Here is a 112626-nt window from a genome sequence, read left to right on the forward strand (position 1 = left end):
TGTGTGCAGTCTGTGTGACATGCATGACGTTAGTAAAGCTCTTTCCTCTTCCCCTGTACTGAAACCCCCTCGTTTTCTTGTCTCTGATCCATTTGCTAAACGGAATCCCGGTTTCAACGCGATGTATGTATACCGGCGTCGTGTCGTTTTATTTCTCTTCCAATGCAATCATAATATAATGCAACGGCTTGCAGCATCCAAATGGTCGCCTGACTGACTGCTGTACTATATCCGTACACCACAAAACAGAGGAACCCTTCAAACAGAATTAAACAATGCGTTACATTAAAACCGGCGTCCGATCATTAACCAAACACTCGCACCATTTATTACACTGCATTCTACAGAAGGGTGGGGGGTCGAGAGAGAGAGAGAGAGAGAGAGAGAGAGAGAGAGAGTCGGGTACTTAGTACATTAGAAAATGGATGCGATTACATTATTAAAACCCCAAATCCCACCTCGTAAAATAACCCAACCTAGTGCTAATATGTAGCGGCTGTGTTTATCACAGGCGCGTTGGCACAACGGGGACTGTTCGCAGCAAGAAAATAATAACCCATGCGGATCAGATGGTTATTATATTTGATAAAGCCTGAGGCGAGCCATCCACTGTTGTTTGTGTTTGTTTTTGTTATCCCTCGAACAAGACAGCAAATGCCAATCTGTTTTGCAATGTGTGTGTGTGTTTATATTATATTACATACGGAAGAAAAACAGCTGCACACAATGACATTGTATTGGTATTATTTTTTATTTTTCTCAAATCGGATGCATAACACAAGCGTTTTTTCTCCCTTGCTCTGTCTGTTTTTATGATATTGAATTCCTAGTGTGGTGCTGCGTACGATCTCCCTTTCTCTCAGTCTTTTTCGATCGCTCTATCAATGCATGTTCTATATAATAATAATATGCAATACGAAGCTGATGTTTTCATCGTCCCCACAGCCCCTTTCCTAACCCCCTCCTGCACCCCGACTCCCGGCCACTCCAGCCCTGCCCCCCCCGGTCCCCTAACGCTCCCCTCATCCGAGTCCGCTTTGCTTACCTGCTCGTCGAATCGGCTGATCACGGCCTGAACCCATTCCACGGGTTTATGCGCCGCCATGGCCGGCCGAAGAGAGCCGGGGTGGGTTTACTGCGACTCCCAAACAGAAGAGGTTCTTTTTTTTTTTTTAGTTATTTTTTCCCTACAGTTTATTCTTCACTCTTTAATCCTTATCGGAAGCCGCTGTTGGAAACTGGACGGGGGTGGGGGTAGGGGAGGGCTGGTTATTATTATGATGGTTATTATTATGATTAGTATTTTATTTTTTTCAGACCCCACAATGCCGCCATGATACCAACCGGAAGTTTGATTCCTCCTTTCCAGTGAAGCTCGAATGAGAGCGAGCGGCAGAGCAGCAGAGAGCGAGCGCCGAGGGGCCGCCAGTGCGCCTGCGCGGCTCGGGGGTTCGAGGCTTGTTCCATTAATGAAACCAGCGCGGGCGAAAGAAGTCCTTCACAGACTAGCAGTGATGTCATTCTTCTTACAGAGCTATGACATTTTCAATGGGTGGGGTTTACGGATAGGGTTTAGAACTGCACAAGCGGCAGCTAGTACGTTCTTTTTGGCTGTTTAGATATTGCAATGATGTCATTACAAATCGAGGCAGCATTTTTCTATGTGGAGCATATATATAATAATAATATATATAATAATAATAATAATGCATGTAATGCAAAAATCAAAGAATATATATATATATATATATGCTTTGTTTTTTGCATTACATCATTACATGCATTATTAATATTATTATTATTATTATTATTATTATTATTATTATTATTATTATTATTATTATTATTATTGATGGTACTGTCGATGTCATTGCGGAGGCAGGCTTTTTCAATGTGTGTGCGAGAGAGCGTGTGGTGGGGCTGGGTATTTTTTTCCTGTCCAGAATGGTGCTATCCTAATGTTGTGTACGAGACAAGATGAGTCTTTTCGCTGTCCTATCGCGGCCCCTCCCCCTTAGCTGGGATAAGAACAGACAAACAAACTGGGAAGGGTTTTTTTTTTTGGGGGGGGGGGGGGGGGGGGCGGTGATGTCATTTATGAATGAAACCGAGCCACTGAGAAAAGGCTGAAAAAAAAATACTGTAAAGAAGATTCTAATTTCCTGCAACCTAAATAATATAGGCTACGGATAACACAATGCCGTTAAAGATGAAAACAGGATACCGAGTGTGGCGAGAGGAGCCTACATCAACAGACTGCCTCTGAGAATCTGCAGCACAGGCAATGCGAATCTGCGTGTATTTATTTGACGGCTTATGAAACAATTGTCCGTTCTGCACGTCGTGTCTATGCATAAAGACTCACTGTAGGTCCCCATGCATTTCTTATTACGCACCCTCCCATCACATGATTCAATAAACACATCAGAACAATTCTATAGGGACCTCTGGATGAAACACTGTAGTCCAGAAACCAGACATACAACCAATACTTCCTGGATCTCTTTATTTTTTACTGTCGCTAGCGAAGCCCCTTTATCTGTTACCAACACTGAGAATGAAATGCATTTCCTGTGCAACAGGTATGAGTCCACTGCTCTGACACCACCGAAAGGAAGTTTCGTGTATCAGGTGGGGCTCTAATACCTGTTGCACACGTGTGGCAGTAATGTAACCCGGACTGGACTAAAGTGAAAAGGCAGAGGCTAGTTTCCGTCAGAGGAAAGGTGTCATTGAAAGCCCCTAGGTGGACCAGAGCGTTGGTTTGATTACGTTTTAGGGGGCATGTTTTATAGAACGTAACTCGGCGGTGTCACAGCTGTCCCTCGGTTGAAACCACACCCTCGTCCCGCCATAAGTCCCTTCGTCTTATGGGAATTAGACTAACCAAACTGAAAATTAACGACCGAAAAATTAGGGGCTTGAGAGAGAAAACAGTTAAGGGGATGAAAGCACACCAAATGACTCTTGGAAACAGGAGTCAAATTGACTGTTAGGTGCACAGAATCACAATTTTGATAGTTCCGCACACCGTGACGGGTGAAAAGCCGGTGTATTGATTACTGAAACACGCACATACCGTATATTAACCGACTTATAAATTATAATGAACAGGGGAAGTGCATCCGTGCTTAATGCACAGACCCATAACTTAACCATTCATATATACATCTGGTTTGCAATTGTGCTAGTTATTGATCATTACTTCAATACAGGCACCACTCTGACTTAGTTCACACACTCCCTGTGCAATTTCTACCAGCACAGGCTTTTACAATTCACATACACTAAACCTCATTGCAACGGACAGCTGCAGCTTGCTCGCTTTGCTGGTGCAAGGGTGCCCCTAGCGGTGAACGGTGAAAGGTGCTCCTCATTGAGAAGGTGGGCTTGTGTATTTGTGCTGTCATCACAAGACCGTTCATGGCAAAGCACTGATTCCAGCCTTTCCCTTTGGGGAGCCTGAAGAAAAACGTGAATGGAGGAAATCCATGGAATTTAATGTGGGAGAGAACAGGCGGTGAAGCACGCGGCAGAACCGCCATTGAAAAAAAATATATAAGTGGAACATCTATTAACGGAGCTGTGAAAATGATAATGCCGTCATGAAAAAGCAAAGAATGATTCTTTTTGTATTTATTTGTTGTTATAATATCTATATTTCTTAAATATCATTTTGGCAGAACACGAAAGGGATGGTGCATATTTTGTTTATACTTCGTTTTATTTTCTATAATAACGTTATTTAATTTATTGAAGTATTTTTTTTTAATTAATAAATAATGCAATAAACGGCCAACACACACAGAAAAAAAAACGATTAAAGGCAAGAAAGACAATAAAACAAGACCAAACCATAACTGTATATGTACTTAACCATGAGAAATGTATATGTGTGTTAAACACAATTAAAAATGTAGATATACATGGGCTTAATCCAGTTCAATTTAATGAACTTGAATTGGTACAGCTTTATTTAAAGGAACATTATACTGTGCATAGTTTACCTTGGTTTGCCATGTTTATTAACGCACTTTACTGTACCTCACTGGTCTTTACAGTCCCTGCCTGTGCTTTACAGTGCTTTCAGCATGCTCTTATACACGTTGCTGTGATTTTACCGTGATAAACTTTCACAAGGGAACCACTCTCTCCAGAATTGTAAGATTCGGTTGTCTCAACCTAGCTCTCGTTCTTCTCAGTCCTCATCTTCTTTGATGTACACTGTGAAAGGCAGCAGTTAGATGTGAGGCCACCAGATGTCGCCACAAACCACAACAACCGATTGGACAAAACCCACAGTACGCGTAACCCCTTTACGCATGAATTATTGAAAAACAGCTGACAAAATAGTTTTGGACACATAATTCTCATTGCAAATGCGTTCCATAGTTTTCCCATTGCTTGATGTGGTCTACCACTGGCATCCATATAAAGAACATACGTGTTTTATTTCCGTCCCCATATGAGGTCTCCATGTATGAAAAGGGTTAGTGACAGCAATTGCATTTAGCCAGTGGTTCCGTGGTATTTAGGTTACACAATCAACTGCAAACACACACTAGTAAACGTATGCAACAGTATTGCAAAGTGCGACAGACACACACACACACACACACACACACACACGTATACTGTATTTTGAAATGTAGATGCTGTAGCATCTGAATAATGTCAAGGTAGTGCTTCGCTGTTCTTGTCCGGGGGGCATTGACCTTTCGTACAGGCATTGGGTATGACATTGAGTACATGTACAGCTATAGCTGAAAGTTCACTGGGGGTCAGCATTCACATCAAAGCTCAAAGCAGTATAAATGCGGTGTCTACAGTATTTCAGGTTTAACCAAAGCGGGAAAAAGTAAATACGAAACGAAGGAAGGGAGGCTGTGTGGTCCAGTGGTTAAAGAAATGGGCTTGTAACCAGGAGGTCCCCGGTTCAAATCCACCTCAGCCACTGACTCATTGTGTGACCCTGAGCAAGTCACTTAACCTCCTTGTGCTCCGTCTTTGGGGTGAGACGTAGTTAAGTGACTCTGCAGCTGATGCATAGTTCACACACCCTAGTCGTCGCCTTGGATAAAGGCGTCTGCTAAATAAACAAATAATAATAATAATAAGCAAAGTGGACGCTTATTGGACGGCTTAATAAACAAAACACAGAGCATGTGACGCTTCATCCATTCAACCTCTTCTCCACAGATAAGGTCATTACCGTACCATCGCAAAAAATAGGCGCACTCACTAGTGACTCATAGGCGAGTACGTTGAACTGATTTGAGATTTAAATTATCAAACGACACCAGAATACATTTTTCCAGTTATAGCTAAAATACTACACCAAAGTCTCCAAGGTCAGTTTTACACACCTTCAATTTAATCTATTTTACTCCAATGAAACAATCGACCGCGTATAAGAATGGGCCTATGTGTGTGGTTATACGGTAGTCGGTCTCTATGGAAGCAGTAGTGACGTATTTTTCTACCACGCCCATCTCGACGTCTGGTTAAAGCATCCAGTCAGCAGCCATATTAGCTCAGTATAGAGTAGCACTGTGTATGGAAGTGTAGTCGGTGTATTACTAGGTGTGCTTTTGTAATTCGTTTATTGTATTTTGCTGGTGCTTCCAATAAACTGACATCTTTTTTTGAGACCTGTATCGGTTTAAGGGACACACAGAATAGCCAGTTTGTTTTGTAGTGTGGTTTTGTTTTCTCTCTCAACAGGACTCTAACGGTCGCTGCGCGAGAGGGTTTTCTTGTGGTTTTTCAGTAGCAAACACAGGACACGGGTTCCTTTCCCGGCTCGTTTTTACAGACGTGGACTTCAATAAATATATATATATATACTTTTTTTTTACTTGTAGTTTTTGTTTTTCAAAGCACCCAGTTCCAATTTAGATGGCAAGCTTCCCAGATTTTGTAAACGAAAATGAAATAGGTACGTTTATTATTATTATTATTATTATTATTATTATTATTATTATTATTATTATTATTATTTTAACCTTTGCTTTTGGACCTTTGGTTGACCAATACTATTGTTAAATACTTTTTGTCGAATGGATCTTTGATGAAAAAACGAACTAGTATTTGTCATACAGTGATTTGACTTTAAATGTATTTTCGCAGTAGCGGCTGATGGTAAGTGATCATTGATCTTTGCTAACTGCTTGGTTTTGCTTCACCGTATTGTGTTGTACTGGTTACGAATTCAGCACCGACTGCCATTGACGACGCTAATTTCACCGCACGAACACACCGGGCTAACCCCCCTCTCCTCCCACAGTCGTGACACGAGTCTGGCAAGTTTTAAATTAGATTTTCACAGCCTGTCCCGAGCCACTGAGTCATAATCGGGTGTAGTTTTAGTCCTTTGTCTCCGTGCAAAACAACTCGTTAAAAAATACTGCACATACAATGTTATTCAATGACAGTAATTTAATTTGTTTTGTATAAAGCTTTATTTTAGGTGTTAACTTTGTTGCTGACTCTTGAAGACCCCGTTGAAACGCGATATGTAGAAAATTAACTCGGGACTAAAGAGTGACACTTACACGAGAACACTGATTCAATGATAGCGTGTTTATTATTATTATTATTATTATTATTATTATTATTATTATTACTTGCGAAAAGCATGTTGTGTGTAATTTTAAAATAAATAGTACAATGTTTTATTCTTTCAAATCTCGCTTGTTAAAAGTATTTTAAGCCACATGTGCACAAGGAAGGTAGGAATTTCCTATCTGAGTGGACTTGGAACTTTGCCCGTCTCCCATCCAACGCGACTCAAATAAACAAAGAATGGAATACAACAGGTCTAAAAATGATTCTGGAAATAGTCATGTCGGATAAGGCGAGCATTTATCAATAATAGTAATTTATGCAATTTCTGTTTTTTCTTTCGGGAGGGGTGTATCTCTTCCCTCCCCGCCCCCTCGTGCATTGGACATTCACAAGAAAAGCACAGACATGAAGCATTAGGTTTTGATATCCATTACCACATATAGAAACATTGGCAATGTATAAAGAAACACTAAGTAAATACCAAGGTATGAAACCGAATCCTGCTTTTAATACCATACACGCCCTTAAAACATAATGACTGGACTAAAGTGTTACAATTTTATTTTTATATAACTAATCAATTTCTAAACATAAACTGGTATACAACAGTCTGCATCTAAACACTTATCACTACGTTTTTAAAATAACCAAAAAAAATGGCTCATTTTGAAGAACACACCTCTGGGAATAACTCATGGGTCATTTTTGAAGACTGATTATTGTTTTGCCTGACGTGCTCAGTCCCTATATTAAATTACACATTCAGAACAAATTGACCTGACCTTATCTGTTTGTTGAAGACTCTGCTTCCTGCCCCTTCCACCCAGAAATATCTTAACATTTGTATTTATTTTATTTGTCCCCAGCTAAGTCCTGGTTCGTCGGAGAGCTTTTGACACCGTCCGCCCCCTTTGACCAGAAGTCTGGCCGGGAAACCTGGACTGTCTCTTTTGCTCCGGACGGTTCTTATTTTGCTTGGTCTCAGGGTCACCGCATTGTCAGGCTCATTCCCTGGTCCCAATGCCTGAACAATTTGTAAGCATGTCTATTATCTCCAGGAACTGGGTCTAGCTTGTCTAAATACCACTAGATTTCAGTTTTCTGTCTAAGGTGGTGTAATGTTTTATGCAAGTTTCGTGGCCCAGTGAACAGCCCAGCATTCTGTTTGTTGCCTCATATGACTAAAAAGAGTGCTGTGTTCTACCATACTACCCCAGAAACATCGCTTAGGGTTAGTGTACAAATTAGTAGCAATTAAAACACTGCATTATACTGTATATAAGGTGGGCGAGTTGAGATTTGGCAGGCATTCAGTTTATCGCATGTTGATGTTATAAAGGCAAGTGCTGGATTGGTCAAGTTTCCAGCCACACTTTGCTATGTACTCAATAGAGCGATTCATTCTTTTTTGCACTTGGCAACAAATGCTGCTGTTTTCAGCTTGTAATCCAAAAGCTGAAAGTCCACGAATCTTGAAATAATGTGTCACTATTTGTAAGGTGACAGGTCACTTATCCAATGTCCCTTTTTAACAGTGCAACGCTTCACACACAGTAAGAGCACGTGGCTGCTTGTATCTGGGATAGCAATCTTAGTTGGCTTCATTGAGCCCTTTTCAATCCTATCAGCAGTCTTGTGGCTGCTGAAGCGACCTTTCATTGCTTTTGTTAACTTTTTTTTTTTACATAGTTTCTTTATCATTATATAGTGTACTGTATTGTGTGGTTATAGTAACTGTTGTACATTTTTTTGTGGAGTCTTTAAATTAGTTTTAATGTATCTCAATAATACTGAATTGGAGTTTATTAGGCACGATGTGTAGTAATGTAAACTTCTGTGTGTGTCTGCCCCATTGCAGTACGCTTGATGGCAATGTCATTAACAATGTGGGTGACAGAAGGCTGTCCACACAGAACAGCGATGGGCAGCAGAAGAATATTCCCCGGGAGCACACTATTGACTGTGGAGACGTTGTCTGGGGCCTGGCGTTTGGCTCATCTGTGCCAGAGAAACAAAGCCGCTGTGCCAATATAGAATGGCATCGCTTCAAGTTTGGACAGGACCAGCTGCTGCTAGCAACAGGGCTCAACAATGGGCGCATCAAGATCTGGGATGTATATACAGGTATATCATTTCTTTCTGTCTCCAATATAATCGAAGTGCGAAAGCTGTAACCATTTTCTGCTGTTGTCCCCTATTGAATTTTCTTTTTGCGAGGAAGAGAAAGTTTTAATGTTACGACCAGTGCTTCACAAAAGCTGTACATTTCCATGATGCGGTGTTATGAATCGCTTGCTGACAATGCAAAAAATGTAAATGTTAAAATAGTATGAGGAAATGACATTTCTGTAGAAGGTAAAGAGACTGCATTGCTTACCATGTTTAAACTGCGCTCCCTGGTTGGTTTCCTGTTTTTGTCAGTTATATGGATTTTATAATTCTAGTGATTTCCTAATGAGTTGAAACGGCCCATGCTGACGTCCAGAGTGTTTGTTTAAATGTGAATGCGAGGCTGTTTTGTTAATGGCTCTGAAAGGTGGGCTCTGTGTATTGAAGTGAGTAGTCTCCCGCTGTACAAGCTGCACCGGAGTTAATGTTTACCCTGCCCTTCCATTTCGTGAAGCAGACTTCAATAAATCCCCTAATGGAGTTGTTTAATATTTCAGTAGTGGATTCTTTATGTGTGCTTTATTTTATCTATAAAAAGCAGAGCAATCTGAGGTTTGGGATAAATAGGCAACCTGTAAAATCTAACAGTCATAAGAATAAAGGTACAAAGTAGAGCCAGTTGGAGGTCTCTTTTGACATCTGACTATGATCCAAGCAAACATGCATCACTTGGCCTCCATGTTGGAAGGTATCCAGTATTACTGTTTAATAGCTGTTGAGTAACTTTACTGGTTTGTGTTGTGCACGAAGTGGCAGGTCCCAGAAGTTTTCCATGATTGGCTGTAAAAGTTGCGTTTGTCGGAGGCGGTTTTTGGGTTTGGTTAATTTTGGTTGAAACCTAAGGAACGATAATTGACTTCAATAGAATTTAGTTTCAACGCTTGTGAGGAAATTGGCCAGTCCCATTTCTTATTTTCAAAATGCATATACAGAAAATATGTAACTGGCTTTTTTTCTTATTTTTCTCTTTGACACTTCTTATTTAAATACTTTCTGACTATTTGTTAATTTCCCTAATCACTGTGCCAATAGGGGTAAAACAAAACAAAACAAAAAAACTGGCTAAGACTAGACTTTGGGTCTTTGATATCAAACTCCTATCTTGGTGTTTCTTGGCTCAACTAGCTATATAACCTTTTGTTAGGGTAGGAGTTGAAAAATATAATTAAATGGTGGTTTATGAAGATTAGATGCCCTTGGATTATCCCATATCCAGTAGAGTGTAAAGCTGTAAACCTACTGTTAGCCAACCAAACTGCTGATAACCTCTCATTACCAAACAATTACTTTTTGAGTTCAGTGCACATAAAAAAAATAAATTATGTTGTAAGTTGCATGGTTTCTTTTTACAAGTAGGCCTTTTTGAGAAAAATCAATAGCTGTTATATAAGGGTAATTGGCATATGAATTGCTGTACAGGTAACAAACCCAGAGGCCTACTTTGCAATAGATATGCTTGTTAGTGGTAGGATTATCTGAAATGTATGTTGAGGGAAATCCTGTTGCAACATATAGTTTAACAAAAGGATTAGTGTCATCCCAAGACACTATGCATATTTTTCATAAAACTACTCCCCAAAACTTGGCACGGTACACCAATCGCACATGAATTCCGTGTGAAAGGTTTATCCCATGTTTCAACAAGCAGTTTTCTTTGAGGGATGTTTGAACTGTGTATACAATGTGTATTTTTTTTTTTTTTTTGTGTGTAATTCTGTTTAGGTAAACTGTTGCTAAATTTGATGGATCACACTGAAGTGGTGCGTGACCTGACTTTTGCCCCGGATGGAAGCCTTATTTTAGTATCTGCCTCCCGAGATAAAACCCTGAGGGTTTGGGACCTTAAAGACGATGGTAAGTTGCACAATTTGAGTTGCATGGATTTCAAGCATGACTGGTTATTCAACTACTGTAGAACTGGATACTGAAAATGTGTGCATACTGAAAATATGATCTATATGACACACCACTTTCTGATTTTTTTATTTATTTTTTTAAATCAAGATTAATCTACCATACCCCCTTTGATAACACATTCCAAAACATACCTATTCAATGCGTTTCCATGTCTTAATTTTTCTTTAATGGTTTGGTGTTGCTGTTCAGACAAGTATAACGTCTCTAGGTTCAGTTGGAATAAAGTGCATTATTCCACTATCTAGTCTTTTGCAGGTTTTTGTTTAGAGATGCCATGTAAAGCTATGTCTAGCTAGCAACCCCATGACATGCGCAGCTCTGTATGAATGCTGTTCAAGCATGAATGTATTTTCTTGTTTTACAGGAAACATGATAAAAGTGCTGAGAGGACACCAGAGTTGGGTGTATTGCTCTGCTTTCTCTCCCGATTCCTCTGTTCTGTGCTCTGTAGGCGCTAGTAAAGCGGTAAGCATTTAAGTTCCCTTTTCTTTTCTACGAGTTCAGTGCTATGTTTGCATAATATTCTTCTAATGAAATCCAAATATAGTGCTTAATGTTGCTCCGTGTCCTGTTCACAATCCTGCTTGCAGGTTGTTGTTTGTTTGCCTTTGTAATACAATATGCATGCAAACTGTAGTAATATTAAAGTTTGATGGTTACTGCATCCCATCTATTAAAATAGATTGCCCGTTTTAAATTGGAGAGCCTGCACCACCTGACTAGATTTAAAAAAAAAAAAAAAAAAAAAAAAATTGTTAAAGTGGAACTGTGTACCATCAAAAAATAATTGTTTGGAATGAGTTATAATACTGTCCGGAATACAACATCTGTATAAAACATGTACTGCTTTTTTTTGTGTGTGAATATTAGTAACTTATTACTATGAGAAATAAGTTGTCAACTATACAAATTTACCTTGAGGTCCTACAAACAACAATACTTCCATGCAAGCAAATCCCTTTCTTCTAAATAATTCTTAATCAAAGAATCAAAAAATATCAATAGCAATAATTCTTCAAATAAAGATACTTTCAGTTTCATAGCTGTATTTTGTTATGATGCTTTCGATCAGATGTTGGCATTAGAAATTATGAGCAGATTTGTGTATTATAGCTGAAGTATTATATTCTCTTATTGCCCTGTTATTGTGGCCAGAAACACACAGATTTGCTATAATTTGGTGGACAATTGAGTTCATTTGATGTTGGACTTCTACCCACAGTCCTGAAACACTAAGCAGCTGTAGACCCCACCACCACGGAATTTGACCCAAAGTCATTTTAAAGATTTTTCACATTAGAAAATAACCTGCCGTCTTTATCGCCTCTCCTTATGGCCCGGAGGAGTTGAGTGACTGTGGTATTCTGTTTCTGCACTGTGCTGTGTAGTGCACACACACTGTGGAGGTGCAGCATGGGGAAGCCTTGCTCTGCACCTCCCTGTTCTAGTAGATCTAGCCTGTGTGGTTGAATAATTGATCACCCCAAACAACATTGCTGAACAAGTGCAGTGCAGTAGGGTAGACGGGTCTTTGAGTGTTACAAGCAGCCCAGGTTTCTGCTCCAATCGGCTCCTAAAAGTACTCTCTCTTTTTAAATAGAGCTGCATTGTTTTCCAGTGCACATAAAAGGCAGTTCTCAAGACAACGAGTCTGAGCTTTACTATTCCTTGGATATCCACTTGGACCAGTGCTTCCATGGTCGCACAGGTCAAGTTTGTCTTTTTAGAACATGTGTAGAACAAAAAAACAGCTGTAGATTCCACACAGCAGCTGCGATGATGCAACACCAGGCAACTGTTGCAGTTAGTTTCAGGCAACAGTTATTTGTCAGTTTGATTTAAGCCACTGTTAATTGCTTAAGAATATCACCCATAACTTCAACAGCTGCCAGAAAAAGTTGCTCGTAAAGTTAATCTCCCCAATTCAGCACAGTTAAATAGATTTATAATTAAGACAGTCTGTAAACTTATTTTTCATTGTGTTTTACACAATGATTTTTTAAATTTATTTTGTTATGTTTTTCCATAAGTGTCTTGCTTTCCCTGTCACAGGTGGTGGCAGCAATATGTGGTGTGATTGAGGTTTTGATGGGAGCGCCACGCTCACGTAGAGTAGCGGGTGCAGAAAGAGTGGCATTTCCGGCTACCAGGCTTGGGACGAGCTTGCCCATACAAGGAGGTAGCCTTGCTTCTGACAGTAAGGCTTACTGTACGTAGGTGCTGGTTGATGTCCACTTCTTTTTTTTTTTTTTTCCTAAACACATTCTGCCCTCCCCTTAAAACTACTACTGGCTTGCACATACAGATCTGTCTGCTGTCAGGCAAACTAGATTAGATTACTCAATGAATGATTTATTCGTATCTTTTAATAGTTTGAAAGTATGTCAAATCTAGAATTTCTTGACCTCCCACCCCTCCCCATGCTCTGTTTCATTTAATGTCTAAGAGCTTGAATGAGAAATCTTAACAGTGTAATTCACACTTGTTAGAATAGAGAGGAACTCCCTAGTACGGTCTGATCTGAGACATTTTGGTTTTAAACACTGATGGTCACATGTTCTTGCAAAGCTTTTTTTTTTTTTTATCTAATAATGTAACTTGGTTATGAATGGCTCAGGTCTTTCTAAACGCAATACAAACACAAAAGGGTTATTTGTCCTTCAGTAAACTGCTTCAATTTTTATCATCTCTGCAGTTGATCTGCTTCATAAAAACTGTGTAATTAGGCCAACGTTTTGTTCCAGCGATGTTGACCAAAGTGCTCCAAGTTGAACTGGCCAAAATTACTTTAGCTTCCATGTTTTGATCACCAAGGACAGACGTTTTGATACAATTTACAACTTATTTTGGTATAGATTGCATGGTATAATATTAAAGGTGCCAGGTCCTTTTTTGTTTTTTAAACATAAAAATCCCATTTTAAGGCTTTAAAAGCTAATTCTTTTTACCAGCATGTGGCTGTCCTCTACATTAACATTGGGAGGTGGCTGACACACTTCGCTGCTGCATGGACATTAACTGCCATTTGTGTGGCAATGTTTATTTTGTAGAAAAATTAACAGCTGCAGGAATGCAAGCAGTCAACTGAGAAAGGGCCCTATTCATTACTTATTATTCATTATTCTAATATAGGAGGAGGATGAGGAGTCTCCTCAGTAAAGGCATGAGTACCTAAGCAAGTTCAGACAGAAGTTACATTGGTGTTGACATGTATATAATGTGGCAGGTGTAGGAATTGTAGTTAAACATTTTGGGCTAGATTTGCTTAACTTTTGCTCAGTTTTAACAATCACTGTAGATGATAAAATTAACAGGTGCTGATTTCGCAGTGAAAGTTGCATGCTTGAATTGTGTGTTTGCCAGAGGCTTGTTCCTTTTGGCCATCAAATGTTTTTTTCTCTTGCAGTATTTGTTTCTCTTCGTAGGCTCCCGCTGCCTGGGCGAGCTTACTGTAATCACAAGTGATCTAACACTTTGACAGGGGATACCACTGGAGTAACAATAGGTTACCTTAAGTTACTTGTTTGTATATATATATTTTTCTAAACTTTCTGTAGTTTGAGGGGGGGGGGTTAGTAACTGTATTCATTCCTTTTTAAAAATAAAGAAATACTTTATATATAGTTTGGTTTAACAACTGATCTTTTAAACAATTTATAAACCCAACTGTTAAGAGAAAAAAGATACGCTTTTGTGCATTTAAAAAAAAAAAAAAAAAGTTTCTTGGCATGTTTGTTTAACACTTAACTGTTGTGGCACTGAGCATATTTTAGTCCCATCTTTAAATTCAGAGGAAGTTTTTTTAAATTTGTAAATGACTGGTTTAGATTTTACATTAATTAATTATTTCATTGAAAATGTTATGTTGTCAGCTTGGAGGCAGTAGGTTATAACAGCCCTGTGTTCATTGCAGGTGTTCCTGTGGGACATGGATACATACACCATGATCCGCAAGCTGGAAGGTCATCATAATGACGTAGTGTCTTGTGAATTTTCTCCCGATGGGGCCTTATTGGCAACGGCTTCTTATGACACACGTGTTCTAGTCTGGGATCCTTGTACTGGCAGCGTGTTGTTTGAGTTTGGGTAAGATGACTTGCAGAGAGTTGACCCCTTAATAATGTTTTGCAAAAAATAAAAACCCGGTTTATGCATCTAGAATAGTCTTTAGTACCTGGACCCCTGTAACAGATTATACTGGGTTCACTGTTAAATTGCAATCTAATACTGTGGTTTTAATCGTGGCTTAATTTTGTTTTTGTTTTTTCTTCAGACACCTGTTCCCTCCTCCAACTCTTATATTTGCTGGAGGGGAGAATGACCGCTGGGTGAGGTCTGTCTCATTCTGTCACGACGGACAGAGCATTGCCAGTATTGCTGATGATAGGTAAGAAGTGACAATCCAGTTTATTCACTGATTTTTTTTTAACCTTTTTAACATAAAATCCATTTGACATGATGATTGATAAATGGACTGTGTCTTTAACCTTTAACACACAAATAAGCATCCTTTGCTACCCCCCAACCCTTAATAAAAAGCAAAACTGGAATCTTTTGTGGATATGCAGAAAGCAGTAATGTACCATTTCTGAAGTACAGATCATGCATCCGCTTGTATTAGGCGAAGTATAAGTATTTAATCCACTCTCTTAATGAGATTTCCTTGAATGGGGGCCGTGGCAGGGCAAAGCCCTGCCGTAATGAAATGTGTGGGAAGTACTAGGTTGGCAGGGAGGAGGTTAAATTCCTCCCTGTCAAAACATGTGGGAATGTGGCTGGAGCTGTAAATTGAATTAATAATTAATTGGGCTCCAGTCACAGGTGTATAAAAAGGGTGATCACGGGTGTTAAGTTTGAATTAATGTTGGTGATAGAGGTGGAGGTTTGGGTTTTGTGTGCTGCATGTTGAGTTAAATAGAGAAGTGTTGTTGGTGTTCAGGGGAGTTTTATGAAGCTCTGTTTCATTGCAAGCAGCGGCCCAGCCTGAAACCCCGGTATTTCCAGTATATGCACTGTTTTGTTTAAGTGTTTGTCTTGTCCACCGCGTCACTGTTTGGTTTTGTCTCTGTCTTTGTTTGTTTTATTATTTGTGATTAAACTGGCGCATTAGCGCATCGCTGCAGCTTTCCTTGTCTGAGTCTCTATACCTGCCGGTAACAACTTGGCCCTGTCACAGGGGCTTATAAAGCAATTTTTAAATTGTACAAACTGGTGGCAGGTTGTTTTTATTGTTAAACAGTAGTGGGTACTGTAATGTTTAATAATGAATACTCACAGCATTACTATTTTGAATGCATTTGTCTGGAAGTTACTGCTGAGATTCTAATTATACATAAAAAAAAAAAGAAAAAAAAAACTTGCTGTTAATCGGTAGATATGTTAAATGACAATTATAAACTAATAAAATAAAAGGTTAAGGGTTAATGATCTGTGTAAGGTTCTGTACAGTTTCTCTAGAAAGTAAAACTACAGCTTCTCTCTGGCTTCATTTCCTTTGTTTAAAAATGAAGGATTCTTGCATGTTGGTGCTTGTCCAAATGTGAGTTAGCTGTTTCTGGGGCCCTGTGGGGATTTATCACATGCTGTTCACATGATGGCAATAAATCACTTTTAGTCCTCCAGATTCTGTCTCGTTTGGATTAGAACACTGCAGATCATAAACTGAGCCAGTTTTTTGTTTTTTGTGAAATGGCTGACATGAAAATCTGTTAATAATCAACCCCCCCACCCACCCCAATGAAATGTGTATAGCTTGCAATTACTTTTTTTTTTTAATGTAGGCAATCCAATCAATTGAAAGTTTTGTAATGTAAGGTTTTACTTTAACTGAAGTCAAATGTAACCGTTATCTGTAATGGAAATAGTGTCCTGAGAAAAAGCTTGTGAACTTGAAACCAGTATGTTGTGTCTGTAACCGGAAGGACGGTGCATATACAGACTCCTCCTTTATGTATGTAACTTGATTGTGATTCAGATAGCAATAACTTGTTTTTTTCTATTTTCAGATTAATAAGGTTCTGGAATATTGAACAGAAGTCTCCACAAGCCATTGCCCCTCTGAGTAATGGGCTGTGTTGTGCCTTTTCAATTGATGGCAGCGTTTTAGCTGCTGGGTGAGTTTAAGAGAACTTTAATAAAACCAACAAAAAACTACCAGTTGCTCCTATTTGTAAAACGGGATTATGGAAAATTGTACTCTGGGGGAGGGGACTGGGAGAGACGGACCTGTCTCAGGAATATGATATTATAATAAGATTGTATATGTAAATACATTTTATACTATATTATTGCTTAGTAATTGTGTAATGTAATATGTATATAATGTTAAAGCCTTGCTTTTGTTTGTTCTGTTCCCTTTTAGGACTCGTGACGGCAGCGTTTACTTCTGGGCCACGCCTCGGATCATCTCCAGTCTCCAGCACTTGTGCCGCATGGCAATCCGGAGAGTGATGTCCACGGACGAGGTCAAGAAGCTGCCTGTCCCAGACAGAGTGATGGACTTTCTGTCTTACAGGATTATGTGAAAGAAATAAGCTGAATTGCACGCTGTTTACCAATGAAATTCCTTAAACTGAAAATGTGCTGTTTCTAAACCCTATGCTGTGAGTTTGATACATTGTATTGTCCTTGTTTGAAGTCCTCCAGGATAATATGTGTAGATCTGAACCTTGCAAAGCACTGGAGGGCCTCATTTTCACTTTTCTTTTTGCTATTTATCAGTCAGTGCACTTATTTCTTTGTTCTTTAGAGATGAATAAACACCTCCTAAGCAGACCCAATTTGTTTCTGTGTTAGAAAATCTGTGAAGACAATAGTGTGTGTATAAAAAGCCAATATTTTTCAATTTCTTTTGTGGTTCAAGCTGATTTACAAACTGGTGTTTGTGTATATATAGCTTTTGTGTTCTGCTTTGTAGTATGAGGGAACTCGCTGTGCTGTAAAGACAGTGAGATTGGTGTAACACTCACAAGAAGCAAGACTTCAGCACTTATTCTGTGCACTGGGATTTCAATGTATTTGAGCAGGTCAAAAAAGCACATTTATTTTTGTAAATGTATTTTTTTCCCTCATACAGTTGAAAAGCTGTAAAGTGAGATTTGTATTGAATTCAGTTTACAGCATCGGCAATGCTAGTTGGACAAATAGTTTTGACCATTGTGGCTGATGCCAATGGCCTTCTATGATCAGTGGTTTTTTTTGTTATTAAAGGTTTGATCTGCTTTAAAACTTGACAAACTATTGATGGTAAATAAGGTGCTGCAGGTGTTGTGGTTTTTTTGTATTTTTTATAATGTATTTCTTTCACTTTTTGAATATTTATGTATCCAAGCCTGTTTGTACATGTACTGTGAATGATAACATGTTCCTGCACAAATGCATGGAGTAGACACATCTTGCAGCTTGTTTATTTGTAAATGGGTTAGAACTGCAGTATATAACCCCACCAGTTGCTCCAGTCATGTTGGGATTGTTATGAATGATTTATCATATTTGGTGGGATTTTATGGTCCGGTAACTGCCAAAGTTAAAGCAAGATGCTTTAACCATTGTGTATCTGTACTTGCAGGTATAAAAATGAATGTATCATTGTGGGGGTTATTTTCCATTTTTTCTTCAGTATTTTCTTCAAAGACCTTGTTAAATTCTTAAGCTTGTTTATTTGTGACTTTCATTCTCATATTTTTTTTGTGAGGTGTGTTTTTTTTTTTTTTTTTTTTTTTTTGATGAACCTGTTTGGCTGCACAAAGTATTTCTCATTTTTATTTTTCTTCTACATACTGTTAGTTCTGTCGTAATTTTAATGTTATAGGTTTAAATATTGGGGGAAGGTTAAATATACATGGCTTTATCATGAACACTTCTAGAAGCTTCCATTTCAAGAGATATACAAAGATGTTTGCAGCATAGTTTGATTGACCAGTAATGTTAATATAGCCAGTAAAAGTTTTAGAATCTGTCACCCATTCAAGATTATTGAAGAAAGTCAAGATGTAAAATCTTACAATCTTGGTTATTGCAAAGGAGTTGTTGCAAAATAACTGTAGTATTTATATCCTTGGCAGGAGTTGTGTATGCAACCAACATCTTGAACTGTCCCACAATCTGCTCTGTTTCTACATAAAATCTCTTGCCACACTTCATCTGACACATCAGGTTGGAGTTGGTTTTGAGAGCTAACTGTCAAATATGGGTTTGTTAAATGTTTTTCAAGGATAGTGTTAGTTGAAGGCGTCTGTCTATTCCTGTCCTAAACTGCAAATAGAAACAACGTGACTGTTGAGGAGCTTAATCTTCGGATAAACGGTGTTCACACTAAAGCTGTTGCTGGCAGCAATATCTAGTTTTCTAAAAGTTTATTTGGTCATTGGAGTCAAATGAAGATTTACCAGTTTTTTTTTATTTTACTTTCATTTTAAAAACCAAGACAATGGCTCTGCGTTAACTGCTCATTCTTGTCTCATTTAGCCTTGAAGAAAGCTACACATCCAAAGCTCTGCCCTATAACCCATTTTTCTTCCAGTATCTCCTCCTGCCTGTTGCACCCATGACGTTCCATAACATTGTAACATTGTCAACACAGCATGCAAGCTTGCAGCATTTCGTAAAGGTTATGTTTAGGTCAGCTGTGTATATATTTAGTAGTTTTTGCAGATGTTAGGGTATCCACTTTTTTTTGTTGTTGTCAAGCAGCTGTATTCTCAAAGTGGGTGGCGATGTTGAATGTTTAGAAGACAAACTGTAATGTATGCATTTCCATATAATGTAAATGACTAACTAATTCAGCAATAAGGAACTTTACATTATAAAGTCTTGTTGAAATTAAACTTGTTAGTTTTTCTAATATTGCTACCACCGTTGTTGTGTTTTCTAGTCATGGTTGAAAGACTACCCTTTGACAGCTGATAAAATATTTTCAGTGCAGTCTACTAAAACGAAATGTGCATAGAGCTACATCTATTTGCATTGAGCTCAGGTAAGCTGATCCCACTGGTGTTTGGTGATGAAGGACAGCGTGCAATGTGTGTGCCCAAGCCTTGGCATAATGCAGGATCATACTGACACAAATCGCAGAGCAAAACGGTCAAACCCTGGTACGGAGGATGTCATGAATGTAACCCCAGGCTGTGAGATTGCCTTACTGCTCCCTCACTCACTCGTAACATGATGCTGTAAATGAACCAATATATTTAGCACTGAAAAGGGCAGGTGTTGCCAGTGTCTATGAAGTGTTCCTAGAAGAGAGACAGCTGACATCAGTAACTTGACTGATTCGGGGGGGGGTATCAAGGCTCCCCTAGAGCACTGTTTGACATATACATATATCTGTTTTACATTGTGTAAATATTAATAAACATAAATATTATTTATATACCTGAAACAGTAATCTGTATACATCTCTTATATCAAATATGCCCAGAACCTGTACACATGGCATTTCTTTACCCAATCATCAACCACACATTAAAAGCTGTTTACATTAGATAGCAAGGCAATATTGAAACACGATTTTTAGTTGTTTGTGTAATGTTAAGTAAGAGCCTGATTAAAATCGCATGCACTTATGTAGCATATCATTCACTCAGGAACTGGACTGGCTGATATTTCAGGTCTGGAGTTTAACCAGTGGAGCAAACTGCCAGTTTAATAACAATTAGAGACACTTGCCATAACACTGTCAACAGGGTTCAACCCAGGACAGCGCTGGTAATCCCAGAATGTTTCAGACAGGCGTCAACTGAGTCAGGTGGACATGGTGGAAAGAACTGCTTTCACTAGCTCTGGGGGGTCAGAAGGTTAAAGTATGAAGTTAATTTTCTATCTTCTCGCTGATGCACCTATTGTGCAGTGCCAATAGGCTGTTCTCAAAACTGCCTCTTCATGGTCTACAGCAGGGCTTCCCAACCCTGCTCCCAGGGACCCCCTGTGTGCTGCTTTTCATTCCAACTCAGCTCTCAATTACTTAACTAGACCCTTAATTGAACTGATCATTTGCTTAATTAGACCTTTTGTTTTCAGCTCTTAAACAGTTGCACAGTTCAAGTTGCTTATAAAATGTTACAGCGAACTAGAAATCTGCAACTGTTTAAGAGCTGGAAACAAGTAAAAAGGTCTAAACACATTATTAGTTCAATTAAGGGTTCAGATAATTAAGTGAGAGCTCAGTTGGAATTAAAAACAGAATACACAGGGGGTCCCCAGGACCAGGGTTGGGAGCCACGGTATTAAGAGCACAGTAAATGATTCATCCCAAAAAGTACAATTAAGTAGTGATGTCTTCTGTCGAAGCACATACAAGGAGCCATTTCAGATGTCTGATTAAAATACAGAGGCGTGCTTTTCTGCAATTCAGACGCTACTTTTTGCACTTCCAAACAGCTGCATGGGAATGTCGCTTCAGGGTATAACTATGGATGAAGAACAGGCCTCTTTATAATTGCAGCAGATTGTCTGCACGGCAGTCAGTGATTGATTTCACAGGCGTGTCTGTTTACCCAAGTCCTTTATTTAACCAAGTAAAAAGCAGGGGAGAACAAGTTAACATTCCTACGCTGACCTGGCTAAGAAGGCCATGAATAATGGAGCACCCCATTCCCATTCAGAGCACAGTTAGCAACAGCGCATATTAGCAAATCCAAGTGACTGCAATGATTTACTAATTATTAGTAACATTTCAAGGTGCCTTCGCCTACCATTTAAACCACTTAACAGAGGGCTTTAATAATTCCAGATGACATGCAATGATTTCTTCAGTTCATGCACAATGTGGGACACATGATCACAACGCAGCTTGCTTTTGTTTGATCAACCTGGACATGTGCGCCCCCTGGCAGGACAGAAAGCGTACTGCATATTATTTTGTACAAAAGCCCTTTCAGCTGTGTAGAAAGAAAAGTAAACACAGTGCATATTTCTGAGAATGCCTGTTTTTTTTTTTAGTCCCGTGGATCATCATTAGCACCGCAGTGTTGTTGGATAATACAGGACTGTACAGATACTTCATGTGGTAGTCTGCAATCGTCCACCAGATGGCAGTAGAAACAAGCAGAACGGGCAGCAGGGGTTTGGCGAGAGGAGTCATACAGAGACTGTTAACGCGGCATTGGTGATGAGCAGCTACGGTTTCATCAACAACAGAAAGTCTCAGCAGGACGTGTTTTTTTAATACTGTACCAGAATATCACACTGCAGAAATACGTTTTTTTTTTTTTTTTTTTACATTTCTGCATATTTCATACATGCCCCCCTGCTGCTGCAGGTAGTAGCAGCCTCTTTGCCTGCCTGTCTGTCTGTCCGTCTGTCATTAGAGTGACAGAAAGAATGGCCAGAAAGCTTCAAGAAGGGAGAAAGACATGGGATACTGTAAACAAACTGGCAAGCCAACAATGGTCTCTGATGACTCAGAGTGCACAGAAGATTACTGAAGAATCTAATAAACACTGACCCAGGGATCACATTTTACTGTGCATATGACTGTGGGACAACGCAGCTTCAATCAGTCCACTGCTCCTCCCCAAACACAGTTCCTACAGCTCTGCTGAGTGACAGGGTGCGCTGCCGGGGCTGTGTGGAGAATGTGCCAGGATGATTGTTTGTGTTTTCATGCAGAGATAAACACCAGCAGCAGCGTTGAGGCGGAGCTCTGCTTTAGGATCAATGAAATCGTGCAGGCCCCAGCGTTACTCACTCCAGAATCACATTCCTGGTCTTCCTGCAATTGTCTCTGATTCCTGTTTCTCAACACCGGGGCTCCCAGCCACTGACTCACATCCTGTGGCTGCGTTATATCATGGAAGAGGCAGCCTGTCTGCAGACGCTGGGTATTATTACCTTGAGTGCTGTTTAAAAGCTCCTTAAAGGGTTTACAGTGCCGTGGTCAGTTCACATGGTTTCACCGTGCTTCCAACAGGGCATTGTCCATCTTTTACCTTGCATCTTTCACAACACGTTACCAGGCTTCACTGTGCTTTACCACGCTTTCCTGTGATTTCACTTGTTTAGTCTTAATATAGTATGGTAATACAGAACTGCCAGTCTGCCTGCCAGCCAGTCTGCCTGCCTGCCTGCCTGCCAGTCTGCCTGCCTGCCCCTCACCTTCCAGGAACACTAAATATAAAAACACAACAAGAGACGTTTTAGTAACAGGAAAAGCCTGCTGCTGTGTTTCTGCCTGCTTCCTTCCGCCTCTCTTTCTCTCGTCTCATATGTATCCCTGTCTCACCTTAACTCTCAATGTAAACGCTGTCCTAAAATAATCTGGCTGCAAATAACTAAGATATTAACAGGCCTAAGCCACATCGCTATACGTTGCTGCCTAAGGCTAGATATCTGTTATGATCTTATGCTTTTAAATTCTTGATGTTAGACGATCAGTGCACTGTGTAAGGAGTAGATTGAATTGCACATCAAAACTGTCCCCGCTGTGTTTGGAGAAAGTTTGCTACCGCCCCTGTAGAGGGCACCAAAACCCCAGAAAGAATTCTGTTGGGCTGCTTGAGAAGGTTCAGTAATCATTGCTATTGTCACGAAGAATGGAAATCGTGCTTTTCTTTAAGATCACAAACATTTACACGGTGCTGTGCTTGAAAAAGTCTCACAAGCGAACTGAGCCGTGTGTTAACTGAGTTACAATAGAAAGCATGGGGGACTCACAATCAGTGCGGTGCAACATGGACAGTAGTAAAGCATTATGAAAAGGTCTGTAAATGCAAACTGCACAGCGCCATTGCAGAGTTTTATACGGGACAGCGCAATACTCTCCTGTGTGCCTGGGCAATGCAGACTCATGGTTACCATGTCAGGGTTCACGCAGAGAGGTCGAGTCAACTGATGCAAAGTGATGGTGAAAGTCACTGCTCTCATGAACGATCACTGCGCTCTGTATACCGTGGGAAGTCATAATGCAGAGTGTGGTCAATCATGGTAAACAGCACTAAATAACAAATTGTATCTAGAAGCATGAGAAACTGGTTGGATCATTAACATGGAAATGAATACAGGATAACTACATGAATACAGACACGCTTATCCAGGGCAACTTACAATTGTTACAAGATATCACATTATTTTTACATACAATTACCCTTTTATACAGTCGGGTTTTTACTGGCGCAATCTAGGTAAAGTACCTTGCTCAAGGGTACAGCATCAGTGTCCCCCACCTGGGATTGAACCCACCACCATTTGGTCAAGAGTCCAGCGCCCTTACCACTACTCCACACTGCTGCCGTAGAATACAGGATAACTAAATGAATGTAATGTAATTCAATATGTTAACGTAACACTATTCAGCAGGTTTCGTTCGACTTTATGAAGCAACATTAGTTAATTCTGTAGGGTGATGCAAAACTTGTGGCCATAGCTGTATATAATATTTTTTGTTTGTATGAAACGGTGTGTTTGCTGCTGTGTGTTTGTATTGTCAGCAATGCAGGGCAGAGGGTGCTTGTGCTGCTGTGTGTTTGTATTGTCAGCAATGCAGAGCAGAGCGTGCTTGTGCTGCTGTGTGTTTGTATTGTCAGCAATGCAGGGCAGAGCGTGCTTGTGCTGCTGTGTGTTTGTATTGTCAGCAATGCAGGGCAGAGGTGCTTGTGCTGCTGTGTGTTTGTATTGTCAGCAATGCAGGGCAGAGCGTGCTTGTGCTGCTGTGTGTTTGTATTGTCAGCAATGCAGGGCAGAGGGTGCTTGTGCTGCTGTGTGTTTGTATTGTCAGCAATGCAGGGCAGAGGGTGCTTGTGCTGCTGTGTGTTTGTATTGTCAGCAATGCAGGGCAGAGGTGCTTGTGCTGCTGTGTGTTTGTATTGTCAGCAATGCAGGGCAGAGGGTGCTTGTGGGCTGCAGGCCGCTCAAGCAGACAAACCAGTCATGTGTCTGGGCTCTGCGATGAGTCCGACGTGTTTAATGTAACTTTCCCATGGGAAAGAAAGGCAGCGAGCAGCAGCCTTGAGAATAGAAGACCAAGTCTGTGTATGCAGCTGACTGCGCGTGTCTATCAGTGTTCTTCAATCTCAACTCACAGCAGGACCGCCCTGGGAATGGATTGAGGCTGAAAGAAGTGCAATGGAATAATACTGAGTCTGCCTTTCATGATTGTAAAGGGGAACTCTCCTCAGGGTCAGGAGGGGCGCAGGAAGGCTTCAGGCGAGTTCAGACACAACCACAAACTAAAGACCTGCTATAGGGAATGGCTTCAGTTCCTTTATGAAAGTTCTCCACAGTATGCTTGCACGGTATTTGTACAGTTTTACCACACTTTCCCTATGGTTATACTATGCATTTACCATAGCTTACCATGTTCATTAATAGGGTTTACCATGCCTAGCTATTCTCTACCATGCTTTATTACACTTTGCTGTACTATGGTAAACTACAAAGGCATACTACAGCATGTAGTATGTTTAGTAACCCTGTCCCCCATGTTCCATCTCAGCACCGCACTGCAGTTTTGACCTCGTCTCTTTTAATTCCCTGAAGAGGTTTGATTTTTTCCAAAACAAGAGATTAGAAATCCCATGGGAACATGTGCTGCTGTTTGCATCAACAAACTGCAAGGTTTCTCAGGGAGACGAGGCAAGAGAGAGAAACTGTGCTGGAGTGCGGTGCTGTGGACGGGTTGGGGTGTGTGTGTGTGGTGGGACAGGCTGCCCCCTGCTGGCGGGGCGAGTGAATCAGTTAGAAGTTCTAGAACTCCTTATTCTGCAGGATCTGACTCTCGGACGCATTAAACCTGCAATAAACTAAAACCTTGCAGACAGGCGAGAGCGTGGAACGGAAATCTTGAAACTGACTGTTTCTGATTCTTCTTCTCTGCTCTCATCAGACTCCCTATCTCTTTTAACCATCAAATGACCGTTTCCTGACCCTCTCCAGTCCAGCCTCTTTGTGTACATGTCTGTGCAATCAGTCCCAGATAGTGACGGTCTTCGGGCACTTCCTCCAAACAGTTCTTAAAGAACCCTGATAAGCACCCGGGTCCTGACGCGTGCCCCGGCTCCCGTACATACTCCTGACTCAGCAGCTCCTTCAAGTGAGGGTGGGCTTGTTATTTTCAATTGCAAGACCAGCGTGAAATTGCATCAATAGTCAAGAGCATCTTTTAAATACTCTACAGAATTGAACGCTTCAAATTCCCATTTCTGGGAAGGTTGCGTTTGTGCCCAGCATTTGACTAACTCCTATTCCGTTTTAATATTACAAAATTGGACAGTTCAAGAGAGCTCAAAATACCTTGAATGATATTGTTTTTTAAAGTTAACAGGTGTTGTTTTTTTTTCCTTCTCCTTTGAATAATTAAGAAGTGGTTTTGATATGTTTCAGCATGTCCGTTCATGCAGAATGACACCTACATGCTGGCCTCTTTAAAGCATTACAGCCAGGGGGTTCAGTCTCAGTGGAAGACGTGGAACTAAGCCTTGTTTTTTCAGCTGTACATAAAACACACTGCTGATGTTTCCCAGGCTGGTTTAGGATGATAGTCTTTTATAGGCGTTCAGAATTCAGATTGTCCCAGGAGAAAACAAAGGTCAAGCAAAACTAAGGAGTGCCTGGAAACATATTTTGGATACAAAAAAAAAAATTAATAATAATACTGTAAACACATTCTTGTAGAGAATGTTTCGTTTATTTTTACGGTACTTGTGAAACAATTGTCTGTTTTCAGCTGTACCTTGAAAACAATCAGTTATTGTCTCTGCTGTTCTTATCAGATGATTGAACTCTGAGCTGGAGATTTTGCAGGAGCGCTCTTGAACAGTACAGCAGAAGGGTTAAACTTACACCATGCCTCGTGTTTTTTCCCCTTTGTATTACTACTGCCTGACTGTACTGCAACTGTTTTTGACCTATTGGCTCACCGCAAATGCTGAGCACAGCCGTCTCTCCAAATACCGGGGCAGGTGTTACGTCACTGACAAGCCGGTGTCATTAAGAGTTCTGAGAAAGTTGTCGAACCAGTCTGACAGGCTACGTCATTGATAGGGTCAGATTTCAATGCATCATGGTCGTTGTAGTTTTTGTGTTTTATTTTCAGTCGGGTAAATTTCCAAAAATCTTTTTTTTAATTTAATTTATTTATTATTATTTTTTTTTAATTGACTTGAATTGCAACGTATTCCTTTTAAATTACATTTTCGCTAGCATGCAACGATTAAAAAAAAAAAAAAAAAAAAAAAGAAAAATTTGTGGAATTAAATAAAAAATCCATAATGAACAACAGGCTATCAACTTTAAATACCAACCTTAGAAAAATGCTATCAACATTTTCATTTTAACAATACTAATCATTGCGATGGATGATCAACATAACACTGTATCCTCTTTACGCGATTCGCTTCAGTTTCTTAAATGAAAATGTCCAAATTTAGTTTAATTTGTTTTCATTTTTGATCAAGAAAATGAAACCCTAAAATAAATAAATAAACAAATAAATAAATAAATAAATGAACTAAAAAAAAACCGTCCCAGAATGCATTTCGTTTTCAACAGCTGACAGGCAGTAAAGACGATCTGAAAAAAAAAAAAAGGCTGCTAGCACTACCGAACAAGAGCGGAGTCTGTCTCTTTCAAAGCAGCTAATATAAACTGCTGTCAAGTCAGCAGCAGCACAGTACGCCTTATGCACTTGTTAGGGCGCTCGGTTTGAGTAACCATTTCTTTTTTCGTTATCATACTACCTGGACGGTCATTATTCATCGTTCTTTGCCTTTGTGGTTTATAAAGAACCCCGCAACCCGGTCCCGATGCCGAGGGATGGATAACGTGTCTGGCAAAGGTGGACAGATGGTCGAGAATGGTGCAGCTTTGGAACAGGGCAGTACTGCCAGGGCTGGTGTCGCCGGCTGTGGAGGGGGAGCCGCGATGGCCGCTTTGCGGCAGTGTGAACTCATCCAAAATATGATCGACATCTCTCTCTTGAACCTGCAAGGGCTCCGGACCAAATGCGCAGCTTCCAACGACCTGACTCGACACGAGATCCGCACTTTAGAGGTAAAAAACATAAATACATTTAATAATAATAATAATAATAATAATAATAATAATAATAATAATAATGCAATTACTAGATTGCATTTTTAAAAAAAAAAATAACAAAACCCAACAGCGTCTAACAATGTTGCTTTTGCATTGCGCTACCGTGTTGTGTGTTTGTGTGGATCAGTGCGGTGTGCAATAAAGTATCCAGCAAGGAGGAAGACGAGAGAGAGAGAGGGGGGGAGAGGGTGAGGGACGGCGACGACATGAGAAGAGTGATCTGGGGGTGCAGGTGATGCTGTCACGCCTGAGTAATTGCGGTGCTTCATTTTAAACATGCACGCATCATACCTGGCTTGCTTTTCCGCACCAGTCAGTCAATACTGTTCCTTTATGACCTGTTCAGACCCCGCAGGAACCAGGGCAATCAAACTCTGCACGGCCTCCTCTTTCATCCAGGGGAAGGTCCAGGGCTGGGTTTGGATTCAGAATTCTGATCCCTGGGGTACTTTATTAAGTAACCCCATTGCTGGAGCACTACAGAAGCCGTGTATCTCAAATTAAAGAAACCCACAAAACCAAAAAATAAATAAATAAATAAAACGAACAAAAATTAAAAGCAATGTAAAAATAGCAAAAAACAATAAATAAATAAATAAAGTAGTGTTTATTGTTAGCACTGTACAAGCGTGTATCATAAATCATGCGAGAAGAGAGGGATAGTCATTCTAATGCTCGAGTCATATTTCACCAGCCAAACAGTAACGGACTTGACGGACGCTATGCATATATGTGTGAGGTTTGTGTGGGTTTAGGGAGGGTGTGGCTATAGTAGCCTTATAGTAGCCTACAGTATATTAATTATTATTAGCTGCTCAAGCGTGACTATTAAAATAAACTACTTAACAGAGATTAGCCGCACATCGGCATGATGTGTAAATCATTGCACAATTGTCTGTTGCAGAACGTGATGACAGCGGTGGTTATGAATTCCGTGACGTACACACGCTGGACCAAAAATACATGAAAAAGCAGCGCCACCGACTCTCTGTGACGGGAGAGAAGGACTGCTCGATTCAGCATGCTCCTAAAAAATGTTCTTGCTACTAAACGAATCAGGGTTCTATGCATTTCCTTTTTGAATATGCTTCATCATTTTAAGTGTCTGCTAATTTATAAGGAACTGTGCAGGCTATATAAACAGAAGCACACTTTGTTCACTGTCCAGTCTGTTCACATTCCCCCTCCATGTAGTTTTGGGTGTAACAGGGATGGAAGCACGACTCCCGATTGCATAGCAGTTTGATCCATTCCTGGTTTTGCTGTGAGTTTAATAACACTCCTGAGCTTGTTATACACTGTGGCTGATCAAGCTCACAGTAAAACCTGGAATGGTTGAAACTGCAAGGAGTCTTATTTCCATCCCCGTGTAGGCACTTGCTGTGACTCGTAATTCATAAATAACATTTTTTGGGGAAATTAAAAACGGGGATTCATTGACTCCTGATAGGAAAAGAATATCATTATTATTATTATTTTTTTTTCAAACGGGTGAGAAAGCCATTGATAGTGAAGTGAAAGACAGGATGTAGGAAGTGATCTAATGAAAAAAAAAAAACTGCAGTACTGCTTCAGTACATGAAGGTTGTGTTTCGTAAGCTGAGCTGAGGTCTGCCGCCCTCCTTTGCAGGACCCCTTGCTGAAGAGATTCTCAAGCACGGTGGGGCTTCCTGCACAAGTAAAAGTGACCCTGTGCCCTGTGGGGCTCTGTCCTGCATAACCCTGGCTGGTACTGTACATGGCTGTGCTTGAAACAGCATGGCCTGGCTCGCTTGAGTGCGACAGACCCAGGACCGCGGAGCAGAGGTGAAATGCAGTGCACTTACCCTGTACCTGGCACTAACAATACAGTAGCCCCCAGGGCAGGGCAGGGCAGGGCAGGGCAGGGCTGTGTTAGTTAACTGTAATTCTATGCCTTACCTGCTGTGCTCCGCTGCCCTCTCTGTAATACGTTGTGTGCTCCTGCGCATGACTGCATGTAGAGCGCTGTGTGTGCTCTCTGGATCGTAACGCTGCAGGCCCTCGAAGAGAGATCGAAACCCTACCAGCACTCCACACAGCAGACCAGCCAGCCAGGCAGTGAGTCCCTGAGTGTAGAGCAGCACGGTGCTGCAGGAAAGAGACGGAGGGGGAGCAGAGCGCTCTTTAATGTCATCTCTAATCCTGATTAATCTCAGAACAAATGAGAGAACTGGTTTTATAGCAGGAGACAGGCGAGCTAATGAAGACGAAACTGAACCATTTTGAATACTCTACAGCTTTATTAAAAATGGGCGACCACAGTGTGACATATCTACAGATCTACAACTTCCTGTGCCAGTATGGTAAAATATTTAACGTTGGAGTGTCTCTTTAAGACTTTGATTGCTAGTAATAATAATACAAATGTAAAACCGTGACATTTAGCAGCTGACGACATTGAGAAAGACTTCAGTCGAAGCGTTTTTATAAGTTTCTTTAGATATACAACCACTCTCTTTATAGATGCACTGTCTACTGCTACCCTAGATACTGAGGTTTTAATTAAATATGTTGCTTAATAGAAGCAGACCTCAGCAAGATTCGAGTACGAGACTTGCACAGTAACAGCCATGCCTCTGGTGCTCCTGCTGGTGTTCGGATGCTGTGCATCGCCTCAGTGAATTTATCACATGTACTGTAGCGGTCCCGAACCCACAATGACAGCGCTGCCTTTGCAAACTGATCGGCCTCTGTGCATCTAATAATATTCAGGGCAAGACAAATATTAAAAAGCATAAATCCTGCATTGTAAATGTATTGTATTGGTTAGGTCTAATACGTTGTGTGTAGGGTGTCTATATTATTATTATTATTATTATTATTATTATTATTATTATTATTATTATTATTATTATAAGGTGATTATGTCCTCTAGTTTGTGCTGGAATTTTGACCAACCCTTAAAGATTATTGGTATATTTCTCGTTATATAATATAATTTATTACAAAATTATAGAGTGCTAAAAAAGTGGGAATTTGATCATGGCCGTGGCGTTTTTGAATCGCTTGCAATTGTTTGCTTGTCCTGCAGAGCAGCAGGTTAAACAAAGGTTTTGCAAAGCACCTGTGAGTATTGTACCGTATGCCGGTCTGCGTTTTTGATTTTCTGCTTTATTTAATTTCGACGCTTTGTGCTCCTGAAGACTCTTCAACACATTAAGTGGGCTTCAGCCTGCATTACAAACTGACACACCTGGCTTCATTACAGCCCTGGAGTGGATTGCTGGTGGGTGCGTCTCTGCAGATGAAGGGGCTCCTTGTAATTTGCACTTTCAGTTTACGTTTCTAAAAGCCTGTGTTGAAATGATTGCAGTATTTCTGCAAAATGTTATCGCAGGGATGGAAATAAGATTCACCCATTCCAGGTTTTAATACGAACCCCAGTGTATAGGTAGCAAGCTCAGGGGTGTCTTATTAAACTCATAATAAAACCAGGAATGGATCAAACTGCTATGCTATTCATCCCTGTATAAAATAATAAAATAAAATATTATTAGAAGTCAGGGAATGTTCACAAAGTGGGTTGTCAACAAGGCCTGGCTGTAGAATGTAACAGGTGCACAGAAGGCTGTAGTGAACAGACTAATACTGCATTGTGAAGTGGGGAGCTGCAACGTTGTGGTGGGAGAGGCTTTTTATAACTGCGATGCAGTGAAAGCGTAATGAAATCCACACCGCCGTACACGCAGGTATGTCAGCGCTGTACAGTATGTCAGCGTGGTAAAATGAAGAAGGCTTCTACATGGTGTGTAAGCCTCTAGAAACTCGCCGTCACGCTGTGTGCCGGGTCTGCATGGTGTGTAAGCCTCTAGAAACTCGCCGTCACGCTGTGTGCCGGGTCTGCATGGTGTGTAAGCCTCTAGAAACTCGCCGTCACGCTGTGTGCCGGGTCTGCATGGTGTGTAAGCCTCTAGAAACTCGCCGTCACGCTGTGTGCCGGGTCTGCATGGTGTGTAAGCCTCTAGAAACTCGCCGTCACGCTGTGTGCCGGGTCTGCATGGTGTGTAAGCCTCTAGAAACTCGCCGTCACGCTGTGTGCCGGGTCTGCATGGTGTGTAAGCCTCTAGAAACTCGCCGTCACGCTGTGTGCCGGGTCTGTTGTTAAGAAATCCAGGCACACAGTGATGAGCTTGAAGTGCATGATCAGCGAGCTTGCTCTCACCCTGTGGGTTTGTGGCCGCTTCTATATTTAGACTTTTTTTCCTCCTACGCATTCGCAGGGTTGTTGAATAAGAAAGTCAAGTCTGTACTGCAGATAAAAACATGGTGTAGTGCAATTGTCAAGCAGGATTCAAATACAGTCTGAATACTCAAATTCTATACATAGTTGTAGTGGTAATAGTGTATAGTGGTGATTATAGTAGAATAATTAATAATAATACTAGTGATAGTATTAACTGTAATACCAATAGTAATAGTATTGATTTGTAATAGTGATAGTGTGAGTTATAATGTAAAGTGTTTAACTTGTGTGTCTCTCAATCCATTCCAGTCCTGAATCATGCTGAATATGTTAATCCAGATTTGCATGTGTAATGCAATGGATTCTGAACTCTAGTGCTGTCGCTACTGTTACATGCCCCGGCAATGTTTGGTATGTGGGCAGCTGTTCCATTCTCTTGGTTGAAAATGTCTTCTCTGAGGTCTTCATTTTCAGTAACTCATGTCGGTCTAGTGGAGTTGTCCCACTAGGCTGCGGTTTTAAACTGCTTACCACAAGTTCCAATGAATCCTTTACAGTGATACTGCTTCTTGTTGTTGCATTCCTTTCGTGCCTCAGGTTCTTTACTTCCTTTTAACTTTTGAATTTGACTATTTATTCTTGGTAGCAGCAGTAGTAGTGCTCGGCTGGAATGCAGTTACTACCAGTTTGACTGTGGACAAAAAAAACACCTGCCATAGCATTCTCAGCAGGGTGCAGCGCTGACATGACCCCACATGACAAGTCTGCAAGGGGTTTAAATTGATCCGGAGGGGTGCGGGATCATTCTTCAATGACTGCCCATTGTGAGCCTTCTATCAGCCTACCAATCCAATCTCCTGTCTTACCTGTCTTGACTGAAACCAGGTTACAACAGAGACCTGCAGCTTTAACATACTACAGAATACATGTCTGGAATGCAAGCAAATGAATTAATCATACAAGGCCCTGTTTAACAACAGTTGTGCTTCATATGGCAGGTCTTTCACCTAATTTTCCGTTGGTCTTTATCCAGATTCATCGCTTACTGTACTTGTCTCAGTAGGTTTGCAAAAAGGGTAAAGTCGAGTAGATGTACAGTAGCCTGTAGCTCTTTGAAGATTTTGCAGCCAGAAACGCTGGCGTCTTTTTATCTTTTGAGTCTCATAACAGATTATTTATTGTTGTGGTGCTGACACAATGACGAGTGATCCTTATTTCTGTCATCCTGTGTGTTCAGTGCAGACAGAGACGGAGAGCTTTGGTCAAATATGTTGAGGTTAAGTGGTTTTAAAAAAAAAAAAAAATTCCCCTGAATCTCTTGGATCCTTCAAGGATGTCTTCCTGTTCTTGTAAATACTCACAGAGGAATGTACTTTTTTAGCATTGGACAAAACTTTCAACTGGAGCGAACCAGCGAATACAGAGAGCTTTGACGCAAAACCTTTACCACTCGACTCCACTGCGGCTGTGGGGAAGTGCAGCCAATGCTTTTAGTTTTAGATTTTTTAACAGATGTATTTTCTCTCTCTCTCTCCCTCTGTCTTGGTGAGCTCTTTTTTTTATTTTATTTTTTAAAGCTATGTGTTTCCTTTTCAGCGCTTGCACAGGATGTGAGATTTCATAATGCTTCAGTTTAATAAACTGATCTTCTGTGAGTTGGGTTTCTTCATGCCTTGGTGTCTGTTGGTCACATTCTTGTATAGTTTAGCTTTCAGTGGGCACTGCTGTATGGAGAAGCAGATTTCCACAGTGCAGGACTGCTGGAAACCAGAGCGGGGTGAATTCCACTTGTAATAGTGCAGTTCCATTGAGACAGTCATCGTCTGAGCCTCGTTTCTAACCCTTAACACCAAGGGATTATTAAGGAACAGTGTCTGCTGCTCGAGCCATTCCTGCTTTTACTGTCAGTTTAATAATGTACCCCCGAGCTTAGTAAATAAATAATAATAATAATAATAATAAAAATAATAATAATAATAAAAAAAAAATTAAAAATAATGATAAATTATATATCTATCTATATATATCTATATATATCTATCTATATATATCTATAATCTGTCTCTCTCGCTCTCTCTGTCTCTCGCTCTCTCCTCTCGCTCTCTGTCTGTCTCTCTCGCTCTCGCTCTTGCTCTCTCTCCTCTCTCGCTCACTCTCTCTGACTCTCTCTCGCTCTCTCTCTCGCTCTCTCTCGCTCTGTCTCTGTCTCTCTCTGTCTCTCTCTGCCTCCTTGTTTGTGTGACAGTAGTTGTCATGGTGACTCAGTAGGAGTGGCAGTCAGCTCTGTGGCTCTGCCGCCCTGCTTGTGTTCAAGGACTGCAGTTTACTGGATGGTATCCACGGCTGTGTTGTTGTTTCTCTCTCTCTCTCTCTCTCTCGGGATGTGCATTTTTCTCACACTCCACTCAGGTGCTTTGCTTGCCAGTTTCTTCCGTTTCCATCCTGTCCGAGTTATTTCCATCCCTGGATGTTCCTGAGAGTGTTCCTGAGTGATGATGACCGGGGCTTTAAAGCCGCTGTCCTGCCTTTTCCTGGGAATGTTCTCTGCAGTCGCTTTGGGGTCTGGGTTGCGGGATGGTTTCGGGGAGCAGTAACTACATGCTCACTTGTTCCTATGATCACACACAGTGCATAACATACAAAATACACCAGAGCGTAAAATAAACAAACATTACCCCAGGAGACGTACAGAAACACACACACACTCGTCACCTAATCACTTTTCACCCTGTAGCGCACAAGCATTTTTAAATGAAAAAAAATGGTGGTTTGTGAGGCTGAAATTAAAAAAAATAAGTGTAGGGGATTACAAACCCTGTTAACCTGGAATAACAGGACATGGTACAGTTTTGATCAGTAAACGTCACAAAGGCTCCCATTCACAACACGGCACACTTGCCTTGTTGACGTTGAAGTCATACTCCGAGCAGAAGTTCTTTTGAAGCCCAGGACCTTTATGACTGTGTATTGTCTTGTGTTCTAGTGACCCTTTTGCAGCAGTTTAACTGGTTGTCTCTAGCCCTAACCTCTGCTGTAACCAATGGTTGTTTTTGTAAACTCCTGAATTTGCTGGAGAATGCGTTGGGTAAACTTCTCTTGGTTATTGAGCTGAGGAATAAACCGCAGACAAAAGATGTTCTAACGAATCCTTCCTCCGTCAGGGTTAATCAGTCTTCATGCAACCTCAAGGGAGTTTTTTAAATTTTATTGCATCTCAGTTTCGCTGTGCAAAGTGTGACACTTAACCCTTTTCACCCTGGATGGTGTAGGTGGTTTTCCACACTTCTGTCTCCCATCTCTGCAGTTTAATAAAAGGTGCATTCAGAAGTGGAGTAGCTCCACACTGGCCTGGATGTGAAACCCACACAGCATCAGAAGAGCTCACGGGGTTGAGCAGCAGAGTAAACAGACTGCTTGTCACTCACCGCTGAGCGTGAGGGCTAATAATAATAATAATAATAATAATAATAATAAGGTAGCCACAGCTGACTGCTGCTCTAACACGCCTCTGAAAACACATCCTCCTTATCGGCACTGCCAGCACTTTGTTCTGCAAGCCCTCTCCAGGTTTTTATTATTTGTATTTTTTTTATGTAAGATAATTCTTTCTGAGCACATGCTTATTACAGCTGAGCTTGCTCTGGCCGTGCGCCACTATTTAGTTTGAATGGACTTTGCTTTAGTAGGTTTCGGTGCAATCCTGCACTCTCAGTGTTTGCTTTGTGTACCCTGACTGCGACGTGAAGCACCCTTTGAACAGATACTCTGCATGTCTGCCGAAGTGTAAAGCGTCTGGGTAAGGCTTTTTGGAAAGTTTCATCCCTATTTAAGGTGTAGAATAGTTTCCTGTTCTGTACGTGAGCTGCAACAGGAGTGCCTGATTGACCCACATAAATTCTTACCGCAGCGGGACAAAGTTTTACTTTCATGTCGGTTCAAGTTGTGAAATAGCTTGCAGCGCTTTACATTGCTGGATAATGCTCCTCATTCTCTGTCTGTGTGATCTTTCACTTTGTTTGTTTTTTTTTTAGGAGAATGCACTAAAGGTTTTTCTAAGCGTGGTGAATGTTTATTGTCTCAGTTGCGATACTCAGATCAGAGCAATAGAAAAGACTACTCAGGGTTTACAGTAAGTGGTGTCCTAGCTACAAAGCTAGGAATGTCTGCTATTGAATGGATTAGAAAAGGTACATAAATCATTAACTGGGAGCTATATTTTAATTGCACAGTGCTGTGCTAGTGCTAAGCAGCTGTTGACTGGATGTAAGCTGGTACACATCTTCCATCTAAAGGGATGGGGGGGTTCATGTCAGGCGGTGCATCTGAAGTGTAGCTCTGAGGTTCTGCTCTGTTCTCCTCTCCTCTCCTCTCCTGTTCCTCGTCTCAGATGGGCTGGTTGCAGGATATACAGTAATACTATCTGCACTTTTTTTTTTTTTTTTTTTTTTTTGCTTCACAGCAGCAGAACTTTGGCCAAAGACCAAAAACGTAGCAGAAAAACAGGATGTTGTAACTTTTGTTTCCTAGGAGCCTTGTGAAAAAATGTGAATGCAGTAGACTGATAATTTTGGGCCCACTTGAATGCATTTACTGTGCAGTGTGTGTGTGTGTGTGTGTGTGTGATCCTGAGAACTGGAGTCTTAGCACGGGGGACTTGGAAAGGACTTTCTGTGCTTTTACATAAATTATTTCTTCTCTAGGATAAAAATTAATGTTATGAGAACTTTGGAGATGTGGGGGGTGGGGGGAGAAAATATGAGCAGCATGCTGCACTGTAATTCTGAGTAATTAGCGAGGGGGGAGGGGCACCCACGTCTTTAGATGTCCGGCAGAAGCTTGGCTCCCAGGAACGGCAGACGGCCGCCCTGTTTGGTGGTGTGTGTTTTTTTTTTTTTTTGAGCATCATGAATGACCTTATATTTCGAAAGTAGAAATGCTGTGTCACTAATGGGTGTAAAGGGTGACTCATGTAGAGCCTCTGGGCTGTGTCTTTGTGTGTGTGTATGGGAGTGTTTGAAATAGTTTGCTTATGACAGTTTTACACTACAGTACAAGAAATCAACAAGGAGGGAAGGAGACCAGAGTTTCAGCTGAAGGCTTGTCGATAAGCTGCTTCTTGTTGTTTTTTTCTTCATGAAATAATCTACTTAATAAATAATATACACCAGAATGAGCATGTGCTGACTAACCGGTACACAAGAAAAAGAGGACTCGGTCAGAGGCTAGTGACCCTGGCAGTGCCCAGGTGGCATTGCTAGACGTACAGCCATGTTCGGACAGTGTCCGGGGTGATTCTTGGGACGGTTGCTGAAATAGCAATTTCTTTGTGGGAATAGCAACATCTTAGTACTGCAGTAAGAACAATACAAACGTTTGTTCTTTTGTGATGTCTTTTCTTGCTCTTGCAAACCGGAATCCCTGGCTGCTGCTGCTTCTTCTTCATGTGGAAAATCCTGTCGGGAGTAACACCATGGGGTTTTCAGGTTTGAATATTCAAAGCAATATTTGAATATCTTTTTCATTTTGAATCTGCTGAAAAAAGTAATTGGTAGCGTATAAGGTAAACGAATCTCGCAGGGTTACAATGAATGAACTCGGTGGCACCCATTTAAATGAGAGAAACACTCTTTGTGTGGCGGAGTCGGTGTGTGTAAAAGGTGAATCATTTCTAAACTGTGCGTTTTGTAACCTTCAGTATTGCATCCCTTACTGTGGATACATTTCCACGTGTTATTTTTGTTATATATATATATATATATATATATATATATTGCATCGCAAATATACATTCTATTGTGAAGCACTCTGCAAACTGGTTGAAAACCAACACTGTTTACAAAACGCCGATATTCACAAAAGTACAAAGTAAACTTTGTGTCTAAATTTTGACTTGGGTGAAGATATTTTAATAGAGGAATTTCAATATCGTAGGTAATGGTTTTCTTAACAGACCCTGTACAGATGTGGATTATCACAGCTGGTACTGTATCCCAGCGTTCATGGCATTTTGTTTTCCCTGAGGGCATTTGGCAGTGAGGAGACAGCCTGATTTGTGTATAGCGGTATTAAGTGTACTGCAAGGACAATTGCAGCTCGCTTATCTGCCTGGGGAGATATGGGTTAAGATACAGGCAACTATTTAGATACTTGCTTACTCTGTATAGAAACCAAGCTACATTCCGGGCATCTGTAAATGACTTAAGCTGACCTTGATGTCATTGTTTTTTTCTCTGTGGTTTTGAACACTGCAGCTGTTTTCAGCAGGGAGGCAAGAGATGGAAATTCAAGTACGAAGTGGAAAATGTCGTCTGTAGGTTATGGAAAATGTACAGTTGGGCAGCGCATTGTAAAATGATGTGGGGCAGAGGGAGAAGCGCTGCGTTTCCATTAGGTGCACTTTACAAGACAGACACAGTCTTTGCCTTGAAAGAGGCTAGCTTCCTGTTTCCGTCAGACGGGTCAGCGTGTGAAGTTCCGCTGCTAGACAGGGTTGAAAGTGCGCTTTCGTGGGGGCCGCACGGAAACCTTTTATACAGACGTGCTCAAATTTGTTGGTACCCCTCCACAAAAAACGAAGAATGCACAATTTTCTCTGAAATAACTTGAAACTGACAAAAGTAATTGGCATCCACCATTGTTTATTCCATATTTAATAGAAATCAGACTTTGCTTTTGATTTTTTATTCAACATAATATTGTAAATAAGAAAACAAATGAAAATGGCATGGACAAAAATGATGGGACCGCTAACCTAATATTTTGTTGCACAACCTTTAGAGGCAATCACTGCAATCAAACGTTTTCTGTAGCTCTCAATGAGACTTCTGCACCTGTTAACAGGTAGTTTGGCCCACTCTTCCTGAGCAAACTGCTCCAGCTGTCTCAGGTTTGATGGGTGCCTTCTCCAGACTGCAAGTTTCAGCTCTTTCCATAGATGTTCGATAGAATTCAGATCAGGACTCATAGAAGGCCACTTCAGAATAGTCCAATGTTTTGTTCTTATCCATTCTTGGGTGCTTTTAGTGTGTTTTGGGTCATTATCCTGTTGGAGGATCCATGACCTGCGACTGAGACAGAGCTTTCTGACACTGGGCAGTACGTTTCGCTCCAGAATGCCTTGATAGTCTTGAGATTTCATTGTGCCCTGCACAGATTCAAGGCACCCTGTGCCAGGCGCAGCAAAGCAGCCCCAAAACATAACCGAGCCTCCTCCATGTTTCACTGTAGGTATGGTGTTCTTTTCTTTGAAAACTTCATTTTTTCGTCTGTGAACATAGAGCTGATGTGACTTGCCAAAAAGCTCCAGTTTTGACTCATCTGTCCAAAGGACATTCTTCCAGAAGGATTGTGGCTTGTCAATATGCATTTTAGCAAATTCCAGCCTGGCTTTTTTATGTTTTTCTTTCAAAAGTGGAGTCCTCCTGGGTCTTCTTCCATGGAGCCCACTTTCGCTCAAAAAGCAACGGATGGTGCGATCAGAAACTGACGTACCTTCACCTTGGAGTTCAGCTTGTATCTCTTTGTCAGTTATCCTTGGTTCTTTTTCTACCATTCGCACTATCCTTCTGTTCACTCTGGGGTCGATTTTCCTCTTGCGGCCGCGCCCAGGGAGGTTGGCTACAGTTCCATGGACCTTAAACTTCTTAATAATATTTGCAACTGTTGTCACAGGAACATCAAGCTGCTTGGAGATGGTCTTGTAGCCTTTACCTTTACCATGCTTGTCTATTATTTTCTTTCTGATCTCCTCAGACAACTCTCTCCTTTGCTTTCTCTGGTCCATGTTCAGTGTGGTGCACACAATGATACCAAACAGCACAGTGACTACTTTTCTCCATTTAAATAGGCTGAATGACTGATTACAAGATTGGAGACATGTGTGATACTAATTAAAGAAACTAATTAGTTTGAAATATCACTATAATCCAATTATTTATTATCTTTTCTAAGGGGTACCAACAAATGTGTCCAGGCCATTTTAGAATATCTTTGTAGAATAAGCAATAATTCATCTCTTTTCACAGCTGCTTTGCTTTATTCTATGACATACCAAAGGCATGCAAGTATACATGATAAAATAGCTTTTAATTTCATCACTTTTCAGGAGGAATGAAGCATTATTTCAATGAGCTGTAAGGGTACCAACAAATTTGAGCACGTCTGTATATGCTGCTCAGACAGTCAGTCCTGGGTAGCTTTGGTGTCCTGCTGGACAGCGCTGCCACACATCTGAGCACCTTGGGCTGGATGGTTTTTAAACTGTGCAGTAATTGTACTGGTTTGTTCAAGACGTGATGCAGAATCAACAGGAACACTATAATGCGAGCGCACACACACACACACAGGGAGTGTACATGCTCTAGTGGAAAGGTTAGTTTTAGAAGTGCCACATCATGATCGGATGGATAATGCCTCTAACATTCACAGGCAGCTCTGCGTTCTAACTTGGGCGGGGATGGAGAGCGCAAGACTGCAGTGAGAATCTTGAGCTGCCAGTCGGCCCGTCCACGCTACTTCGTGTGAGGGCTTATGAACACCTTGGGGTCCCTCAGAAACGAAGCTCATTTTATTTCACAGGCCAGTGTGCTTGCAGGAGGCTAGGTGACAGATGCTGATGTTCATGAAACGAGTGAATAATGGCTCCCGGGGGAAGATTTGTGCTCCAGTCAGCCTTTTCAGACACCTATCTCAACATAGCTGACTTACTGAAATGAACCAATGCAATGTGACTGTGCATTGAGCTCAGCAGTGTCAGTGCTGTCCTGGGCTTTCCCCAGCTTGCAGGCACATCCTGGGTGCAGCCGAGGGCAGTAATACAGGTATGATTAGCTTGTCAGTCACACCTGCTTAATAAAACAAACACCAGGTGTGAAACGAGAACTCGCTCGCTCGCTCGCTCGCTCGCTCGCTCTCTCTCGCTCTCTCTCTCTCTCAAACCAAGTGTGTCTGAAACTATCATGTTGCATGTGAAACTCAAGATAATGATGATAAATCATTATAAAATGTCATAAATGACTAGTTAACAGGTCTCTAGCTAGAGTAAGCCCCTGTATCATTTTTGCATAACCAACTTACAAAAATAGAAATACTGAAACTATAGAATTAGTTACAGTGAGGTTGTCATTTTATTATATATATTTATTTATTTATTTTTTTTTACTTCAGTCTTGGTGTAAGCAAATGTGTGTTTGAATGTGTCCTTTCCCCTTTAGATTCAGTTTGAGTCAAGGTCGTGTCAAACTCTGGTACTGTACTGCATGAAGGGATAAAACTCGATCGAGGAGTCCGGCTTTTTGTAACTGATTTACAGAGATGGAAATAAGACTTGGTCACCCATTCCAAGTTTTACTGAGAGCTTCATTAGCCACAGTGTATAAGTAACAAGCTTAGATGTGCCTTATTAAACTATATTACCAGATCATATAGGACTAATGATGATTTAGATTATTATGATTTTGTGTGTGTGTGTGTGTGTATATATATATATATATATATATATATATATATATATATATATATATAATATATATATATATATGCGACATATAGAAGAATAAAAGAAAGTAAATGGATAAATAGACTGAACACGATTATGCCAGCGGGACTCAACAGAAAAGAATGAACTAATTAACTTCAATAAATATATAACATTTAAATAAATAAACAAAATTCATTCAAAAGTTGTGCATGCTGATGCGCTGGGGAGGCCAAATCTAGACTGATCCTCAGAGCCAGCATTGCATGATATAATAAAAATATAAGTTTATATAAAGTAGTGTTAATTAGAATTAATACAGATTCAAAGATAGAAGTAAAAATGATGTCACAATATATAGAACACCATTACATCATGTAAGAATAAATCATGAATTTGAATGTAAACAATAACAAGTAGTTGTCTTGCCATCAAAAACCTATAAATACCTCCAATGTTTGGATTCAAACACAGGCTCCCTTGAGAAAGATATGTACAACATATCGAAACGTTGGGCAGCTGGCTCTTTGAGCTAAAATATATATATATATATTTATATATATATATTTATATTATATAATGAAATACTTCAGACCTAAAGCTTAAAAAAAAAAAAAAAAAAAAAGATACAAATTGAAAATATTATTATAAAATAACAAGAGGTCTCTGTTTATGTAGCGGTTGTCAAGAATTTTGTTTTTGCGTTACCCAACTGGAATAGTATCCTGTGGCTTTCAGGGTGGAAACACTTGGAAGTGTTCTGCAGTGCTGATGTAATGCCGAGCCCCATGCACCCCGCTGTGTTTGCTCGTTCAGCCGACTGCCTTTTAGAATACAATTGGTGACACATGACACGTTTCTCTGCTGAAAACCAAACACAGTTTTAAAGCTGCTTATTTACCGGATTGCTGAGTGGTTCTGACAAAACCATTTTAGGGATTGCTTGAACTGGGACCCTGACACAGCGGTTTGAAATGCATCTAGAGACCCTTTTTGTCGTTACGATTGTTTAATTGTACTTGGTTTTCTAGGTTGCTGGTGTGGTTTTTAGAAACTTGGTCCTGGTGTAAAATAACACAGGGGTGTCGATATTGTCTGTGACCTCCGTGTGAACCTGTGAACTTGCAGGTGCGAGCTGCCTCTGGCTGGCCTGACACAGAGCTCATTGCAAAGTGCAGTTCAAATACTGAGTCTGTCTGCCGCTGCGTTGTTGCAGCGATGGTGATGATTTTAAATTGACGTCTGAAAGCTGGCAAATTAAGTTATAGTCGGCACCCATATCTCAGAACTGAGCATTCTAGGTAAGTTCTGAGGTGGGACGCAGTATCGCATGCCCAGCTTCCTGTAATGAGTCACATATTGTAGATGAAAGTTCCTGTCTAGTAAGCAGGGTCTTTTATCACTTCTGCAACTCGGAGCAGCTGCAGAAGTCGCTTGAACTGAAAAAGTACCCCAATTAGCTGTGAAGTTGTAGAGTTTACAGTTGTGGAAACCTCCTCCCTTAGTGTTGAAACAAGACATGTTTAAAATAGAAGATAAGAGTGTCTTTCACACTCTTATGAACTGGCAACCTTGTTTTTAATTTTTAATGTATTATTTATTTCTTAGCAGACACCCTTATCCAGGGCGACTTAGTTACAAGATATCACATTATTTGTTATATACAATTACTCATTTATACAGTTGGGTTTTTACTGGAGCAATCTAGGTAAAGTACCTTGCTCAAGGGTACAGCAGCAGTGTCCCCCACCGAGGATTAAACCCACGACCCTCCGGTCAAGAGTCCAAAGCCCTAACCACTACTCCACACTGCTGCCCTACTTGCCAAGAAATCCATTATTAATGGTCGTGTTTCTAGATGAGAAATGCAAAAAATGAGAACTAAAATCAATCCCTTCCCTTGCTGTAAAAGCTTGTGTCTCTGCACACTCCCCTCCCTTCAGAACTAAACGCCACCTCTCTCGTGGGACAATAAGCATGTGTGTGTGACTTTGCAACACTTGTAGGACATACCGTTAGCGTGCCCTGCAGAGTGGTAGAAACCCGAACGACAGCGTCATTTACAAGCCTGGAATGAGGTCAGGGGGAGAGGTCTAGGAAAGTGTGAGTCAGCCCCCTGCTGTGAGAACACAGCTGACGTCTTTACCTTGAGCAAGAGTAAAACCACAACGATGTCCCCTGCTCCTGGGATTCCTGCAGTAATGCAATGAGTAATCCCTCGAGAGATGGATTCTGTGCTTCTGTGCAGCACTGATCTCCACATCTGTTTGCTGTACTCAGGCTTTTTCTATTCCTCCAGATAGACAGAAACTGAAGAAACATGTTACAGTACCGAGTAATGAAAAGGGCAGTTTTGGATTTTAATAACGTTCCTCTTCCTCATTATAAAACTACTGACGGTGGTTGATTTATTTCTTTCACTTTTCACTTGAGGGAGAGAGAGATTGATTGATTGACTGACTGACTGATTGATTGATTGATTGACTGATTGATTGATTGACTGGCTGATGGATCTCCCTTACCTTTGCTGTGTTAAATCTATATTGTGTTCCACCAGTGCATGTCAACACTGCTGGTCTAATCCACTACACCGCGGCCCGGTCCTCCGCTGTGCTGTGTGCTTGTGTTAATCCGTTACTTCAGCAGAGGATCTGAAATCCAGGCTCTGTTCTCCTCTAACACAGAGGAGGCAGCCTTCTGGGGAGTGACAGCGGGTTAGCTGCTGCCCTTTGCTTGCAGGCTGCTCAGATTTAGTTGTTTTATTTATTTGCTTTTTTCCCAGACCAGCGTTGTCTGACTTGAGTCAAATACCGGACGCATGAAGTCACTACCCTTTTGTTTTCCCATACTATTATTTCGAATCCCAGGTGACAAGCAGTCTAGTGCAGTGCAGCGCACCCAGATCAGCAATGCATATCCCTGCTGTATGTACAGGACAGTAGGTCACAATTAGGCAAACGTTTTCTAACAGAAGAGCTTGCTTTTAAAAATTGGAGGCGTCTGAATCTAGGTCAGCCTGCAAGCTGCCAAAGATCAAGGTTTAGCTGTGCTGTGCGCGCTCAAGATATGGAAAGGGATGCAGTTGACATTTCACCTAGAATTCTGCACAGAGACAGACGTCTTCAAGAAATAGCTGGGAGGCAAGAGCGAGCTTGATCAGCCGATTCCTGCACAGAGTGAACCACTTGCTTTAGATTTGCATACATGGCTGAGTTGTTTTTGAACCTTGGAGTCTGTTCCAAGGTTCATATTAAATATCATTGCTATGAGGCAATGCTGATACAAGACAGATCCGCCAATGTGGACACAGCTTCCTTTGGGCCTATCCCTTTGATTGTCAGGCGGTTAGTTGCAGTTATTTCCCCATGGCAGTGTAGGATGGTCTGAGTGAACAGCAGTGTACATTGCATTGGTGCAATATTATGAGAACACATTTTAATGAATCCTGTCGTGTTTTCACTGGAGGTGGCTGTAAATGTAATGGTTATTTTTATAATGCTCGGAGCAGAGCTATGTTTTGTGCATCACGCTGTAAGAAGCTTCATTGCAGTTGGGAGCCCTCGGCGGTGTTTTGTAATACGTTTCTGTGTAAATATGCCTGGACTCAAATGTCAAGATTGTGACTTACTGTAAAGCGCGATCCTAATCTGATTTAGCCTCTGGACATGCATTGGAGGGTTCGCAATTTCCAGTTTGCTTTTCACAGAATTGTTTTGTCTTTTGGGGGGTGGCTCAGAGCCTCCCTCCAATAATTCTGAGCTTCTGTCCTTGGAGGAAAGGCTGGCAGTTGTGCAGCCCAGTCGTCCTGTATCTGTGTTAGATCTGCATGGTGGCTGTGTCTAGTGAAGCTAAATCAGATTAACGCTTTACAGTAAACCTTGTGCCGTGTTCATTAGTCCATGGCGAGCGTGAACAGGAGGCACACAAACCTGGATTATAACCCCAGCACCACTGCCCTTTAGGGCTGCTGACGTCGCTTCACAGAGTGGCACCCTGGGGCTGTGTTCCTGGATACCACACTGACTGAGCCCTCCTACGCTTTTTAAATCCAGCTGATTTTATTTCAGAAAGCAGTTCAATGCCCCGCTTCATGGCTTTGATGCTTAAAACAGAGCCTTTTAATAGACGTTCTAAATGATGTTCTGAGCTTCCTGTGGCACGTTCAGCACTGCCTGTTCCTTCATTCCTTCTGGGTCCCAGTGTCTCTCAGCACGTTGCAGAACAGACCAGTGAGACGCAGTGATGGCGTGGGCTCCAAGGATCTCAAAGATATTTGGCCAGGTTTTTCAACTCTGGGCTAATTGCCCATGTAATACATTTGCCCGTGGTTTGCCTGTAGGAAATATGTCCTTTCTGTATGTAATTCTTAGTTATGAAATTTGTACAAGCAATGAAAATAATTTTTTTTTAAGCAATTCTTAACAGGATTTTGCTAAATTTAAAGTTAAGAAAACCAAAACGCCAGGTTGATGCAGTTCGTACTGTAGTAATTTTCATGACATCATTTTATTTAGCATGAGTTGTGATTTCCTAGAGTAAATGTGGTGTTTTAATTAGCAATCTAAACTATAGACACTCACTACTGCGCTGTAAGCTTGTCTGCATCTTTTTTTCAAACCTTGTTTATGAACCTGTGTCTGGCACTGTATTAAAAAGTCTTTGGGGCTTGTATATATTAAAATGATACACTGTTTCCACTAACTTACGGAAGCCTGCTGATGCCAGCTGATGCCTTAATTTAAGTGGAATGAAATCTGGTGCTGCAGGCATTCAACTACATTCTGAACCGCAACTGTGGAGAGAGAGAGAGAGGGAGAGATGTGAGCCGGAGCAGCCCGACTTCCTGATGTGCAAACTCAAAACTTTTGTCATTGACTCCGAGCCTTTCAGATTACCTTTTAAAATTGTTTCACATCTTTACAAACAAGTTTAAGTTTTGTGACTAGGGCAGAAATACACCAAACTCCTGCTCTTTTAAACAAATACCAGTACTGCCCTTACACGGTGACACCAAAAAAAAAACCCTACAATTTTTAAAGCTATAAAAATAATACAAAGTAGCATAGAAAAGTTACAGGGGGATTTCCTTAACGGACAAAAATCAGATAAAAATAATATGGGGAATTTATGATCAGTTTTCTCTCGAGTGCATTTGCATTCATGAGGAAGATCTGAAGAGCTGTTAAGAGAATCGGGCACATCCGCCGTGCTTGACATTTCAACTGCAGCGCATCTGTTCTCTGTGCTCTACGCAGCATAGCTTGATCCATTCCTGGTTTTACTAGGAGTTTAATAAGACACACCTCACCTTGTTACCTCTATACAAGGGTAATCAAGCTCGTAGTAAAACCTGGAACGGGTGAAACTGGCATGAAGTAGGAGTCTTAGCTCCATCTCTGTCACCGCATTTCCAATGGAATCACACGCACACTGAACCACTGTTTTCTATTGAATTTCAGTGTCGTACAGTAATGATCAGTTCAAGAAGCATTTATTCATGACCTTCTTCAATATAAAGGTGGCACTAAAGTAGTATGCAAGCTAGAGGCTACTCTGTGAATGTGTTTGTGTTCAACGTTCAGACACCCGATTCAAACCACCAAACTAGGAGGGAAGCTATATATTTCTAAAAGGTGTTTAACTAGCTTTCGGTAGCTTTCGGTAGCGTGAACTGACTTTTTTTTTCTTTTTTTCATTCTGCTAACTTAACTTTCACAGAATTGCTGCTTAATAACTGTACTACTAATAGTAATGAGGATAGCAATACTGATACTAGACTTACGAACATTGTGGGGCTGTAGATGCTCTTTAAGACTGAAATGCCTTGTGTTATTTTCAATGATTTAATGCATACTGTATTATACATATATATTTAACATGAGGAGGAATAATAATACAGCATGCTAATTTATATTCATGTGATTTTGCAGCACAAAGTCTAAAGGATCATCATCGGGGGGGCAGATGACTGATACGCTGTGTTCGTTGCAACTGAGAACGACTTAAAACCTGACCTGCAGACCATATAGTACAGTCCTCCGTACGAACCACAGGGTCGGCCCCAGTTAGGACGCTGCTTTCAGTTCCTTGCACCTGACCGGTTGTGTCTCCCCCTACAGGTGAAGCTGGTGAAGTACATCGGCAAGCAGCTGCAGTGTAAACACAAAGTGCCCACGAGCGAGTGGTCAGTGGCCCTGGACAGCTTCCCGCGACTGAGCGACTGGCTGAAGACTGTTAACCTGAGGAGACAGGTCACCCAGGTATGCATCACTGCCAGGCAGACCCGGGGGCTGTTCCTGTGCTGTGGAATTGGAGATGGAATTGCTGCTAGATTCACTGCTGTTCTGCTGTGTGAAGGAGCCCTGCTGAGAGCAATTTGAACACGCTGCTGTTATTTATATCGGCATGCTGAGCTGGTTGCTACAATGAGTCAGTCACACTTGCTATATTAAGATTGAATTAATGCAAAATAGCACGCTCAAGAAAATGATTTAAAAAAACATGCTTTCTAAAAATGCCTTTCATAAAATTTCAACTCGTAATCATTCAGGGATGGGTGTGGTAAACAAGCCACTGTATATCAACTTGCCACTAGCAAATCATGAAATTTGTTTCTCTATGTTAAGCTAGTGGTTAACAATTTATAAGCAAAAAAAAAAAGAAAGGATCGTTCACAAAGCATTTGCTTAAAAACATATTGTGATGTTGACTTCTCTAATAAACTACAATGCGTTAAAAAATCTATATATTATTTTTTTAAGTGAAAATTATGCTGTAACCCGTGCATGCTTCTTGACTTTGGTAACAGTCCTGAAAGCCGCAGTGAGCTGTATGGACAGTCATGATATTGTGAGCCTCCTCTTTGAAGCAGGTCTCCTCAGACAGGCCTGCCCGTGGCCTGCAGGACAGCCTTCTCTGGGACACGTGACTCTGGGGTGGCTGCTGCCTTAACCCATAAATGATCTCTTAAATAATCTTAAATCATTTTAAATAATCTCAGTGCATTTGAAGAGCAGCCAGTTATCTATTTAGGCCAGGGTGTGTAGTCATGTCTTTTAAAAGGGGATACGAGCAGTGATTGTGACGTGGTGCTTGAGATGCCACTGGTGCCCCTCTGCTGAGGTTCTCTGGATCCGCTGGAACAGGCTGTGTTTGTTCCTGTGCGTGTGGGCTCTCAGTGATCGAGGGGCAGGAAGTGGCCACTCGCATTTACTGGTCTAGGTAAACCAAGCGCTTTAGTCAGTAAAGACACAGAACTCCTTTTTGCACTTCATTTAACTACCAGTTTCAGATTTTATTTATTTATTTATTTTTTTAAATGCCAGTGGATGGTCTGTGGCGAGGTTCAGGAGACCGATCGCTTCTCATTTACAGTGTAATTGGGGTGTCGTCCCTTTTTAATAGGGTTAAAATAAATACGTTTCCCTTCCCTTTAAATCAAGGTCATTTTGACTCAGTGTGCAGCAGAGCTTTCAAACTGTGTGTCCATGTGCCTCACACGCCTTCTTGAGAGTGATAACACTTTGAAGAGGGCGGGAGAGCGTTTGACAAACCAACTCAAACTGTTCAGGACCTTGAATCGCATCACCCATACAAGTTACAATACTGTTCCCTTAATCCTGGCTTTGCAATGATCCTTTTTACCAGAAAGCTTGCAGCGGACTGACTGATTCAGCGAATTCACATTAACCTGTTGCCTTTGTAGTCGGGTTCCGGCCCAGGGTTCCAGCCCAGGGTTCCGGCCCAGGGTTCCAGTCCAGGGTTCCTCAGAACACAAAGACAATGCAGAGCTGCCCTCCAGTGATCCTCACTTGGTTTTCTTATGAGCTTGTTACCTATGCACTGTGGCTAATCAGGCTTGCAGTGAAACCTGGATTGGGTGAAAGTGCTCTGTAATAGGAGTCTTATTTCCATCCCTGTATGTCTTTCCAGTACTCTCACAGTTATGTCTGTGTTGTATTATCCTGTGTGAAATAGCCAGTATGTTACTAGTGTCGGGTTGCAGTAGAAATGGCGAGTCAGTGGATTAAGAGCCGTAGAGATGCGAGTTGTCCAGTAGTTGGCATGCAGGCTCATACTTGCTGGAGTCAGAAATAGGGAGCCGCGTGTCATTTTAAGCATGTGTTGACTGGTCTTCTGCAGAGCACAGAGTCCTCTGTTTTTACTCGCTGATTTGCACTGACTGGTGATACAAACGGAAAGCTGTTTTTTTTTTTTCTTACCTTTTGATCGTTCTTGTTAATCAACGTATTTAACATGTGGAAGAATCCCCCTGAAAAACCGTGGAAGTGTATGAGCAGATTGAATGGATCATCAGTCCTCTGTAAAGATCTCCAGACCTACACCCTGCAACCAATAAAAACAATGTGGATTGATTTCTGATTACTGTGTTAATAGTGATCGGATTTAATGTGACTCTTCACCACAACTAAATTTAAAGAATACGTTGTACCAGAATATCTATTACTTATCATAATTTAAAGGAAGCACCCATCCCCCGCCCCCCCCCCCCCCCCCCCCCGCTGGGTTCTCGTTTCAAATTCTTTTGCAGGTTACACAGTCCTCACCCTGGAGCTGGGAGCACCTGGTTTGGCAGGTAGCTTATTTATTTGGTACACTGTGGGACGCGTTGCTGGTAGTGCGTGTTTTACAGGTTTCGGCACTGACATGTCATGACGTGAATCGTGTCATGCAGCTGTTAAAGCTCTGTGCTGGATGGGTACTGCTGCATTAGCTGAAAATCAAGCTAACCCTCCCATGCCTGTTCAACGAGTCACCAGAGCAGTAGAGTTTCAGTGGAACTCTTCCAGAGGGTGCTGGAAGCAGCAGGGCTAGCACTCCGTACACAGTGATATTTATCAGAGTCAGGACTGGAATTGACTTTGAAACAGCCCAGCATTACAGAAGGTAAGTCGATATCTTAATAACTCCAATCAATAGCTTCAAACACTCCCATCAGGAAATATACAGGACATGAGACTACCTGTACGCTGGGGTAAACAAATGCCTTAACTGTATAGCTCTGTCTCCGTCTGTGATTATTCACTGTTTAGACTATTAAGGAGTGAGAATGTTGCTTTTATTTGAATGCACATCTTTGTATGAAGTATGGGTTCAAATTGATTTTATTTAAAGATTTCGCGATTTATTCACACAAATCTACCAGTCATTTTTATTGTTGGTGGTGTTCTAATTCATATTTAATAAATCCAATTTCTTTGTCATCAGTAACATGGCAGTAACTTCTGCTGTTTATAGAATTAATTAATTAGCACAAAAAAAACTATATTGTTAAATATATATTGAACACCTGCTATTATAATCTATATTTCTATTCAGATTAAGATATTGTCTTGGCTGGGAACTGCTGATCTGGAAACAGGCGTGTTCTGTGTAGATGAGGACTACAGGGAAGATATATTTAATAACATGGTGTTGTTGTGTTTTAATATTTTTTGTGTATAAAATTCTGTATGAAATGTAAGTATTGTAAGCAGCTAAGCATGACACATTCCCCCCCATGCATTGGAGGTGCAGTGAACCCTGAATCTGCATTCTTAAAAGTGGAATTGTTTGTTAAGATAGGAATCCATTGTCATCAGTTGGACAAGTCCAGACAGCAGCTTATTGGTCCACTCCCCCTCCCCTCCCCTTCTAGTCAAGCTGTGAAGGAGAGGCAGCTGCAGTATACAGCAAACTGAGCTAGATTCACTGAGCTTTCACACGTGTGTAAAACTGGAACTTCTAAGTATGGTTAACGCTCTGATAAAGAGAGTGCAGAGGCTGCTGGAATAGCATTTCGCTGCACTGTGTATTTCTGCATTTGAACCCTCGACCTGACTACTTCTCCTCCAGGCGTGTTGTCCTGTGGCATTCTCGCCTGCGTTGTGACATCATTCAGGTGGTTCTGGAGTCTCGGGTGTCGTCCAGCTCCCAGCGGTTCAAAGTGTTTTCCCGTGCCGTGCGTTTGTTGATGACATCAATAGGAGTGTTTATAAACTCAGACAGAATGTCACACTGAGGAGTGACGACAGCACAAGTTCTATTTTTAGCATCCGAGCAAAAAAACAAACAATAACACAAAGGAAGGTTATTTTGCAGATTTTAAAAAATATAATCTTTTTTTTTTTTTTAAGCTGGGGTGGTACAAAGTTTTTGCACGTCCAGAACATGTTTGTATTCATCCCTTTAACTCCCATGCAGTGAAAGAATTTTTAAACGGCCACAGGGAGCCCCTTTTAATGGAGTATTATTTTCTGATTCCTTTTAAATGGTCGTTCAGTATCTGCTCTTCAGTATCTTCCATATCCTTAACCTGGCATCAGAGGGGCTGGTCGTTTTCAGAGTTTGCTTCTGCAGGGCGTCTTTCTCATTCACTTGTTCTGGGTTTTCACGGCTGAAAGCAGTAGAGGCGTCCGGTTATCAAGTTTACCGGTATTGCACAAACGCGTTGGAGCTGTTTGTTGTGTTTGTTTGTTTTTTTGTTTGCATGTTTTGCTGTTTTGAAAAGTGCACATTGAATTGCGGTCACACGCTGTAGTACAGGCTCACAGTCATGCGGTTATACTCTAGAGCAATCGCTGTACTTCCACACTGTTTAAAGCCCCTGTGGCTGTGTCTCTGTCTCATGTGCACTGGATAGCAGTGCGTGTTGAAAACCGTAAGCCTAGACCAGGGCCTTAGAGGACCAAGGTGTTCCATGCTTTACAGTCCATGCAGATTGTGTCTGTCGGATTTGTATTTGACATAGTAAAGCCTAGCTAGGCACGTGGTAACAGCGTGGTGTGCTGTGTGTGCTGATCTCAATGCGTATTGACAGGTACAGCAAACAGAGTAGCTGTCTGCTCTGCCAGGCTGGGTAACTGGGTCACATTTCTTTGTTCGCAGCGCTCTCTCTGTCATACATTATGAAAACAATGTAATGAAAGACAATGGCCTTCCAGCTAAAGCTATCCCACCAGAGACGGTGGCAGACACCAGCGCTGTCTGACCGCTTGTGATTCCGGTGTGCCGTGCCGAGGGAGATGAACGAAAGCAGCATGGGATTGCTGTTGCCCTGTCCCTTTTTTTCCTAGAGCCTTGTTGAGCTCTGTAGTTTTATATAGATGAGCTGAGCTGTCACATTCAATAGTGTGTGCACGTGCGTGCGTGTGTGTGTGTGTTACACACGCTACTCCCATCAGCTCTATGGCTTTGTACTGTAAATCAGGCAGATTTCTGCAAAGGGCTTTCAAATGTATTTTTACAATGTCTGTTGTACCATGACAGAAATGCCCACTGCTGTCCACCAGCAGACACGCATTCGGAAGCCTGTGTTTACACTGGGAGCTCTTGTGTTTACACCAGCTGTGGGATCTCTGCAGGCTGCCTTCCTTTTCGAGGCAGGGGACTGTACACGGCTACTGGGCAGCAGGCTGTTAATTTTGGTACGGTGAACAGGCTGCTGTAACAATGTTTTTTTTTTTTAGTCTTTTGCTGGTCAGTTGCAAAGGCATTGCTTCTGATTTGCTGTGGCTTCTCCAGACTGACCAGGGTAACTAGATCAGTATCATTCCTGTAGTGTGTTCCTTGTTTTTGCTTATTGTAATAATTGTAACCTGTGGATTTACAAGGTCGTGCTTGTATACTAAGCAGGATTACTGTTGGAAGGAATCCCTCCACGATCATTTGCATTGCCCGGTGGTGTACATTTTTTATTTTTTTTTGCTAATTGACCCATTCAGTGTGGGGACAGGTTTTACAACATCTGTGCAGCAGCAGCAGAGAGATCTACCGTGCACATCTGGGTGCAGATGTTGGCAAAGGTGAGGAGCTTGCACAGCAATGGAAAGCGATGCAGTGCAGGAAAGGGACACTGCTTAAATCATGCCCTTTTACTTCACTACTCGGGGCACGCTGTCGTAAAGGAGACGGTTCATCCTTTTTATCTGGCTGATGAATTGAAGTAAGACGGGCAGCTTTTCCTGCTGTGTTTCCCTGTGTGTGTGTGTGACTCAGCCCTCCTCTCCTCTGCTCTCTGTTTTGAAGGCAGTTTCAGGGGAGCTCTCCCTCGATGCTCTGCTGCAGATGTCCAGCCTGCAGGTCAGTGACGCCATGAGGCGATTCGGCTCCAGCTCTGAGGAGTGCTCCCGGCTCAACGCTGCCCTCTCCTGTCTGAAGAACGCCTGTAAATCAGGTGAGCTGGGACAGACCGCCTTCTCCAAAACAGGGCAGGTTAAACTTCAGGGATAAGCGCACTTTTGTTTTTAAACTGTTCAGTTTTAACAAGCTCAGAATGTTTGCAACCTGTCTCGGAATGTTTGCAGTCCAGTAAGAGTGCTGCTTCCTGAAAGACAGTGACTGCAGCGTGCGTGCGTGTGTGAGACCAAGTCTTTGAATTGATATTGAAGACATAAAAAGAGTCTTACTGGGTGCGCTTGCTTCTGCTTAAACAGGCTGGCGTGCTTGTTTTTCTGGACAGTGGTTAATACAGTTTAGAGGAGGTGAGAGGTGGATCTCAAAGTGACCAGAGCATCACTGCCTGCCTGTGATGCAGAGAGTCCAGTCAACAATACCGTCAGTCTACTCCTAAACTTGAGTCTCACGAACAATAATACTGTTGCATCAGATTTCCTTTTTGCGTGTATGTCTGTGTGTGTTTGTCTGTGTATGTCTGCGTATCTGTCTGTGTGTCTGTCTGCGTATCTGTCTGTGTGTCTGCGTGTCTGTCTGTGTGTCTGTCTGTACACCTCCCCTCACCGTTCTGATTGAATAACGCACTTCTCCCTCACCTTACAGGAGGAGAGCTCAGAGAAGACTCCTGCCAGTGGAGCTCTTCAGAAACGCAGAGACGAGAGAGCAGCAGGGCCCCGTCGGAGCAGCTGTCCTGTCCGGGGGGGTCTGTCCGGCCGCACAGCCCCTCCCCTCTCGCTCGTGTCCCGTGCAACCAGCCCCGTTCCATCTCGGTGTCTGCCATCCCCACCTCGGACTGCCCGGCGCCCTCGCACCCGGGGGTGTACCTCTATATGGACCCCTTCTCCCCCTGCACGCCCCCCCTCACGCCCCCCTCCAAGAGGAAGAGCAAGCTGAAGCCCCCCCGCACGCCGCCGCCCCCCTCTCGCAAGGTGCTGCACCTGCTGCCCGGCTTCTCCACCCTGACCCGGAGCAAGTCCCACGAGTCCCAGCTGGGGAACCGCATCGAGGAGGTGCCCCAGAACAAGTACGCTACCTACTGCTTTCATCCCCTGTCTCCCCGCCGTGCCCGCTGCACGTAGAGAGAGCCGGTGTCCGGTGGTAGGGTTTGACCTTTTCAATTGTGTTCTGCAATACAATGCAATGCAATGCAAATGTATCTGTATATAGCGCCTTTCACACTATGGCATCCCAGAGAGCTGTACAAAATTAAAATACAGAACGAGAGCTTGTATGTACAATGCACTCCAGACTGGACCAATTATAGGAAAGCTGTTTTCAATAATTATCAATAATAAATAAACACAACATAATGTTCTGTTGTACTTTAACTCCTAACCACTTTTGACTTGGAGCCAGAACCTCACAGGAGCTACAACATGCTATCGGGCAGGCTGAATCTAGTTTTGTTCGAAGAAATGATGACGTGCATTAGATACGGTGGTTTTTAAGCGTAATTCAGTGCAATATCCTGCAATATTCAGGGAACAGGGAGGGGGTGGAGAGAAGATTCCCGGATTTAAGGACCTTATTTAGGAGTGGCTTTTGCAGACAGTTTTCTTCCCTTGGAGTCTGGAGTCTGGCACACTGCAGTTTATCATCCCTAATTGCTGTTACAGTGGCCAGAAGCAATTAGTTTTATCAGTGGGTTGCATGCTTGTTTCTGCACCAGGAGGTCAGCGATTTCTCCTGTTTGTGGAGGCTCTTCTTTAGTTAGCTGTTTGTTCTTGAGAGCCAGACTGAGACGCAGTGTTATTATCAGTAAGGACTTCTGATTCTGTGCGGTTCTACAGCTGGGAGTGGTCCGGATGTTTTGCTTGTTTTGTTTCTGACCGTTTTGTACTTCATTTCAGTGTCTCCCCTAACACAGAACTGTCAAAAAGAAGAGCCGAACAGTGCAATACCCAATAGTTCCTACCAGCAGTTTGACTTTTTAACCCGTTTCAGTTCCGTTATTTCTCACAGCTTTTTAGAAAAGGCTTTGATAAATAAATAAAGTGTAAGATTTTGTCTGGCTGACTCATTTTTGCTTCAGTGCAGTCTGTCCGTACGGAAGCTGTCAGAATAGATTTGCACAGCAGCTGCCCCTGCATGCATGCCTAATCCAGCCTCTCTTTCTCTTGCAGGAGTGGTAAGAAGAACAAGCTGCTCCTCAGCGTGCAGATCAACGGGGGCGGTGGCTGTGAGGACGCTCCTGCCCGCTCTCCTCTGGTCTCCTTGAGATCGCAGTGCCACCCCGCCCCCTCTCCTGCTCCCGCGGCCGGCTCGCACCCTCTCCCTGGCACCCCCACACTCCTCGACGAGTACAGCACCCAGAAGAGTGGGTATTCACACCGAAACAGCTGAAATATATGCAACACACACACTCGCAGACACACGCACACTCACAGACACTCTCACACACACACACACTCATTGATAGAAAGGACATGGGGCAGGTATGCATTAGCAGTGTCTGTTTTGAAGAAAGGTAAAACTTACAAGAAGCTTAAGCGGACAAACCTTTGGGCTTGTGCCGTCGTACTGCAAGAGTTTTAATCAGTGCACTGTTGAAGGCACCAGCCGACACGTCCGCTTCCTTCGTTTGCCTGATATTTCTGATTAACAGCTGCTTTCACAGACCCTGATTGGCTCGAATCTTGCACAACCTGCTGTAATGTTAACTGAGGTGAGGTAGTCTGTGACTAGATCTGATCAGGGTCTGTAAAAGCAGAAGTGAGTTGTGGATGAACAGTTTTGACTGTTCTGATGTCTTCTCGTGTATCTAAACGTATGCCAGTTTATTGGGTATGGACAGGAATGGCTGGGTTTGTTGTTGAATCTCTTGCCTTACTTCTCGCTCTTATTTCCTAGATAACATCCAGCGTGGGTCCCCGCAAACAGCAAGAAGGGATATCGGGTTAGCAGTCACACACAGGTGAGCAAAGAGGACAGTTACCCTGTTTGCATGTTTCCACGCTGAAAACTGTGTAATAGAATCAGTGGTTAACGGAATCAGAGAATACACGCCCTCTGCTGTTCAAGCGCTTTATTGAAACGAAGGTGTACAAGCATGATCGCGTGAAGAGGTTTTCACGTTAAAACCCAGCTGTTGAAGACAGTGGGGTCCTGGAACTCTGCAGTGAATTACCAGTCTGTTGTTTCTCTTGAAGGTTCTCTACCAAGTCCTGGTTATCTCAGACGTGCCAGGTGTGTCAGAAGAACATGATGTTCGGGGTGAAATGTAAACACTGCAGGTGAGGCTCGGAAGCACACCCTGGGGTACTGGAGCAGGACATGCCAGAGTGGGGAGTGGAGGAACCGGAAATCAAACCGCTAGGTTAAACGAATATGCATACAAAATGAATTGGTGGAAATGTCCCTCTTTCACACAAAGACAAAAATAACCATCTCCTGTCTGCATGCCTACTGCAAGCTTGTAGCTTTTTAAGTGTTGTTTTTACACATTGCAAAAATACTGTTCTGTTTTAATAGTTTGCATGTTGTTTTTTTTTTTTTTTGCTTCTTCTAGATTAAAGTGTCATAACAAATGTACAAAAGAAGCTCCTTCCTGCAGAATATCGTTTCTTCCTAGTAAGTTTTATTAAAGTCACTTTGTATTTGCAATAGATATTTAAGTGGATTTCTAGATGCGAGAGTCCGTTCCGATGAACACAGGCTCTGAGGACGGTACTAACCGCTCTGCTCCCTTTTGTCTTTCAGTCGAAAAAATCCGAAGAACGGAATCGGTACCTTCGGATATCAATAACCCGGTAGACAGGCCCGCGGAGGCACCTCAGTTTGGGACGCTTCCGAAGGCGCTGACCAAGAAGGTAAGATCAGCAGTGAGGCTCCGAACGGCAGCCTGTCCACTCCTGAACTGAACCAGGGGAATAAACATTGGGAACAGAGTGATCTCGCCAACGAGACTCTGGACCAGGAAGGGAACACAACAGGGACCATTTTCTTTTCATTTCCTGTAATGTTACAAAAACAAGAAACCAACTTGCTTGGGGGGGGGGGGGAAATAAAAAAAAGATTTAAAGAAAGACTGGCTTTATGAGCTGCTCGTTCTGTACCTCTGGACACCAGGAGGGTGTTCAATGCATTGAAGCACAGAGCACATGACAAAGTATATGAATGGAAATGCTGGCTCGGAGGTGAGTCGCCGGAGCTCCCAGGTGCTCCAGTGGAATACCTGTTGTATGTCCTTTTATCTTTCCCTTTCCAGGATCATCCTCCAGCAGTAAGTCAGCTGGACTCCAGCAGTAACCCGTCATCGACCACTTCCTCCACCCCCTCCTCTCCAGCCCCCTTCCAGCAGTCCAACCCCAACAGCGCCACCCCGCCCCCCAACCCCTCGCCCAAGGGTCACCGCGACAGCCGCTTCAACTTCCCCGGTAAGTGGAGAGGCTTCTGCGCAACACAATACAGCCCGTACACACAATACACACCACACAGTTCAACACACATTGCACACCACACAATACAACCATGACAGCCTCTTCAACTCCCCCGGTAAGTGGGTTTGCTTCTGCACAACACAACTGCACACAACTTGCACAAACACAATACACACACTTGCCACCGCGACCGAACGGATTTGAGATCCCCTGCACGGGGGGCAGCTGTCGTGCACTAGGAGTCTTATTTCCTTCCCTGAAACGGCAGGAATCTGCAGCACAGCGCCGTGACAGCGCAGCGTCTGTGCCCCGTTTCAGTTCTGTACTGGACGCGCAGGCTGCAGTAACTGTGCAGAACGCTGTGCATTGATTGTAATGGTGTGCCCTTCTTGTGTGCATGCTGCATGCTCTAATACAAGCGGGGAAGGGGCTGGTTTTCCTGTCTAATCATCATACGCATTTGTTTATTTTTTAATGAGATGTATTCTTGCATTTTATTTCTTACCAAGCCCCCTGTGTTGGCTAAGAGGACAGCTGACCTCCAGGTTTAGTTTGTAGAGGCTGGCCAAGGCTGGTAAAAAGTACATTAATGCATTGATACATTTTAGTGATATTTTTATTTCTCCAATGTAACAGCTAACCCATTGCTAATTATTTGGTGGATAGTGATTGCTTACTACTACTTCTCTAGCCTAATATCTCTCTCTTCTCTGTGCCTGTGGTTTATTCTTTTAAAGCTTCCTGCTACTTTCATCATAGACAACAGTTTATCTTCCCAGGTGAGTCATTCTTCCTTTATGATCAGCTGGATTAGCACACCTGTCCATCTCCTTTCCTTGTTCGTTTTGCACAGAAATCGTCTCTGGTTACTAGATTTATTTCACCAATAATTTTTTTTTTTATTATTTATTTTTTTAACCACCCAATCGTAACATACAGAGCTGGAATAAAGTTGCTACAATGTAGAGTGCTCAGTGTACTGGCACAGAACAAGACATTGGGAGTAGATGATGCAAAAAGGAAAAAAAGCCCATATCATTAACTATGAGTGTTGGGAAGTGAATGGTGTAATGCTGAAGCATGTACAAGGAACCGCAGTGACCTCTGGTGGCCAGACAGCCTCACCACAGGTGATTATTTTAGTCTGACCAGTAGGTGTCACTGCGGTACAGAGCAAGATGATTTCTTAGCAGCAAAAATTAGGGATCTTAGACTAGAGGGAAGGTCTGAATTGTATAATTACTAGGAATTCCAGGACATCCCTGGTTGTTTATACTGATGTACCGTCTATAGTTCAATATCTCTTATCAAATCTTAATCACAGTTCAATTTATTATTATTATTTTTTAGATGTGCCCGGTTCACCACTGCCCGTGATCATGCATACTGAAAATCCAGAAGACTCTGTGTAAGATTGTTAATATTCAATATCTTAATATGTAACTCGAGTGAATTGTATCTCAACAGAAATTGCCTTTATTACAAAAGGCACTGCTGTTGAAACGCTTGCTTTTGAAATGCAGAACATGCTTTATCAGTACCTGCTAGCAAACATCCTGTCAAACCCCTCTCTCCCCCGCAGTGCGGTTCTGCCATCAGAGACTGAAACGGAAGAGCAGGAAGTGGAGGTAAGTTACATCAGGGGGCTGAGCCATGTTGGGTAGAACCAAAAAAATAAAATCATCACACTGGATGTGCGTTATGTTGTCAAATCCTGACCATCATGTATAAAATATCCTGCTGGGTGCATTAAACTGAAGAGTCACGTTTTAGACACTTGCTGATCGTGCTAAATTCATGCAAACTAGGGGCTGACTTGGGGGTAACGGTAGCGCTCGCCATGTAGTCAGCCATACAGAATGATCGAGTAACAACAGGTCAGTAACGCTCTGAAGTTAAAGGGTTGGTGAAGTGTGCATTCTAGCCCAGGTGCTGGATTTGTTACAACCATGCCCTGAATTACCTAATCGAACAACAATTACAATCTGCTATTAATGTAATTGATAAAACCTGATGTGGAATGGCACTGAAGGACCGGAGTTCTGCGGCTCTGGTTCAGTGAACGGTCACGTTTTAATCTGGACCCTCCTCCTCCTCCTCCCCCTGCAGAATGAGTCGGAGGAGCTGGAGGAGGGCGAGTCAGAGGAGGCGAAAGGGGAGTCGGAGGGGGAGTACGAAGCAGACGAGCTTGACGACCTCCCCAGCTCCCGGTGCCACTGGAAGGGGCCGATCTCACGCAAGGCCAGCCAGACCAGCGTCTACCTCCAGGAGTGGGACATCCCCTTCGAGCAGCTGGAGCTGGGGGAGCTGATCGGCAAAGGCCGGTGGGGCAAGGTGCACAAAGGCCGCTGGCACGGGGAGGTGGCCATCCGGCTGCTGGAGATCGACGGCAACAACCAGGACCATCTGAAGCTCTTCAAGAAGGAGGTGATGAACTACCGGCAGACGCGCCACGAGAATGTGGTGCTGTTCATGGGAGCCTGCATGCACCCGCCCCATCTCGCCATCATCACCAGGTAGGTACGCACCAGGGAGGAAGAGAACACTCCTGCTGCAGAGCAGCGACATCTTGAATTGGTTATTATAGTGCACTTTTTTCTGGCGTCCTGAAACATGTGGTATCCCGCTTGCAGCTTGTTCAGAATACCGCCGCTAGAATTCTGACTAAAACCAGGAAAAGTGAACCTACTACCCCTGTTCCCTGTGCAGGATAGAATTGATTTTAAGATTTTGCTGTTAACTCACAAGGCCCTGAATGGATTAGCACCTAGTTATTTGCAGGAGTTACTGCCCCCGTATCTTCCAAACCGCACTCTGAGATCACAGGATGCGGGGCTGCTGGTTATTCCTAGGGCCAACAAAAGCAACACGGGGGGTAGGGCTTGTAGAGCTCTGAAATTATGGAATGCTGTGCCTTTGTTTGTCAGGGAAGTTGGGACCGTTACAGTTTTCAAGTTTAAAAACACACTTTTATAAAATGGCTTTCTTATCTTAGTGCGTTTTAATGTAACTTTTTAAAATTGCTGCTTTTGTATAGTGTGTACTGTTATTGAAATGGTCTGACTGTGGCAGTTGTATGTGTGACATGCTATACAAATGCATTGTGGTTTGTTCTTTTTTTCTGCTATGTACTGTACAGTGCTTTGCGATATTTTTGTATAAAAAGCGCTATATAAATGCAAAAAATAAACAACTTCCACAAGTTATCATTTAATCCATCTTGTTGTTCTAAAAAGTCTTTCTTTTTTTCTTTCTTTCTTTCCCTTTCAGCTTCTGTAAAGGACGGACACTCTACTCTGTTGTGAGAGATGCCAAAAACACCCTAGATATCAACAAGACCCGCCAGATTGCTCAGGAGATCGTGCAGGTATCCCGTTCTGTCTTTAATATTGCGAGCACCGTGTGCTGCGGCTGAGGAGCTCTTCCAGTGCTTCCCTCACACTGTGTTTGGTTTCCTTAGGGAATGGGCTACCTGCATGCGAAGGGCATCGTCCACAAGGATCTCAAGTCCAAGAATGTGTTCTACGACACGAACAAAGTGATCATCACGGATTTCGGACTCTTTGGAATATCTGGAGTTGTACAAGAAGGAAGGTAAGAGTACGTCAGGAGCAGGGTTGGAAACAAGACTCCAATTGCATAACAGTTACAGGTTTTAATCCGCCCCAGTGTATAGGTAAAGGGTGCCTTGTTAAATAGTGAAACCAGGAATGGGTCAGGCTGCTATGCAATGGGAGTCTTTATTTCCATCCCTGCTGAGACTTCGGTTTGAGGGATTAAGCATTAACCTCCTGCGCTGCATGACGCTCCAAGCGGCGAGTCCTAAAGCGCTGCCCCTTGCCGCCCTGCTGCAGGAGGGAGAACGAGCTGAAGCTGCCTCACGGCTGGATCTGCTACCTGGCCCCGGAGATCGTGCGTCAGATGGCTCCAGCGAAGGATGAGGACAGGCTGCCCTTTTCCAAAGCCGCCGACGTTTACGCGTTCGGGTAGGACCCTTCTTCCAACGCGTCGAGACCGCTTACACGCAAAATATTACGTGTTTTGCAAAAATGCGGAAATTCACCTATGCGGAAAGTCAGCCGCTATCAGCACTTACTTCATTCTTGCTCCCCCCTCCTTTAGGACGATTTGGTACGAGCTGCAGGCCCGTGATTGGCCCATCAAGAACCAGCCGGCCGAGTCCACGATATGGCAGGTGGGCAGCGGAGAGGGCATCAGGCAAGTCCTGGCACAGGTCAGCCTGGGCAAGGAGGTGACGGTAAGAGAGCCAGGAGCGGCACCAGCCTGGCGATTTTCATTGCCTTTTCTTGCTTTTGTTCTGCTACTGGATTGCTAATAAGGGAAACAAGCCCTGTGGGGCAGACTGTGTAGCAGGAAGGAAAAAATAAAAAAGGATTGCATGTGTGGTTAAACCCCAGAGTGGATTGCTGAGTGAATGGAAAATGTGAATCACATCTCTGTGACCTTTTTAATCGTGTGTGTGTGTGGTGCTGGGGGGATAACTATATCATGGGATAACCTTCCTTAGTCTACTTAAGGTGGAGCTAATATTAGAGAGTACCAGGAAATCAGTTTGAGTCTCAGATTTAAAGTTTTTTGTAAAGTAGGTGTAATGCACAGATGTTTTTGGTTCCTCGTTTCCGTTTAGGAAATCTTATCAGCGTGCTGGTCCTACGAGCCTCCTGAACGTCCCACCTTCACTCAGCTCACAGATCTGCTGGAGAAACTGCCAAAACTCAACAGGAGGCTGTCCCACCCCGGCCACTTCTGGAAGTCTGCAGAGTACGTATCCTAGAGCGAAGGTTCAGGGCTGTTAACACACACGAGATCGGTGATCTGCACCAAGCGTCGGAGCTCCCACGCAGTGCCCACTGTCCGGTCCCGTTGCTGTAAACCCTAAACACTAACGCTGTGAGCCCGTGCATGAAGCTGCTATCCCGCAGGAAAAAAAAAAACTAAAAACCAAAGAGGAAACAGAAAAAAAACAAAAGCAGGCGAGTGTTGTTCCTCTTGTGTTGAACAGAGTGCTTGTTATGTCAAGTTGAAATGATGACGTACATGCATTCTTGAGTACAGATTATATTACTTCGGGGGTCACAATGAGCTTTTGAAATATACTGGTGTACAAAAAAAAAAAAACTTTCCTAGGTATCCAATTGAACCTGCATCTATTTAATTTTTAAAAAAAAAAAAAATTTTCATCGATTTTTAAATCGATGTATGGATTATTTCTTTTCATGAAATGTGAGAGATGGGTTCATGAATGGAATCACAGTGGTGTTGCATCCTCACGTCTCCCCGTCGTCCACGTGACGCACGCTCTCCTGTGTGTCTCGTATGCTCAGTTCAGTGTGGAGTGCTGAACGGCTCCTCCAGTGCCCTGTGATGCTCTGTTCACCGCTATTGCGTCAGGAACCCTCCTTCTCCAGTGCTGTGCACCTGCCCCCCCCCCCCCCCCCCTTTTTAATACCACTGGACCTAAAACAGACTGCCGTCCATCTGTATTGATGCAGGAGGCTTTACTGTACTGTAAACTGAGGCTGAGGTCAGCTAGCCAGACAGCCACTGAAATCTATTTTATCTTTTTTATCATTTATTTTTTATTTAAAAAAAAAAAAAAAAAAAAAAGGTTTTCATTTGCATGTGTTTTTGCCTGCATGTGTGAAACCTAACCCTGATATGATGTAATGAAATGGAATCTTCAGATGTGTCAGTTTGAGAAATGCGTGGGGGGGGGGGGGCGTTCTGTCTTTACATTATCAGGCTAACTCCAGTAGAACTGGCCTCGTGTATCATCATGTTGTTGTGCATTTGCTTTTCCGTAGGGATTTACAATTAGCCGTGCCAAAAATCCATATTTTTTCAAGCGGGCTGCAATCTGGGTTTTGCTAGGTGAGCCACCATCCTGTTTTAAAATCCTTGAATTGCTTTTATAATGCTGAGTTCAAGCAGGGAGAAAACTCATAACAGCCCCTTCATCTGATTGCACAGCTTCCTAATAAGCTCGCCTACAGCTGTCGCCAAAAGTGTAACGGAGGTCACAGGAAAACAAATGTGAAAGTTCGCTGTGTGTGACCGGGTCTGAAACCTGTGTCAGTTCCTTGTTTTTCAGAAGTACAAGCAGAAGGTTTCAGGCTTCAATATTAGTTTGAAAAAGAGAATCACTTCAGTAATTCTCAAACGGGGCGGGGCAGGTACACTTTTTACATATTATTATATTTGTTCCGTACTCGGCAAAGTTATATAGTTTTACATGTATGAAGAAAACTGTACTGGTTGCTTTCTTTGATTGGAATAAAAAAATAATAATATGAAACAGCAGATATATTCTGGTGCATGATAACATATTACAGCAAGCCATCTCGTTGTGTTGCATCTTGTGAAAACTCCCTAGTGCTTCTGAAGCCTCTGTTCTTCATCATCCATTCGCAGAATCATTTTCTGAAAGTGATCCCAGCAGATTTACTCACTTGCCTGTCCTTAGCTTTTGGCCACAGCTGTACCCTGTATACCCATGTGTGCAAACAGTTGTGATGTCTGTTTTTTCTTTTTTATCCTTTTCCAATGCCTGTTCTTGTGGTTCTCTGATGAGCCTGTGATGTGTGATTCCCTACCACCCCCCCTCTGGATATCTAGACATGCCTACCTGACTGGTTAACCTCTCTGGACATTCTCCTCTCCTCTCGCCTCCTGACTTGCCCCCGCCCCCCTCCTGCTCTGCCTGTCTGTGTGTCTACCATGCTGATAAACGCTGGCACCATTACTGTCCGAGCGGGCAGTGCTCTCACCAGGGCCTGCATTCTTACTGCGCGGTCATTTACAAATGCAATCCCCCTTCTCTGTCCCTGATCATTGTAATACAAGTTCTGCAAAACTAGCCTGCCACCATTTTCCTTCTGTGCCTCTGTCGCTCGCTTTGATCTGCTGTTCTTTCGACTAACCTGCCTTCCTGTGCCTCTTTTTTTCTTTTCTTCTCCTTTTAATAGGTTGTAGCTGTCGGAGGAATAACTGCGGCTGCCTTGCATTGCTTCCAAACAAAGCACGTTCCTCCTAAACTACAACAACAAATCAACCGCTGCTGCTGCTTCCATTAACAAAACAAAAAACTAATCCATCTTCCAGCTGGAACGGTCGGACGTGACGACGAATCGGCCAGCTTGATTAACCCCTTCCTGACCTCCTTCCCTACACGCCTTGTGTTTTTGAAGTCCTTGTCCTGGGTCTGATCTGTATGCAGAAAGCGTTCCTTCTGTAAACCAGTGTAATAGGAGTATTGGTACAGAAGCTGGAGCGGTAACAGGGGACCGGTTTCTTTTGTTACAGCAGCGCTGCTCCTTTTCTATAAACCGCTGCAAAGTAATCAGTTCATGTGAAGTGAGTTTCGCAATACTACTGATGGAACGAACGCCACGGAGAGCTTTCATGACCGCTGAACGATTGGAAGATGAATGAAGGGAGATTTGATGCTCTATCTAGTGGAGAATCAGACTTCCACTGACGCTTCTCAGACACTCTTGAGCACATACGAGACGGGACCCCTTGTATGATCTGTAAAGATCACATGCATGGGCTCCTGTGGGTGAAGCCCTCGTGGCTTGAAGCGATTGTGCACTGCTGGGCCCAGTTTCATTTTGGAGGGCACCGTTTATCTAAAAATCCTGTTCATATTCATTTTTAATACAGGCTGTCTGGGCTGTCCTTAACCCTTTCAGTGTGAAATCCCGTTGGAATCTCACGGGACTCCTAGGGCCCAGTCTGAGGTTGTGTAGGAATATATTACTTGACTCTCGTATGCTCAATAAAGGAGTTCCTTCAGAATTCAGGACTGAAAGGGTTAACGCGTCTGCTCCCTGTTTTTTTTTTTTTCATTTCCTCCCTCCCCGTTTAATTGCCCCACCCCAGCACAAACTGTAGCAAAGCTGTCTTCCGGTGTGAAAGGCTTGGCTTGGTAGTCCTGGCTGTGGATTGATTTACATTTGGAAAACTCAACAAGGGAGTCTGAAGTTTGAGTGTGTTTTTAGAGGGTGAGGCAGTATGTGCCACATTGTTTAAAAAGATTGCATTGATTAGAATAACTAGCTCCTGCTTAAATAGCCTGTGACTGCGCTTCATTGAATTAGGGCTCTTCCTCCTGTCAAGTGCATGTTAGAATACGCTCTAGCACAAACCACTCTGTCTCAGCAATACCCTCCCGTGATCTCCTTACAACGACTGGTGGGGCAGATTAATAACAAGTGCAGGAGCACATATGACTTTGGAGCTCCCCTGGCATGGAGGATTCTCCAGCCGTTCCTTCTAGCTGTGTGTTTGAATGTAACATTACGGTAGTTGCTGTTGCAACAGAAAACGACAAGTTTGTTTTGTTTTGTTTTTAAACGTTTGGTTAAAGTCTTAAAACATGCATCATGAATGTAAAGTTCTGTATATGACATTTTGTTTTCTACTTTTTACACAGCTAGGTTGTAGCATTTTTTTAAATTTTTTTTTTTTCTGGTACTGATAAAAGTTGTGAACAGTTTTGAAAGACGACTGAACTCGGCTTGCTGTGTTTAATTTTTTTATTATTATTTTTTTTAACAGAATTTTTTTTAAAGTTTTAAATTATTAACTAAGATAAATAAAAACAAATAACATATTTAAAGAGAAGTTTGCCGCTAGAGGGGCAGGCTGAAATTGATAGAACATAATTAATAATCAATAATAATAATAATAATAATAATAATAATAATAATAATAACCTTTCAAAACTGTGATGAGTTTATTTGACCGGAATGTGACTGGATAAGGGCATCTGCGAAGAAATAAATAAATAAATAAATAATCAGACCAGGAGGTTATGTTTCAATCTGTAAAAAAATCAAGAAAGAAAACCGTTTTGGATTTTAAAAGGTGCCGTTTTTAACACAGTAGCGTGTGCTTGGATGTGGAGCAGTTCTTCATGTCCTCCTTCCTAGCGTTATGTGGATCTTCTCAAAGCGTGCAGATTCACACGACACACGACACAGCTAGTGTTTTAAGCAATGTTACAGTAATGGTAATTTAAGGGAAGATAACAAAAGTGTGTTCAGTATTGCCCCTCTTTTTAGATGTAAAAATATTTTAGTATTTTATTGGGTTTTGTTTTTGGAATGTGATGTAAAGATGTGTACAGTATATAAAAAAATAATAATAATAATAATTTTTTCTATAAACTGGGGTTTGCCTTCCTGGAGTCTCTATGAATTAATGTATATAAGACTTCGTATTAACAGGTTCGTTGTTAGTTTGTGCAACCTTTTATGAGTGCACTGTATGCTGATGAGGAACTCTCCCACACCCTCCCCAATAAAGAAAATTGCCACTTCACATTTAACATTTGTGCCCGCTGTCTGTTTCTGCTGATCATTTAGAGGTGTCAGGAATCCTTTTTAATTGTCATCGCTGCTCTTTGTTAATCGTACACCGCTATTCACTATACCACAGTACAGAGATGGAAATAAGACTCCTATTGCTTTGATCCAGTACAGGTTTTGCCCCAGTGTGTCTGATTAAACTCGCAGCAAAACCAGGAATGGAACAAACTGCTATGCAACCGGGAATCGTATTTCCATCCCTGTTACACCCAAAACTACATGGGGGAGGGGGATGTGAACAGACTGGACAGAAAACAAAGTGTGCTTCTGTTTATATAGCATGCACAGTTCCTTTATAAATTAGCAGACACTTAAAATGATGAGACCATATTCAAAAAGGATCCACACACCAGTAAATGCATAGGACCCCGATTGCATGGTTTTGCTTTGAGTTTAATAAGACACACCTGAGCTTGTTACCTGTACACTGTGGCTAATCAAGCTCATAGTAAAACCTGGAATGAGTGAAACTGCTGTGCAGCAGGAGTCTTATTTCCAACCCTATGTACTATTCATTACATGTAAAAATGTCATGTTAAATTGGTTTATAATAGTTGCAGGGATCTGTCGGGTAAAAACTGGTTTTGCATGCAATTAATGTGTGATGATTTATTGTGTAATAATTTTGCATTTAATTGTAATGGAACTGCCCTGATCCAGCCCTGTCACTTGCTCCAGGGACCATCTATTGGGTTTGGGTCCAAATTATGACATGACTGCTATTTAATAGTGTGACGGAGACTGCAGTGGAACTGGACAGCATCGGCAGATAAGCAGGGGAAGCTGTTTGTGAAGGTTTGCTCTGTATCTCGGCAGAAAGCAGAAGTTGTCTTTGTCATTCACATTAGCAACTCATATGTGGAAGACATTTGGTCTCAAATGGGAACAATGTCAAACAAAGTTCAAAGCATTCGATAACACATACACATCCTAGCTGTTATCTTCAATTGGTTCAATTTACAAGGTCAAACAAATAGGTGTATAGAGGGTTTCACAGGCTTCTCCCAAGCTGTAAAGTATTTCCTGAGAAATGAAACTCAAACCTTTCAACGGGGGAGTTCTGGAGCTTTTACAAGCTATTGCCTCTGCATCGGCAGAATATGCCACCCGTAGCAATTTCTGACAATTATAGATGTAAAAATTTGCCACCCTGTCAGAAATTGCCATCCTTGTTTATGCAATTTACTACCTGCTTTTTACACGAGGGTGGCATTTTCTGACACCACAATACGACCTGTCAGAATGTACTACCTGCTTTTTAAACCAGGGTGGCATTTTCTGACACCACAATATGACCTGTCAGAATGTACTACCTGCTTTTTACACCAGGTTGGCATTTTCTGACACCACAATATGACCTGTCAGTATGTACTACCTGCTTTTTACACCAGGGTGCCTTTTTCTGACACCACAATACGACCTGTCAGAATGTACTACCTGCTTTTTACACCAGGGTGGCATTTTCTGACACCACAATACGACCTGTCAGTATGTACTACCTGCTTTTTACACCAGGGTGCCTTTTTCTGACACCACAATACGACCTGTCAGAATGTACTACCTGCTTTTTACACCAGGGTGGCATTTTCTGACACCACAATACGCCTGTCAGAATGTACTACCTGCTTTTTACACCAGGGTGGCATTTTCTGACACCACAATACGACCTGTCAGTATGTACTACCTGCTTTTTACACCAGGGTGCCTTTTTCTGACACCACAATACGACCTGTCAGAATGTACTACCTGCTTTTTACACCAGGGTGGCATTTTCTGACACCACAATACGCCTGTCAGAATGTACTACCTGCTTTTTCCTACAGTATAAACCAGTCTTATTGTGGTGGCAGAAAATGCCACCCTTGTTTCCTCTCCTCCACTCCACTGCAATGAAGGCTTGAAGTTTGCACAGTATGTTGGCCCCCGAGATGCTGTGTTCTCAATTTTCAGGCTGTTTTCAACACTGTTTCTTCTACTGTGTGTGTGTGTGTGTATTTATTGTTTATTTTTGACACATATAAACTGTCAACTTTTTAAAACCAGTCAGAAACAAGTTGCTACTTTCTACAGGAGGCAGTTTTTTGCTCTGGTGCAAACAAATAAAAAAATAAATAAAGCAAGACACTAAAAGAGCTGTTTTCTTACTATTAAAAAGAACAGTTTGCAGGATTAAAAAAAAATAATGAAATGGCTGACCTATACACGGGGAATGAATTGTTACATCTCCACACAATCACACGCTACCCTGATGCTGTTCCAGTGATGACACCCCTCCCTCTGCAAATCGGTTCATTCTAGAGAAAACCGTGCTGTAAATGTCTAATTTATTGTTCTCTTAAATAAAATATTGCCTTCAACGTTGCAACAGTATCTAGCATGAATATGCTACATGCTGCAAAAGTTGGATAATGTTACTTCGTGTGATTAACACTTGTGGTCCTGGGTTGCCGGTACATTAAATATCAGCTAATCTGTTGAGAAACGAAACTAAAATGTTTCCTGTACCAATAAAAGCGAGTGAGCAAGTCTCAGCGTATCCTGTTTTTACAGTGTCTGTTCAAGGCGCTTCAGCGGTTTATCTGTCTTCAGCTGCACAGTTACCGAAGGGACGGACAAATGATGGCATTTTGTAACCAGCAACCGTTTTACAATCCGGTATGTAACACTTTAAAGGAAAAGAAAATAATATATATATATATATATATATATATATATATATATAGTAGAATTGTGCTTTTTAAAAACTGGACAGCGTCTATACCAAACCATAATCCAGTGGTGCGTGCTCTTATCGTAATCATTTAAGCTTTATTGTATTGCCTTTTTAAATCCTAATGGCTACACTTTTCATGTAGTTAAAACAAAACAAAACTAAAAACTTAATATTAAACTCTGCTGTCTGTGGACTTTAATCAAATCGGCTGCATATGGCACCATAGTGGTGATCTAAATTTTTACTAAATCACTTCGGTCTTGTTGCAATTATTAGTCGTCGCTACTGAATTTGAAACGTATCGAGGGGAAAGGAAAGCCAAATCAAAAATGAGGGGGAAGCTGCTCCTGATGGCGATGCCTTAGCTAACCGCGCTGTCTGCGCTGCTAATCCAGCCAGTTCAGCATCACCACCGGCACGTCCTCCACTAGCTAGCAGGCCACTAGTGAGTCAGACTCGGCGGGACAGGAGGACGGGGACGGGGAGGACTAGTGATGGGCAGTTCGATTCTTTTTAGTGTCTCGATTCATTTGATTCAGTTCAGTTTGGTGAATCGATTCATTTCGTTCATTTGATTCACTGATTCAATGACACAAAACCAGTCAATGTAGACTGCATTAAGATTGTTTACGTAGGTTTATTTGAACCGGAAAGAACGAGTCTTGGCTCATAAACATTAAATTAAATATAGTTTAACAAAAAATAATAATATATATTTAGAATACTGGAGATAACATAACAGTTTGAACCATTCGCATTGTTTAGCCATCAGTATCAATCTAATCTAATCTAATTTAATTTAATCTTTAAAAAAAAAATAGTCAGTTGCATTTCTTATGTGTTTTTTTTTCTATACATTTGGAGTCACCCATTGTTTTTTACAACAACGAAAAAGAGAGGCTCGAACGAGTGGTATTTGTGGAACTAATCCGTGTTTGCCCAATTCATCTTCTATCCAGTAAACCTTTGGGATTGGTCATGTGATCAATCACACGTTGACACCCATAACCGCAACATGTACATTTTATATAAACAAAGTTTAAACGTGTATATATTTAGTATTTTTTAGTGTTTAACACAGTAAAATAACATTTAGAAAATGTATATTTAATGTGCGTGTAAAATATAATAGACGTTTAAGAACGTCATCCGTTAGAATGTGCAATATCATCCTAAAAGGTTGTTGTATCGCAGCTGATACTACGTTTCACCTTGTGGACTGAGGTGAACCGCCGTCATTATTAAATTATAAAATATTTAACCGTGGTTGTAAATCGTCATGTATAAAATACATTCATTCCTCAAGGTCAAATATGTAATCACAAGTTATATAATTAAGCCTTGGGTACAATAACGTTACAATACCAGTAGATGTTTGTATTTATTTATTTTGGAAATGAGGTGTATATCTCAATTATTATTATTATTATTATTATTATTATTATTATTATTATTGTTATTGTTATTGTTATTGTTATTGTTATTGTTATTAATATTATTATTATTGTTATTATTATTATTATTATTATTATTATTATTATTATTGTAACGGTGCCCGGAGCCAGTCCCCTACATTTGGTTAATGTGCAGCAGAGGATGCTGGGAGTACGAACTATGGTAGGGGAGAAACGGAATTATTGTTGTTGTGTTTATTTGTTGTTACTGTAAAAGTTCCAGCACTGTTCCATGCATTTCCCTGTAATTGTTATTACCCTTCCGGTGTTGTTTGTTAAGTATGTGAATGTCACCCTGAGAGGCAGGGTAGTGCTCTGGGGTGGGGAAGGGCTGTGTGTGGGTGTTCGGGTAGGGCGCTGACTTGCTGTTAGCTGCTTAATAAACTGCATTACCTAAAAGAGCTGTTGTGTGCGTGTCTCCGTTAATCCCTGTGCTCGCTACATTATTAATAATAACAATAATAATCATATTATTTAGTGATTTGGCTGACTTTACTCAAGATGACTTAGAAGTATTAGTCATAGGGAGGGATGAAACTAACAAAAGAGTGGGTGGAATGTACAGTAACGTCCTCTGCCTCTGACGTGAAAAAAAAACCTCAAAGAGCCCTCAGAAAAAAGGTTTTTGAACATGCCCGAACCAAGGCCCATTTAGCGGCAGTAAGCACTGTAGCCAAGGCTAAAGATGACACCTTAACACGGGTTATAGTTACATTGTCTGGATACATTGTGTTTGTCACTTAACACGGGTTATAGTTACATTGTCTGGCTACATTGTGTTTGTCACTTTTTTCAGAACAGACTGCTACAGGAGTTTGAATGCATTTGTACCGCGGGCTCAGCTTTGAGGAGCTGAAATGTGGTTTTTTCTTTCTTTTGTAGAAACATTTTCATAATAACTTTTGTACTTACGACATGAATTTAAAAATTCAGCTGACGCCTATGGTGAATACGTTTTTTTATTTTTTTTGACTAATTAGCTATTAACATTTAAAATATTGAGTACTTTGATGTATGTTTCAATATTAGCCAACTGAGTGTGATTTTGCAAGTTGTATTTGGTTGTACAGAGTAGTTGCGAAAAAAGTAACTTTTGCAAGGCTCTCGTTTCCTTCTGTATTGTAAGCATGGCAGTTCAGTGTGAGAGGTAACGGCTGCACGATTTAGTCACACAGTGTTCACAAATTAGGATTTAAGAGTTATGTTTTTGTGCTCGTTGCACTGGTTTTACTCACAAGTGATTCCTGTGCAGGTGTTTATGAATGGGAATAATAAGAGACATGCACTTCTTTCTTGTATGATGACCAAGAAAAATAAACTGCATTTCTAAAATGTTCAGTTATCCAGAAGTACTTCAATTTAAAGGTGCCTCATGCAGCTGAACAGGTGGGCCTCAGGTAGAAAGGTTTGGAAAGCCCTGCAGGACAGTGAGATGTGTGGCATGGTGCAGCGTCCTAGCTGTTGCACAATGGCTTGCCAGTTTTAAATAGTATTGCAAGCACACTTGTCGTTTATCTCATTATTTAGCAGTACAGCTATGGCCAAAAGTTTTGCATCACCCCAGAATTAACTAACTTTGCTGTATAAAGTCGAATGAAACTTGCTGAATAATGTTACGTTAACATATTGTTTTCCACATACTGAAAAGTGAAAAATGTGACATTTCGAAATCGAAAATGAAATACTGTACTGCTACTATGGCATCCGGTAGACTTCTGCGAGATCATTCTGCAGTTTCTTTGATCACATGATGTTAAATAAAATATATACAGCATTGCCACACACGGCCCAATTGCCACATTTAGGGTTATGTTGGAACCTGGCAGTTCTCATACTCTGATAAGGTAACTACTGACTTGCGAATCTGTCATTGAATCCTGGCTTTTTCTAATTGTAATGTGCTGCTTGCCTCGGGACACACACTGCTTCAACCCCGACTGTTTGCCTGTTCAGCTAACCCAGTCCCTGGTCGTTTTTCACAGAGCATCCCCTTCACTGGCTTCATCCAGGGAGGTCTTCAGGTAGGGAAGATGATCACTATCTCTGGGAGGGTCCTGCCTGGGTCAGAGAGGTACTGGACTGTGTTTCTTCCGTCTTCTTTTTTTTAAATTTCAATTTAGATTGCCCAATTATTTAGAATGTCCAGTTATTATTCCCGCACCCCTAATTCACAGCGCTCTGATCTGTGCACAGATTCGTTGTGAATTTGCAGTGTGGCTCCCATCAGAGCCCTAGACCTGACATCGCTCTCCACTTCAACGCACGCTACGAGGGGAGCCAGCAGTACGTGGTGTGCAACACCTTGCAGAACCAGAACTGGGGCTCGGAGGAGAGGAAACACGAGATGCCCCTGCAGAGAGGATCCAGCTTCACTCTCACGATCCTGGTCAACCACAATGCCTACAAGGTGAGATGGTCACTGCAGCTGTGTGGGCAGCGCTGTAGTGGAGGTTAATCGAAATGTTTTAATAAATGACTTGGATCTGCCGTGCTCTTCCCCATCATATTATTATTATTATTGTTATTATTATTATTAGTAGTAGTAGTAGTAGTAGTAGTATTATTCCTTATCTTACATACTTGTATTTGTCCTGACCCCGACCTCAAACCCTTTCTGTTATAAAAGTGGTATCCAATCTGAAGTAATAACTAATCTCTATTACAAACTGCGGTGGCTGTGTTAAATTGCTCATTGTAATTATCAGTTGGCTCCCATTTGAGATAATAGCCCCAGGAGTTGGGACTTTGGAACCACTGGCATAGTAACTATAGCAACTCCCCCTGCTGCGTCAGTGTCAGTGCCATGTAAACCATGGCACTCCAAACGCAGCTGTAGCAATCCTGGCAACGTTGCCCGATACCCTGAACTGACAGCAATGCACAATAAGCCCTTGGGGTGTACGGTTTTATTTCTGTCTTTAATGTGCCTTTTCTAGCAAGCGTTGCATTGGTTTTAATGCCGTGGTGCAGGCTGTCAAAAGGACCCGGATTGAATGGGCATGGAGACTGAACTGCCCTCTCCCTCACCCCCTTAAAGGGTGCTCCGTCCAGTCCAGGACAGGCTTGAGGCACGGAGACTGAACTGCTCCCTCACCCCCTAAGAGAAAGGGTGCTCCCTCCAGTCCAGGGCAGGCTTGAGGCACGGAGACTGAACTGCTCCCTCACCCCCTAAGAGAAAGGTTGCTCCCTCCAGTCCAGGGCAGGCTTGAGGCACAGAGACGGAACTGTTCCTTCAACCCCTAAGAGACAGGGTTCTCCCTCAAGTCCAGGGCAGGCTTAAATCCTATAAAAGGGGCTTTGACAATCTTTGATGGATCCTGTATTTGAAATATTGTGGTATTTTCTCTCGTTTTCAGGTGACAGTGAATGGGAATCACTTCCTGGAGTTCAATCACAGGCTCTCCATATCCAGCGTGAACACCATTGCAGTGGAGGGAGGTGTGGAGGTGGCATCCATCATCTTCCAAAACACAGTGAGTTCAGGCAGGGCAGCACGGAGCTCACTGCCCACATTGGACACCAGTAACGTCTGAACTGTTTTGGGAATGCAATCCGCTTGACAATAGCTTTTGTTTCTCCCGTTTCAGCCTCAGTTTGCAGCTGCACAGGCTTTTCAGGTGAGTATTTTGTTCATTTACAGAAGCTGCAAAAAAAAAAGTCGCTTTGTCAACCAATGATTTTAGTTTTAACATCCAGCCAATCAAGCGATACGTTCATCCCAGCGCAACAAAATCAGACACACAAGGAGTGGCAGAGAGGAGTCCAGCAAGGGGGGCTCGTCAGTCCACTGCCAACACAGCCCCCTGCTGGCTGGCTTCAATAGGATTAGTTTCTATAACCTCGATGCTTGAGTTTCTTAACAACATTGCACCCAAGGTAGTTTTTTTTTTAGCTGTGGGGGGACACCAGCTTCTTCATCCAAACAGAACTAAATCGATGTGCTTCTGCTGCTACCGCTGCACGCAGAAAGAAGGAAGGTGACACATTGAAGGATTCAGTTCACAAGTCAGGGTTTGCATGGTCCTGAATTGAGGATTATAATTTAAGGACTTGCTCATAGCCCACATTGGACACCAGTAACGTCTGAACCGTTTGCGCTACTGTTTTGGGAATGCAATCCGCTTGACAATAACTTTTGTTTTTCCCCTTTCAGCCTCAGTTAGCAGCTGCACAGGCTTTTCCGGTGAGTATTTTCATTTACAGAAACTGCAAAAAAAAAAAAAAATAAAACAAAATAAATCTGTCAATTTTAGTTTCACATCCAGCCAATCAAGTGATGCCTTGATCCAAGAGCCTATCAGTAATCAGCCAATGGGTTTATTGAAATTAAAAGGGCGGGTTCAATGAGCTGCTCCATCTTGTTCGCAGGCCCGTGGTCGTGGGGGCAGCAGAAGCCGTAACCGAGCCAAGGCTAAACAATTAAGTACAATTACATTACTTCATGCTCCTTCACCAACCCTCCTGAGCAACGGTTTCTAATGCCTGTGATAAACAGGGATGGGGGTTGCATGTGCAAGTACAGTACAAGAGTTTTAACCCTTTCCTACATGGCTACGCTGGAGGTTAGCAGCGGTATAGTGGTGCTAATCGTGGTTGTGGTGGTACTGTTGTCACGTGTGCATTGTGCCGTGGCCAGATACTCTAATCCTTTCTGTGATTCTCGGGTGAACAGAGATGCTTCTTCCAAAGGGAAAGTCTAATGCGAGTTTGTGTTGCATGGACTAGCAGCTGTCTTGAAACCATGTTTTGTGTACGTGCGGTACTGATCCGAGCTGTGCAGTGAAGTACACAGTAGCTCTTGGTAACAATGCTGGGCTGCAGTGATGAATTGAAACAAGCACGCTCTTAACAAACCACTCAAGCATTCTTATACATTGTTTTTTGTTTTTGTTTTTGTTTAGGCTTTTGGAATGGTAAGTGTTTTTTTTTTTATTTCTTGATCATTTTGTGATTTAAAGTCCATATAGTTTGAAACTCCCTGAGAACTCCCAGAGAACACTGCTGTTTTACTGCGGTGTTGAGCTGGAGCTTTGCAGATCCTCGGATGCGTTTTGAGATGCTGTCACTGGCTGTGGTTCAGTTGCTATCTTGCTTGGATGTTAACATTTCCATATGTCCATATTAATAAAGCCAATGTTTCACAAAGTTCCTCTTTGTGTTTTACAGCCAGCACCTGCTTATCCAGCGCCACCGTCCTATGTAAGCAAATCATTAACTCATTTGAATACAAGTGGCAATGAGGCCATCACCATGGCGATGCCTTTACCCTTGAGCTCAGTCACAGTTATGGTTGTTTGTTGCTGTTGCTGTCTTGCAGACTGTGCCCTACAAAAGCTTCATCAACGGGGGCCTCTACCCATCAAGAATGATTACCATCCAGGGATACGTTCTTCCCACTGCAACAAGGTCAGACACACAGGGAGTGGCAGAGAGGAGTCCAGCAAGGGGGGCTTGTCAGTCCACTGCCAACACAGCCCCCTGCTGGCTGGCTTCAATAGGATTAGTTTCTATAACCTCGATGCTTGAGTTTCTTAACAACATTGTACCCAAGGTAGTTTTTTTTTTAGCTGTGGGGGGACACCAGCTTCTTCATCCAAACAGAACTAAATCGATGTGCTTCTGCTGCTACTGCTGCACGCAGAAAGAAGGAAGGTGATACATTGAAGGATTCAGTTCACGAGTCAGGGTTGTGCACGGTCCCGAATTGAGGATTATAATTTAAGGACTCGCTCTTTCCAAAGCAGGATGATAAGAGTGGGTTTAAATACAGAAGCGGTGTATGATTTATTATTGTATATATTTCATTAAGTAATGATATCGAAAGCCCTGTTTTATTTTTCCCTCTCAAGGTTCCATGTTAATTTTAAGTACAACTCTCTGATTGCATTCCACTTGAACCTGCGTCTGGATGAGAACGCTGTGGTGCGGAACAGCTTGCTGGGGGAGAAGTGGGGTCCAGAGGAGAGGAAGCTGTCTGCTGGGATGCCCTTCGCCCGAGGCCAGACCTTTATGGTACTGTCTGCTTTGTATTTGTACCAGGGGGGTGTCCAGTGATGGGTGGGCAGAAGCCTGGAAGAACTCTGCTCAAAGTTCTGGAACTAGAACCAAGCGACAGAATCCATGGAGTCCATAGGGGGGGGTCTGTTCTATTGATCTCAACAGCGTGGATCGAATTATTACCATTTTATAAAACAGGGTGTTTAGTGCGGCAGCGTTTTGAAAATGCAGCATCTTGCAGGGCACGTTTTAATTCAGTTGACTGTCGCACTGTGTAAAAAGCCAGGGTGGACCTTCCTGTATTAATAATGTAAATAACTAAGGTACTTGGGTCCACCGCTGTTCAAGATCAGTTGATCAGAGCGCTCAGATTGTTTCAAACTTGTATCATTAACAGACATTTTCTTTTCAAGTACGGATTATTTGTACTTGAAAATCTTAGCACGGTGCTAAAAGCCATGGCGTCTTTAATGAGCGACACTAAAGCAGTTCACGTGACTATATTTGTCTTCCCTCCTCCTCAGATGGCGATTGTGTGCGAGTCTCATCAGTACAGCGTTTCCGTGAACGGGAAGCACTGTTTTGACTTCAGTCACCGCGTGTCTCAGCTGCAGCAGATCAACGTTCTGGAAATAGAAGGGGACGTGACCCTCACTGCAGTGCAGGTGTGACACACGCAGCCCAGGGAGAACAACAAGAAGTGGAACACAAGAAGAAAAAAAATTTTAATTCTAGTCTTTCATCCTTCATAATCTTTAGACAGTCGTTTTGCTTTTTAATATCTGCGCTGCGTTCTCTCTGATTTGATAGGGGGCTGGTACAAATTTGATACAAATTTGTTAAATTAAAATGCATTTCCCAAGAAGCTCAGAGCTCACTCTGCAAACAGCAAGCACATTCAGAGCTTCTTGTAAATAGATCCCCTTCAGTCCCTGTGTGTAGCATTGTACCGTGTTAAGTTTCTTAACTCTATGTATCTGTTTTATAATGCAATATGTTTTTTTCAAAGTTATGGCAGGGCAACTTTCCAAAGTCCACAGAGTTCACACAAACTGTTTTCAAATTTCAAAAAATCTAATACATTGACAAAAAATGCAAGACATTGCGAGCAAAGGAGATAAGTTACAAATCTGGTTTTGTTTGAGTTCATTGAAATAGTGGGGATGAACGCCCCAATCATAATACCTGTCCATTCTGTGTGGGCGTTACTTGATTGTGCCTTGAACTCGTTTGGATTTTGTTTATATCATTTTGTAACGTGAAGCTTTAATTTCTGCATTGTCTTGCATGAAGAAAGTAAGGTGCTTAATCTTGATGAATGCAAGGAGCAGATCATCCTAACAGAAAGAAGCCTGGTAATGTGAACGAATGTGAATAAATCCACTTCTACCTTCGTGACGTGTTTTGTATTTTCATTCTCTCTATCTGGGTTGGGTTCAAAGAAGACGCATTATAAACTGCACATATACATCTTTATTTATGTAGTTCAGTTCATACAGTCGTCATAAGCCACATTTCTGTGTACAACAGCAATGCAATAGCATTAAACAAGAGATACTACAGGCTGGACTTCACTCATGTTAAGGGCAGTGTAAGGCAGGTGTTTTACAGCCATCTCGTGGTGTAATATTGTATTTGTCTCTAAAGAAGCTTTAAAGCGTGAAATAATATTTTAATATATAACAAAAAAAAAAATAACAGTATTATTTAAGCCTTACTCGTATAACACACACACATATAATATTAACAGTTTGAATAAATATACAGAGCAAATATTTAACATTCAAATAAAATAAATATTTTATAGTACAATTATTAATTAATATAGGTCTGCCTTGCCTGATTTGAGTTAAAATCCCAAACCATTTACTAAATGTGTACCTAACTGTCCGGATCACCACTACCTCAATCAAAATAATGATGTCTGAAAAGGAATCTTCATAATAATTCGGAATTCTTATTGCACATAACCTAAAACCAAAGCCAAACACACAGACAGTTTGAAGCCACCTTCCACTCGATCCATATTCAGCCAGCTGAATTTCTATATAGATCCACGCATGGGGATGGGATTTATTGATGCCTGTAATGGTGTTCTCATTTCTGGAAAACGGCCCCGAAGATGTCCTCGTGGTATCTCTTCTCATTCTGTTGAAACAAAGTCAATTAAAAAATGTGTCCAAAACTACTTTTTTCCAGTTATTTTCAATGTTTCATGCATGAAAGGGTTAATGTTAAGTCTCCGCTATTAACCAGGTTATATATTTATTCAATATCCTTTTCATCAATATCAGTAAACACACAATTGTAGAATATGCAGGGATTCTGAAAGGCTGAAAAGCTGGTCGCTTAATTCACAAAGCATATGAAAACGTGCCCTGTTTTGTTCTCGTGTGTTTCAATTAAATCTTTGAGCGCTGAAGCGCTAGGTAATGATGCGACCGGACATTCGGAAGTACAGTACAGTAATGCGCATTGCCAGCAAAGAAGGAGTCTACTCCTCGATGCGGTTTGCAGCAGCCCGATGCTCTGGGGTTTCTCTCCACTCACCTTAAGCTGTGTCAGGTAGTCTCCTGCCTGCTCCAGATTCAAACCCAACTTGTTTGCAAACAGCTCCTTAAGAGTGTGAGAGACGTCCCGGGCCATGCGCACGTCCCCGCAGATATAGATGTGTCCCCCGTCCTTGTGCAGGACCCTGTACACCTCCCCTGCCAGCCTGTCCCTCAGAACATCCTGGACATAGACCTGCATGAGACAGACAGCACAGTGAACACCAGGGCTGCTGGAGTACATTTTTTGTATTTCATACATTGTACCACTAGGTGGCATAGGTCATCCAAGCAACAGAAAGGCATGCGCTGAACAGAAAGTGTACTTTGTCTCCTCTGGTTTCAAGTCTGTATTTAAATTGGGAAGCGCTGTGAAGCAGCAGTGCCTCTGCTCTAATAAAGCACTGTGCATGTTTTTCTCGCACCTTGGGCTGGCCGGGTTCCCTGGAGTAAGCGGTGTAGACGTCCTTCAGCACTCCTTTGCGTTTCAGCTGCAGGGTCTCTGCTTGGTAGAGATGGTCCGTGTCAGACTGTCGACAGCCGAACACCAGGGTCATGCCAGCGCCGGCCACACCTAGAGAACAGAGGCAGCGTGTTTATAGCAATCTGCTTCAGTCGTAAATAACTGCTTTATACATGTGATCTGTGTGCGTGTGAACCAAGCCAAGCACCTCCTGTAAACTACTATACAGCTCAGGGCAAAAGCTTTGCGTCTCCTAGAATTTCAGGCTTGAGACATTATTTAAAATGTAAAATCTTTTGAATTGGTGTGCCTGCAGTACTTGTCAGTCCTGCAGCATGGCAGTTGTGTATTCCCATAGGCTGGCTCACCGTTCTGTTCCAGGTCATGCAGTCTCTGCTGCCAGAAGCTCCTGAAGGGAGCGATGCCTGTGCCGGGCCCCACGAGGATGGAGGGGAGGCTGGGGTCCTTGGGGAGGTGGAAGCCGTTGGCCCTGAAAATACCATGCAAACCGTGAGTCAATACTGTGAGCCTCGCTCTCAGTCTGCCTCCTCTCTGAGTCTCGCTCTCAATCTGTCTCCTCTCCTCTCCTGCCAAATTTGGCAATCTATTCAATTATTTCAATAAGGATAACCGTAAGGTGTTAATATACTCCAGACATCCTAGGAATACTCTGTTGTAAAGGGGTAACCTGATCAACAACAGAACTGCACTCCTGTTCTATTGCAGATCCCCTGCATTGCGCACGGGTTCATCAGACCAGCCCCCCTGCCTCTGCCTGGCAATGCCAACCCCAGCAGTACCTGCGGATGAAGCACGGCACCACATCGCCCTCCTTGATGGTGTTCAGCCAGGTGCTGCAGACCCCGTGGTGCACCGGACCCAGCCCGTCTGTGGAACAAGAGAAGAGGAGGCGTTAGTGTCCCTGCGGCTCTCTCCCTGTGTGGAGGCTGCTCTCTGCGGCCGGGCCGGTCCGTACCTCGGGTGGTGTAGTTGACCACAGCGACGGTGAGGTGGATCTGCCGGGGGCTGTGGTCCAGGGAGGAGCTGATGGAGTAGAATCGGGGTTTCAGGGGGGGCAGCTGGCTCAGGAGGAAGGTGGCCGAGGCCTCGATCGAGGGGAACTCCTCCAGCACCTCCAGAAGCGTGGGGCTGTTGAAAGACTTCCACGTGTTGTACTCCCCGGGGTCCTGGCAAGAAATCCAATAAATACAAAAATCAAGACGTTTTCCCCACTTGTATCTAAGCCCTGTGAACTGAGTGGAGAGGCGAGAGCTGGCTGGAGCCTCATCAAAGGTAACTCTGATGTATTCTGTGCAAAACGACGCCTGCGGTTTGGCATTATGAGTTCATTTAAGCACTACTTTGGTCCCTCCTTATCCCTCCCTGTCCCCAGGTTTACCTGAGCGAGTGCCTCCAGCCTCGTCCTCTCGCTGTCCTGGGTGGAGAGCTGCGCTAGTTTCCTGAGCAGGCTCTGGGAGGGCGGGGTGGTGATGTCAAGGAAGTAGGTCAGGGTCTGTGAGAGGGTGCAGGCGGGGAGGCGGGTGTCAGGGCTCCAGGACTTCATCGAGTCTGCAAGGAGGGAGACACAGGGCTGAGTCATCCTGTCTTTTCATGTGATTTTCATGTCAGTCGTAATCTGACAATAACATCAAACAGTATAATATGTGCATGAACCTGGAAGACAGTGCATGCTTTCAGGATTGGAGCTCCACCTCAGAACTGTCTGTGTCTCAGTGATCTTAGAACATTCATCTGTAAGTCACTGCGCAGCTTTTAAACTGAAACAGCAACATCAGTTTACCCGGCTATTTCTATCATGCCATCTGAAATGCTGTAGCTGGCTGGGAGCAGTCTGTGTGTCTCCTCACCTTGCCCGCTGTCTCTGCACACCTCCAGCCGCAGGTTCTGGTTGCTGGGTGGAGCGTCCTTCAGCAGTTTGATGATCCCGCTGACCAGCGAGGCCTGGTTCCCAGGGAAGACTCCCACGTGCTCTCCGGGCAGGTACTGCAGCTCGCGGTCCTCCTCACAGCTCAGCTCCACCAGGATGGTCTGTCGGCTGCAACGAGCACAACCACGTCACTGAATCAACCCCTTATTAATGCACCCCTTCATTAACATTCAGACGAGATCACCCAGTTTAAGGGATGTGCAATAGGGAAGCACAATCGAATTCACAGTGAGTAAGGTGAAGATGCTAAACTAATGGAACAGCGGAAAGTGGGATCATAGGATGATTTTCTGAAATGACTCACTTAAACAGGGCATGCCTGATCATTACCGCACAGAGGAAAACCAGGCCCGCCCATTATTACATCATCTTTAGAACACCCGTGTTATCTTGCTGCACAACGGAACAGCATTCCAATTCATTCTGATTGTTCTGTTGGCCACTGCTACATATTATGATTTTGAATAAGGATGGCTAAACATTAGCTCGTGACGTTACATTGAATATACTGGGATCAAATGGAGGAGCGTAAACGCAGCTCAAAGACATATAATGGCTGGTTTCACTTGGACCGTCTAATGTTATTGTATGTAAAGTAGTCCAAGACTAGTGCTGACCGGGGTCTGTGAAACCAGCCTTTGGTCTTATACAATTGAAGAGCTTGCATACGTTGACAGTGGTACTCTTTCAATACCCCGAATTCCCCACCAGAGGGAGACTGTCGCAATGCTACAGCATGATCAGTGTGGAGAAGTTCAGTACCTTGACTTGGAACTCTGCAGGTTCTTCCTGGATTTTAATTTCATGGCAAAAACATCTTTTGAGTGGACAGCGGAAAGTGCTAAAAAGAAAATGCAATAAAAACAACATTAGAATTGAAATTGTACATTTTAAAGATAAAAAAACAGCATTTTCTTGAGCTATGTTTGATGCAGATGTTCTTGAGCTCTGTTCTATGCAGATGTTCTGGAGCTCTGTTCTATGCAGATGTTCTTGAGCTCTGTTTTATACAGGTGTTCTGGAGCTCTGTTCTATACAGATGTTCTTGAGCTATGTTCTATGCAGATGTACTTGGGTTACGTTACGCCATACAGCACGTTTCACTGTTGAAAGAGGAAGAAGGAGCAGCGTGTTCACACCTTTCACGAAGTCTGTGCTCGCAAGCTCGTGGGCCAGTCTGTATCTCTCGGGCTGCCAGACATCGCTGAAACTCCCCGAGTCTGGGAGCTGGATGTTGAGCTGCCCCCGGATATCAAACGTGTTGCAGGCAGTCTAAAAACAACACACGAAACATCAGAAATACAGCCGTGTGATCACACGAAACAAACAGCATTTTTAGGGTTAAATTTCTTTTAGTATTTCTAAATTTGCCGGTGGGGCAAAGACCTGTAAACAACCTAAGAATACATATAAATCCCCAAGTTGTTTATTTCATGTTTCGTATCTTCAATTATTATTCAGGGATGGGAATAAGCCTCCCATTGCATAGCACTTTGATCCATTCCTGGATTTAATAGGAGAATGGGAGCCTTATTTCCATCCCTATTATTATTATTATTATTATTATTAATTTATTTATTTAAGGCGGTTCTCTGTAATGCAGATCATCAATAAAACCCTATAAGGGCAGGTGTGTTGATACCTTGAAGACGGTCCCTGCCCAGGTGTGGAAGGCCTCCTCCTGTCCGCACAGCTCGTCCCCCTCCCCAGTGGCACAGATCTGCCTGGCACCCAGCTGCTCCAGCTTGTGGTCCAGTGTGTGGGCGAAGGCACAGAACTGCGGGTACATGCGGGAGCCCAGGCCAAACACACAGTACCTGCCAGGGAGACACGGCTGTCAGCTCGGGGTCTGCTTATTGCGAAGTTCAGTTAAACAGTACAGCTGCGACTGCAAAACCTTGCAGTCTGTTCATGTCCACTCTGGAGCAAGTCACGTCATGAATTGAATTGTTCATTCACACAAATCATTTCTGATGCGGTCTCTGCATAGCGAACAGTGACACCGAGTGGCCGCGCGTATGCTTGTATCAGCCTACCTGAATTTGTTGTTCAAGCGCTTCATCGTGAATAAGGATTTCCTGAAGCTCTGTTAAAAAATAAAAAATAAAAAGATGTCAGACGGTATTGCTTTGGTCCTGTGCTGTTTGCACTAATGAATAAGCAGCCGGTTGTTTTCCGCACCTCTCCGTTCCCGGGGGAGTCTCCGTTCCCGAAGGTGCTGGTGACGATCACCAGGAAGGTTTCCTTCTCCAGGTCGCTCGGGTCATAGTCGTCCATGCACAGCACCTGGGAGGCAGGGAGGCAGAACAGTGAATACAGCGCAGTGAATACAGAGCAGTGAATACAGAGCAGTGAATACAGTGCAGTGAATACAGAGCAGTGAATACAACGCAGTGCCGAAGATTAAAATAATATTAATAATAATAATCTATTGCAATACAGTCTTATTCAAACTTTTATATATTCGAAATATATAAAATACTTCTGTATGGTAGCTTGACGCATGCAAAAAGCGCTTTAAAAGTTTACATTTGTTGTTGTATTGGGAAAAAAAACTTTTAAATTCTTACAAAACCACGCCCAAGATGGTTAAACTAAAGTGTGGCTCCGTGGCTCACCCTGGAGTTGAAGGCGCAGCTCAGCATGGAGTCCAGCTTCCTGGCGAAGGTCTCGGATTTCCCCGTCTCGGTGGCGTAGAGGACTGTGGACTTCACCCTCGCTGCCATCACCTTGCCCATCAGAGAGGAGGCGAAGAACACCGCCCTGCGCAAACCAGGATCACCGATCGGTTAATACCATCTCACTGCTTATCTCCAGCCGTTCTTGATTTGACAGGTCGCACGGTGAACGATCACCTACCTTGCCAGGTCTCTGAATCGAACCTGCCTCTTCTGGGGTCGTTTCTGTTCATCCTTCCACTCGTGTGTTCTCCAGGGATCCGTCTGTTAAACAGAGAGGTGTATAAATAAGTACAGGGATTGCGCAAAGAGATAGATGGGGGGGTGGAGGTGTGGGGGGGGGGGTCTTGAATCAACTAAGAATTCAAATTCGTTTTGGATGAGTCAAGTATATGGAAGTCTATGAACCAGATTGGCAGTTAACGTGAACATGCACTTTCTTTCTTTGGTGGGATTGCTGGAGGGCTGTGCCACTGTGTACCTGGTAGTAGTAGAAGGGGGTGAGGATGTAGTTGAGCAGCTCCTGGTGGTAGACAGGCGTGATGCTGCCAGACATGGGCGGGACCAGCCACACCCAATCTGCAGGGCAGCCCCCGCGCAGACGGAACTCGTTCTGAAGGTGCTTCATGAACGACTCTGATGCAGAGTGGTGATCCATCACCGTCACGTTCTGTTTCTAGGAAATTCAAACAAGAAACCGGATTCAGTCACACTGAAACCCCTGCTGGTTTGCATTGACGCTGGAGTCTCCCCCGCGTGCACATTGCAGGGTTAATAACACTCGCGAGGGAAGAATGAAGGTACCTGGAAACTGTGAAGCACAGCGATGTTGATCTCCACTAGCGCTTGGTCCTTCCACAGGGAAGCCAGCTTGTTAGTTTCCAGACCCATTCTCCTGCCAACTTCCTAATAACAAAAACACAAAAAAAACTGTTATATTTCTTCTCTTAACAGCATCTTTGTGTATGAGGACCCAATAGTAATTGTGTTTCTATTTTTGTTTCTTATGCACGCTAGTCAATGCAGACATGCAGAGTAAGAGACTGGGATGAGACCAGCTGTGTTCAGGGCTGCTCCGTACCTCCAGGATGTTGTATCGCTGGACGTCACAGAAGTCCCGCACTCCTATCTCTGTCCCCATGTACCAGCCGTTGAAGGGACAAGCTGTGAACTCCAGCCCCCCCACTTCCAGAAGCATGCTGGACACCGCAGGCAGAGCGTACCACTTGAGATCCAGCTCCTTGAACCAGTCGAACCTGCGCAACAGAACAGAGAAACCATTAACAACTCGATGCAGGGCTGCAATGCGAAATATACCGGGAACATTAGAGGCATGGGGGGGGGGGGGAAACGGCATGATTACAGACAGTCCCATCGGAACCAGTGTATAATTCCTTCAAGTAGTTTTAGCCACACTGTATTACAAGTACGAAGGACAAGCGATTTCCTTTTCTTTTGCGAATGCATTGCAAGGCATGATGGAACAGTAATGCTTTAGAATCATTATCTCAATCATCAGAACCCCCCCCCCGATAATACATTCCAAGCACTGCCATGTGCTGCTTTGATTGCACTTGACATTGCAGAACAGTGTGATCCCTTCCTGGTTTTACTATGAATTCAATGGGACACACCTGAGCTTGTTACCTGTACCTGCACACTTGGGCTAATCAAGCTTAAAGTAAAACCTGGAATGGGTGAAACTGCTATGCAATAGGAGTGTTATTTCAATCCCTGCTTCACCCAATTTCCTATAGTTTTACCAAGATCTTAAGAATTGAGTGTTGAAACTCCTACAATAGGCATCGCTGTGTGGAGGGCGAATCTACCTGGGGTGCTCCATGGACACCTCGAGAATCAGTTCCGGGGGGATCTCAAACAATTCGGGGTCCTCTCCGTGGGCCTGGAGGATGAGGGGGAGCACCTCGAATCGGCCATACTTGGGTTCCCATCCCAGCTGGATACAGAGCTGGGGAGACAAGAGAAGCAGAGTGATGAGTCCTTGAAGGGCGTACCTGCCTGCCTGCCTGCCTGCCTGCCAGCAGTGATACACAGTGGGAGCGGTATGTGGTGACAGCGCCTTACCTCTGTGAACTCCACACTCGAGGGATCTCCCAAGAAGGACCCGTCTGGCCTCTGGTAGCCGGCGTACTTGATCAGCTGACTGTTCCAGACTCGGAAGTCGTGTTTCCCGTCAGTCCTCTGTGGGAAGACGGTGATAGCGGACCTGCAGCGAGACAGAGACACAAGACTTTGTTGCAATGCTCTGCTCAATCTGCACCATATCTTGAGTCCAGGCCAAGTGCACAGCTGGCAAGGATACTTGGCTCTTACTGAAAGTGCTGAAGGCGTTGTGTTTGTGTTTTTGCAATGTTATTCTTTCACCGAGGTGTGGAAATGAAGACCAGATTACTAGTTATTTAAAAAAAAAAAAAAAACGTAATCAATGTTGATGTTTAATAAACCTACCTTAGGTTTCCATTGTTTGATGCGTACTTGAGATGCTCACAGATGTACTCGAACATCTCCTTTGCTGTGTTGCATTGACGAGCATCAAACACCTGAAAAACCAGCATTATTATTATTAATGCGCATACAGACTAATTATATGGAAACTCCTGCCGCCATCCCTGACAATGCACAGTGACATACCTGCAGGTTTGACCACTGGATTCGTCCAATGCACCTGGGTGCATTTCTCCAGGCTTGCTTCGTAGCAAACACTAGCTCCTCTTCCGTCAGCTGATAGGTTCCTGTCTTCTCAATCTCCATGGTAACCGCCTCTACGCGGGCCAAATGCTCCTCAGTTTTTGGTCTGCAAGGTAAGTACGTGTTAAGACTGTCTGCTTTAAAGTTGGGTAGACTAATGATAAAATCAAATAGGAGAGCTGCTGTACAACGCAATACAATAACGTAGAAGACATCTGCAAAGGCCATTTTTATTTAATAAGAAATACATGTATTTATTAATAATAATAATAATAATAATAATAATAATAATAATAATAATAATAATAATAATAACAGTCAACATTATTAATTTTGCAGAAACAAAACTATGCATAATTTGTTCCAAAGGGTTATATAATAATGTGGTGAATTGAAAAGCGGACGCTTACTGTTTGAAAGACTGATAATACTGATTTATAAACTCAATGGCTTGCACCAGCACTTCCTCCGGTGGGACCGGCTCGCTCCGGACACCTCTGGTCAGAGCGGGGGGCATCATCACAGACCCGTGGCACATTCTCGACTTGCACGGGAGATTCTGAAGAAAGAAAAAAACAGAATAAGGAGTGAAGTTTTCAGAACCACGATATCGAGAAAGCAGCAAAAAAAATAATATTCAGCGAGGAGGAAGAGAAAGAGGTACCTTGACTGCTTTGCGGTGCAGAGTGTCTTGGAGTACGGATCCGTTTTCCATGTTTTTCATCCTCATGAACGGACACCTTTGTGTATTGGATTTGGGTACGCATTTCTTAGGTGGAGTCTATATTAAAACAATAATAATAATAATAATAATAATAATAATAATAATAATAATAATAATAATAATAACGTGAGATTGATGAATAAGTAATATAAACATACATTCATATAAATTACATTTTGTTTTTTTGAGGATCTGTAACTGTAAAACAAGTGTTGAAGAATCCTAAAATGTCTTAGATTAAAACCCCATTTTTAAAATAATACTTTACGTAGTGTTTATAACTAAAATCCCTAAACATTTATAACAGCAGCGAAAACAATAACGAATATTCAAATAAAACAATTTAACAGACCCCATTATTAGCCCAGTTAATCATTCTTCTTAATTTACCTCCGGTGTCGGTGTCTTGGTGATAATTTCGATTTTGGTCTCCTCTTCCAGCTTCACCGGTTCAGACTCATCTCTGATTCAAATAAAATAAAACGACATTAAAACTCGAGGGTGCAGGCTGTGGGGTTTAAGTATCGCTGAGAGAGGTAGCTACTGTTTATAGGCAATAGTTTCGTACGTTGCCATAATTAAACAGAAATATTCAGTTTACTTCATTAAAACGATTAAATACTGATATTGACAAAACATTAAAAAAAACACCTCATTGTACGTATTTAATTGTCAATCGGCCTCAGGGTGAATAGTAATCCATTAAATCCCAACCCTGTAACGAACTCGGAACAAACGAATCACCTCCACGCACTGCCCCTGCCCAAGTAAGTGTCTCGCCTATATTTTAACAAGACCCACTTCCAGACAGAAAGCTGTATTGATTATTCGGCTATCCGTTTCCAAATATCAACTTGTAGGTATAGCGCTCGTTTTGTGTTGGTGTCTTACCCGTATTGGTTCACAGTCGATGCGAAGTTATCGTTCTCGTCCTTGATGTCGTGGGAGTTCTTGATGTCGTGGGAGTTCTTGATGTCGTGGAAGTTCTTGATGTCGTGGGAGTTCTTGATGTCGTGGGAGTCCTTGATGTCGTGGAAGTTCTTGATGTCGTGGAAGTTCTTGATCTCGTTCTCGTCCTTGATGTCGTAGGAGTTGCTTTTCCTTTGCAGGTATTTCCAAGGGCACAGCATTGTTGTTCCTTCTTTATTACAGTTACTCTGAAACTATATTGATGTTATCATATGAGAAACACTGATCAGCACAACCCCAACCCCACATATAAAATCAAACCTCTCTTTAACCCTTTCACACACGGAGACGGATACAAAACTCTCCTCTAGTCTTGGGTATGGAGACACATGGAAGACGTGAAAGCATTGATTTTTTTATAGCCAGACGAGAGTGCCATTTTATCCCCATATAAAGCAACTCTTTAAACAAGATTTGTTTAAAATTATTTTTAGCTTACATACTGCTTTTTCATATTATTTTTCAAAAGGTATAAAAAGTTACAAAATGAAAAAACTAGCTTAATTATGCTGCCTTAAATTAACTACTCGTTTTAGTTTTGTAAATTAAAAGTTTGTAGCTTTTAAACTAAATAAATCAGCTCAATTATTATTAATAAATAAATAGATTGAAATATTTAACAGTAAAACAGGACTAATAATAAGCCCGATTTTCCCAGTTAAATTTTTAAATATAAATTTAAATTTTAATATATATATATATATTAGCTCAAAGAGCCAGCTCAACGTTTTGATATGTTGTACATATCTTTCTCAAGGGAGCATGTGTTTGAATCAAAACATTGGAGGTATATATATATATATATATATATATATATATATATATATATATATATATATATATATATATAATATACACACACAAAGATACTATTTAACATGGAAGTGTATAAAAATGGCTATATAATATTGTGCAAACAAACTTTTCATCGCAATTCATTAATAAAAATAATGTAATTGTATGTAAAAATAATGTGATATCTTGTAACAATTGTAAGTCGCCCTGGATAAGGGCATCTGCTAAGAAATAAATAAATAAATAAATACATAAATAAATAAATAAATAAATAAATAAATAAATAATAAGACATACATAAATACATAAATAACACAATTACATTTTTTTTTTGTTAAAACAAACAAACAAAAGAAAAACACTTGTTACAATTAATATGAAATGTCTCTGGGCTGGTTCCTTACCGAATGTGTTGCAGTTGTTGAATTTTCCTGTCTGTTGCAGATGTGTGTGTTTTTTTTTCCTCTTGACAAATGTTTGTCTGTACTGGACGCTTCTTCGCACCTCTCTCTTATACTGCCACTGAACCAGTGCACAAGTGGGAGTGTAGAAGCGAGGGGAATCCCTGGAGCGAAACACTTCCTGACTGGAGAACAGCCATGATGTAATCACACGGCTTAGCACATACTGGACACGTTTGTTTAACAGGTTTTTTTGGTTTGATCAACGATACCCGTCTGTAGCTATAATTTAGCAAATAGGTTAATCAGTACAGTGCTGTATTGTGATACTGCTGCGGAAACACTTTGTAACTATCGCAGAATCAGATTGCAATGTGAACACATGAAACAGTTAAGCTTTTGGATTTATTTATGAATGATGTTTTTGCACTTGCTGAAGTGTGGTAGGACGTTTAGTTTGAGGGGCTCACTGTAAATAAGAATTAAACATACCTCTCTTGGTTTCAGATGACATCATTGTTAGTGTAGATATATAGGAGGCTGTGTGGTCCAGTGGTTAAAGGAACGGGCTTGTAGGCAGGAGGTTCCCGGCTCAGCCACTGACTCACTGAGCAAGTCACTTCACCTCCTTGTGCTCCGTCTTTTGGGTGAGACGTAGTTGTAAGTGACTCTGCAGCTGATGCATAGTTCACACACCTTAGTCTCTGTAAGTCGCCTTGGGTAAAGGCGTCTGCTAAATAAACAAATAATAAACATATTTTCCTTGACCTATTCCAAACACATTGTCCTGTACACTGCGCGCACTGTTAGATTGGTTTTGCTTTCAAATTAAGTATGTCCCCAAACAATTAAAAAGGGATTTTAAAAGGTGGTGGCTAGGACTTGGTTTTAGGTGACAGAATTGTTATAATTTTTTTAAATAAATGGACGTGTCGTCGATGTCTGATCATTCACGAGTAGGCGTGTAGTTTTTTTTATTTATTTCTTTATAATGTACTTGACTGTACTTCAGAGTTTTTTTTGTTGGTTTTTTCAAACTATTTTTGCTGCTATTTCAGCTTTGTTTCAGGGCTGTAGATGTAGACACTGTTTCATTCCAGCGGCTCCCGTGTAGACGCACAGCTACGCCGTTTCTTACCATCGGTAGGCAGTATTGTAAAAGCACAGCGTTTATGTTGCTATGGTTCTTCTGCCGATTCGCTCTGTATTCTATTGCGTATTATGCGACACTGCTACACTGATCAACAAAGACGATATGATCAATAAGCAAATCTGACATAAATAGATTCCCAACATTTCAGGTCAGAAATAACACTATTACGAAAGTATAAAATTAGCAAGTTGGTGATAGTTACACCAAGGACCTGTTACAGTACTGCTGGGGGTGGGTTCTTTCCAGATTTGCACAATAACTTCGCAGTTTTCCAAGCTTTCCCCATGTTTGTACTATTTACTGTGGTTTTTCATGTTGTTTTAACATACTTTACCAAACCCCTCAGGGCGTTACAATCCTTAACTTTGCTCTACCATGCTCTCACTGTGTTTTATTTCCACTTTGCCTTGCTTTTACTGTGGGGAAACTTTTAAAAGGGTTGAGGCGATTAGAAGATTTACCTCTAAATGTACCATTGAGCGTTGGAAGTTTTGATGAAGCTCATTGTCGAGATTTAGCCTTCAAAGGAGATGAACCCCAAACAAAAAGCTGTTTCTCATAGCAATGGCAGCACAGGACAGGATTGAATATTCCAGGGTCTGTTATACTTTTACAGCTCCTAAGTTAAAAACCTTTGCCCTGAAACAGGAGACTTTGGCCTATAGCTTCCTGCTGACACCCCTCGGTTCAGACCACAACCCTGTGAGCTGGCATTAGTGCTAACTGTCCCAGCTCAGGGCTCCGAGAAACCATGTGACAATGTGGTCACGCTAAATTGGCCACTTGCCTGTAAGCACAGAACTGAGTGCTATATTCAGCTGAGCTCAGGACGCACTGGTCTGTGTGTGCGCTCTGTCCTGGTCATGTGATACCTGGCTCCTTGGGCAGTGCGACACCTGACCCTGTTTTAAAGGGCCAGTACCTTTTGTGTTTTAATTTTTTGTTTTGTGTACATTTCCATCTGCTGCTGGTATTGACTGACAAGCTGCACCCCAACACACCCTCTCATTATACTGGGAAATGCATACCTCTGTTTGGAAACTGACATGCTGAGCAGCTTTATAATACACATATGATTGCTGTATAATTAGCCACATTGATGGCCTTTTTTCTGCTACCATTATACAGCAATTATCCGATTAGTAATGTCAGATTTGACACCACACTAAGCTACTGCTGGGTGTTTACAATTTGCTGCTGGTTCATCACAGCTCCATGACTGCCGACAGTTTAAAAACTAATGCCAGGGGAATGTGTGACATGGATATGGTGTTATTACATAACATTATTCTAGCCTGCTGTAAATAGTTATTAAATAATCAAAGTGTTTAGAGTGTACAAGGAGAATGGAAACTTACTAAGACAGTTATCAATTGTGTGGTAGTCCCACATAAACACAAATCCTGTACAAACTGACATATAACAAATAACATTCAGCAATGGTGAGATTAAACTACATAAACAGTGCTCTCTATTGAGTAAGAAACACAGAATGTGAGGAGACTTCACTTTTCCTTTTCTTTCCTTTTGTTTACCAGTATTTTAAATCCAGGAATTGATAATCTACACAAACCAACTAGATCTAAACTCTAAATGTAACACGCATAAGAACCAGGACATTGAGCCAATACGCTGAGTCACACTTTCCATTAGTTTGAAAATCTAGAGGAAATAGCTTGAAAAGCATGACTTGCAGGGAGTGTTAGTCAGAACGAAACCCAAAATGTGTGTTTAAATCAACAGTAAAAGCTTATTCAACCCAACGCAGTCATAAAGCAAACAAAAAAATGACTTCTGTGCAACCGGGTGACTGTACAGCAAACAGTGGTGGACTTCATGGCTTTGCCCATGCAGAGTTGACTTTTTAACTGGTCATTTCTTACCCTGTGCATTACGGACACATTTAAACCAAATTAAAACCATGTGAAAGATTGCACACAAGCTCCTGGCACCATTCTCACACAGGGAGAAATCACATGCACAGTCCGGGCAGCTGCTGTGTTTGTTCCACTTCGGTTTCATTTCTTTTGAAAGCACTTGGTGTGTATTTTCTTTTTTTTTTTGCCTCTATGATTCCTCATATTTCTTTCAATGCCTACCAAATTCTCTGTGTTCTTTTTTTTCTGGTGAACATTTAACTGCCAGTACAAAAAACTGTATGTCTTAAAGTTAAAGTGACACAGTACAACATTCATTGGTGAGGTTATTGTTGAACCCTGGCCATACTGGTAATGTTGTTCCGTGACTGGACTCATCTAGGGGGAAATGGTCTGATGCAGTTTCCCATAGTGTTGGATTTTGGATGGCTGTAGGGACTTTGCCTGGGATTTCTGATTAAAGTCCCACAGCGTTGTTAATCCTGCACAATTCCATGAACTGCTAACAAAAAAAACAAGGTCTAGAAAAAGTGCTGGATTCCTGTTTTGAAATAGTTTCGCTATTATACCCAGTGTGATGCTATTGTGGTTTGCATAATATCTTCCGTCCCACATCTCCTCACATGGCATTCATAGTCATTGCACGCCATCAGCTGCTTAGGTTTGCTCAAAATGATCCTGTTTATATCAATAAGGACCAGATTGCCAAAGCTATTTGTTCCAAATCGTCATTAGCGCAGTTATAAAATGAATAAGAGATCGATCCCCATGAAGTTGTTGTTGTTTCTACCTTTGGACAGATTTTTAATTTGCGATTGCAAGATTAGAGAAATGTCAGTTAAAAAAAAAAAAAAAACACACACATTGCAAAACGATTGAAAAATGTGTTTGTGTCAGCTCCTTCCTGCTTTGTTAATAGTGTCCTATTGTTTCTGTAGTACATAGCTGATGATCTGTTCTTTTGAGGCATTGCCTGTCTCTTTGTTCTTGGGTAAAGAAGAATTTTAAAACGCTATTGAGTTACTGGTCTAAGAGAGCTACGTGCAGACAGAGCGGGCTCTCGTTTCTGAGCGAGCGGCTCTCACAAACACTGTCACCTTTCACTCTGACGGTGAATTCGAGGGCACAGTGTGGACAGCGATTTAAAAATCAAAACTGTTTTTAAATATCTCCCCTGTGAACGAAGGCATTGCTGTTTCATTTGCTTTATTTCAGCACCATGGCATATTAGTCTCATACCTTACTGTTTATGGTACCCTTTGGAAGATCAATTGAGATTCATCTTGCCCACACAGCTATGGGACTCTAGTGAAAGCTTATTATAAAAAGAAATAAATACTGGAGTAAGAATGGTGGCATACATCACACACATGTAAAGGGACAGGAAGCATAATAAAGACAGTGTCATTTTTATTCTCTTTAACTTGCTTAGTGACATTAAGAAAACCTGGAGAAAAAGAAAGTGTTTCTACCTGAAAGGATTGTGGGCTACACCAAGGTACTTTTTCATGTAAACGCAGATTGCAAAAAGAGACCTTTGTGTCTGGCAAGATGTTTATGGCCCTTTTGTTTGAAGACATTCCTGTTGGACTGATAACTGGGTTTTCCCTTGGCTATCATTTAGTTGTTGACTTGTGGGTGTTTCTTAGACAAAACTGCATTATTGTGATTCAGACAGAGGGTTCACCTGTAGAATAAGAAATCAGATGATGAGTCAAACTAATCAGTAATGTAACTCTTGGGAATAGACAGGGTAACTACACATTACGTAACACTGAAAACGGGTGTAGCGGCACGCGAGCGGAATTGTCGTTACACCAAAAAATTACCCACAGGACAAGGGGCTAACATTAAATGAGTGTTTTAGTTGTGTTGGTGCCACCCATGAAGAAATAAAGCTGGGGGTTTCAATCCGTTTGAATGGCTCTTGAGTTCTGTAACGTCTCACTGAGCTCCCCAATACAGTTCTTTTGATTTAGAAGCAGAGTCTGCCATTCAAGTCTATTAATGGGATTTGAAGGGACTGCAATGCTAATAAATGAAAGCTGTGTTTAATGAGCACGCACATGCTGAGGCGGAGTCTCTGGCAGTGTCTTTTCCCAGCTCTCGTGAAAACACAACAAACCAAATCAGAGTTGACGGCGAGGGGATAGTTAGTGATGTAACAGCGTAACTATGCCAGACAGAATGACATCATCGCTGGAATCAACACAAACCCGAATCCATGTGCGCGCCGGGGAACACATGGGCTTGGGATCAAAGATGTGAGGGGCCCTTTGCCAGCTTGTAGTGGGGGGTGGGGTTCATTTCTTTCCAAAATAAAGTAATACGGGAAAAGGCTAGGAATTTCCCATGGAAAAAGAACAGAAAGGGAGAGACAAGGGGAGTGCTGAATCCAAATTTATAACTGCTGTTTCCTAAGATGAATGGAATGGGGTGTGGTGAGGTGAGGTGAGGTGGGGTGGGGTGGGGTGGGGTGGGGTGGGGTAGGGGGAGAATCTTCAGCCTTATTCATTGTGACCGTAATCAACTTGCAACAGGGAGATGCAGCACTGATATATTGCACACATCTGTGTCAGAGAACAGACGTTCACCAAGGAACCCATCGATTCCCCTTCCAAACATTTCTACCCTTGTATTTGTGTCACAAAGCAATCTTTCTTTGCATATAAGTCTACATCCAGTCACTTTCAACTAAAACCTTTGATTTAAGACCACTTTCCCTGACCCTAAATGTGTACCCTGCAGTCCCTTCTGACAGGTCCCGTCTCACCTACAATAATACATGAGAACAGCCTGCAAACATTGCTCACGTTGATAGCATTATACATGCATCATTTACATTGACAAATAACAAACAGGCATGTAGGGGGGAACACATATTAGGTCGGCCAGGGTGTCCTCCGCTCACCGCGCACCAGCGACCCCTGTAGTCTGGCCGGGCGCCTGCGGGCTTGCCTGTAAGCTGCCCGAGAACTGCATTGTCCTCCGACGCTGTAGCTCTGAGGTGGCTGCATGGTGAGCCTGCAGTGTGTAAAGAAGCGGGCGGCTGACAGCACAAGCTTCGGAGGACAGCGTGTGTTCATCTTCACCCCTCCCGAGTCAGCGCAGGGGTGGTGAGCGGACCTAAAAATAATTGGACATTCTAAATTGGGAGAAAATAATAAAGATAATTGGCGACGACTAAATTTATAAAACAAAAAAAAGCAAAGAATGTTAATCACAACACCACCTCCGGCTGATGAGAAAAATAAGGAACATAATCAAATATCGGAAAGTATTAGCTTTCCATGAATTGCAGTTTCCTTACCGGCTTTACCCATTCCCCTCCAAAAATATTCTCAGCAAACTGGTTTCTGAAATGCATTGTTCACTGTTGACTCATTTTCTCTTCCTCCTATCTATACTTATTTATAGATGCAGCCCCTCAGTGATGGAGATTTGATCATTTGATCCTAATTACACTGGTTTAAATAAATCTACAATAAGAAGAGATTTGGGACTCCCATTACTATATACCCTGTGTTAAAGTATTTCAACATATTGTTCCCAGTGATCAAATACATTTTTTTTTTTGGTAGAATACAATGTAGCTGCCTTGCATGGTGATTCCAGGGTCTTGGATGTTCAAAGCAAACTGAACCCACAGGATTGACCAGGTGTTCCTTTGTAAAAGCATTGCTAAGTGTTAGCAGATCAGATCAAATGCAATGCAAACATTGCAAAGCATCATCTCAAAAGAGAAAGGTTATGCATAGTTAAGCAAACGCACAGCAGCACAGGAAACATCAAGTTTACTGTGTACTGTAAATATACCATGCTAAACATCTATAAGGCAAGATAAAGATGAAATAGGTACCTAATTATTATTATTTATTTCTTAGCAGACGCCCTTATCGAGGGCGACTTACAATTGTTACAAGATATCACATTATTTTTACATACAATTACCCATTTATACAGTTGGGTTTTTACTGGAGCAATCTAGGTAAAGTACCTTGCTCAAGGGTACAGCAGCAGTGCCCCCCACCTGGGATTGAACCCACGACCCTCCAGTCAAGAGTGCAGAGCCCTAACCACTACTCCACCTGCTACCTAAAACAAGATATTTCTCAAATCCATATGCAGGAGCATATTTAACACAAATGTATTTAAGTGTAAAACTTGTGTGTGTTTACCGTCCTTGGATGCAAAGTGCAATGAGCAGGAAGCAGCCATTCTGAATATGCATCCTTGTTATCTTTGGGACTGCACCCAAAGCAGGAACTTTCTTTTGTTTAAATGCAAGTCATGCCCCTTTACTGGAAGACTTCATTTAGACTTCGCCTGCCAGTTTGCAGGAAAATGTTATTAAAATATAACTCTAAAAACCACAACAGACTTGGGGGTCAATTACAAGTGTGACAGTGCAATTCAGAATTAATTACAATTACAATGCAATCTTAATGAACCTGGGCACTCCTGCGTAATTGTAATTATTTCATTGATTTTCAATTACGCATTTGTTTGTCATTCGACTATTATTGTATTTTCAACCACTTTTAGTGACCCCGTTTGTTTGGGGGGGGGAAGGTTCTGTAGTGTGTTTGTGGCTTGTTATTTATAATACACAGTTCATATGTGCAGTTGTTTGTGTTACCTTTTCGTGTCATTGCAGTGACCAGTAAGGAAGTGCTTACAGGAAGAGGATAGAGTTAGCAGAAGCACTTTGCTTCCACTCCAGGTTCACATTTACTCAAGGCAATTCAACCACAGGATATTACACAAAATCAGAAACGCCCGGACGCACAGAATGACAGCTTGGGTCAATGGAAAAGAACTGAACTGGGAAACTGGTGCTTCAAATCCAACGGATTAAGAAACCTACAAAAATAACAGACTTGTGAGCAAAAAGATATTGCGTGTGGTACATGATTTACATGACATCTGACAAGCAGACAATGCTGATGAAGGCACTGAGGGCATATTCTTCAATTTCATTCTGTGTCGACCAACTGACTTCTTAAGCCACAGCGTTCACCACCTGTTATTGAGGTGAAGTATAATTGAGTTCAGTATTTGAATTCTACTGCACACAGTTCTGGTTCTTAAACAATATTAGAAGAAACAGAGTATGGGTGTTTACTGAGCCACAGAACAACATTGTTCTTCAATAGGATCCACTGTACAGAATGCCCTTTATTAACATGCTAGCAAGCATCAAAAGCTCTAGGCGGAGCTGTCAGCAATCCAAACTAGTGTACCTTGCTCTGTGGTATGCGGTGTGTTACAGTAAACAGTGTCATCTTTTTGAGAAAACTGTTCGTCAGGGTTTGAGAAGCAGCCAATAAACCAGTTTTGGCTCCTGTTTGAAAACTATAACCAAGGCTTCAGTCATCGGCTGATTGATTAACTGCAGCTGTAATGTAACACTGAGTCAGATAGCAATCCAACAGCAAGGCAGAGTTTATTCCATACATATTACCCAAACAAAAACAAGAGACTCAGACACTGATAATGCCAGTCAGTTGTGTAAGCCACACCAAATAGCTGGGTGTTGGAATGAGTGTAATATAACCACAAACCTTGTGTCTTCAGTACACCGGATAAGCAGGTGCACAGCTTGGATTGGGGTGTCACTGCGCTTAAATCATGATTGTGAGAGATCTTATTTATGTGAGTGAATCAGAGCACTTTTAAAAGCATACATCAGCCAAACACAATACATACAATAACCCATGGATTGGCACAGTTTTGTACAGATTATAAACAGAGCACATTAGTTACAGCGATGTCAAATGAACCAGTGCTCTGTATTGACAACAGATGATCCCGTGATGGAGGGCTGGAGGGATCGCAGACAGGCAAGTCCAATGAGACACAACGTCCCTGAGTGTGCAGTAACAGGACAGGGCATGTCCAGCTGCTTTCCACAGAGAAACCCTGTTTGGACAGCCAGATCCTCGCTGCTCCCTCTCTGCAGAGGTATAGTTCCCCATGCTGAATAGTTTGACAGATTCCTCATCTCTTTTCAGAGCGCAGTCTTCAGTTGGCTATTTTTTCTTATACTGCAAAAGACAAAACGATGAAAAAGTGACGCTGCGTTGGCTTAAGACAAAGTGTGCCACTCTGATCTCTCTCTCTGTGGCAACAGCAGGCAGTGCCTAACAAAGAAATGCAATGCAGGGCATCCACTCTGTACATGCTGCCAATCAGTGCACGTGACTGTATTTGGAAGGGGGGGGGGGGGGCGATTTTAGAAAAGAAATCCACCTACAAGGCTTTAATATGCTCTTCTATGAGTTTCACAAATTGCAACTTAGCACGCTGTTGTACAGCAATGCAGACTTACAAACGGCCCCCATTAGCACTCCCCAGCATGGGTGTATATATGAAACAAAAAGGAGTGCCTTCATTTTCACAGAAAACAGAGTACTCTCAAGTACAAGCGTGACCGCCTAGCTGCAGGATTATAAAAGTCTTAAAACTTTCGGAGTACTCCTTTCGAACAGTCGTGAGTCAAGTATTAGGCGATTCGTCTGATGCACCGAAACCATGAAATAATTAGGCTAAAAGCAGGTATGATTAAAAAAACAAAAACATGCCTTTCCTCTAAATGTGCCACAATTTTGCAACGGCTTGCCTGGTGAGTCAAAGCATTCATGTGCGGTTTATTACATCATTTAGAACGATGTGTATTTTAAGATCAAGCTACCCCTGCCTTGTCCAACAGCCTGTCTGGTGAGTCAAAGCATTCAACGTAAGGTTCATTACATTATTTAAAACGATGTGCATTTTAAGATCAAACTGCCCTTACCTTATCCATTATCCAGTCCGCATCCTCAATGGCTCTTTTAATGATTTGCTGTATTCTCTGAGGATCGTCTTCATCTCCATGAGCTTTGTAACTCTGTGGAATTAAAGGATACTTTACACACTCAATCGTACATGGGCAGCAGTGTGGAGTAGTGGTTAGGGCTCTGGATTCTTGACCAGAGGGTTGTGGGTTCAATCCCCAGTGGGGGACACTGCTGTTGTACCCTTGAGCAAGGTACTTTACCTAGATTGCTCCAGTAAAAACCCAACTGTATAAATGGGTAATTGTATGTAAAAATAATGTGATATCTGTAAAATAATGTATAATGTGATATCTTGTAACAATTGTAAGTCGCCCTGGATAAGGGTGTCTGCTAAGAAATAAATAATAATACAGTTAACATATAGATATGAAAAAGACAAGCAGATCAACGTTTCAGCCAATATTTTTTTTTTTTTTTTGCCGCAGCAATTTCTAGCATTCAAAAATGTTGGAGATACCCTTTATAAAAACACACCCCTGAAGAGGTCTGGCTGGTCAGCCCTCACCTGTCTCGCTGCATGCTTGTAATGCTGCTGCATGCTTGCTGATGGAAGCTGTCTGCAGCAGCGCAGCAGGTAGCGGTAGAGCTGCAGAGGGGTCCGCACCATCTCAGCCCCAGGCAAGGGAGGCATCCCCCTAAACCAGACGGACCAGGGAACCAGCACACCCGTTCAGCTGTTCAAACACACACCCACACATACTGTTTAAAGAGCAGGCAGTTTCCAATGGCATCATGGTTTTTTTTTTACATGTTACTACTGCGCTTGCAATCCTTCTGAATCCAATTAGTGCCTGATCAATAAATCCATTGTTGAAAGAAGAGATTACAAACATGTGCAGCGGGTCCAGTATGTTGATTTTGAACATTATGCCAAGGACAGTATAAAGAAGGACAGGACAAGCCACCGCGCTAGCCCATCATTCAGTGCGTGTTATCACTACAGGTGCCATTGTTGGAGCCCGCTCAAGAGTTGGAGGGTGTGAATGTGCTGAAACTTATGTTTTTGGCTTTTTTTTTAAGGATGTAAATTAAAATTATAACTGAACTTTCATCCACGTGGAGTTGCCGATTTTTCTGTACGTTATTATTATTGCACTGGCTGTCTGTTAGGAGCAGGGCTGGTTTTAAAATCTTCTTGTTGACCTATAAAGCCTTGAATGGTCTGGCTCCAAGTTACATTTCAGCGCTCTGCAGCTCCTGGACTGTTAAGAGTCTCTATAACCAGACTCTGCTCTGTGGGTGAGCGGGCATTTTGCAGTTACGCACCCAGGCTCATTCACTGAAGCATCTTTCATAAAAGACACACATATGCGTGATATTGTGTTCAACAATAGACATAACTGTTTAAAATCACAAGTATTAAACTTCACCGAAATTGTTTAATTTCTGCTGCACTCATTTTCCTTATGCGGAAGTCTGTGCTGGCAGAGCAAACAAGGGTAGAGGTCAACATCCATTTTATTATGAAACTGTTTAAGAATTGAAACATACTGTATGTATCTGATTACTGGTGCCATGGCAGCTTATTTTTTTTTTTTTATAATAACAGGTTAATACAACATACCTTTTAGTCATTTGTAATGATAGTTTTAGTAACTGTAATTTCAATGACATTTGTAAGCAATGACTGTTGGGAGTTTCAGTATGTATGTCATTAAAAAAAAAAACAGTAACAGGAGTAGGCGGCGATTTTGTGTTATTCACACGCGTCTTCGGAAGAAAAGCGTCACGTGTAGTCGGCACGCATGCCTAGTTTGTCTTATGATTTTGCTCTGAACACACAGTTTACAGTACATCCTTCATTACTGTTCAATAACTGAACTGCAGGTCTATTATACAAAATGTTTATCAGTGTCAGCGAGAACTATTTTTACAATCCTCAGCACAGTCTTCTGCTCCGCTGCAGTACAGACTACAGTAGTAAATGCACCATTAGCAGCACAACGTTCTCCGAGTTTCAAAAACACAGTGTCAAACAATTTAAAATACCAAATCAATACGGTTAGACAATATATTGCACGTTATTACAGTACTTCCGTTGCAATTGTGCTGGAGACGGTATTTGTCACCTATTGTTGTTCCAAATACTGCCAGGAAACCATATGTATTTGGCACAAACAAATACCGATCATGTTACTTTGGTGTGTACTTTAAATATATCGTTGACGCTAAAATATTAACGTTGTTGTGTGCGACTCCATACCGACTGCACTGCGAAATCATCGGAGCAGTCGCCATTTTAGATGAAATTCTATATTAATAACTAAGCTTATTATTATTTTTATTTTTTTTGCATGAAACAAATTTGTTGCAGGGCTGCACCGACTTCGGGGGTGTCGTTTGTTTGTAGCTTATTGAGAACACACCCGAGTTTGTCTAAATATCATGGCTGGCTATAGTCAGTCTGCACGCATCACTGGCTGCTGTTGCCCGAGCGCCGATAATATATCCCTGCACATTCTAAATATGATTTAGCATTGCCTCAATAGCTGTTAACATCAAAAACTGCAGTGCAATGTTCTGTGAAACGTACTTATCTATCTCACCCACTTGAGTCTCCCAGCACCACTTTGTCAAGGACGAGTTACACCGGCCCGGTTTTTGGGATGGAACCGCATAACAGTCTCGCGTTGTGATTGGTCCTTGTCTGGCGGTGGAAAATGACGTCACACGAGTGGGCAGGTATCTTACATTGTGATCGGTTAGAGGGAGAGAGATCTGTTTTCTATATTTCAATTCAAATATAATATGGTATTTTTGTACTTGCATAACAAACAATGGGTGGCTATTACTTTATATAAATTACTGTATCATGTTTTTTTCTTTCAAATCGCATACACAGTATCTATAATCGTTTTTGTGGTTACACTATTACAGTTTTGTTACAGGATACATCCGAAATGGCAAATGCAGACCAGCTCTAAGACTTTCCAAAAACTCAGACTGGAAACATTATTTCCCTGTTTGTGATAAAAGTATATTTATTTATGAGTATAGAGGTCACAAAAAACAAGAAATATCACACAAGATGTTGAGTAATTCAGTTTCGTTATTAAAAAAAAGAATCAATTTCCAAGTATTGGACTTTGACAAAACTTTGATAGCAAGATTTTTATTTTCTAAACTAGAATAAATAAATCACACACAGAAACAAAGAAAACTCAACTAATAATAATAATAATAATAATAATAATAATAATAATAATAATAATAATAATAACTACAGCTAAATAATGACTCTCCATCCTTTTACACACACACACACAAACACCCACAAACAAAGAAAACTCAACTAATAATAATAATAATAATAATAATAATAATAATAATAATAATAATAATAATAACTACAGCTAAATAATGACTCTCCATCCTTTTACATACACAAACACACACACACACAAACACACACAAACAAAGAAAACTCAACTAATAATAATAATAATAATAATAATAATAATAATAATAATAATAATAACTACAGCTAAATAATGACTGTATCAACTTGCGATCATAATCATTTTGAAACAATGCTGCCACGCCTGTTGCTCAATCTAACTCTGCTTTGGTTTCGCTATTTTATCATTATCATTTTTGTATTTATTTTTTGCTTCCTGGTCTTGAGAAATAATGTGATTTTTTTTTTTTTTTTACCTTTTACCTTTTACCTATCTGCTTTATAACAAAACAGGCCATTCACAATGTTTCAACAGGAGTCGCTAACTTAATAAAACCTCTCTAGATAACTGCTGAGATAAAGCTGTGTGAGAAGAGGACCACAAAGTCCCTCTTCCCTGTTCCTCTCCAAACACGTCAGGCCCACACCCAAGCATTACTCCTACAGGTTTTACGCATTTTCTGAAGCAATTACTTATCTCTCTGTTTTATTTTGCATGAACTGTGAATGCACACAGCTGTAATATACACTCCAGTCATGATTCATTCTTTATTTTATAACAGTGATTTGTCTTTGTAACAAATGATGCTGATCACATGTATAAGGCATGCATTCATGCACGCATGAACACGTCTCACAGTCCTGTGGAGAGAACATGAATGCATGTCTTATACATGTTATCAACATCATTGGTTACAAGGGAACATGGCATGAACAAGGGTAATTCAATCCATGAATTAACAGGGCTCAGCGGACGGAAGAAGGAAACCTTTTCTTTTATACCCTGGGTCTCTATAAAGAGCAATGCCAGTATGAGTCTCTATAAAGAGCCCTGTCAGTATGAGTCTCTATAAAGAGCCCTGCCAGTATGAGTCTCTATAAAGAGCCCTGCCAGTATGAGTCTCTATAAAGAGCAATGCCAGTATGAGTCTCTATAAATAGCCCTGGCAGTATAATAAGAATCAGTAACTCATCTACACAATGGAGCCTCATAATTATGCAGAGTCATGGCCGATAGTGACTTTGAACTGACTTCCTTGTGGAGCGCCGCAGAGTTCTTCTTAGAAAGCTTGTGGAGAGGCAGTTCAGGAACTGTGCCAGCTCTCTGTAGGACAGCCCAAAAGCCTCCCCCCCTGGGGGGGGCGGGGGGTCTCGGAGCACTGCGGATTGATCCTGCCTTGGAGGAGGAGGGCAAGAAGCCATCCCTGATCCCCCCGGGTCATGAACAGGTGCGGGGGTAGAAACTAAGGGCTAGATTTTCTTCTGCCCCTTAATAAGTCATGTTGAGAAATTTCAGCAGGTGCAGTTACAAGTGCGTTTCATTTTGTTTGTCTTTTAGGAATAGTTAAGTCATTCATTACCATAAAAGCACTGTGGAAAACTGGGCTGAAAAGTACTGTGGTGTCTGCCCAGTTTATTCTGACAAGAAAACAATACTGTTACAAAGCTAGTTACAGGAAATCAACTCATTGCTTCATATTCCTGTAATTCAGCTTGTGGGCTGTCTCTCGTTTGTTTTACAGCAACCATGCTTGTATTTCCTTGACATTTCATTACATAGGAAGAGAAGGAGAAAGAAAAGGCATGGTCCTTGTCTGACCTACACATTACAATTATGTATTGAAACCAGTGAAGTAGTCAAAGGCTCTTATGCAGTGTATTTACTGTCTAATCATGAAACAAACTCAATTCGTGATTTACAGAAGTGTGCAAAACAGAACTTGTACATTTATTCTCCATACAGGTTTACTTTGAGTAAACTGTCTTTTATGTCTTCCTAGTCCAGTGTGCTTGACCAGAGTAATGAATGGGCCCTGCAGTGGTTCTGTTAGCGAGTGAATGACCCAGTGACGGTACACTTCCCCCTCAGCTGCAGCCTGTAATACTCCTCCTCCACAGTGGTGTTGAAGGGCAGGATGATGTGAACCGAAGCTTTAGTCACGGGCCAACACTCTGCCCTTGATCCCTTGAAACATGGAGCTCGCTTGTTGCACAATTTAAACATGTCTACAAACCCACACACGCGTTGTAGAGTTGCAACGAGGCTTCAACATGAAACTGAATGAATTTAATCTTGTTACTTGGACAGAGACGTATGTAGGGAGTGAAGGGATGGATGGACAGACAGACAGACAGGCATACAGACAGACAGACAGACAGACGGACAGACGGAAGCACTCCACTCAGGGCAGTGTTGGCTGCATGCATGGGGCTTGTTGAGGATCACAGGTTTCATGCACACAGTGTGCCTACAAGTGCCTGTCTGTCTGTATCTACAAACAATGTACGTGTATATGTATCTATCCATCTATCTGTCCGTTTATAGACGTATTGCTTGGATTTGGAGTTTCGCTTTTAAATTCTGCTTTTCTGTGTTTGAACAAGAAATCCATTTCTACTGGAGCAACAGTGGCACCTGGTGACTGAGAGTTGTAATTACAGCTCAACAGGTAAGCTTCCTGTATGCTGACCACTATATCTTTACGGTTCATACGGCCTGACTGAAGAACAAGCTCTGTGGTCGAGACAAGTACGGGTCTTATGCTACTGTCAGTATTGTAGCGTGCACGGAGGAAGGCAGCAGCAGGGCTGGTAGGTGACGTAAGCACACGGAGACATGGGCCCGATATACGCTTCTTGCAAAAGAGCCGGCGCTGTGCTTTAGTGCGAGAGGTCCCGGGTTCGCGCCCGCCCTCGCCCTCTGTGATGCGCCTGCCTGCGTTCTCCGAGATCGCTACAGTATTATGAACTCATTATCAGTCGCTAGGGGGAGATTCATTACAAGTTCTGAATAATTAACAGCAGCATCAGCAATGAATGAATAACAGCGGCGACTAACTGAGGGGGTGGGTGCGATGTTTTTCAAAGCTGGGAGGCGCGTGGTCCTCAGTGGGTGGGGCACTGCGGGTTACCTGCCGGTGTCGGAGTGGGGGGGTCCGGGCTGGGCAGCAGGTGCAGACGCGTGGGGTCGGTGGGCGGAGCCGTAGTGAGGCAGCAGGGGCAGGATGACGTGCAGGCGAGGAGCTTGCTGCCTGTACGAGCAAACCAGACAGCCCTTGCTATGGTTTTAGCAAACTATGGGTAATGCAAAAAAAAATACTGTGGTAAAGTTAATGGTGTTTATGGTGGTGAAATTGCTGCAGCAATAAAACAACTGTTACTGCTTAGGAACTAAATAAGCAACGTATGAAAAAACTGCACACAGACAAACACTCTGCCTGGCCTATATGCATGCATATAGTTCTAGTGCATGTGTGCTTATGTAAGTTTCCATTTTCGTGCGTGTTCAGAATGGAGTGTGTGCTGATGCGGGACACAGAATGCTTTATTCTAGGTGTGAGTTCAGTACCGGGGTGCTGTCGGCTGCTCTAGCAATGGAAGTGATGGATTACTGCAGCTGGAATAATAAGGGATGCGCTTCACATGTCAGCCTATAGGTGGCAGTAATAAACAAGATGTGCAAAAAAAAAAAAAAAAAAAAAAAGTCGTGCACAGCAATACTTTATAGGCCTGTTAGATACACACCGACATTAAAAATTATTTTCTTTTTTTCCTTTAATAATAATTTATCAAATAATGTTAACGACTAATTTCTGATTTATCCCCGAAGCTAAGACGATGACTGATATAAGTAGATAGATAGACACTAACCTGGCTGCCCGGAGTATTTGCGTCGTATCTCACTACAGCAATGCTTTGATAAAGCTTTCTATCGCAAGTATATTAAATGCTACAAAATGGATCAGATCACAGCAAGACCCCTTTCACCATGAGTTCAGACGATAGCCTATTCCCAACACAGGAGCAGCAGAATCCTCAGGTGTAAAGGCTTGCTTCTTACAGATATGGGCAGTGTTATGCAGATAGTGACAGTCTGCTTTGATTTGTGATCAGAGGACCTCTGGTCTTCTCAAGCCCTGTTTAGCATTGATTAGAGTCGAGTTCAGAGGAAAACAAAGACATCAGTCATTTGAATTGTGTATTCAAACCCTTTCATGTGCTCCACACAGAGAGGAGGAGGAGACATTTCTAATGAAAAGATTTCATTTATTTAGAATTGTAGCTGAACATCCAATCGGCTGTCAATCTTTAAAAACTCATTGCTTTGCCAAACCTCTCTGTGCTTTACAATGCTTCCCTATGCTTTACCAGACCTCTCTGTGCTTTACAATGCTTCCCTATGCTTTACCAGACCTCTCTGTGCTTTACAATGCTTCCCTATGCTTTACCAGACCTCTCTCTGCTTTACAATGCTTACCCATGCTTTACCATGCTCTCTGTGCTTTACAATGCTTTACCAGACCTCTCTGTGCTTTACAATGCTTCCCTATGCTTTACCAGACCTCTCTGTGCTTTACAATGCTTCCTTATGCTTTACCAGACCTCTCTGTGCTTTACAATGCTTACCCATGCTTTACCATGCTCTCTGTGCTTTACAATGCTTACCTATGCTTTACCAGACCTCTCTGTGCTTTACAATGCTTCCCTATGCTTTACCACACCTCTCTGTGCTTTACAATGCTTCCCTATGCTTTACCAGACCTCTCTGTGCTTTACAATGCTTCCCTATGCTTTACCATTCCTCTCTGTGCTTTACAATGCTTCCCTATGCTTTACCATTCCTCTCTGTGCTTTACAATGCGTCCCTATGCTTTACCAGACCTCTCTGTGCTTTACAATGCTTCCCTATGCTTTACCAGACCTCTCTGTGCTTTACAATGCTTCCCCATGCTTTACCAGACCTCTCTGTGCTTTACAATGCTTACCCATGCTTTACCATGCTCTCACTATACTTACCCTTGCTCTGCTACACTATGGGAAGCCTTTAGGAGGGCTACACCATGTTTTGCACAGCTAACCGACGGTATGCATTAGTGCAGAGGTCGAAAAAGGAAACAGACACCTTGTACTTACTTATACTGCCCTGTGCATAAAAACATATTTTAATTGAAATATGATATGAAGATAATACAGATCATATGGTTTTTAAATCTCCATCTCTAACCCCACCCCCTAGAAGATTGGCAGGTCTGATTATTCTTGTTAACTTCTGTGTGAAATGTTGCTATGGGGTGTCACGGTGTGTATGAGCACAGTGCTGGCAGGGTGCTGCTGGGTGGATGGGCACCCTGGTAATTCCCTGTGCGGTGTAGGGTGTGCTGTGCTGAGCAGTGCAGTGAGGGGAGTGAGGGACGCCCGGCTGAGCTATGCTGTGCTGTGCTGAGCAGTGCAGTGAGGGGAGTGAGGGACGCCCTGCTGAGCTATGCTGTGCTGTGCTGAGCAGTGCAGTGAGGGGAGTGAGGGACGCCCTGCTGAGCTATGCTGTGCTGTGCTGAGCAGTGCAGTGAGGGGAGTGAGGGACGCCCTGCTGAGCTATGCTGTGCTGTGCTGAGCAGTGCAGTGAGGGGAGTGAGGGACTCCCTGCTGAGCTATGCTGTGCTGTGCTGAGCAGTGCAGTGAGGGGAGTGAGGGACGCCCTGCTGAGCTATGCTGTGCTGTGCTGAGCAGTGCAGTGAGGGGAGTGAGGGACGCCCGGCTGAGCTATGCTGTGGCTGCATCCTTCCTTAATCAAATATTTATTCCCTGACCTTTCCCCCCAGTCCAGCTACCTGCTGACTGCGGAAGATTATCTTGCACTCCAGCTCACATTTCCAACGCGTTTTAATACCACAATTAACCCTTTACTGGCAGAGTGCTGGAACAGAGACAGCGAATCACACTCTATAGGCTGAACCAGCACTACTGGAACGTGTACGTGCACCATTTATTTAGCATAATGTAATCCGATTCTAATATGCATGTTCCTAATGCGTATTAATGCTAAACAGGCATGTACGTGCGCCAGCAATTCTGGTTCCATTTTAAATGCAGCCGAGAACCAGGAAAAGTGAAAGTGAAATAAATAAAAAACAACAACCCGGGACCCTTCTGTGCTGCTCGTATCAGCGCGTCTGTCTGCCCGTTAAACTCTTCATTGTATTCATGTGCACGCACCGTTTCATTTGCAGGGGGTGTTGCAAACCCTGTTAATCTCCCTCGCTGTTTTTTTACGTTCACCCACAACACAGCCGAGAGATAAGCAAATAACGAAGTCTGGTGCTTCAGGAACTCCCCCAGTTTTTTTTTTTTTATTTTTGCTGTCATGCAACATTCTGAATTGCTGGTGTGTGTTTTGGTTTTACTTTGTCCCATATGGTGCTGGCACTAATATTAATACACTTTGTCGGAACTTGGTTGCATATGCCTACAACTAAAACAAACAAACACACTCACAAAGAACAAACCACAGCTCCTGTGATTCACTGCAGCAAGAGCAACTCTGGATCATTGTAAACACCGTGAAACTGTTTCCATTCTGGAGGTCTGTTCAGCATACACTGCGCTGGCAATATTAACTCACAAGCCCGGAGTACTGCACCGCCAGACTGTTCGATATTTGTATTTGATTAATTATGCTCTAACCGCCTCTGCAGGCAAAGTAAAGGCTATTATTATGCAAAACTATTCAAAGCTATAATCTGCATTTTGCATTTTAATCCTTTTGAAGTTCAGTTTTCATGAAGGCATCCAGCTCGGTCACCTCTCACAGGTGTCTCTCTCAATAACGTATGAATGCACTTTTCCATTTATACGCAGCACGCAGGGAAAAAGAGAGAGGGTCTCGATTTTAAAAACGGCTTTTTATTTGAAGTCTCAGACTTCGTAAAGGACACGCCTGGTTTGAATCGGAATCTGATACACCAAACAAAGGAAAGAAAAGCCATGGACTTGTACACACCAGGCGGAGCTGACAGAGCACTTCAGAGCACAGGGAGGAGTGGGGCCAGTGTGGTTTGGTTGCTTCGGTGCTTTGATGTGTAAACTGTCGTCTGTCATTGTTCAGCAATAGATTTCTCCAAGAGATCCCGAATGCATTCTGATTCAAAGGGAAACAGCACTCTGCAGCAAACCAGCTCGAAGAAGGACGAAAAAACAAACAAAAAAAAAACTGCTGAATGCACAACCCGACCAGGACCTGAAATAAATCAAACCTGTTTTTTTTTTTTTTTTTTTTTCTAAGCATATACACAATTTTAGGCATTACTGATTTGGATTACATGAGCGCTCTTCAAAAAACAATTTGTTCCCAGTTAAAATTAATCATGTTAATTTAAACAGGCTAGTCGTCATATTTTTTAAATAGATTTGTCCATGTATTAAAAAAAAAAAAAAAAGCGAATTGGAGGAGAATGTTTCTCTGCATTGAACAGGTACCAGACGCAGGATCTTGCTGTTAATGAGTAATTCAGACTGTCCTGTGATGCTTCGACTGGCCTCGCTGTTGCCTGCAGGCATTGTTTCTGCACGAATCTAATGAGATTTGTCACACAAAGGCGAAAGCTAACGGCTGATGTTACCACAAATAGTGAAGGGGATCTCTCCTCCAGCTGCTTTCGTTTGCTCCCACAGTAGATGCGTCATGTGCTTTAAGAGTGATTGCGTTCTGGATTAAAATGCAGTGCTGTTTGTTCTCCTATCAATAAATCAACCAATCTTTATTTATTATATAGAGCCTTTTGCTATGAATCGCCTCAAACCGCTTTACAGGTAGAAAACAAACAAACAAAAAATTATTTACATGATAAATAGCAATGCCTTCAGCAGCAACATCCAGAGGCTAATCAAAAGAAAAATCGAGGCAGCCTTTCTCTCTCTCTCTCTCTCTCTCTCTCTCTCTCTCTCTCTCTCTCTCTCTCTCTCTCTCTCTCTCTCTCTCTCTCTCTTACTCTTCTTGTTAAACTCCAGTTCCAAAAAAAATGGATTGCAGTGATTGATCGCTTAGCCTGCGCTGTGGTATAAGATAGGGCAAAACTGTACGGAATGTAGGTCACTCCCAATCTCCAGCCATCCCCCTTTATTTGCCCAATGCATTTAATGAGTGCATGCTCACGACCATCTGCTTTATGCCCTACATACAAGCCGAGGTGGCAAGCTGGGTCCTGTGCAGTTCGGATCACTAATCGCTGCAGTTTATTACATTAAGACTGTTTCAATGCATCTTTGCAGGGAGAGCCCCTGTACACATGCATGTGTTTCAGAGCTACAGAATTCTGTTGCAGTACTCTGCTGTTATGCACATCATGTTTATTGCTGTCTGCTCTTTGCTCCTAAACTAAAACGGTGACAATCTTTTGCTTATTTAAAGTTACAAATATATAGTGACAGGGCATGCATTAAAAAAAGGGTAAACACCCTTAACAACTCTGAACTGGCAGCCAGGTCTGTATTACAATTTCACCCCAGCAGTCAGAACAGACGACGGATCCCTCCTCCAGCTGAGAGAAAAAAGAAAACTCTGCAACCTGTCCAATCTCCAGACAGCAACCGGAAATAAACCTAGACCGCTCTGTCACCCTCGCCATCCCTCCCTACCCCAACCCTCAAACCTCACTCAAAGCCCTTCCCTCTGAGCTCGGAGCCAAGCCATGGCAGGCAATTGCTCTTGTACATATAGTGTACAGTTTCCAACTGACCCTGTGTGATATTTTATCTAATATTTTCACCAGATGTATAGACAGATGGACAGAAAAATATTAAACCTGTCAATTCTGATTTAGAAGCATGGCACTCTGCAGGCATGTGGAATGCACAGTTGCTGTCACTGTGTTAAAATGA

At 42.2% G+C, this 112626-nt stretch overlaps 6 protein-coding genes across 22 annotated transcripts in view; 3 read left to right on the forward strand and 3 right to left on the reverse strand.

The window, feature by feature from the left end:
• Positions 1 to 1482, reverse strand: part of LOC117430678 (neurofibromin) — a 70267-nt gene extending 68785 nt beyond the window's left edge. For 5 of the 11 annotated variants that reach the window (XM_059000900.1, XM_059000897.1, XM_059000896.1 and 2 more), the window contains exon 1: positions 1345 to 1482. In XM_059000900.1, the coding sequence (XP_058856883.1) occupies positions 1345 to 1467 (123 nt within the window). In that variant the 5' untranslated portion in view covers positions 1468 to 1482. Of the gene's footprint in view, positions 1 to 1045 lie in introns of all 11 variants that reach the window. The other 6 variants (XM_034903180.2, XM_034903178.2, XM_059000895.1 and 3 more) reach the window with 5 other exon arrangements.
• A 4042-nt stretch (positions 1483 to 5524) lies between these two features.
• On the forward strand, positions 5525 to 19495 carry LOC117429498 (WD repeat and SOCS box-containing protein 1-like). The gene is made up of 9 exons (XM_034049031.3): positions 5525 to 5938; positions 7434 to 7602; positions 8426 to 8691; positions 10459 to 10590; positions 11018 to 11118; positions 14567 to 14739; positions 14927 to 15040; positions 16659 to 16766; positions 17015 to 19495. Exons 1-9 carry the CDS (start codon positions 5899 to 5901, stop codon positions 17175 to 17177), a joined length of 1266 nt encoding a protein of 421 aa, XP_033904922.2. The 5' UTR covers positions 5525 to 5898; the 3' UTR covers positions 17178 to 19495.
• Positions 19496 to 27114: 7619 nt separating this feature from the next.
• Positions 27115 to 67265, forward strand: LOC131701692 (kinase suppressor of Ras 1-like). 5 transcript variants are annotated; one of them, XM_059001151.1, is made up of 21 exons: positions 27115 to 27636; positions 47480 to 47620; positions 53388 to 53535; positions 54138 to 54558; positions 55658 to 55851; positions 56385 to 56448; positions 56684 to 56767; positions 57043 to 57104; positions 57234 to 57343; positions 57742 to 57910; positions 58651 to 58692; positions 59264 to 59321; positions 59496 to 59541; positions 60023 to 60429; positions 61184 to 61280; positions 61374 to 61507; positions 61768 to 61899; positions 62036 to 62171; positions 62562 to 62695; positions 63739 to 63805; positions 64900 to 67265. In XM_059001151.1, the coding sequence occupies exons 1-20, from the start codon at positions 27400 to 27402 to the stop codon at positions 63803 to 63805; spliced, it is 2883 nt and encodes a 960-aa protein (XP_058857134.1). In that variant the 5' UTR covers positions 27115 to 27399; the 3' UTR covers positions 64900 to 67265. The 5 variants fall into 5 exon arrangements, with proteins under 5 accessions (XP_058857134.1, XP_058857133.1, XP_058857136.1 ...); XM_059001150.1 differs by having other exon boundaries at positions 63739 to 67265; XM_059001153.1 differs by lacking the exon at positions 63739 to 63805.
• Positions 67266 to 69805: 2540 nt separating this feature from the next.
• Positions 69806 to 78863, forward strand: LOC117430595 (galectin-9-like). The gene is made up of 10 exons (XM_059001155.1): positions 69806 to 69960; positions 73455 to 73543; positions 73666 to 73879; positions 74829 to 74945; positions 75060 to 75089; positions 75626 to 75655; positions 76639 to 76671; positions 76790 to 76878; positions 77322 to 77484; positions 77994 to 78863. Exons 1-10 carry the CDS (start codon positions 69922 to 69924, stop codon positions 78138 to 78140), a joined length of 951 nt encoding a protein of 316 aa, XP_058857138.1. The 5' UTR covers positions 69806 to 69921; the 3' UTR covers positions 78141 to 78863.
• A 62-nt stretch (positions 78864 to 78925) lies between these two features.
• Positions 78926 to 90800, reverse strand: LOC117430593 (nitric oxide synthase, inducible-like). The gene is made up of 27 exons (XM_034050807.3): positions 90709 to 90800; positions 89432 to 89703; positions 88931 to 89003; positions 88481 to 88597; positions 88227 to 88375; positions 87760 to 87922; positions 87577 to 87668; positions 87193 to 87334; positions 86937 to 87076; positions 86189 to 86363; positions 85912 to 86013; positions 85589 to 85783; positions 85289 to 85371; positions 85048 to 85192; positions 84611 to 84715; positions 84466 to 84515; positions 84072 to 84246; positions 83569 to 83701; positions 83192 to 83270; positions 82350 to 82537; positions 81881 to 82050; positions 81458 to 81668; positions 81282 to 81369; positions 80850 to 80971; positions 80444 to 80592; positions 80020 to 80214; positions 78926 to 79617 (listed from the first exon to the last, which is right to left on the reverse strand). The coding sequence occupies exons 2-27, from the start codon at positions 89668 to 89670 to the stop codon at positions 79567 to 79569; spliced, it is 3531 nt and encodes a 1176-aa protein (XP_033906698.3). The 5' UTR covers positions 89671 to 89703; positions 90709 to 90800; the 3' UTR covers positions 78926 to 79566.
• Positions 90801 to 99156: 8356 nt separating this feature from the next.
• On the reverse strand, positions 99157 to 103222 carry LOC117429385 (LYR motif-containing protein 9-like). 3 transcript variants are annotated; one of them, XM_034048806.3, is made up of 4 exons: positions 103125 to 103222; positions 101080 to 101248; positions 100532 to 100624; positions 99157 to 99782 (listed from the first exon to the last, which is right to left on the reverse strand). In XM_034048806.3, the coding sequence occupies exons 2-4, from the start codon at positions 101203 to 101205 to the stop codon at positions 99768 to 99770; spliced, it is 234 nt and encodes a 77-aa protein (XP_033904697.2). In that variant the 5' UTR covers positions 101206 to 101248; positions 103125 to 103222; the 3' UTR covers positions 99157 to 99767. The 3 variants fall into 3 exon arrangements, with proteins under 3 accessions (XP_033904697.2, XP_033904696.2, XP_058857139.1); XM_034048805.3 differs by having other exon boundaries at positions 103108 to 103221; XM_059001156.1 differs by having other exon boundaries at positions 103121 to 103216.
• Positions 103223 to 112626: the final 9404 nt, after the last annotated feature.

The sequence above is a fragment of the Acipenser ruthenus genome, chromosome 26 (genome assembly GCF_902713425.1).
Source record: "Acipenser ruthenus chromosome 26, fAciRut3.2 maternal haplotype, whole genome shotgun sequence".
In the NCBI taxonomy this organism is placed as follows: Eukaryota; Metazoa; Chordata; class Actinopteri; order Acipenseriformes; family Acipenseridae; genus Acipenser; species Acipenser ruthenus.

Excerpts from the sequence above, each read along its gene's own strand:
- LOC117429498 (XM_034049031.3), top strand. The coding sequence starts at position 5,899 with ATGGCAAGCTTCCCAGATTTTGTAAACGAAAATGAAATAG. Across the intron at positions 11,119-14,566 it reads CTGTAGGCGCTAGTAAAGCG|GTGTTCCTGTGGGACATGGA; the intron begins GTAAGCATTTAA and ends TGTTCATTGCAG. Across the intron at positions 15,041-16,658 it reads GCCAGTATTGCTGATGATAG|ATTAATAAGGTTCTGGAATA; the intron begins GTAAGAAGTGAC and ends TTCTATTTTCAG.
- LOC131701692 (XM_059001150.1), top strand. The coding sequence starts at position 27,400 with ATGGATAACGTGTCTGGCAAAGGTGGACAGATGGTCGAGAATGGTGCA. Across the intron at positions 55,852-56,384 it reads CGAGTACAGCACCCAGAAGA|ATAACATCCAGCGTGGGTCC; the intron begins GTGGGTATTCAC and ends CTTATTTCCTAG. Across the intron at positions 56,449-56,683 it reads GGGTTAGCAGTCACACACAG|GTTCTCTACCAAGTCCTGGT; the intron begins GTGAGCAAAGAG and ends TTTCTCTTGAAG.
- LOC117430595 (XM_059001155.1), top strand. The coding sequence starts at position 69,922 with ATGATGGCATTTTGTAACCAGCAACCGTTTTACAATCCG. Across the intron at positions 75,090-75,625 it reads CAGCTGCACAGGCTTTTCAG|CCTCAGTTAGCAGCTGCACA; the intron begins GTGAGTATTTTG and ends TTCCCCTTTCAG. Across the intron at positions 76,672-76,789 it reads ATCCAGCGCCACCGTCCTAT|ACTGTGCCCTACAAAAGCTT; the intron begins GTAAGCAAATCA and ends GCTGTCTTGCAG.
- LOC117430593 (XM_034050807.3), bottom strand. The coding sequence starts at position 89,670 with ATGCTGTGCCCTTGGAAATACCTGCAAAGGAAAAGCAACTCCTACGAC. Across the intron at positions 86,364-86,936 it reads GTGTCCATGGAGCACCCCAG|GTTCGACTGGTTCAAGGAGC; the intron begins GTAGATTCGCCC and ends TCTGTTGCGCAG. Across the intron at positions 85,193-85,288 it reads CGATTCAGAGACCTGGCAAG|GGCGGTGTTCTTCGCCTCCT; the intron begins GTAGGTGATCGT and ends TGGTTTGCGCAG.
- LOC117429385 (XM_034048806.3), bottom strand. The coding sequence starts at position 101,205 with ATGCCTCCCTTGCCTGGGGCTGAGATGGTGCGGACCCCTCTGCAGCTC. Across the intron at positions 100,625-101,079 it reads ACAAGCATGCAGCGAGACAG|AGTTACAAAGCTCATGGAGA; the intron begins GTGAGGGCTGAC and ends TTAATTCCACAG.